Source organism: Eleutherodactylus coqui, chromosome 11 (genome assembly GCF_035609145.1).
Source record: "Eleutherodactylus coqui strain aEleCoq1 chromosome 11, aEleCoq1.hap1, whole genome shotgun sequence".
Lineage (NCBI taxonomy): Eukaryota > Metazoa > Chordata > Amphibia > Anura > Eleutherodactylidae > Eleutherodactylus > Eleutherodactylus coqui.
Window position 1 is genome coordinate 5105914 of NC_089847.1, and position 134819 is coordinate 5240732.

At 51.1% G+C, this 134819-nt stretch overlaps 5 protein-coding genes across 5 annotated transcripts; 4 read left to right on the plus strand and 1 right to left on the minus strand.

Moving 5' to 3' along the window:
- Positions 1 to 2861: 2861 nt before the first annotated feature.
- LOC136582195 (mixed lineage kinase domain-like protein) lies at positions 2862 to 21793 on the plus strand. Its single transcript, XM_066583045.1, has 11 exons — positions 2862 to 3193; positions 11463 to 11924; positions 13370 to 13438; positions 13850 to 14033; positions 14118 to 14215; positions 15232 to 15367; positions 15484 to 15568; positions 16407 to 16552; positions 19085 to 19134; positions 19525 to 19671; positions 21536 to 21793. Exons 2-11 carry the CDS (start codon positions 11474 to 11476, stop codon positions 21580 to 21582), a joined length of 1413 nt encoding a protein of 470 aa, XP_066439142.1. The 5' UTR covers positions 2862 to 3193; positions 11463 to 11473; the 3' UTR covers positions 21583 to 21793.
- A 12010-nt stretch (positions 21794 to 33803) lies between these two features.
- Positions 33804 to 45041, plus strand: RFWD3 (ring finger and WD repeat domain 3). Its single transcript, XM_066582540.1, has 13 exons — positions 33804 to 33925; positions 34944 to 35301; positions 35385 to 35605; positions 36466 to 36584; positions 37736 to 37927; positions 39337 to 39428; positions 40978 to 41092; positions 41458 to 41686; positions 42513 to 42663; positions 42733 to 42909; positions 42987 to 43198; positions 43980 to 44197; positions 44770 to 45041. The coding sequence occupies exons 2-13, from the start codon at positions 34952 to 34954 to the stop codon at positions 44911 to 44913; spliced, it is 2220 nt and encodes a 739-aa protein (XP_066438637.1). The 5' UTR covers positions 33804 to 33925; positions 34944 to 34951; the 3' UTR covers positions 44914 to 45041.
- An 8333-nt stretch (positions 45042 to 53374) lies between these two features.
- GLG1 (golgi glycoprotein 1) lies at positions 53375 to 85490 on the plus strand. The gene is made up of 27 exons (XM_066582717.1): positions 53375 to 53709; positions 64598 to 64630; positions 65172 to 65258; positions 65666 to 65881; positions 65975 to 66178; positions 66744 to 66815; positions 66901 to 67084; positions 68859 to 69073; positions 69332 to 69453; positions 69532 to 69633; positions 69716 to 69869; positions 71190 to 71327; positions 71439 to 71525; positions 72081 to 72143; positions 73025 to 73138; positions 73255 to 73343; positions 73592 to 73709; positions 73828 to 73920; positions 74001 to 74138; positions 74227 to 74350; positions 74430 to 74572; positions 76878 to 76979; positions 77102 to 77209; positions 77327 to 77447; positions 77682 to 77788; positions 83355 to 83518; positions 85125 to 85490. Exons 1-27 carry the CDS (start codon positions 53434 to 53436, stop codon positions 85168 to 85170), a joined length of 3420 nt encoding a protein of 1139 aa, XP_066438814.1. The 5' UTR covers positions 53375 to 53433; the 3' UTR covers positions 85171 to 85490.
- A 6784-nt stretch (positions 85491 to 92274) lies between these two features.
- PDPR (pyruvate dehydrogenase phosphatase regulatory subunit) lies at positions 92275 to 101743 on the plus strand. Its single transcript, XM_066583928.1, has 18 exons — positions 92275 to 92377; positions 92594 to 92809; positions 96116 to 96249; positions 96630 to 96711; positions 96783 to 96946; positions 97025 to 97146; positions 97526 to 97643; positions 97898 to 98047; positions 98134 to 98326; positions 98407 to 98531; positions 98614 to 98769; positions 98844 to 98977; positions 99073 to 99221; positions 99815 to 99927; positions 100006 to 100100; positions 100180 to 100269; positions 100344 to 100526; positions 100678 to 101743. Exons 2-18 carry the CDS (start codon positions 92595 to 92597, stop codon positions 101047 to 101049), a joined length of 2595 nt encoding a protein of 864 aa, XP_066440025.1. The 5' UTR covers positions 92275 to 92377; position 92594; the 3' UTR covers positions 101050 to 101743.
- Positions 101744 to 101774: 31 nt separating this feature from the next.
- LOC136582719 (fibulin-7-like) lies at positions 101775 to 116330 on the minus strand. Its single transcript, XM_066583929.1, has 8 exons — positions 116260 to 116330; positions 115782 to 115899; positions 108993 to 109143; positions 108750 to 108920; positions 105513 to 105632; positions 104678 to 104815; positions 104465 to 104603; positions 101775 to 104129 (listed from the first exon to the last, which is right to left on the minus strand). The coding sequence occupies exons 2-8, from the start codon at positions 115896 to 115898 to the stop codon at positions 103772 to 103774; spliced, it is 1194 nt and encodes a 397-aa protein (XP_066440026.1). The 5' UTR covers position 115899; positions 116260 to 116330; the 3' UTR covers positions 101775 to 103771.
- Between the last annotated feature and the right edge of the window lie 18489 nt (positions 116331 to 134819).

Consider the following 134819-nt stretch of genomic DNA (forward strand, 5'->3'; position numbering starts at 1 on the left):
ATCCGCCCTCACACACAGAGTTTTGTAGCGCTGCAGTCAGGTAGTACTTAGTCATTTTTATATATATATGTGCCACCATAACTCATGAACGCCTGGAGCTGGAGCAATGTCAACCACACTTTGTACATATATAACTCATCCCATGTGGACAAATTTGTGGGGGGGGGGGGGGGGATGCTGGAATTGCACTTGAGCAGATGGTTTGTATTTCACAGTCTTATCTAACACATAGGAGCTCCTACTTATCATACACTAATCTATTACACAGATGACCTGCTCCTCCTCCTCAAATACTAATATATTACACAGACCTCCTGCTCCTCAGATAATATCTTACACAGACAACCTCCTCCTCTGCTCCGACCACCACACAGGTTCCCACCAGCACTGAGCCACTATGTACCACACAGAAGTGAGCCCAGCACCCACTCTTATGAAAGCTATCCAAAAGGAAATCTGTGTTGCCCATAGCAACCAATCACAGCGCAGCTTTCATTTTACCTCAGCAGAGTAAAAAGTGAAAGCTGAACTGTGATTGGTTGCTATTGGCAACAAAAATTACAGGGGAAGCTGGTGAGTTTTGGATTTTTAATTACGCCAGGATTACACAGACCTCCTGCTCCTCAGATAATAATATATTACACAGGCGACCTCCTCCTCATATACAAAAATATTACAGGTATTAGTGTAGCTTGACGCCAACGGAAGCTAGGGGTTTGACAGGAGGAACGCCCCTCTCACACCCCCAGCTCCTGATAGGGTGAAGGCACGAAGGTCCTAGTCGCACAGTGTGGATGTATTAGTGGCAGCGCTGCAGGCTTACGCTGAGGGTTACTGTTCTGCTTAGCCTTACATGATGACATGTAAATGCTGCCATGTTACAGCATTCGGGACCCCGGAATACTGATTGGAGCATTTAAACACCACGGTCAGAATTGAAAGGGGCATTTAAAGGGTTAACAGCCACAATTAGTGTTCACGTTGTTTCCAGCTGATGCAGGCAGATGTCAGCTGTCAGAGACAGCCGGCATCCATATTGTATGGTGCAGGATTGGCTCCCGTTCCCGCTCCATACAAACCCCAAATCCCCAGGATGCAACTGTACTGTAGCTTTAAGGGATTAAGACCCCAGCAACGCCCCCTGGTAAGCGATTTCTCATTCAGCATAAGCAATAAGATGTTCATCCATGAATGACTGCCCTTTCACAGTGACTGGAGGTTGACGGGCGGAAGAGATCACCTACATTCATGGAACGGCTATCGGTCCTGTGTGAAAGCGGCCTTACCTAAAATACACAACCCGGTCCTAAGAGCTCACAGTCTAATCTAGAGCCAAAGCTCTGGAAGGGCTTATGCCCACAAGCGTATGCTTAAAACGCCACGGGTCTCCCTTACACACTACAGCCCATGTGCTCTGCCGGCAGAGACTGCGTATGGGTTGAGTATAGCACTGCGCATGCTCAGGAAGCCGACGTCATGGACATGTGCAGCGTGATTTATTTTAATTCCTCGCTGTGTTCAGAACGGGAATGTGTATCGAAATGCTGCCCGTCCGCAATGTATTGTGTATGGACAGCGCATCATACGCAGCCCGTAGAAGGGCTCTAAATCATAGGCAGAGAAATAGAGCATGCTTCAGTTTAATTCTCCTGTGTATGAAACGCCGTGTGCACGGATTAATGAAAGCCCTCTGACTTTCATTGCCTCCATTCACCGCTAATCATGCGTGCGCCCAATGAAAACTAAAGTCAATCGCGGCAAAGCGCCATTAACGAAATTGCGGTGCTTTGCGGAACACCTTTGTGAGGGAGACCTGAGGCCACTCTGCCGCAGGCGCTTGAAGAAATGCCGCGTTTACAGCGTTTGCAGCACAGTTATAAGCGCAGCTCAGCACGCTGATAATACCAGAACTGCAAAAGCGCAGCTGAAAACACAGTCAAAAACACAGTGACCACATTCTACCGCATCTTCAGCAGCGCCGAAAACGCACCCCATTCATTTCAATGGGCAAAGCATCGTATTTTAAACCGCAAAGATGCATGAAACTAGAACAGACAGCGCTTGAAAAACGCAACATTAAAAACGCTGCGTTTTAACGCCTGTCTGAGAAGTCCCATTGAAATGGCAGTGATTGACAGCATTTAGCGCTGCGCTGAAAATTCAGCATTAAACGCAGAAAAGAGCACCTGTGTGAGAGCGGCCATGGTCATGTTACAAGGCCTGCTAGAAGGCTGGACAATGTCCACGTGCGGGTCGGATTCTGTGCAGGAAATCCCAGGCAGAATCCAGCCCTGCCCACGGCCAGTGAGCCCTGCTTACATGCATTTCCCTGGCAGCGGTGTCCGCGCAGATCCCTCCTCTTACGGGTTTGCTGTATTGCACATGGTCCTGACGGCTCGCCATCGGCAGTAGTTGTTTTTTTAAATCCTCTGCTTTCCCGCGGATCCGTGGCACGTCCACAGTGTCAGCTGCGGGTGTGCCACGGATCAGACAGCTTCCATTGACTTTAATGGAAGCCGTCCGTGCGGGAACTGAACTAATATGGAGCATGCTGTGATTTGTTTTCTGGACCAAAAGGTCTGCAAATCAAATCCGCACGTTTTCATCCATTTGCGGGTGTCAATGTATCTTTATGGGCGGCTGTATTCGCGGATTCCGCAAATCAAATTTGCCCGTGGACATTGGGCGTCATAGCTACTCTCCAACAGACGCCGCTACAGTCACACCATACCATCTTACATGTTCCCAGAAGGGCAATGAAGGGCCTACAAGTCTCCTCCCAACCCACCTCAGAGGCCCCTCACCCCGCCCACCAGAACCCTCCTGAGACCCCGGAAGCTGCTATATGTACACTGCTGTCTTATCCTTATGGAGAGCATTCTGGTCCGGCTGATCCTCCATCACGTTAGAAGGTTGGACACTGACCTGCAGGGAAGCTAACGTACAATAGGTGGCGCTGCGGACGCATCACTTCCCAGAATTAATTCATATCTGGGAAGTCTAAAAATGGAAAACTCGAGCTGGGAGGAAACGTGTAAATATGACAGAAGTGGGAGGGGGAGGAAGTAGTTCATGGACTGAAGGAAGAACGGGTGACATGTGCAGCGGCTGAACTTGGGGACGGGACACGACTGCAAAGACCGCAGAAGAAGAGAAATCACTTCCATTGTCCAAAGTGAAAATCTGCAATACGGTGAGCGCATTAAATGTCCGGACGAGGGACAAGAACCTGCACACAGCCTAAAGACAGGCACAGATAAGGACAGGGTGGGGGGCTCAGGCCTTGGAGATGTGATCCCTGGGGGCCAGGAGGATTATGTACTTCTGTGACTAATCCCATTGCAGATCACTGCAGTCAGCTGATAACAGGGAGCAATAGACTGTATTTACCTATCCTACAAGCAGCCTCTCCCCTGCCTGAAACAGCTGATATAGGCTGTATTTACCTCTCGCAGGCCGGGCTCACACAAGCGGGTCAAATTCCACATGTGGCAGGCCTGCTGCGGATTCCGGCAGTGGGCCCGGCCGGTGACCCTGCGTACCTCCCCTTACTGTCCTGTGGGTGACCGTGGCAGCTCGCAGGCGATCATGCGCAGTACAGGTTTGTTTTGTTGGTATTTCCCACGCTGACGCTTGGCGAGTACCCGCAGCCCATATGTAATGTCAATCGCGTATGGGCTGCAGGTCGGAAGCCTCCACTGACCAATGCAGGCTGTCGGACTGGATTCCGCAGTAACATAGAGCACGCTGACATTTTTCTTCCCCTCGCAGAATCTGCAATTTGTATCCGTGAATGTGGAGGAAAACTCGACAATGCCTGCCTTTTAATGCCCACGTTTTACCGCAGAAAGTCCACGAGAACACTGATAGTGTAATTCGCAATTCACATCCAGTCGTGTGAGGCCAACCTAACAGTCAGCCTCTTCATGGGCCTGGAATCGCTGATAACAGGGAGCAATAGACTGCATTCTCCCGTCTAAAGGGCTATTTACACGGAACGTTTATCACTCAAAATTCTTTGAAATGAACAAAATTAAGCAATAATTGTCCCGTGTAAATGCAAAAAAACTGTTTACTATTCATTATCGCTTTCAGTCAGCAAGCTTATCGCTCCGTGTAAACGCTCACATAGAAGCCCGCAATCCAGCGGTCAACTCTGCATGAGCGCTAAAGACCTTATTGGTGACGTCCGCACCTGTGCAGTCGTTTAGACGGCTCTCATCCCTTCTAAATGCGACATAACAGTCACCCCTCTCTGGTCTGAAATGGCTGATAACAGAAAGTAATTACCAGTTCACCGGCACTTGATCACAGAGGATACAAAGATACAGACAGAGTTATCAGGATGCACTTTGGCATCATTGACAAAGCTAGAAGTAAGTGGAAGATGTTTAACCCCTTAATGACACACACCCCCACCCCAATTTTGTTTTTTCATGACTACTGGTTAACAGTTCAAACCAGACTACCACAGAATTTCTACTTTCACTTTCGCAGAGGAATACAGAAGGGAGGGGGGAGAATGTGTGGGGGCTTTCTCAGGCAGATACTTTACTTTTTATGTCCTCCTGGCACATCAGGACTCTTGAACACTGATCAGGACATTTAAAGGATTGACAATCACGATCGGCATCAAGCGCAGCCAGCACCCGCTGTGTATGGAGTCAATCGGCGTTCAATCTCACTCCATACAACCCCGTGCACCCAGCATGTAACTGTATGCCCTGAAGGGGTTAAAAATTGTTTCAGGGACCTGGGATGAATGCTTAGGGTCCTTTTACATGGTCCGACCTGTCGGGCGCAGATCCCTGACAATCGTTCCAATGCTTATACACAGGAAGAAGCATCACTGATGAATCGCTGCGTCCAGCTCGCCTCCATTCACAGTAAACAGGCCCTCATTCATAAGTGACCGGCTGCCTGTTTAGATGTGTGAATTCCTCATTCAGTGTTCTGCATGTAGAAACTAAACAACGAATGAGAAGCGAATGAATTCCCGCTCGCCCTTAAGCCGTCGGCATGAATGTACACTGAACGACAATCATACAAACTCCGGCATCCGGTGGGAATGGAGTGTTGTGATTGCATGCTCGCGTCTCACCTCGCGCTGGCTGTATATGTGCTAGGTCTCACTATGGTTAGGTTAAGGGTGGTTTCAGACGGGCAAGAAAATCACGCGATTTTCGCCTGCTATGATAGTCAACAAAAGAGCAGAATATGAAACGAATGATGTAGAACGGTTTTATTCCGCTCTGCGATGTTTTCACTGATGCGATGTCGTAGCTTGCTCTATCTTTCTGCGATGTGCGATTATTTTTTTGGTAATATCTCCCCTGTATTCCTATGGAGGCTTCTTTTTATCGCATCGCAATACCGCGATGCAATTTTCACATTACAAAGTCCCATTGACTTTTGCGATAAAAAATTGCGCGATTGTATCACGGGCGGCAGCGATGCAAAATTATTCTCCAAAAAAGCATTACTGACGCTCATAAATCACAGCGAATAAAGACACGATTTTGCAGCGATTTTCTTGCGACAAAATCGTGATCGCCGGTGTGGAATTAGCCTTATTGTGATAGAAATGCATGAATAATAATCGGGTGTATACAGGGCTATAAGAGCTATCCCACTGAAGATCTCGGTCTAACATGCGCAGATAAAAGATGACAATATTTGGTGCGCTGCCCAGTATTTCTAATGAATTCCCGCGGTATTATGTATGGGATTTGGGGGACATGCGCGGTAGCACTTAATACTGGGGATGAAGTAATCAATATGGCGCCAGTAATCTCGCGATAATTCAGAATGATGCCGGGACATGGGGACACTCCGATGGACATTAGGAAAGCAATCACTGCAGATAATATGCTCATTGGACAGCACTAAAGCATCTGATAGTGTAGAATGGCCCTTTCTATGGGAAGTAATGGGTAGAATGGAAGTTGGCCCAAAATTTTTAGGATGGGTGTAACTACTGTATGCCTATGCTAAGGCTTTTATGAGCATGAATGGGTGTTGTACAAAGGAACACGCCAAGGATGTCTCCTCTCCTCTCTTATTGTCTGCATTCACAATTGAACCTCCAGGGAGTAAAGTAAAACCTAATTTACACACACAGATATTCGCTCAAAATTAGTCAGAAACTGACAGTTTTGAGCGATCATTTTGCATTAGCTACTAATGAGCTAATCAGCCCATTAGTAGTTAACTAGCTTCAGTTGCTTGTATTTAGAGAACAGCGGGTGGTCTGTTCTCTGAATACATTGCTATTGTTCTCCAGCAGGACAGCAGCTGAAAGAATGTTATCAGGGCTGCCCACGGAGAACTTAGCATACGGTCCCTCTTATCAGACACAACGGATTTTAAGCTGAGCTGAACTCAGCGATGGACGAAAAGTGCACGGTAAGTGCAGGATGGGCACACATTTATAAGCAACGACAATCGTTGTGTGTAAAAGGGCTCTAAGATTACATTTGGGTAGACTGAGCTTTAGGCGTGGCATAATAGAGGAAAATATTGCACTATATGCAGATGACAAGCTAATCTTTAGGTTGCCTACCCACTAACGATATTTTTTCTTGCGCTGCGAGAACGAGTGCCTCGCAGCACAGAGAAAACATAGGAAGTACATCGCAGACTTCTGCCACAGCTGTCACAGCTATGGCAGAGGATTCTTTCATCCCCGCGGGGGTCAAGGAATTCTCTGCGACAGCTGTCACCGCTGTGGCAGAAGTCTGTGATGCTAAACCCATTGCTTTCAATGGGGTCGTAACTGCTGCGGCCCCATTGAAAGCAGTGGGTTGCAGGCAACCCCTGCAGTGATGATTTTCGGGGAAGGGCTTGAAATATAAGTCCTTCCCTGAAAATCATCCCTAGCTGTAAAAAGTGAGAAAAAAAACCCAAAACTTATACTCTTCTAGAAGAGCCGTCCGACTCTTCTGTCCGGCCCTGGATGTCATCTTCTGTCTTCTGTAGGCCGGGATTGAAAAATCCCCGCTCTCAGAAAGCGCTTGTCTCATTGGCTGAGCGCTCAGCCAATCACAGGCAGTGCTCAGCCACTGAATGACAGCTGAGTGCTGCCTGTGATTGGTCACAACGCTCAGCCAATCACAGGCAGTGCTCAGCCATTGAATGACAGCTGAGTGCTGCCTGTGATTGGTCACAACGCTCAGCCAATCACAGGCAGCACGCAGCCATTCATTGAATTCAATGAATGGCTTAGCGCTGTTTGTGATTGGCTGATCGCTCAGTCAATGAGACAAGCGCTTTCTGGGGGGCGGGGATTTTTCAATCCCCGGCCTCCAGAAGACAACTGCCAGGGCCGGACAGAAGAGCCAGAAAGCTCTTCTAGGCGAGTATAGTTTTTTTTTTTACAGCTAGGGATGATTTTCAGGGAAGGGCTTATATTTCAAGCCCTTCCCCCAAAAACCATTGCTGCGGGGGTTGCCTGCAACCCATTGCTTTCAATGGGGCTGCAGCAGTGCCAATCCCATTGAAAGCAATGGGATAGCATCACGCGGGGATGAAGGAATCCTCTGCCATAGTTGTCACAGCTGTGGCAGAAGTCCGCGATGTACTCCCTATGTTTTCAATATGGCTAGCGCTGCTCCTGCTTGATCGTAGGAGCAGAGGCTTTAATTCTATGCTGTACATCGGCTATCGGCGGGAATTAAAGCCCAGGACCAGGTGCCATATATTTACCGCACTTGGTCCTTAAGGGGTTAATATCAATTCAATTGAACATTGCCCAACAAGTTCCAAGGAGTCAGATCAGGGGCCACAACCACTTCATCCATGTCATATTTATATGCGGTTTTACGTTTAGGTTATATCCCTTTCTCGTAAACTAGAAGACGGTTGACTTTAGTTTTAAACTCCACAAGTCTGGGGGGAGGGGGGGGGCCTTCATCTAAGCAGTGTGGAGCTATCAGTTTCCTTGCAGTGTATAGGAACATCACTCTTGCTATCTGTTTTTGTTCTTCTACTGGTAGATTATTAACATAGCCAAGTATACACACTAATGGAGTAAAGTCCAAGTCCACCCCATATACCTTGGGGTGAGCACCTCAATCCTGCCCCCCCTGCTGGTGTGATGGTCTGGCGGGGGGGGGGGGACCACATACGACAGTCAGACCCCATAGTGGTGGTACGAGGGACAGTGACAGCTCAGCGATATGATCAGGACATCCTGCAGCCACATGTGTTCCTCTCATGGCGGCTTCCAAGAGGCAGCAGGATAATGCTGGGCCGCACACACAAGGGGGTCACAGGAGCCCCCACAACATTGTAACACTTCCGTGGCTGCCTAGTCACCAGATTATCGCCAACAGAACATAGAACATGTATGGACCATCTGGGACACCAACTTGAAGAGCCTACGAGTTTGCACGATCAAGAGGCTCAGTTACAGCAAATGTGGAGCGATATGGCGCAGAATGCCATACAGAACCTATATGCCTCCATGCCCACCGTATCACATCTTGTATCCAAGCGAGACATATCAGAGCTTGAGTGGGTACAGAAACAGCAACTAAAGTAATAAATGGAATGCGCGGACTACAATACCCAGAGGTTATCAAAATTGGGTGTATTTAGTTTAGAAAAAAAAAACAGCTGAGGGGCAACCTAATAACTATGTATACTATATCAGGGGTCAGTACAGAGATCTCTCCCATCATCTATTATACCCAGGACTGTAACAAGGGGGCGCTCTAATAACTATGTATAGATATATCATGGGTCAGTACAGAGATCTCTTCCATCATCTAATATACCCTGGACTGTAACAAGGGGGCGCTCTAATAACTATGTATAGATATATCAGGGGTCAGTACAGAGATCTCTCCCATCATCTATTATACCCAGGACTGTAACAAGGGGGCGCTCTAATAACTATCTATAATATATCAGGGGTCAGTACAGAGATCTCTCCCATAATCTATTATACCCAGGACTATAACAAGGGGGTGCTCTAATAAGTATGTATACATTTATCGGGGTCAGTACAGAGATCTCTCCCATCATCTATTATACCCAGGACTGTAACAAGGGGGCGCTCTAATAACTATGTATGATATATCAGGGGTCAGTGCAGAGATCTCTCCCATCATCTATTATACCCAGGACTGTAACAAGGGGGTGCTCTAATAACTATGTATAATATATCAGGGGTCAGTACAGAGATCTCTCCCATCATCTATTTATACCCAGGACTGTAACAAGGGGGTGCTCTAATAACTATGTATAATATATCAGGGGTCAGTACAGAGATCTCTCCCATCATCTATTATACCCAGGACTGTAACAATGGGGCGCTCTAATAACTATATATAGTTATATCAGGGGTCAGTACAGAGATCTCTCTCATCATCTATTATACCTAGGACTGTAACAAGGGGGCGCTCTAATAACTATGTATAGATATATCAAGGATCAGTACAGAGATCTCTCTCATCATCTAATATATAAAGGACTGTAACAGGGGGGTGATCTAATAACTATGTATAGATATATCAGGGGTCAGTACAGAGATCTCTCCCATCATCTATTATACCCAGGACTGTAACAATGGGGCACTCTAATAAGTATGTATACATTTATCCGGGGTTAATACAGAGATCTCTCTCATTGGCCGCCTGCACACGAGCGGAAATCCCGCCGCGGGATTTCCCGCGGGATTTCCGCCGCTGAAAGTTTGCATAGGAGTGCATTAAAATACGCACTCCTATGCAGACGGCCGCGGTTTGGCCGCGCGAAATCTCGCGCGGCAAACAAACTGCGGCATGTCCTAATTTTCTGCGGGGCACGCACTCACCCGGCCGCCGGCTCCGGTCTGCGCATGCGCCGGCTGCGCGGCAGCCGGCACATGAAAGAGCCGGGGCCGCCAGGCGCGGGTGAGTACGCGCTCGTCCCTGCAGGCGCTCGGGTCGGATCGCGCGGCGAGAATTCTCGCTGCTGGATCCGACCCGCTCGTCTGCAGGCGGCCATTATCTATTATACCCAGGACTGTAACATGGGGGCGCTCTAATAACTATGTATAATATATCAGGGGTCAGTACAGAGATCTCCCCTATCATCTATTATACCCAGGACTGTAACAGGGGGGGCGATCTAATAACTATGTATAGATATATCAGGAGTCAAGACAAAGATCTCTCACATCATCTGCTATATCCAGGACTGTAACAACGGGGCGCTGTACTAACTATGTATAGATATATCATGGGTCAGTACAGAGATCTCTCCCATCATCTAATATACCCAGGACTGTAACAGGGGGGTGTTCTAATAACTATGTATAGATATATCAAGGATCAGTACACAGATCTCTTCCATCATCTATTATACCCAGGACTGTAACAAGGGGCGCTCTAATAACTACGTATAGATATATCAGGGGTCAGTACAGAGATCTCTCCCATCATCTATTATACCCAGGACTGTAACAAGGGAGCGCTCTAATAACTTTGTACATATATCAGGGGTCAGTACAGAGATCTCTCCCATCATCTATTATACCCAGGACTGTAACAAGGGGGCGCTCTAATAACTACGTATAGATATATCAGGGGTCAGTACAGAGATCTCTCCCATCATCTATTATACCCAGGACTGTAACAAGGAGGCGCTCTAATAACTATGTACAGATATATAAGGGGTCAGTACAGAGATCTCTCCCATCATCTATTATACCCAGGACTGTAACAAGGGGGCGCTCTAATAACTATGTATAGATATATCAGGGGTCAGCACAGGATAATAGGTTGAAGTGGATGGACATGTGCATTTTTCAGCTTTATGTATCAGGAAGCGCATTTATAAACCTTTTTATGTCAGTTTCTGGTGTAAAAAGTCACAAATTCTTGCAAAAGCAGATATTTGTGCAACAATTTTGGACTGGAATTTGCACTGGCCCTGAAAAGTGGGCAGGACTTGTCAGGAGGGACCATCAGATTTATATATAATTTATGCCAGAAACTGGTGTAAATTACTATTAAAATGTGCGCCACACTGAGCTGCTGGAGATACAGTAACACATATTATACAGATATAATGCATAATATAATACATGGAAGTGTGCATCTCTCCATGTATTAAGCGCACCGTGCATAGGGGGAAATTGTACTAAGATTGGTGTTTGAAATGCCGGTCCTAGTAAAGCTTGTTCTATGTTACTACCATATATCATTACACTAAGCATTTTCAAGGTGTCTGCTGGCTGTCAGTGACTGGAAAACATTTAGTATTTATATCCAGAGACCAAAGACTCACCATGACCTAGTCATGCAACCGCAACTGTATGCCAGACTGCGGGGAGGCCTGGTTTTACAACAGCAGGAGGGTCACATACCGGCTGTCAGGGAATGCTGGGAGATGTAGTTTCCCAACAGTTCGGGGCCACTTCGTCTGTATGAAAACGTCAGTAATAAATTCTCCTCTGTTTCCTCCGTCTGTAACAGGTTGAAGAAACATGGAGGTGGTGAAAAACATTTTTACAGTTGCAAAAGCGATCTACGATCAGTGTGACAAGGCGCAGACCAATAAGAAGCGCTGCTATCGGCTGAAGAAGAGGATCGAGTTGCTCTTGATTGCAGTTGAGAAATTAAGGAATGACCCAGCAAAATCCAAGGAGCTGGAGAAGACGTTGTCTGAGCTGCTACTCAACATGCAAAATGCGGAATGCTGGGTGGTGAAGTACTCCAGGACCGGCTGGTGGCGGCACCTCCTGCAGGCCGGGGGCATACAGAACAAGTTCATCCACATCAGCGAGCAGCTGAGTAACACGGCCCAGGCCCTGCAGATCCTCTTTAATGTGGAGCACAGAGCAGAATTTCTTACATACTTTGATGATGAACGACTGAGGAAGCATAATCTGAAGGACATTGAAGAAGACCTGAGCAAACTGATACCTCTTTTAGAGAGTAAGTAATCCTTCTCACAGCTGAGGCTTTGTTACAGTGTATCCAGCCCAGCATGTCAGCTGAACACAGCAGCACCGATCTGCCTCCTGTCTGGATAGTTTGTTACATGTTACCTGCACTGATACATTTTAACAGTCTGGACTCGATACAATGTAGCAGAGAAGGAACTGTTGAGGAGAGGGGGACACAATCCAATTTATTAGGGTATGTTCCCATGGTGGATTTTTGACATGGAATCAATGCCATCTAAAGGCTCGTTCACACAGACATATACAGTTTTCGGTCCGTGAATACGCAGCATTTTCATGTCCGAAAACACTTCGTATTCCCTAAGTATCTTATGCAGAATAATGGGTATTCAGTACTGCGTCTTAAATGTGTAAAAAATATGTGTCTAAGGGCTCATGCCCACGAGCGAACGCGCAGAATGCTACAGGGCTCCCCACAGTGTTTTACACGGTCGTGGGTATGAGCCCTAATACGCAGCGTATATACACCCATGTGAATGAGCCCTTAGTCACACATTGCTTTTAATGTCATTCCACGCAATCATTTACATGGCACAGATTTGAAATCGGCCTACAGATGATAGACAAGTAACGGGTCACTTCCTGAATCCGCACTGGGAAATTTGGACTCGAATTGCCCAGTGAAAATAGCTAAATCTGTGTGTGGATCCATGGCAAACCGAAATGCAAATTTGAGGCAGAAATCTGTGGCTTAGCAGCGGATTACTGTTGTGGATTTTAAGGGGAAATCCATGTGCAAAATTCTGGTACTAACCCCACCATATAAAGAAAGCCTTAGGCTACGGCTCCACAGTCCTGAAACGCCACTTGCCCCTAATTGGTTGTTCCAATGACCCGTGAGACCATGTGTATGATGTCTTCACAGCTCCTACAAGGCTTTGTTGTCCACGTTCTGTCAGTTTACAAGGTCTCCCTGAACGTGGCGGCACCGCACACACCTGATGGTTTCCATTTCCAAATAACATGGCCAACAGTGGACTCTGGAAGGTCCAGAAGCTGTGATGTCCAAACTGATGGGATGTCACCTGCCAGCTAACCAACCAACCCCATTGAAAGTCTGTCAACTCTAAACCTGGTGGCATCTGATGGTTTCTGTACTGGGATATGCCTGTGTGATCCTCTCCTTTATACCTAATGCTCACACATCTGATTAGCATATCTCCTTCGCCTGACAGCACAGGACTGGTAGGGGGGGGGGGCAATACTTTTGTCAAAAGAGTGTAGTTGTTAGAACCGAATGCAAGTCTCTAATTCTCCGTCTGGATGGAACATGCTTCATTCGTGCCAGTAGTTGGCAGAGACAGAGGCACAGTATTTAGCCTTCATCTTAGGACCACAACCTCGGTGTAGCTAAGGACAGAGGTGTGGGTATGGTGATGTCCTTAGATTTGAATGCTGAATATTTATGTCCTGCAGGAGAAATCACTTCACTATGTGACAAGGTGGATTCAGTGGACGATACCCTACAGAGGATTCAGAAGCTGTGTGAGTATTGCTGGTTCCTGTAGGTGTTGCAGAGGGCAGAGTACATATAGTTTATATCCCTGAGATGCAGCCATTGGCTCCCCAGCTTCCAAGTTGGAGAATGATTCCCTACATTTGGTGGTCACCATATAGATCCTCCATGGTCGGGCACTGCAACTCTGTCATGTGGGAGCTTCACATATAAAGCAGGTAAAGGTGAGGAGCTTCAAGATCAGACAGTGACCAATCAGATGTGAAAAGGATCTCCAATTCTGACATAATAATGTTACACAAAGCTGAGATGATGCAGATCCCCACCCAGTGGATGCCTGATACTGCCCTGGGGTGTTCACTTTCCAGGGGATGCTCAGTCTTGTGTGATACGACAGATTACTTTTTAGCACATAATAAGTACATTTTGTGCTTCGACAGTACAAGCGGAGGTTGTCCGACCATGGGATATAAAGGAGATTCGAGCTACAGATCTGAGATTCGGAGAACTGCTGAATATTCCTGGCATGATGACCGACGACAGCCATAGCCTGTACTTAGGAGAATATCACAAGAGCCCGGTGGTCATCAAAGTCTTAAGGGGAGAGATGAGCAGAAATGATGAGTGAGTCTCCAGGTGAAGAAGCAGCTGCGAGATTCTCTGATCATCAGGAGTGATTTTACAGACATGTCCATCTTCCATTTCCAGCTATATAAGGAAGACTTTCCGGTCTGAGAGCGAGACCATGAAGAAATACGAAAGCCCGAATATCTTGCGTCTCTATGGTATCTGCATAGATAACTCAAGTGAGAGAACCAGGGCTACACTATGACCATCTCCTTGTGTCCTGTCTGCTCTACTCCAGGACCACTGTCTTCTCCTGCCCCTTGAGCTTATTGACTCATCTCCTCCACTCCAGACCACTGCCTTCTCCACTGTTTGAGCTCCTTCTCCCCCCTCTCTTCCTCACTGTTCCTTCTCCTGGAGCCAATTGTCCCATCTCTTCCACTCCAGACCACAGCCTTCTCCATTCTCTGAGGTCCTTCTTCTCTCTTCCTCACTGTTCCTGCTCCTGGAGCTCATTCTCTTGTCTTCTCCATTCCAAACCATTGTTTTTTCCACTGCCTGAGCTCCTCCTCCTCTCCTCCCTGTTCCTTCTCCTGGAGCTCGCGGTCCCATCTCTTCCATTCCAGACAACTGTTTTCTTCACTGTCCGAGCTCCTTCTCTTTTACTCCTCAGTGTACCTGCTCCTGGAGCTCATTGTTTCCTGTTTTCTTCACTGTCCGAGCTCCTTCTCTTTTACTCCTCAGTGTACCTGCTCCTGGAGCTCATTGTTTCCTGTTTTCTGCACTGTCTGAGCTCCTTCTCTTTTACTCCTCAGTGTACCTGCTCCTGGAGCTCATTGTTTCCTGTTTTCTTCACTGTCCGAGCTCCTTCTCTTTTACTCCTCAGTGTACCTGCTCCTGGAGCTCATTGTTTCCTGTTTTCTTCACTGTCCGAGCTCCTTCTCTTTTACTCCTCAGTGTACCTGCTCCTGGAGCTCATTGTTTCCTGTTTTCTGCACTGTTCGAGCTCCTTCTTTTCTGTTCCTCACTATTGCTGCTCCTGGAGCTCACTGTCCCGTCTCCTCCATTCCAGACAACTGTTTTCTTCATTGTCCGAGCTCCTTCTCTTCTGCTCCTCACTGTTCCTGCTCCAGAAGCTCACTGTCCCGTCTCCTCCACTACTGACCACTGCCTTCTCCACTGTCCGAGCTCCTTTTTCCTCTTTTCCTCAGTGCACCTGCTCCTGGAGCTCATTGTTTCCTCTCCTCTGGTCCAGGCAGTGACTCCCGCTACTCCCTTGTGATGGAATACTGTGAGAAAGGGACCCTGAGAGAGCTGCTGAGACGAGAGCCCGAACTTTCATGGCAGCGCCGCGTCCAAATGTCTCTAGATGCGGCCAGAGCTTTGTATCGGTGCTGTATCTTATTCGTGAAAGCCTCTGACTTCGTATTCTCGGCTGACGACAACCTGCATGTCTTCTGGACATGTAATCACACTCTCAGTAATAATTGTAAACTTTCTTTCAAAGGTTACATCAGACAGAGATGAAAGCCATTCTACATGGGAGTCTGAGCAGCTCCAAGTTCTTGGTGGATGGGACATACTGTCTGAAGGTAATGCTATCTACAATTTACATGAAGTATAATTTAGTGCAAAGACTGAAAATGTTGCAGTTTGCAAGAGACATGAAGCTTTTCCTGGCTCCATAGTTTTATTAACTTCACCAGCTCCAGAGACACCCTGAGCTCCTCTTCTAGGTCAGAGCTGTGACAACCGGAAGACAGAGCGCTGCTGTCCGGACGACACGAGATATTATATAGGACATAATTATGGCACTCCCTGGAGAAAAAGAGCGATGTATAGTTTTTAGCATATTTTGCAATGTGATCAGCGATGTGTCTCAGTTATTCTGTAGTGTCTGGAGCCTGCATACATGTTCTAACCCCAGATATGTGAAGGAATCATTCCATTGCCCTTATAAAAGTGTCAGAATCACAGAACAGTAAGGCTAACTTCACACATTCAAGTGCAATATCGTGCTCACCAACATGTGATTTTGTCACGGATGCGAGGCGTTTTTGTGTCAAAAATGTCTCGCATTACTTTGCGGAAGTAGTGTCAGGAAGGAGGATCGCTGAGTTTCTCCCATTGTTTTCAATGGGGAAACCTCGCAATTCACTGTCTGCACCTAGCACATGGCCGTGATGCTGCCGCCAGCCCTATTGAAAGCAATGGGAGATGTGATGCAAGAGCACGCCCAGAAATAGGATGTGCCGTGATTTATTTCTTGCATCGCATTGTTATGTAATGCGGGAAAAAAATTGCTCATGTGCATCACCCCATTAAAAAGAATTCTCGTATGAGAATCTCGGCCATATGAAAACAGCCTAAGGCTGCATCATGTCACACTACACTGGCCATATAACAGATGACACCATTTATACTTTCCAGTTATCAGGTTTTGAGCTCTCCAAGACTGAATCATCTATGAGAAGAAATCCAGTAGAAAGTAGAGCAAAGACCAGTGAGCTGGAGTATCTCGCCCCTGAGACCTGGCAGGACATCAACGCATACAACAAGCACAGTGAGATTTACAGGTAAGAGCCTAGCAGAGCGGATCATGGAAAGTGTGAAGATTACAGGTCAATGGCAAAAGAAACAGAAAACTATTCATCCAAGACTCAAGGGGGAGCTGACACGGATAATATAAGGTTACATCTGTCATCTCTGATCTCCATCTAACCATTATATACAGAATTAAAGGGTTTTTCCAGGACTTTTACTATTTAGGTCATCAATAGTTAATCGCCGCTTGGGATCCCTGTCATTCAGCTGATCACTGGGTTTCTGTAAGTGCGGAAAGCACTGGAAGCAGATTGCATTGTTAACATTGCAGTGGCCTGGTTTAGTGCTACAGGCACAGTTCCCATTGAAGTCAAGCCATTATCAACTGGGGCCACTGCGTTATTTGCTTCCATTGCCATTTTCAATGACAGCAGGCAGGGTAACCAGCTCATCGGCGGGGATCCAGAACGATGGATTAGCGCTGATCATCTATTGATAAACGTATTTTGTGGATAGGTCATCAATAGTAAAAGTCTCAGAAAAACATTTTAATCCAGGAGTGTTAAACTCATTTTCACCGAGGGACACATCAGCCTTATGGTTGCCTTCAAAGGGCCGATTGTAATTGCATGACTGTATAGCAATAGTGACCCCCATAGTGACCCCAGTAATAATAGTAACCCCATTAGTGCTCCCAAAAAGTCACCAGTAGTAATAGTGACCTGCACAGTGACCCTAATAGTAATAGGGCCCCCCATAGAGGCCTCAGTAGTAATAGGGACCCCTATAGTGGCCCTAGTAATAAGTGCCCCCCATTGTGGCCCCAGTAATAATAGTGACTCCATTACCGGTAGTAATAGTGCTCCCATAAAGTCCATAGTAGTAATAGTGACCCCAGTCATATAATCATAGAATGTTAGAGTTGGAAGGGACCTCCAGGGTCATCTGGTCAAACTCTATGCTTAGTGCAGGATTCAGTAAAGCATTCCAGACAGTAATAATAGTGACCCACATAGTGGCCCCAGTAATAATAGTAACCCCCATAGTGGCTCCAGTAGTAATAGTAACCCCCTCCCCACAGTGACCCCAGTAATAATAGTTACCCCCTATAGTGGCCCCAGTAGTAAGTGCCCCCCATAGTGGCCTCAGTAATAATAGTGACTCCATTAGTAATAGTGCTCCCATAAAGTCCCCAGTAGTAATAGTGACCCCAAAAGTAATGGGGTCCCCCATAGAGGCCCCAGTAGTAATAGTGACCCCTATAGTGGCCCCAGTAATAATAGTAACCCCCGTAGTGGCTCAAGTAGTAATAGTAACCCCCTCCCCACAGTGACCCCAGTAATAATAGTTACCCGTATAGTAGTCCCAGTAGTAAGTGACCCCCATAGTGGCTCTAGTAATAGTCACGCCTATAGTGGCCCCAGTATTAATGGGACAGCACATGCAGACATCGATTGAAAGAGGTCAGCAGTCACAGACTCTGCACTGCCGCTGGACCAGAGCTGTAGGCTTGGTGAGTGGAGTGCCTGTTAGGTTGCTGCATGGCCAGCGAGCCACATAAAATGAGGTGGCGGACTGGATTCAGCCCACGGACCTTATGTTTGATATGTGTGCTTTAATCTATGAACCATTCTGGACATACATTGCATTATTTATCTTGCTCCTGAGTTACATCCTGTATTATACTCCAGGGCTGAACTCACTATTTTGCTGGTGGAGACGCTATGTACATACATTATATTACTAATTCTGAGTTACATCCTGTATTATAATACAGAGCTGAACTCACTATTCTGCAAGCTTCAGAGCTGAAATCTCCTATCATGTCCAGCTTGTTCAGGGTCTTGCACTGGTGATTTGCATTCTGGGTTGATCAAACTATAGTCTTTACTGTTCAGTCATCTGCTGTAAAAAAAACAGAGTGCCCAACTGTATTAAAGGGGTTGTCCCGCGCCGAAACGGGTTTTTTTTTTTTCAACCCCCCCCCCGTTCGGCGCGAGACAACCCCGATGCAGGGGTTAAAAAAACCACCCGCACAGCGCTTACCTGAATCCCGGCGGTCCGGCGTCTTCATACTCACCTGCTGAAGATGGCCGCCGGGATCCTCTGTCTTCGTGGACCGCAGCTCTTCTGTGCGGTCCACTGCCGATTCCAGCCTCCTGATTGGCTGGAATCGGCACGTGACGGGGCGGAGCTACACGGAGCCGCTCTCTGGCACGAGCGGCTCCATAGAAGACTGCTGAAGACCCGGACTGCGCAAGCGCGGCTAATTTGGCCATCGGAGGCCAAAAATTAGTCGGCACCATGGAGACGAGGACGCTAGCAACGGAGCAGGTAAGTAAAAAACTTTTTATAACTTCTGTATGGCTCATAATTAATGCACAATGTATATTACAAAGTGCATTATTATGGCCATACAGAAGTGTAGAGACCCACTTGCTGCCTCGGGACATCTCCTTTAAGGGAACTCATGTTTGTGGTGTTAATCCAGTAGTGTGCGGTTTCTGTTTGGCCTGGATGTTCTTGTTTATATTACTGGTGATTATACACCTCTTCTCTCTCAGTTTAGGAGTAGTGATTTTGGAGATTGCTGTTGGTGGATTCCCATTACAAGGTGAGTGCAGCGCTGCTCTGCAGAATACTGGTCGGTACTAGTCTCCCATTATAGCTGATCTTCAATGACTGCAATGGATCTGACCACTACAAAGCAATACAGCTATTCCCTATGCCTGGGATGCAATAGATGCAATATCATAGATTCACCTTGTCATTCATATCCATCATTTCTGTGTTCTTCCACAATTCCATATTTTGCAACACTCCCCCATAGCACCTATATCAAATAATCCTTACATCACTATTATCTGTCACCAGCGGTTGGCATTTAGCATTTGTTACCCTATGAGAAAGTAGCATGACTGAATAGAACAGCGTCATATAGGAGACTTGGGCTATAGGGGTACCATACTGGGGGCTGTCTACCCTTAATCTTCTTCTCTTCTAGATTTCTCTGCAGAGAACCTTGAAGACATGCACCAGATACTATGTCAGAAGGTTAACGTTGACCTCCCTACCTCATGTCCTCCTGTTCTTCGTGATGTCATCAAAAGGAGTCAAGTGAAGGATCCGAGGAGTCGTCCTTCAGCCGGAGGTATGAATGATGGCAGACAGCAAGTGTCCTATCATTATATGTGGCCCGCCGCACTCCACAGTACCTGTAATGGACAGAGAAGAGATTAGGCGCTGTGGACCTCACCACACAGCAATTCCACTCTGATAGGCCCTGTATAGTATTTACCCCTGTAGATGTTGTTAGACCAAAAAGAAAGTGACTTACACCCGCTATAATAATTACACATGAAAAGGTATTAATGCATAACTATTCACTCCCTACATATAGTACAGGGACTGGTGGACCACTGACATTGTGCAGAGGGATCTCCATCAGTTTTCACTATTCCAATTGGTGTCAGTGAGCAGATATAGTCACGACCTGCTGCAAATTATCCAGACTGTACACTGAATGACCCCTATATTAGAGACCCTGGCCCCCCTTATAAAACCCCCAGCCCTCTCATGATTGGAGCTTCCCTATATGGTAATTCTCCCTGTGACCCCAGAGTGCAGCATGAAATCATGTGACAACCATTAGATGGGAAAATCCAGCAACGTGAGTGACTTCCAAAGAGGCCAAAGAAATAAAAAAGGAGGGTGGAGGGAGACCCAGTGAGGGTGATGGAATATTTATGGAGTACAAAGTGTTTCCAATGACGGAGTATTTCGAATGGTGGAGGTGCTGCCAACCAGATGACGCTCCACCAGTGTGGGCGTGAGTGTAGCGAAAAGGATGTGAAAACAACTGGTATGGAGGCGCAACCCTCTAAGCTACTAGAGGATGTAGATCAAACTCCCATGTGTGATGGGAAAAGAACTTCTTTTTTATTTTTTCACAAATTAAAAACCAGCAATAGAATACGCGTTTCAGGGAAGAACCCCTTCGCCAGTTCGGCTGGATAGGACAACAGGATGCCTGGGGGTGACACGATTCCAAAGGTGTATTGGATGTGTCAGAGGTCCTGTATGTGCAGGAGGACAGGGGAGAAAAAAGTGCTTTAGCCATCACACATTGATCTACATCTTCTAGTAGCTTAGAGGGTTGCACCTCCATACCAGTTTCTTTCACATCCTTTTCGTTCCAAAGAGGCCGGTCATCCTTGCTAGACTAGCCGGGGTCGCAACAGTGTGTGTGTGGAGGGGTTCTCGTGTAACGGTGTGGAGAGTATACAGAGAATGGCCCGATCGAGGAAAACATCCCGCGAAAGGGGATCCTGAGGACGGAAACAACTCATCACTGAAAGGGGTCGGAGGAGGATGTCAGGAATCGTTCTGACCAACAGGCTGCACAGTCAGGCTGAATACAACACTGGAGCGCCAACTAACATGTCCGAAGGCACAACTCGCCGTTCCTCCGCATGGATGGGCTATAACAGCAGACGACCAGTTCCAGCGCCATTGTGTCTAAGAGAAACAGAAAGACTCCAGCGGGCAAAAGAGCGCAAAACTTGTATCACTGAGCAGTGGAAAAACATGGGTGCTAATGGGAGGGTCAGAGTTTGGCACAAGCAACATGAATTGACGACCCCTTCCTGTCAGGCTGAAGGGGGTCCAGTAACAGTGTGGGGAAGGTTTTCCTTGCACATGCTTGGTCCTCCTATATCATTGGATGGATGCCACAATGAATTGCTGAAGTTCTGAAAGCCAAAGGAGGGTCCCATGTATTACTACATGGGGGTCTCCACTAAAGGGGCAGAGTATATGAGTTTGCCCAATGCACTGCGCTCTGAAAGCAAGAAAACAGCAAAAATATAAAAACAGCTTTAGAAGTAACCGAGTACCGAAGATAGAATTGCGTAACTGCATCCTGCGCACGTTTGTTCTGTTCAGATTCCTTACTCTCAGTTCTTAGTGGTGATTCGGGATAAATCGTATTGACCGCATACTTTTATTGTTTGCAGAGATTGCAGATCTGTTGATCGCTCATTTGAATCTGATGGAGACCTAGAAACCCGCGCCCGAGGCCGTCGCACGCTGCATACATAGCCAAACCTCTCCGGATCGGAGGACATAAACACTAGAGACGCCACAACCTGCCAAGACAGCAGTCCTGCCACTTCTCACAGGGGGGCTGAGACCCTCGTATAGGGGATGTCATGGTGCACATGTGATATCTGTCCTGCTGTATATTGCTATTAAATATAACGTACCAAGTATAATGTGTGGCGTGCATGAATGGGGGAGACCATCTATACAGACGGGTGGGTGTAGATATCTTTCTCACATTACTATATGCACATTTGCACCACGTTTTTGCAGAACGGGCGCTGCGTCTTTATGTGAGCAACTGCATTTTTTTATTGAACTTTCTGCGTGCAAATTGTGCGTATTTGCACATGCAAAAAATCCGCAATGATGCTTCTTAGACATTAAAATGGCCAATTAGTTTCAGAACTTCAAAACTTTTCTCACCCTGTGCAAATACGCAGGAAAATAAGATGCACTGCGTAGTTTTTTGTGCGACCGAAATGTGCATGCAAAATACCCGCGTGTGAACGAACGCACTAAAATTAATGGGTTCTATTTACTGCGTAATACGTTCATGTGAATCCGGCCTTAGGACTTACACGAGCGCGTTAGGCCGTACTTAATATGTGCGCGCATTGCAGAGGATAGAACCCATTGTTTTCGATGAGTTACTTCCTCACACCCGGCGCACAAATTCCTCACAAACTTACACAATGAGCGGTGCAATTTAGCTGGGAAACTGATAAGAGCGGGAACTAATTAGGCTGCACAGCCTTCTAAATCACGGCACAAGTGTCCCGCGCCGATGTTAATGGCCGCCACCAGTGCAGAAAGTACAGTAAACAGCAAAGATATGCTCGCAATACCGTGACCTTCACAGTGAAAAAAGTCACACTGTTACGAGCGTTCCTGCGCTTACGCTTATCGGAAGGAGCCTTTAAGTTCGCCCGATCATTGGATCCTGCTAATATGATCAACCAATGAATGAGCTAACGCTTCTTTGTCTGCTGACAAACAAGATTATCAGCAGTTAGAGGATGAATATTGTTTGTCCCCACACAGCATGCATTTGTCGGCAGAACCCCCTATTTTCAGGAGCAGATGTAACATCATACAAGAGACATGGTAAGCCGACAAATTAGTAAATGCTCATTCATCGGCTGATCGCTGGCTCTCTTAAACCCCATTTAGATGGGTTGAATGTTGGGCAAAGGATGCCAACACTCGTCCCCGCACATACTGGCTGCGGTGCTGCTGCACGGAAGCTAGTATCGCTGTCTCACAGCGGGGCGGCTGCAGGAGATTTCTCTCTTCACTCTCCCCCGCCCCTTTCCATTGACTTAACATAGCGGCTGTTCAGTACTGACCAGCTGTTTACACTGAGCGAGCAGCTCATCGTCCGGCGCCATATGCTGCATAAACTATGGACGATGAGCTGATTGCTCAGTGTAAACAGCAGCCGTTTAGTACTGAATGGCCGCTATGTTAAGTCAATGGAGAGGGGTGGGGAGCGAGGAGTGAAATCTCCTGTAGCCTTCCCGCCCCCTGCTGGCCGCTCTGTGAGCGAGCCAGCGCTTCTAGTTCCCGTGCAACAGCAATGGAGTGAGGACACACACAGACAAGTGTTGAGCATCGTTTGCCCACCTTTTGACCCCTCTAAATGGAGCTTTACACAACCCAATGGTTGGAGAAACAAACATTCTTGGCTGGTCATCTGCCTATGTAAAGGGTAATGCTTGATTTGTTACACAATCTGGACATTTGCGCAATCATCCCTTTTAGATAGGAGGATTGTCGGGCGCTTCAGTCTTCCCAGTGATAACCACTCCTGTGCTTTCACATAGGATCGCTCAGACAAAAGGGGGGGAAGGGGTCGGGGATCCCGCCAGTTACCTACCACCATCCACTGTGAACAGGCCGTCGCTCATAGATGATACTGCCTGTTCACACGGTGTGATTAGCGTTTGTTTTTTATGCCTGCAGAAACTGAACGAAGAAAGAATTGTGGTGGGTCGTTCAGCCGCTGATCGATTACCGGTCAGATTTCCATGATTAAGGGAGAATCTGAATGATTATTACTTAGTGAAAAAGGGCCCTCACTGCAACTCCTAGTCTGTGGACTGAATCCTACACGGCATCCTTTCACAATGCAAAACCTCCTTGTGCAATAGTGGAAAAATATTTGCCCCCCTTTATTGCACATGTGCCACAATCAATAGGGTCTTTACGAAAGGGGTTTTACAAATTAAAGCCTAAACGAGTTTAAGAAACAAAGAATAATCTTCACACGCCCCCGCGGTCCTCAGTAGCTGCTGATTGCACCCAGTTAGAGTTCTATCAATTCAGTTTTCCATGTAGATGTTCCTGTTTCTGCTGCTTGCAATCCACTTACAGGTGGGGGGCGTCCCAAGCAGCCATTCTTCCAGTACTTTCCTGGCCGGGACTTCCTCTCCCACACCTACTATGTGGCCTTGCACAGCCCCGATCCAAGTATCTGAATGCCCATCCCACTGTAGCATGCAGTAACTAGCAGTGTCCCCATGTCCCTGTTACTAGAGAAGCCAAATGCTTAAAGGGGTTTCCAAGGTTCAAAAAACATAGCAGCCTTCTTCCCCACACAGCGCCATCTTTATCCGTGCACAGTGTCTGGTATTGCAGTTCAGGTCCCATTCACTTCAGTGGAGCCGAGCTGCAATACCATACACAACCCTATGGGGTCAAGAGCGGCGCTGTGTTTTTCGAGCGCTGAACAACCCCTCTAACCCATTAATGATGTGGCCTATTTTTTTCCTCCCACCTTTCAAAAAATCATAACTTTTTTGTTTATCCCTCCATGTAGATGTCTGAGGGATTGTTGTTTTTTGCAGAACGTTTTGATCGTTTTTTATTAAAAATTTTCCTGGAGACGGGGTGATTAAAAAGTGCCATACTGGAGTTGTTTTTTTTTTTTCAGATGACCTTGCAGAATAAATAATGCGTACTTTGAAAGATTTGACACAGCGATACCAAATATGTTTTTTTATTACAACCCTTTTGTGTTTTGAGAGAAAATCGCTTCACATCCTCGAAAATAAGACACTGTCTTCTAATAATTTTTGCCCCAAAACAGGGCGCTGGGGTTTATTTTTGGGGGATGTCTTATGCTACTTACCTAGCAGGCTCGGCCCAGGTTCCTCCCGATGCTCTTCGGAGCTCCGACCTGTTTCCTGCAGTCCTCGGACGCCCATACAAGATCACTCCCGGTCTATGGGATTCATAAATCCCGCCTCCACAAAGCGATAGCTGTGATTGGTTCTTCGGGCTCTGCTCAGCCAAATTAATGCAGCGCTTGATGAACCACAGCCATGGTGTTGTGGAGGCTGGATTAATGAATTGGCTGAGCTGCGGCTCAATCAATTCCATAATCCCACCGCCACAACGCGATGGCTGTGATTGGTTCCTTGAGCTCTACATTGATTGGCTGAGCAGCGCCTGTAGAACCACTCACTGTGGGAACCACGCCGGGACTCTGGAAAGCAGCGGGAGGGACCTGGACCGAGCCCGCTAGGCCATGTATTCCCTTTCTTTATGTAATGGAGCTTGGGCTTATATTTCAAGCCTCCCCAGAAATCCTAAAAGATCAGGCTAGGGATTGCTTTTGGGGAAAATATTGGTATCGCCATAATCATACCGACATCGCCATAATCATACCGCAACCCCCCCCCCCCCCCCCGATGACAGAATTGCAGTTTTTTTCCATTCCTTAGAAGTGGCTAAAGGTTTAGCAGCACATTATACGGTGCACTACAAGAACCAGCGAGAAATACCTCATCCTGCAAACGACGACGAGCCCCCGGACGCTCTTAGGCTGGGTTCACACGGGGGAAAAATTCCCGCCGGAAATCCCGCGGTTTGGCCGCAGCCGCGGTTTCAGCCAGACTCACCGCAGCGGATTGGCCGTCCCGTGTGGACGAGATTTCTGAGAAATCTCGTCCACATGGCTGGCTAATCCCAAGATTAGTGGCCGCGGGCGGATCTGCCACGGCGAAATTCCACGCGGCAAATCCGCCCTGTGTGAACCCAGGCTTAGGGATTGATTTCATGGGGTCTCGCAGACCTGCGCCTCCTCACCCCTCACAATGCTGGACAGCGCTAAAAACTCCTATCAAACACTGCGACAAGCGTTCAAAAACACCGCTTAAAATCATGGTAAAATAGATGTGTGCGAGCGGCACAGACAGCGATGGGAAGAGCGAGCGGCGCAGACAGCGATGGGAAGAGCGAGCGGCGCAGACAGCGATGGGAAGAGCGAGCGGCGCAGACAGCGATGGGAAGAGCGAGCGGCGCAGACAGCGATGGGAAGAGCGAGCGGTGCAGACAGCGATGGGAAGAGCGAGCGGCAGCAGACAGCGATGGGAAGAGCGAGCGGCAGCAGACAGCGATGGGAAGAGCGAGCGGCGCAGACAGAGATGGGAAGAGCGAGCGGCCGCGGACAGCGATGGGAAGAGCGAGTGGCGCAGACAGCGATGGGAAGAGCGAGCGGCGCAGACAGCGATGGGAAGAGCGAGCGGAGCAGACAGCGATGGGAAGAGCGAGCGGTGCAGACAGCGATGGGAAGAGCGAGCGGCAGCAGACAGCGATGGGAAGAGCGAGCGGCAGCAGACAGCGATGGGAAGAGCGAGCGGCAGCAGACAGCGATGGGAAGAGCGAGCGGCGCAGACAGCGATGGGAAGAGCGAGCGGCCGCGGACAGCGATGGGAAGAGCGAGCGGCGCAGACAGCGATGGGAAGAGCGAGCGCTGCAGACAGCGATGGGAAGAGCGAGCGGTGCAGACAGCGATGGGAAGAGCGAGCGGTGCAGACAGCGATGGGAAGAGCGAGCGGCAGCAGACAGCGATGGGAAGAGCGAGCGGCAGCAGACAGCGATGGGAAGAGCGAGCGGCCGCGGACAGCGATGGGAAGAGCGAGTGGCGCAGACAGCGATGGGATTAGGGATTGATTTCATGGGGTCTCGCAGACCTGCGCCTCCTCACCCCTCACAATGCTGGACAGCGCTAAAAACTCCTATCAAACACTGCGACAAGCGTTCAAAAACACCGCTTAAAATCATGGTAAAATAGATGTGTGCGAGCGGCGCAGACAGCGATGGGAAGAGCGATGGGAAGAGCGAGCGGCGCAGAAAGCGATGGGAAGAGCGAGCGGCGCAGACAGCGATGGGAAGAGCGAGCGGCGCAGACAGCGATGGGAAGAGCGAGCGGCGCAGACAGCGATGGGAAGAGCGAGCGGCGCAGACAGCGATGGGAAGAGCGAGCGGCGCAGACAGCGATGGGAAGAGCGAGCGGCGCAGACAGCGATGGGAAGAGCGAGCGGCGCAGACAGCGATGGGAAGAGCGAGCGGCGCAGACAGCGATGGGAAGAGCGAGCGGTGCAGACAGCGATGGGAAGAGCGAGCGGCCGCGGACAGCGATGGGAAGAGCGAGCGGCCGCGGACAGCGATGGGAAGAGCGAGCGGCCGCGGACAGCGATGGGAAGAGCGAGCGGCGCAGACAGCGATGGGAAGAGCGAGCGGCGCAGACAGCGATGGGAAGAGCGAGCGGCGCAGACAGCGATGGGAAGAGCGAGCGGCGCAGACAGCGATGGGAAGAGCGAGCGGTGCAGACAGCGATGGGAAGAGCGAGCGGCCGCGGACAGCGATGGGAAGAGCGAGCGGCCGCGGACAGCGATGGGAAGAGCGAGCGGCCGCGGACAGCGATGGGAAGAGCGAGCGGCCGCGGACAGCGATGGGAAGAGCGAGCGGCGCAGACAGCGATGGGAAGAGCGAGCGGCAGCAGACAGCGATGGGAAGAGCGAGCGGCGCAGACAGCGATGGGAAGAGCGAGCGGCCGTGGACAGCGATGGGAAGAGCGAGCGGCGCAGACAGCGATGGGAAGAGCGAGCGCTGCAGACAGCGATGGGAAGAGCGAGCGCTGCAGACAGCGATGGGAAGAGCGGGCGCTGCAGACAGCGATGGGAAGAGCGAGCGCTGCAGACAGCGATGGGAAGAGCGAGCGGCCCCGGACAGCGATGGGAAGCTCGAGCGGCCGCGGACAGCGATGGGAAGCTCGAGCGGCCGTGGACAGCGATGGGAAGAGCGAGCGGCCGCGGACAGCGATGGGAAGAGCGAGCGGCCACAGGCAGCGATGGGAAGAGCGAGCGGCCACAGGTAGCGATGGGAAGAGCGAGCGGCTGCAGACAGCGATGGAAAGCTCGAGCGGCCGCGGACAGCGATGGGAAGAGCGAGCGGCCACAGGCAGCGATGGGAAGAGCGAGCGGCAGCAGACAGCAATGGGAAGAGCGAGCGGCAGCAGACAGCGATGGGAAGAGCGAGCGGCGCAGACAGCGATGGGAAGAGCGAGCGGCCGCGGACAGCGATGGGAAGAGCGAGTGGCGCAGACAGCGATGGGATTAGGGATTGATTTCATGGGGTCTCGCAGACCTGCGCCTCCTCACCCCTCACAATGCTGGACAGCGCTAAAAACTCCTATCAAACACTGCGACAAGCGTTCAAAACACCGCTTAAAATCATGGTAAAATAGATGAGTGCGAGCGGCGCAGACAGCGATGGGAAGAGCGAGCGGCGCAGACAGCGATGGGAAGAGCGAGCGGCGCAGACAGCGATGGGAAGAGCGAGCGGCGCAGACAGCGATGGGAAGAGCGAGCGGCGCAGACAGCGATGGGAAGAGCGAGCGGCGCAGACAGCGATGGGAAGAGCGAGCGGCGCAGACAGCGATGGGAAGAGCGAGCGGCGCAGACAGCGATGGGAAGAGCGAGCGGTGCAGACAGCGATGGGAAGAGCGAGCGGCCGCGGACAGCGATGGGAAGAGCGAGCGGCCGCGGACAGCGATGGGAAGAGCGAGCGCTGCAGACAGCGATGGGAAGAGCGAGCGCTGCAGACAGCGATGGGAAGAGCGAGCGCTGCAGACAGCGATGGGAAGAGCGAGCGCTGCAGACAGCGATGGGGAGAGCGAGCGCTGCAGACAGCGATGGGAAGAGCGAGCGCTGCAGACAGCGATGGGAAGAGCGAGCGCTGCAGACAGCGATGGGAAGAGCGAGCGGCGCAGACAGCGATGGGAAGAGCGAGCGGTGCAGACAGCGATGGGAAGAGCGAGCGGCCGCGGACAGCGATGGGAAGAGCGAGCGGCCGCGGACAGCGATGGGAAGAGCGAGCGGCCGCGGACAGCGATGGGAAGAGCGAGCGGCGCAGACAGCGATGGGAAGAGCGAGCGGCAGCAGACAGCGATGGGAAGAGCGAGCGGCGCAGACAGCGATGGGAAGAGCGAGCGGCCGTGGACAGCGATGGGAAGAGCGAGCGGCGCAGACAGCGATGGGAAGAGCGAGCGGCCGCGGACAGCGATGGGAAGAGCGAGCGCTGCAGACAGCGATGGGAAGAGCGAGCGCTGCAGACAGCGATGGGAAGAGCGAGCGCTGCAGACAGCGATGGGAAGAGCGAGCGCTGCAGACAGCGATGGGGAGAGCGAGCGCTGCAGACAGCGATGGGAAGAGCGAGCGCTGCAGACAGCGATGGGAAGAGCGAGCGCTGCAGACAGCGATGGGAAGAGCGAGCGGCGCAGACAGCGATGGGAAGAGCGAGCGGTGCAGACAGCGATGGGAAGAGCGAGCGGCCGCGGACAGCGATGGGAAGAGCGAGCGGCCGCGGACAGCGATGGGAAGAGCGAGCGGCCGCGGACAGCGATGGGAAGAGCGAGCGGCGCAGACAGCGATGGGAAGAGCGAGCGGCAGCAGACAGCGATGGGAAGAGCGAGCGGCGCAGACAGCGATGGGAAGAGCGAGCGGCCGTGGACAGCGATGGGAAGAGCGAGCGGCGCAGACAGCGATGGGAAGAGCGAGCGCTGCAGACAGCGATGGGAAGAGCGAGCGCTGCAGACAGCGATGGGAAGAGCGGGCGCTGCAGACAGCGATGGGAAGAGCGAGCGCTGCAGACAGCGATGGGAAGAGCGAGCGGCCCCGGACAGCGATGGGAAGCTCGAGCGGCCGCGGACAGCGATGGGAAGCTCGAGCGGCCGTGGACAGCGATGGGAAGAGCGAGCGGCCGCGGACAGCGATGGGAAGAGCGAGCGGCCACAGGCAGCGATGGGAAGAGCGAGCGGCCACAGGCAGCGATGGGAAGAGCGAGCGGCCGCAGGTAGCGATGGGAAGAGCGAGCGGCTGCAGACAGCGATGGAAAGCTCGAGCGGCCGCGGACAGCGATGGGAAGAGCGAGCGGCCACAGGCAGCGATGGGAAGAGCGAGCGGCAGCAGACAGCGATGGGAAGAGCGAGCGGCAGCAGACAGCGATGGGAAGAGCGAGCGGCGCAGACAGCGATGGGAAGAGCGAGCGGCCGCGGACAGCGATGGGAAGAGCGAGTGGCGCAGACAGCGATGGGATTAGGGATTGATTTCATGGGGTCTCGCAGACCTGCGCCTCCTCACCCCTCACAATGCTGGACAGCGCTAAAAACTCCTATCAAACACTGCGACAAGCGTTCAAAAACACCGCTTAAAATCATGGTAAAATAGATGAGTGCGAGCGGCGCAGACAGCGATGGGAAGAGCGAGCGGCGCAGACAGCGATGGGAAGAGCGAGCGGCGCAGACAGCGATGGGAAGAGCGAGCGGCGCAGACAGCGATGGGAAGAGCGAGCGGCGCAGACAGCGATGGGAAGAGCGAGCGGCGCAGACAGCGATGGGAAGAGCGAGCGGCGCAGACAGCGATGGGAAGAGCGAGCGGTGCAGACAGCGATGGGAAGAGCGAGCGGTGCAGACAGCGATGGGAAGAGCGAGCGGCCGCGGACAGCGATGGGAAGAGCGAGCGGCGCAGACAGCGATGGGAAGAGCGAGCGGCGCAGACAGCGATGGGAAGAGCGAGCGGCCGCGGACAGCGATGGGAAGAGCAAGCGGCAGCAGACAGCGATGGGAAGAGCGAGCGGCGCAGACAGCGATGGGAAGAGCGAGCGGCCGCGGACAGCGATGGGAAGAGCGAGCGGCGCAGACAGCGATGGGAAGAGCGAGCGCTGCAGACAGCGATGGGAAGAGCGAGCGCTGCAGACAGCGATGGGAAGAGCGAGCGCTGCAGACAGCGATGGGAAGAGCGAGCGCTGCAGACAGCGATGGGAAGAGCGAGCGCTGCAGACAGCGATGGGAAGAGCGAGCGCTGCAGACAGCGATGGGAAGAGCGAGCGCTGCAGACAGCGATGGGAAGAGCGAGCGCTGCAGACAGCGATGGGAAGAGCGAGCGGCGCAGACAGCGATGGGAAGAGCGAGCGGCGCAGACAGCGATGGGAAGAGCGAGCGGCGCAGACAGCGATGGGAAGAGCGAGCGGCGCAGACAGCGATGGGAAGAGCGAGCGGCGCAGACAGCGATGGGAAGAGCGAGCGGCGCAGACAGCGATGGGAAGAGCGAGCGGCGCAGACAGCGATGGGAAGAGCGAGCGGCGCAGACAGCGATGGGAAGAGCGAGCGGCCGTGGACAGCGATGGGAAGAGCGAGCGGCGCAGACAGCGATGGGAAGAGCGAGCGCTGCAGACAGCGATGGGAAGAGCGAGCGCTGCAGACAGCGATGGGAAGAGCGGGCGCTGCAGACAGCGATGGGAAGAGCGAGCGCTGCAGACAGCGATGGGAAGAGCGAGCGGCCCCGGACAGCGATGGGAAGCTCGAGCGGCCGCGGACAGCGATGGGAAGCTCGAGCGGCCGTGGACAGCGATGGGAAGAGCGAGCGGCCGCGGACAGCGATGGGAAGAGCGAGCGGCCACAGGCAGCGATGGGAAGAGCGAGCGGCCACAGGCAGCGATGGGAAGAGCGAGCGGCCGCAGGTAGCGATGGGAAGAGCGAGCGGCTGCAGACAGCGATGGAAAGCTCGAGCGGCCGCGGACAGCGATGGGAAGAGCGAGCGGCCACAGGCAGCGATGGGAAGAGCGAGCGGCAGCAGACAGCGATGGGAAGAGCGAGCGGCAGCAGACAGCGATGGGAAGAGCGAGCGGCGCAGACAGCGATGGGAAGAGCGAGCGGCCGCGGACAGCGATGGGAAGAGCGAGTGGCGCAGACAGCGATGGGATTAGGGATTGATTTCATGGGGTCTCGCAGACCTGCGCCTCCTCACCCCTCACAATGCTGGACAGCGCTAAAAACTCCTATCAAACACTGCGACAAGCGTTCAAAAACACCGCTTAAAATCATGGTAAAATAGATGAGTGCGAGCGGCGCAGACAGCGATGGGAAGAGCGAGCGGCGCAGACAGCGATGGGAAGAGCGAGCGGCGCAGACAGCGATGGGAAGAGCGAGCGGCGCAGACAGCGATGGGAAGAGCGAGCGGCGCAGACAGCGATGGGAAGAGCGAGCGGCGCAGACAGCGATGGGAAGAGCGAGCGGCGCAGACAGCGATGGGAAGAGCGAGCGGCGCAGACAGCGATGGGAAGAGCGAGCGGTGCAGACAGCGATGGGAAGAGCGAGCGGCCGCGGACAGCGATGGGAAGAGCGAGCGGCGCAGACAGCGATGGGAAGAGCGAGCGGCGCAGACAGCGATGGGAAGAGCGAGCGGCCGCGGACAGCGATGGGAAGAGCAAGCGGCAGCAGACAGCGATGGGAAGAGCGAGCGGCGCAGACAGCGATGGGAAGAGCGAGCGGCCGCGGACAGCGATGGGAAGAGCGAGCGGCGCAGACAGCGATGGGAAGAGCGAGCGCTGCAGACAGCGATGGGAAGAGCGAGCGCTGCAGACAGCGATGGGAAGAGCGAGCGCTGCAGACAGCGATGGGAAGAGCGAGCGCTGCAGACAGCGATGGGAAGAGCGAGCGCTGCAGACAGCGATGGGAAGAGCGAGCGCTGCAGACAGCGATGGGAAGAGCGAGCGCTGCAGACAGCGATGGGAAGAGCGAGCGCTGCAGACAGCGATGGGAAGAGCGAGCGGCGCAGACAGCGATGGGAAGAGCGAGCGGCGCAGACAGCGATGGGAAGAGCGAGCGGCGCAGACAGCGATGGGAAGAGCGAGCGGCGCAGACAGCGATGGGAAGAGCGAGCGGCGCAGACAGCGATGGGAAGAGCGAGCGGCGCAGACAGCGATGGGAAGAGCGAGCGGCGCAGACAGCGATGGGAAGAGCGAGCGGCGCAGACAGCGATGGGAAGAGCGAGCGCTGCAGACAGCGATGGGAAGAGCGAGCGCTGCAGACAGCGATGGGAAGAGCGAGCGCTGCAGACAGCGATGGGAAGAGCGAGCGCTGCAGACAGCGATGGGAAGAGCGAGCGGCCCCGGACAGCGATGGGAAGCTCGAGCGGCCGCGGACAGCGATGGGAAGCTCGAGCGGCCGTGGACAGCGATGGGAAGAGCGAGCGGCCGCAGACAGCGATGGAAAGAGCGAGCGGCGCAGCGATGGGAAGAGCGAGCGGCCCCGGACAGCGATGGGAAGAGCGAGCGGCCGCGGACAGCGATGGGGAGAGCGAGCGGCCATGGGCAGCGATGGGAAGAGCGAGCGGCAGCAGACAGCGATGGAAAGCTCGAGCGGCGCAGCGATGGGAAGAGCGAGCGGCCACAGGCAGCGATGGGAAGAGCGAGCGGCCCCGGACAGCGATCGGAAGCTCGAGCGGCTGCAGACAGCGATGGGAAGAGCGAGCGGCCCCGGACAGCGATGGGAAGAGCGAGCGGCCCCGGACAGCGATGGGAAGCGCGAGCGGCCGCGGACAGCGATGGGAATACAAGAATTATGATTTTTTTTGAGGAGGGGTCCTAAAGGGTTAAAAAAATGTCTGCTGCGCGGTACGTGTATGTTCGTGGTGCCCCAGCGTATAATAAAGCGCAGTCTGCGGCGAACACCCTGCGAGGCCAAAGAGACGTACATGTTCACATGGCCGGTCAATGATGGAGTCCAGCGGTGACACCCTGCGCGGCGTCAGGCGGAGTCTTCTTTCTGTATTCTGTCTCACACCCCGTTTTTGGTCACCTCAGGGTGTCAGCTCGGTGCCTCCATATTGTACAAGGTTAGTCAGCCATAGGCACCATAGTTACGGCCCGGACCCGCCTGACAACAGCGCCGCTCCTCGCGCTCCTCACACACTGCGGCTCCTGAGGAGATTTGCCGCCTAAACTCACATGCTGCAATCACGTGACAGCCGCTAGACTTCGATGTTGATTGACAGCAGCTCAAACCAGTTACTAATCTGTAAAGTGACTTCCGTCAGTTGTCCTGGTAACAGGCCCGCCCAGTGAGGAGGGACGGAGGGATTCTCCAATAGATTCGGATCGGGAGGAGCGGGCGGTTGGCGGGGAGAATGATCTGAGCGGTCGGCCCAAGCCGGGGAGCCGTTGTGGTTTGGTCTCTGGTAGGTTATCGAGGAGGCGGCAGACTGCAGTTGATAATTGCCCTGATCACCCCTCTCCGGGTGCCGCAGTAGTACGTTCTGCATTGGCTTTGAATCGGCATGTTCCATTTTCATTTGGTGTTCGGGGGGTGGAATATTTTCTACTTTTCCTGTTGAGATATTTTAGTGTCCCAGCGATAAGAAGCTACTGTGGGATGTACCATCTGTGAAGGAGAGGGGGAGCCCAGGTGTGACATGGGGCATTACTGCTATATAGTGTGTATAGGTCCCCTATATACTGTTGTCACTCCTCAATGATGTGTAAACATTGCCTGTAGGCTGCTGCCATTGCGGAGTATGTGCCGTTTGTGACTTAATGTGCCAGCATCACCCCCTGTACGTGGTGGTCGCCTGAATGCTGCTGGCGGCGGCTCTCCTTGTATGTGGTTGTCACATTGGTGCCCCTTGTAGGCGGTGGTCGCGTCGCCTGTATGCCGCTTGCGGCGGCGGCGCCCCTTGTAGGCGGTGGTCGCGCCGCCTGTATGCCGCTTGCGGCGGCGGCGCCCCTTGTAGGCGGTGGTCGCGCCGCCTGTATGCCGCTTGCGGCGGCGGCGCCCCTTGTAGGCGGTGGTCGCGCCGCCTGTATGCCGCTTGCGGCGGCGGCGCCCCTTGTAGGCTGTGGTCGCGCCGCCTGTATGCCGCTTGCGGCGGCGGCGCCCCTTGTAGGCGGTGGTCGCGCCGCCTGTATGCCGCTTGCGGCGGCGGCGCCCCTTGTAGGCGGTGGTCGCGCCGCCTGTATGCCGCTTGCGGCGGCGGCGCCCCTTGTAGGCGGTGGTCGCGCCGCCTGTATGCCGCTTGCGGCGGCGGCGCCCCTTGTAGGCGGTGGTCGCGCCGCCTGTATGCCGCTTGCGGCGGCGGCGCCCCTTGTAGGCGGTGGTCGCGCCGCCTGTATGCCGCTTGCGGCGGCGGCGGCGCCCCTTGTACGCGGTCTCATTTGTGTTTCCACCATATTTCTGTTATTGTTGCTGTTCTATTTCAGGCCTGAGAATGGCGCAGGAGGAGATGGACGTGGAGCTCGCCAACGCCGGCCTTGTCTCGGAGCCGCCCGGGCTTCCTGGGATCGCCCTCAGATCTCCGCTTGTCTTCAGCAACATTCCAGTAGAAAGAAGAGCAAATCCGGAGAGCGCAGAGAGCGGTGCGGACCGCGCAGAGAATCGCTTCCTCCCCATCTACTCCCCAGTGCACTCCCACACCTCCAGTGCCCTCCACATGCTCCAGGGGGCGCTAGACCAGCTCCGCCAGGCAGCAGAGCATCATTCCTCACAGCAGATCCGGAGTCACAGGATGAGTGCCAGGATCAATCAGCGCAGCTCGCCCCAGCGGGCTGTTGGCATGCGGTAAGTGGCCGCTGCTGGCCGCCTCCCCTGTACGCTCCCAGCTGGCCGCCATGCAGTGCTGATTGCCGCTTCATGTCTTGCAGCCGTAATCAAGCGTTCCCGAACCTCTTCCATTTAACTGGAAACTTGAGGACTGCGATGTCTGAAGAAGCAGCGAATAGGGCGGGGCAGACGAGGGCGCCGGCGGCAGATGAGGGCGACAGCTCTGATGAGACTGTGGAGCTGAGTGATGACGATGATGGCAGCTCTACAGAAGTGGATGAAGGAGCAAACGACACCCGAGCGGCCCAGCCGGCGGAGCCAGGTGCGTGCTTCATGTCCCCTGCAGAAATGGCGCGGAGGGCTCTTTGTGCGGGGTCCAGTGTATGGTGCCACACTCGAAGCCCCGTGCCCATGATGCTTCTCCACTGTGTAATATCAAGTTTTTCATCCTTCTAAAACTAATTTCACACGGGCGACTGCGATATGCGATGTCCCCGCGGATACGAGGCGTTTTTGTATTAAATCGCGGAAGTAGTCAAGTGTTTCCCATTGTGTTTATTGCAAATAATGGGCGCTGCGAGTCGTTCCGCGTTTTTTTAATGTGTTTTGCTTCCCTGCGCCGCTGGTTCAGAATTTTGCATCTCGCAATGTGGAAAGCTCACGTGATTTCTCATGGCCTAACACTCTCTGTACTTCACTGACTTGTTGGTTTCAATATCTCTGATTGCTGCTACAAGTGGAATTGGTTTTATTTCCATCCGGGGGCTGAAGTCCTGCGCTGGCGGCGGAGCGTCTGTTATATTGTATCAAAATCTCGGCTTGGGCTCCGGCTGTACGGGATTATGTCCTCCAGTCACTGACAGCAAGAAGAGATATTGAAGGTGGTGAAGAATTTCAGCAAATGCAATATGGAGTAGTTGCCCAAAGCAATGAGGTTAATGTTTCCGTATCTGGGTATTGGTTGCCGCTGGCCGCCGCTCTGCTTCCTGCGCTCTGCAGTTGATAAGTCTTCTCTGCGATCTATTAGAATGCGGCCGAACTTTTCATTATCGGATAAAGTTCCACTGACCGGACGCTGCGCCCCGGAGTTGGTGGGATGCTGGATATAGTACCACTCGTGCGTCGAGACAGGACAGAATGCCCTCGGGGTCGTCGTCACTCGTTTCTCTCTTCCTCTTTTAGCCCCTGAAGAACTTCACATAAACCTCGTTGCAGCCGCGTCGGACGCTCCGGAAAGATCTGATGACCCCGCTGCTGTAAATGAGAACACCGCGCCTGGTGCTGATCAGCCGAGCAAACAGGTGAGGTCACATGACTGGAGATGTAATGGAAAACGGCACCTCGGTATCATCGTACGCCTCCATCCTCGAACAGGGAACGCGGTAAATCCGTGACGTCCGTTGGAATGAAGCCGTTCCATCTCCTGAACTATTGGAAGGCGATGCGGGTCGTGTTCGGACTCGCAAGTAGCTGCAATTTGTAGATTGATAATAGTCCCGTCTTTGGGGATCTGGGGGCGCGGCTCCTGCAGTCGCTATCCCGCATTAGGGCTTCTTCACACGGACGGACGCCATTTTCAGTCCATGAATACACTGTTTTCACAATCCCTAACTGCGTTTTTCCTGTGCACAAAATGAAGAATGCGAGTAGGTGCATTGATTTCGGGCATGAATACACATTTATAATGCTTCGTTAGGTGCTGCCTAATTTCATGGCCTCTTTTGGTGCCTAAGACCCTCTGCACAGAGACGCAAATTCCGCAGCGGGATTTCCCGCAGAATTTCTGCCCGTGGAAGCTGCCATAGGATTGTGTCAGAAAACGCAATCCTAGGCAGACGGCCGCGATTTTTCCACATGAAATCACGTGCAGAGAACAAATCGCAGCATGCTCTATTCCTGTGCGGGTCTCGCAGAGCCCCGCACAGAAGTGTCACTCTCCAGCGGCCGGCTCCGGTCTGCGCATGCATCGGCAGCAGGCACATCACAGAGTCGGAGCCGCGGGAGCAGGTGAGTGCCGCACTGGTCTCTGCAGAGGGTCGGGTCCCGCTGCGAGAATTCTCGCAGCCGCATCGGACCTGGCCGTCTGCAAGCGGCCTAATACACTGAGAGGACGTGCTGCGATTAATACTTTTTTATTTTTTTTTCCTCCCACCTGAACACCTCAGTTTCGCATGCAGATTTGTGGGGGGGGGGGGGTGTTTAAACGCAAAATTCAAGTGGAAAATTCTGTTGTGTGAACGCACCCTTATACTTCAGTCACATCCGAAGCGCAGACACCACCTACTTGTCACGCATTTGTTGAGCTCGTACAGGTCATTGCCCGCTGCTGCATTGCATTTTGGGACATGAAGTACATAAGATGTAGAAAAGAAAACCCTACCACGCCGAGGGGAGTGCAGCTGAGGAATAACGCCAACCATGTGTCCACTCTGTCACCTTTCCTCTCTCACAGCCATCACCAGTAAAGCCAGTGACCTCTGCGGCTTCTCCTTCAGATGAGGACGAGGGGGACACCTGTGCCATCTGCTTTGAGTCTTGGACCAATGCCGGTCAGCACCGACTGTCCGCCTTACGCTGCGGCCATTTATTTGGCTTTACTTGCATCGATCGTTGGCTGAAGGGAGGAGCGGCCAAGTGTCCTCAGGTTAGTACGGTGGGAGGGGTGGCGGCTGAGTTGGTCCTGCGGGGTGGTTGGGTGAGGTGGGGTAGCTGAGCATCCCAAGGTCAATAATGGGGGGGCATTAGAGGAGGGATGGATGAGTATTCCTAGGTCAGTGCCAGATGGTGACCGGTGACGGAGAGCTGATTGTTTGGAGAAGGGGGTGTTGATTCTGCTGCTGAGACCCCTGAGCATTCTTGGTGAAGCCTTGGAAGAAAAACTCTAATCCCAGCATGATTCTTGCTGATCTCAGAGGGATGATTCATGCAATGCCGAGTCCTCCAGGGAGATACCCTCTGCTCTGTCTAAATTGGGGTGTCTTGTGCTGCATACCCTCCACCTCCTCCAAATAGCCAGTTGTTGTGCTGCATGGAGCAAGACTTAAGGCCCTTTTACACGCAAAGATAATCTTTCAAATGACTGAAAGATTTAGCAATCTATTTGCATAAAGTGTTAATGGCCATTAAAACTTTATCATCATTTGCATGTTTAAGGACCTCTGAGTTGTTTGCAGAGCCCAGTTTTTGTTTAAACACATGCCCAGCTGTACAAACAGCTGCCGCCACATTCTAGTGTTCTCCCTGCTAGTGTAAACATGCCGCAGGGAGAGCATCCTGCAGTCTTTTGAAAGATAAGCGAAATGCATTCAAGAGGAGTGTATTTGTTTAGTCTTTCAGAGTTGTGAACGATGGCTTTTAAGTGAACCAAAATCATTCAAACAACAAGTGCACGATGCCCACGTTTACATGTAACAATTATTGCTCATTTTCGGCCATTCAGACTCATTTTGAGCGATGATTGCGTATAAAAGGGCCTTAAGACAATAACAGTTTTTTCAATTTAAGTGATGATTGAGCACAGTGATGACTAATTGTCCTTCTTCTGTAAACTATATACAAATGATAAAGGTTGCAATTTGCATCACAAAGTATAAAAATTGCAATTTGCATCACATCATTGTCTATATATAAAGTTACAACTTGCATCACATCATTAGGAGGCAGCATCATCTTGGTTGTATAACAGCAGCCGGGAAGCCCACTTTCAAATGGTGCCAAGACAGAACATTTCTCCAGGAAACTAGTCTGACAAGTAGGGCGGACCCTCGCTTGTCTGAATGACTTCTGTCTTGGTATAAAGGTTTTACTTTCCAGAACTATTTTAGCACAAAATGCCTACCTGTCGATTTCCCAGTCCTCATAACAGAATGACGCCAGCGGATTCTGTCATAAGACCGAAAAATAAACACGTTGTGTGCAAACGTAATAGTTGGTTTCGTGCTTAGCTATGTTCTCCCCTGTGGTGTCCTCACACCTCTGATGTTCTTTGGTTCGGGATTTATATCTGTGCCCTGACATTGGATGCAGTGAGATGATGGATTGATTCTGTTTTAGTGCAACAAGAAGGCGAAACGCTCAGATATAGTGGTGCTCTACGCCCGGACGCTGAGGGCCCTGGACACTAGTGAGCAGGAACGTATGCGGAGGTAAGCCACAGTCCCTTCTATAGATGTCTGATTGTATCATGAAATCCCCGTCTTGGGCTCGTTCACACTGGCTTATGCGTATTTGGTCCACGAAATCTGCAGCGTCTTTCCTGCATGTGGATATGTGCATTTTCTGCATATTTAAAGGTGCGCGAGGGTTGTTGTGTTTGTGGGTTTTTTTTGTTTGTTTTTTTGTGTATGTATACAGATAGTCCCCGACTTGCGAACATTCGACTTACGAATTTCGCTAGATACGAACTATCTGTTCTGCACAGTATGATGTCATGCTATGGCATTACATCATACTGTGCAGGGACCGGGCAGGCTTCTATCAAGCCTGATAGAAGCCTGTCCGGTCACATCGCGGTTGCTGGGCAGCCGGGGGCCTTCTGAAAGGCCCTAGGGCTGTCTATGCAGAGCGCCTAGCAAGCCGTGCGCTTGATAGGCACTCTGCATAGGCAGCCCTGGGGCCTTCCAGGAGGTCCCCGGCTGCCTAGCAACCACACAGCGTCCCGCGATCTCATCGTGGGACGCTGTACGGGCCCCCTGAACGTCGGGTGCAGGCTGTTTCTTACAGCGGGCACCCGGCGGCAGCAGTTCCGACGCGCCGCTCATCAGAGCTATTAACACTTTAAATACCGCTGTCAGCGCGGTATTTAAAGTGTTAACAGTTCCGACAAGCGCCACGGCTCGTCGGAACTGCTGCCGCCGGGTGCCCGCTGTAAGAACAGCCGGCACCCGACGTTGTATGGAGCGGGATCCACCCGCGATCCCCTCCATACTACCATTTGTTCGACTTGCGAACGGGCTCCCGGAACGGAACCTGTTCGCAAGTCGGGGACTAACTGTATTGCCTGTGAATCCTACGCATGCAAAAAAAACCACACAAATGATGTCAGGGCCGTCCCTCTTAGGTCTACCAACCTGGCTATAATACACAGCAGATATGCGTGTAACGTGTGTGTTTTATGCACCCATAGACTGGAATAGGTGTTTTACACGGCCAAATGCATGTTTTTGTTTTTTGTTTTGTTTTTTCGCCTGAGTAAAAACGCAGGTATGAATGTTCCGATGCGAATCACCAGGGTTTATGCACTCTGTATCACACACTTTGTACTCGTGTGAGTGAGCCTTTATACTCAAGTCACATCCAGAGCTGCACTTACAATTATACCGGGTTACTTCTAGCTCCCAAACGTACGGCTGTTGAGTGTATACTCATTATGTTGTGCCTCAATGCATTATGGGAGATGTAGCATTTGCACAGCAGTTTGCAGTAGAGAGAATGATGCTGCAGCACTTCTTGAGGCGTCAGACATCTTATCTTGATTCTGTTACTTTTTAGATTTCACAATTTTCAACTTTTATACCCTTTTGTAATTTGGTGAAGTCTTAGTACAGGGATCTAGACCAATTGTAAGGGGGTTTTCTTTGGGTTTTTTTTTTTCTCTCCTCATGATATTCTACTAATTGAGAGACCTAGAGGTCTCTTGGTCTCGGTTTGCGCTCTTGAGCGGCATGATTCATATTTCTTCCGTTTTTCCGGCAGCACTCTGGAGATGGAGCAGTCGCTGCGGAGGAAGGCAGAGCTGGAGTCTGCACAGTGCCGGCTTCAGGTCCAGGTCCTGACAGACGAGTGCGGGAAGCTGCGCAAACTAGTCCAGGTGAGCAGGATGGGCTGTCCGGAGGGGTCAATCAGATGGGCCACCATATTGAATAATGTGGCAGATAATTGTAAGCTTTTGGCATATTGTCGCACCCTTTGTGCTGGTAGTGATGATCGTAAATTCCTATTCCCAACGTCTCACTAATGCTTTGGTCTTCAGCTGTGCTTGCTGATGTCTCCGGGATGCTGGGAGTTGTAGTATTACAGAGAAGGATGTCTTGCAGCAGTGATGAGTGGCCTGTAGTCGCATCATTGCTTCTACAACCAGGGGATGCTGGGAGTTGTAGCCCTACAGAGGAGGGCAGCTGCTCCAGCAGTCATGGCGTCTGTCGCTGACTCCCCATCATCCTTTTCTCATGTCAGGAGTTGAAGATGCTGATCGCCCAGAATGGATCCAGCTCTTCCCAGCCGTCATCCAGCGCCCGGGCCGGGACCTCCAGCTCATTGTCCTCCAGTCAGGGGCAGCACAAGTACAACTTTGAAAAAGCCATCCTGGTCAACCAAGGAGGGAACTGCCGTGTGATGGCCTACTGCGAGCGGCTCAGCTGCCTGGTGGTGTCCCAGCCGTCTGCCCATACCACCCTCGTCCCGGGTAAGATGCTGGACTGTGGCGGGTTGTATTTACCAGGCTCTTAGACGGATGTATTATAATGGCAGCATCCGGTCACCTCTCTGTACGATGCCATCTGGGCACACTGGCAAGGGTCCAATAAAAACTGGTACAAGTAATTATAACATAGCCAAAACCAGCGTGTTTCCAGCTCATTCTGTATGTGACGGGTAATGCTGGGCAGCAGTCAAACCTACAGTCGTTTCATTAAAGGCATCTAGTGGCTGAGACCTGCAACGCAGCCCTGCACATCCTGAAGTGTGGGGCAGCAGAGGACATGCTTGCACACCTCCACTCCATTCACCTTAGTCTATCTGCTGCCTCCTGCAGTCCCAATGACATGAACAGAATGGAGGTGTGCATGCACGTCTTCCACTACCCCACACTTGGGGGCATGGTAGGCTGCATTCCATGTATCGGCTCTTGTAAGACAACCCCTTTTAACTATTTGTTGGGCACTTTGATTAATGGCACCTATTGCTAAGAGACCAATGACCTGTGATGTACATAGTGTTCAGGCTAACAGGATGCAGAGGGTTAATGGCATGTACGGCTGTAGGCATTGTATAATGAGCCGCAGCGTGCCGTCACTTATTTCCTCTACTAGTTCTTGCAGGTGACCATGGTGTCTACTCAGTGAAGGGTTCCCTCGTGTTCATATCCCACAATCTCTCCTGCGGGATGGGACTCGTGAATCGCCCGGCCCTATACCGCACCTCTTATAGGCCTGCGGTGGCACAGGGCTTGTTGCAGTTTAGGCTTTAGTTGGGTGTGAGTGGAGATCGTACTCAGTGTTGTTGCTCCGCAGGTTGTGGGATCAAGAAGCTGAGTGCAGCCAACATGAAGAGCAGCCAGTACGTGCCCATCCATTCCAAGCAGATCCGTGGCCTGGCCTTCAGTAACCGCTCGGATGGCCTGCTGCTGTCTGCTGCCCTGGATAACACTGTGAAGCTGACCAGGTGAGGCTCGTACCTGTATGGTAGGTGGGGCTCCTGTATGTGGGGTCTAAGTGACTCTTCTCTCTCCAGCCTGCTGACCAACACTGTTGTGCAAACCTATAACACGGGCCGGCCGGTGTGGAGCTGCTGCTGGTGCACCGATGATAACAACTACGTGTATGCCGGTCTGATTAATGGATCTGTGCTAGTCTATGACCTGAGAGACACCAGCCAGTACGTGAAGGAGCTGATGCCGCTGGGCTCTCGGTAAGTGCCTGCCTATTATGGAATGGGTGCTAGGCGTGGGGCTATGAGGGGCTCAGTCTGCTATTGCTATGTTGCAGCTGTCCGGTGGTGTCCCTGTCCTACGTCCCCCGAGCTGCTTCTGAGGTCTTCCCTTGTGGAGGCGTGCTGGCTGGCACCCTGGAGGGTGCGTATTTCTGGGAGATGAGTGATGCCCAGTACAAGCCTCACCTACTACCCTTGGAACCTGGAGGTTGCACGGACATCCAGACGGAGAGCAGTACACGGCACTGCCTGGTAACGTATCGCCCCGGTAAGCATGGATAACAGTAGATTATCTCTCAGGCTATGATGTTGTGCCCAGTCACTACAGGGAGCCCTTGTATATTGACGGAGCAAAGCGGGGCGAAAAAACTTAACAGCACAAACTTCCAATCAATTAAACTTCAGATCAACAAGTCCAACTTCTCCTTAATTATGAAATGCCCAACAAACAGAACGCATACCGGCATGTAGCCCCTTCCACTGCTAAGCTGGGGGCAGAAGGTTCTATCCTCTGGACTCTTCTTTCTTTTCTTCTCCATTCTCTCCAGACCTTCTTGACTTCCAGCTAATTCTTGACTCTGAAGTTTGCAGCCCAGACGTCTTTGACTCCTCTTTTCTAAGGCAGAGACCGGCAGTATAGTGATGACAGCGGCCAAGAAGGGGGAAGCCAGAGACGTCTGGGCCGCAAGCTTCACAAAGACAAATTAGCTGGAAGATGTCATGAAGACCTGGAGCAGATGGAGAAGAAAGGGGAGTCCAGAGACCTTCACCTTACTAAGTCACTACAGCATCCATTCTATTTACTAATAAAGAAGATGGACTTTTATTGATCTGAGCCTTAGTTCATTGGAAGTTTGCGCCACCACCAGTTTTTCTACCTCCCTTAGTCAGTATCTGTTCTCCCTCCGTGTTTTGGCGTTCATCTGGACTGGCAGCGCTTCTGTGATTTCTTTATTTAGCATCTGTTTTAAAGCCATTAGGCTATATGTATATCACTTGGGCAGCTGCACCCATTTCCTCCTTGTATACTTTGCCCTTTGTGTTGTCAGGTAAGACCCACAATTACCTGCGTTGTGTGATGATGGAGCTGACCAGCTCCCGGCTGACTGACACGGAGGACGAATACTCCTGTTCCTGTTACCCTGTGCAGACCTTCAATGCTGGCCCCACCTGTAAACTGCTGACCAAGAACGCCATATTCCAGAGCCCGGAGCGAGATGGCAGCGTCCTCGTGTGTGCAGGAGATGAGTCGTCCAGCTCTGCTATGGTGAGTAGCGTAGGTCAGTACTGATGAGGTTGGTGGCTGCACACCCAACCTCTTGGCTGAAGAGGTCCTGCAATCTGGAATTGGGTTTCCGATGTGGCCAGGCCACGAGGAGGAAAATTAAGCGTTTTTAATATGGTTCTTGCTGAATAGAAGTGTTCACCAGATGCCCCCTGGCATGGCAGACCCAGATCAGCTCTGCCAGTGACTGTCGCTTGCCATCTTCTGGAACATCCCTCTAGCATTTGTTGAGGAGCGCAGAGATTCCTTGGATTTATAGTACATGTAGTCGGGTGTTGAACGGTCATTGACCCTCCAGGGTGCAGGAATGTGTGACGCTATATACCGCAGAGGTGTCCGGACCACCAGGGTGACCTCAGGAAGATGCCATCCAATGTGGCATTCTGGCCGCTACAGCATCATAAGCATCCGTTAAACTCCAATCATCTAAACCATCAGCATGGAGATCCATGTTGTGATGCTGGCTGGCAATGACTGATCATTAGATTGTCAGCTGTGTAGCAGTGACTGTGGATTACCTCATTCTGATTCCTCCTTCCTTCCTCCTGTCACAGCTCTGGCACTCGGGAAGCGGCATCCTCCACCAGAAACTCCAGGCCGACCAGCCGGTGTTGGACATCTGCCCCATGGAGGTAAACCAGAGCAGCCTGCTGGCCACGTTAACGGAAAAGATGGTGAAGATCTACAGATGGGAGTGATGGCCGTGATCTGTGTTTATACATGTTTGTTTCCGTGTACATTGTCCGCTTCTTGCACATATTCTTTGTTACTATACAGATTCTTCTTATATTTTTTCTTTCCTGTTAGAATAAAGGGTTAATTTTAATGGTGTAGTGAATGTTCTCCGACACGGCCAGCGGCGGTCACACAGCGGGATAAATGGGAGGGTCCTGGGTGAATGTTTGGGGGCCCACTTGTTAAAGGGAACTTGTCATGACTTCTGTGCCCCATAAACGGTTATGGTTCTCAGGAGACGGGGCCTCTGGGGAGCGTTTGGTAGTCGGGGCATCCCGTTCTAGCACTCTGCAGCCGTGTCAGTATAGCAGTAGGGCAGCTTGTATTTTGTGGGTTGTTTGTTTTTATAGGAACCTATTGGGTACGTGAAATGTATTGAATACCTTTTTTAGTTAGGGTTATATGACGTCCCAATAATTTCTTCTTTTTTTTTTTTCCCTTCCTGTTTTGCGGAACTGAGACGCTGAAAATGGCTATTTTGATGTATGGGTTGCTATGGTTACGGCAATAACAATTGTTTTTTTACTACCCCCCCACAGATGCTGCAGTCACTGCTGCCCATGGCATCTAAATGATGTAAAGGGGTCATTAGAGGAGCGAGTACTTTATCATTTAACTCCTTTTTCTGGGGAAAACCCTATATGTGACAATCGGAGAGCAACAGTCACCCCTTCATCACTCAGATATTAGAACATGAACAAAATGTAATATCGTCCCGTCTCCTGGGACAGCGGTACAGACTGGAGCATCACAGATCCTCTCTGCTTCAGCTCTTCCCTTCCTGCTCTGCAGACACTGTAACTCGGAGCTCTAAATTCAGTATTCTCGACTAGACTTCAAACCACTAGCTCCGGTTCTGTAAGGGCTACGGATACGCTTTTGGTGTCATTTTTAAAGCTGAGATTCTCTTGTTTTTAAAAATTACAACCAAAGCTTTCCTTGATCCCGAGCTGTAGCCGTTTGAAGTAGAAGTTCTGTTCGTCCATGACTAATGTCGTTTTTTTTCATGAGAATGAACAGACCGCGTTCTAAACAAGGGATTTACCAGGTAAATACTATGGATGAGCTGTTCTCAGGATCAGTCAGCAATAGTTGGATGAGCTGAGCTCTACCACTTGGTGCCCGCTGACAGCACTATAATAAATTGCTGCCCTGGCCCGGGTAGTGGCGGGGGCTTGTAAACTGTAGCTCCTCTTGATTTTAATGATACCCCAGCCAAGAGATCCAAGCACTCACCCCTCGACCGTGGTTGGAGCCATATGCTTCCACTCCATACCCCCGTGTACTGTGCTGCAAACGTGGCTGCCGAATCAGCTGATCGGCCGGGCGCCCAAGAGCTTCAGAAAATGTTGAGGAATTGAAACACATCCTATTATTTGCCAGTCCTGTATTGGGGCCGGGTGTTCATCCAGCTTTGGAGTTTAACCCCGTAAGGACCAAGCGTGGTAAATATACAGCGGTTGGTTCGTGGCTTTAGTCCCCGCCAATGACGAAAATACAGTGCAGGATTAAAGCCTCTGCTCCTGCAATCAAGCTGAAGTAGGTTGGGTTCTTGAGGGTTTTTAACCGCTTTTGCCTTCCCTTTTCCTGTGAACATGGTGCTCAATGAGCGCTATGTACTAAAAAGTGAAAGTGTTTTTCTTTCCCTTTGACCCGGCGATCATGTGACCACTGTGAGCTTCCCTGGCACCACAGAGCTGCAGGGTCCTAGCAGACCCTGATCAACTGTTAGTGACTGTCACTACAGGAGAATGTTTTCCCTATAACTGGGGCTCCTATGGACGCTACAGCACAAAAGTGTGATATAAACAAAAAACATGTGAATGACCCCTAAAGGTCTTATGACATAATGGGGCACATAGATGTTAAAAAAAAGAATATAATATACATAAAAAAATAAAATAATCCAAAGCTGACACTAATCAAAACAGTTGCTGTATGTGCCCTATAGTCCAAAACTATACATACATATTATATATCAAAATGAAGAACCCGTTCACATCTTTTATTTTAGTGTAAATATACAAATTTAAAAAAGTGTTTTAAAAAATTTTTTTGAGCTTTTTTTCTACCCTCAATAAAATCAAAACCGTAAAAAAAAAGTTAGTGAAAAAGATATTTTAAAAATAGCCCCAAATGTCACGGGGAAAAAAGCAACAAAAATAATTTTGGTAGCTTAAGGAAAAAAAAAAGATAGGGCAGTAAAACCACCACATGGCTACAATCCCTAAAAAGTGTCTTGTCCTTAAGGAAGATGAGGATTTTCTTGACAGAGCAGAGGAAAGTCTTCAAACTGTCGAAGGAAAAGAAACATTCAGTGTATCTGCAGAAGCCGGAGGATTAGGAGTCAGCCAGCACCCGTACTGCTCAGGAAGTCGTACCAGGGTATTATGGAGGAAAACAATGAGGAGGTGCAGCAAGAAATGACTCCATCCACCAAGAACAGTCTAGTAAGTACCCAGAATCCTCTTGGATGAAGAAAAAGAAGTGCTGTTGTGAAGAAGAGGAGGAGGAGATGGTGGTTGTGGGAGATTCCTTACTGAGAGGTACAGAGGCTGCTGTCTGCAGACCTGATACCTCACCAGAGGGCTGCTGTCCTCCAGGGGCACAAATCACAGATGTATCTGATAGGCTGTCAAGACTCTTCAGTCCTACAGACCACCCATTCCTACTAATACATGTAGGACAAAGGACACTGCAAAAAAGGACCTTGCAACTATCTGCAGAGACTTTGAAGACCTCAGAAGGAAGGTGAAGGAGCGAGGAGCTCAGGTGGTCTTCTCATCCATCCTCCCAGTGGATGGCCATGGAACAGGATTCTAGAGGTGAACAACTGGCTAAGTCGATGGTGCCGTCAGCAAAGATTTGGATTTCTAGACCATGGAGTGAATTGCATACATGGTGGACTGCTTGCTAGAGACGGGTTGTACCTTACAGACAGGTAAGCATATATTTGGTGGGCGCCTTGCTTCACTCATTAGGAGAGCTTTAAACTAGAACAATGTGGGAAAGAAAGTGAAAGCTAAAACTATACAGCTAATTAATACATCTGAGAACCTCGTTATTAGAAGTGGAAAGGATAAACAAAGACAAACAATTCAGAAGGCAAGTAGAGGAGCAAGAGACCCCGATCACAAACTAACATGTTCCTACACAAATGCCCAGAGCATGGGAAGGAGACAAGGAGAATTGGAGCTCCAAACACAGAAATATGATGTCATCGGCATCACAGACACTTGATGGGATGATACACATGATTGGATACAAGGCTTGAAGGATACAATGTATTTATAAGAAACAGACCTAATAAAGGGGAGGAAGTGTTGTATGTTAGGAAAACCTCATTTCCGCAGAGATTCAAGCTTCAGAGCTGGGAGTTCTGTAGAAACTGTTTGCGGATTAGGTGAAAACGTGTGTAATTGGGTAAAAAATTCGCTCAATGATAGAAAGCAGAAGGGGGTAATAAATGGTTCGTACTCTGATTGGACCACGGGCGCTAGCGGGGTGCCACAGGGTTCGGTATTAGGCCCCACTCTGTTCAACATATTTATCAACGACCTGATAGAGGGGCTGCACAGTAAGATATCAATATTTGCAGATGACACAAAATTATACAATATAATTAATGCAACGGAAGACAATGTGCGGCTACAAACGGACCGAGATAAGCCGGGGGCTTGGGGGGGGGGGGGGATGGGAAATGAAGTTCAATGTGGATAAATGTACGGTTCTGCACATGGGCAGGAGAAACGGATGTCACCAATATTCACTAAATGGGGTACAGCTAGAGAAAAGACCTGGGGGAACTAGTGGATAGTAGATGTAACTGGAGTAACCAATGCCAGTCAGCTGCTGCAAAGGCAAATAAAGTCTTGGGGTGCATTAAAAGAGGTATAGGGGCGAAGGACGAGAACATTATCCCCCCCCACTATATAAGGCACTTGTCAGGCCGCACATGGAATACTGCGTACAGTTCTGGTCACCGGTGCTCAGGAAGGATGTTACAGTGCTGGAGGGGTTCAAAGAAGGGCAACTAAACTAATACATGGAATGACGGGACTGGAATACCCAAAGAGGCACCAAAACTGGGATTATTCACCCCGGAGAAAAGACGGCTAAGGGGCGACCAAATAACTATGTATAAATACATGAGGGGACGATACAAGGATCTCTCCCATGAGCTGTTTATACCCAGGACTGCGATGGTAACAAGAGGACATCTGTTACGATTAGAGGAAAGCAGGTTTCATCACCAACATAGAAGGGGATTCTTTACTGTAAGAGCAGTTAGACTGTGGAACGCTCTGCCTGAGGATGTGGTGATGGCAAAATCCATAGAGGAGTTTAAAAGGGGACTTGATGTCTTTCTGGAGGGGAAGGATATTACAGGATATAAATCTTAGTTTAATTGTTAATCCGGGTATGGCTTCTACCCTTGGGGGTTTTTTTGCCTTCCTCTGGATCAACACAGGAGGATAGACAGGCTGGACTAGATGGACATCGTCTTCATTCAGCCTAACAAACTATGTTACAACAGAAAGGACACCATTGTAGGCATTTACTATAGGCCGCCTGGACAAGCAGAAGATATGGAGAAACTCTTTCTACATCAGATGGCCAAGCTCTCAAAGAAGCCCAACATGGTGATCATGGGAGATTTTACCCATCCAGACATTTGTTGGGAATCTCTCAGGTAAAAGTAATGGATCCAACAGATTCTTATCCGCTCTTGCTGACAACGTTATCTTCCAGAAGATAGAAGAGAAAACAAGGGGATCTGCTATCTTGGACCTAATTCTTACCAACAGGGAGGGAATGGTTGAGGAAGTAAGAGTGGCTGGGACCTTAGGAGGCAGTGATCATGATATCCTTGGATGTTGGATAACAAGGGGAGGAAAACCTAAGAAGACTCAGACCTCAAGGTTGGATTTCAGAAAGGTAGATTGTAATGGACTCAGAGGAAGAATCCAATGGCTGGATGTTCTTAAGAACAGAAATGTCCAAGAAGGTTGGGAAATATTGTGGAATGAGATTCTCAAAGTACAATCGTTACCAATCCCTAAAAGAAGGAAGAATGGGAAGCATTTAAAGAGACCCGGATGGATGAACACAGAACTTGTACACATGTTAGAGGAAGAAAAACATGTTTATCAAATGCGAAGGCCCTTCAGAGTTATAGACACTTAAAATAATAATCTTTATTGAGCAACTTGTTAAAAATTAATTAGAGGGCTACCAATGACAGACTATCAAAACTACAAAGACACACAAACCTCTGACTACTGGGCTGTGAGTGATGTGAACCTCACTTCAGGAGGAGAGGTGATGGGCTCTGGCTCGCTGAACCACAACTGATTATGAGAGTGGAAATTAGTGGGTTAAATTAACCGGCACCAGCCTAAAGCCGGCACAGGGGTAAATATTCCTGATGGGTGAGAATGCAGGACTTAAAGACTAGAGACGTAAGTAAACTAAATCCTTCCGCTATATGCCGGTGTATACTAGTATCTCTCTGAATATCACATGGAACAAGAACTATATACCTCCTAATCACAAATGCAAGAGCGAGTAATCTATGGTTCCTGCTTGAATAAAGCAAAAGGTGATGCAAGGTTCTGAGAGAACGTGTTTATGGGGTGATGCAAGGTTGGACGCGGTTCTATGTCAGATTATGGACATTTCATCAGGAACCTTTCGCATGGCATCACTATTAGCAATGTCGCTACTAGATAGTGGATCTTGCATAGGTTAGTAAACTGAACGAGGTAGAAGCTAACCAACTCTGATGCACAGAGAAGGGGCCACAGTGTTAGCCGAGCTGGCTCATTGATATTTATAGCCAATCAGCATCAAAGTTAACACTATGGTCTATAGATGATATTGCTGAAACAGCAATCATTTCTCCTTGGTTTGCTGCTAGTCACAGCAGCAGACCTTGCCTGGAGGGCTGGTGCCATAGTGGTCGTGACCAGCGGCTACATAAAGTTCTATATATATTCTTATAGTAGGCACCTAGCTAGCAGTTTTAGATGTCAGAGATGAGCAGTATAAAACAAAAACGAGGCAGAGCCTCCGCACCTGGGGGTAGACCAGAGGATATGACACACTGAGAGTAGCCCAGAATATATAGCAGCCTTCAACTTGCCCTAGGGGCGGAGCAATTCATCCTAAACCAATCATGTGGCAATAGGCGTGATCGTATAGAAAAATAGGGTCGTACCCGCTCCGTGGTTCCAACTCGCCGATAAGTGTGGGCGTGCGTTTCCTACAACCACAAGGACAAGCGCATAGGTATTGTTTGCCCGACATTCGTCCCGTGTAAATGAGCCTTTAGACAAATGAATTCAAGTCTCCAGAGTCAGATGAATTACATCCTAGGATACTAAAGGAAGCAGCGGAGGTAATTGCTGAACCACTCGCCGGAATCTGAAAATTTGTGGAGAACAGAAGTCCCAGAAAATTGTAGAAGGTGGATCCAAGAAACTACAGGCCTGTGAGCCTGACTTCTATATCAGGAAAGATCTCTGAACAGATTATTAAACAGCATGTATGCAAGTACTTGGATGAGAATGGAGTAATTAACCAGAGCCAGCATGGGTTTGTAACAAACAAGTCATGACAGACTAATCTAATTTCCGTCTATGACAGAATCACCGACTGGGTTGATCAGGGAGATGCGGTGGATATAGTATATCTTGGCTTTAGTAAAGCATTTGACAAAGTATCTCATACTGTACTTATTGGAGAAATGACCAAATCTGGGATTGACAAGGCAACTGATAGGTGGATTCACAACTGGCTGAGTGATCGTACTCAAAGAGGGGTCATAAATGGCTGCACATCCAAGTGGAAGAATGTATCAAGTGGGAACCACAAGGCTCTGTCCTAGGTCCAGTGTTGGCCAACATTGTTATAAATGATCTGGAGGAAGGAATTGATGGGAAACTGATCAAATCTGCCGATGACACAAAGCTAGGAGGGATAGCCAACACTAGGGGAGAGAGAGAGAGGATTCAGAAACATCTAGAAGAGCTTGCACAGTGGACAGCGACGAACAGAATGGGATTTAACAAGGAGAAATGCAAAGTCCTACATCTGGGCAAGAAAAATGAAGAAAGCACATAGAGAATGGGAGGGATTGGGTTAAGCAGCAGCACATGTGAGGAAGACTTGGGTATACTAATAGATCATAGACTGAACATGAGTCAACAATGTGATGCAGCAGCCAAAAAGGCAAACACAATTCTGGGATGTATTAAGGGGAGCATAGAGTCTAGATCACATGAGGTCATTATCCCCTCTACTCTTCCTTAGTCAGGATATTATTGTATCTTGTCACCACCATGAAGAATGGGTGGAGACAAGATGAACGCCCCCTAAGCAACGCCCACAATTTTATTGGCTGGCCTGGAGAATGGGTGGGCATTATCTCCCCTCCAGCCTCCTGTCACTCAGCCCTCCAGTGTTGTGCCTTGTAACCAGCCTTTGTTTGAACACTTCCGAGTTCTCCTTCAATGGAAGTGTTCAGAGGCGGACAGACATCTGTCTGGGATGATTTAGTGATCCTGCACTGAGCAGGGGGTTGGACCCGATGACCCCGGAGGACCCGATGACCCCGGAGGTCCCTTCCAACTCTAGGAATCTATGAATAATATGTGAAGTATGAGGCACTGATTCATGTCACATGATTAAGATGGTAAATACTGTAGTAAGAAAAAGTAAGTGAACCCGAGGGAATTCCCTAGTTACTGACAGATCTGTTCTCCTCAGTGTGAGCCATGCCTTATTGTAAGCAGCTTCTAGAAGACGTGTTAGAGACGCATGAAGCTGGAGACCTGGATGTAGGTCAATGCCCGGTTGGATCTACAGATGGGGGACATTCAGGACTGTCCTGCTCCCCCCATGAGCGTCCTGTTATATCACTGCAAGAGGATATGGTGGAGGAGGAGGGGGCATCATCATTTGGGGTCATAGTGCACCGTCCAGGACCTCGAGCTGAAGAGACATCAGGTGATGGAAACAGACAACGACCCAAAGCACACAAGTAATCAACTACAGAATGATGGAAAACATTTGTGTTGTGAACTGGCCGAGTTATGACTTGAATAGGGCTGTGTACTGAAGGCATCCCAGAAATACTGATAACTGCAACACATTTGAAAGAAGAACGGCCCTCCTCAGAGTTGTACAAGTATTTACAGCTAGAGGAGGGGTTTGCTGCTGCAGGGTCTCCCTTCGCACACGTCCAGGCCCCTGCATGATGCTTCTGAAGTGTCAGCAGCAGCTAGAATGCCGGTCTAATGGACCTTGCTGCAGATACGGAGACGCTGTCGCGTAGCAGTGACATCAGGACAGAGTGGGGGCCATGTCGGATGCTGGCAGCGGCGGTGACGTCATGACGCCGACGCATTCTGACGTGCGCGGCCCCGCGGTGCCCGGTGCACAGTGACGCGCCTGCTGCTCCGTGACTGGCTGATCCCAAGATGGCGGCCTGCGGACGTGTCCGGCTGTGGTGCGGGCTGGCGGTGAGCGCGGCGCTGGCCCTGCTCGTGTGTCCGGCGGTCGGGGCTGAGGGAGCCGCTCCGGAGGCGGCGGACAAGGCGGTAGCGGCTCAGCCTGCGGCCTCCCAGCCCCGCAGACTCCCCGGCATCAGACTGATCGAGGAGGAGGCCTGCCGGGAGGACATCAGCCGCATCTGCCCCAAGAACTCCTGGAACAACAACCTGGCCGTGCTGGAGTGTCTGCAGGACGTGCGGGAGGTGAGACCGCGGGGTGACCCCGAACACTGCCCCCCGGGTACAGGTGTCACCCCAAATACTGCCCCCCGGGTACAGGTGTCACCCCGAACACTGCCCCCCGGGTACAGGTGTCACCCCGAACACTGCCCCCCGGGTACAGGTGTCACCCCAAATACTGCCCCCCGGGTACAGGTGTCACCCCAAATACTGCCCCCCGGGTACAGGTGTCACCCCAAATACTGCCCCCCGGGTACAGGTGTCACCCCAAATACTGCCCCCCGGGTACAGGTGTCACCCCGAATACTGCCCCCCGGGTACAGGTGTCACCCCGAATACTGCCCCCTGGGTACAGGTGTCACCCCGAATACTGCCCCCCGGGTACAGGTGTCACCCCAAATACTGCCCCCCGGGTACAGGTGTCACCCCAAATACTGCCCCCCCCCCCCCCCCCGGGTACAGGTGTCACCCCGAATACTGCCCCCCGGGTGCAGGTGTCACCCCGAACACTGCCCCCCGGGTACAGGTGTCACCCCGAACACTGCCCCCCGGGTACAGGTGTCACCCCGAACACTGCCCCCCGGGTACAGGTGTCACCCCGAACACTGCCCCCCGGGTACAGGTGTCACCCCGAACACTGCCCCCCGGGTACAGGTGTCACCCCAAATACTGCCCCCCGGGTGCAGGTGTCACCCCGAATACTGCCCCCTGGGTACAGGTGTCACCCCGAATACTGCCCCCCGGGTACAGGTGTCACCCCAAATACTGCCCCCCGGGTACAGGTGTCACCCCAAATACTGCCCCCCCCCCCCCCCCCCGGGTACAGGTGTCACCCCGAACACTGCCCCCCGGGTGCAGGTGTCACCCCGAACACTGCCCCCCGGGTACAGGTGTCACCCCGAACACTGCCCCCCGGGTACAGGTGTCACCCCGAACACTGCCCCCCGGGTACAGGTGTCACCCCGAACACTGCCCCCCGGGTACAGGTGTCACCCCGAACACTGCCCCCCGGGTACAGGTGTCACCCCCGAACACTGCCCCCCGGGTACAGGTGTCACCCCGAACACTGCCCCCCGGGTACAGGTGTCACCCCGAACACTGCCCCCCGGGTACAGGTGTCACCCCGAACACTGCCCCCCCCCCCCCCGGTACAGGTGTCACCCCGAAGGCTGCCCCCCGGGTACAGGTGTCACCCCGAAGGCTGCCCCCCGGGTACAGGTGTCACCCCGAAGGCTGCCCCCCGGGTACAGGTGTCACCCCGAAGGCTGCCCCCCGGGTACAGGTGTCACCCCGAAGGCTGCCCCCCGGGTACAGGTGTCACCCCGAAGGCTGCCCCCCGGGTACAGGTGTCACCCCGAAGGCTGCCCCCCGGGTACAGGTGTCACCCCGAAGGCTGCCCCCCGGGTGCAGGTGTCACCCCGAACGCTGCCCCCCGGGTGCAGGTGTCACCCCGAACGCTGCCCCCCGGGTGCAGGTGTCACCCCGAACGCTGCCCCCCGGGTGCAGGTGTCACCCCGAACGCTGCCCCCCGGGTGCAGGTGTCACCCCGAACGCTGCCCCCCGGGTGCAGGTGTCACCCCGAACGCTGCCCCCCGGGTGCAGGTGTCACCCCGAACGCTGCCCCCCGGGTGCAGGTGTCACCCCGAACGCTGCCCCCCGGGTGCAGGTGTCACCCCGAACGCTGCCCCCCGGGTGCAGGTGTCACCCCGAACGCTGCCCCCCGGGTGCAGGTGTCACCCCGAACGCTGCCCCCCGGGTGCAGGTGTCACCCCGAACGCTGCCCCCCGGGTGCAGGTGTCACCCCGAACGCTGCCCCCCGGGTGCAGGTGTCACCCCGAACGCTGCCCCCCGGGTGCAGGTGTCACCCCGAACGCTGCCCCCCGGGTGCAGGTGTCACCCCGAACGCTGCCCCCCGGGTGCAGGTGTCACCCCGAACGCTGCCCCCCGGGTGCAGGTGTCACCCCGAACGCTGCCCCCCGGGTGCAGGTGTCACCCCGAACGCTGCCCCCCGGGTGCAGGTGTCACCCCGAACGCTGCCCCCCGGGTGCAGGTGTCACCCCGAACGCTGCCCCCCGGGTGCAGGTGTCACCCCGAACGCTGCCCCCCGGGTGCAGGTGTCACCCCGAACGCTGCCCCCCGGGTGCAGGTGTCACCCCGAACGCTGCCCCCCGGGTGCAGGTGTCACCCCGAACGCTGCCCCCCGGGTGCAGGTGTCACCCCGAACGCTGCCCCCCGGGTGCAGGTGTCACCCCGAACGCTGCCCCCCGGGTGCAGGTGTCACCCCGAACGCTGCCCCCCGGGTGCAGGTGTCACCCCGAACGCTGCCCCCCGGGTGCAGGTGTCACCCCGAACGCTGCCCCCCGGGTGCAGGTGTCACCCCGAACGCTGCCCCCCGGGTGCAGGTGTCACCCCGAACGCTGCCCCCCGGGTGCAGGTGTCACCCCGAACGCTGCCCCCCGGGTGCAGGTGTCACCCCGAACGCTGCCCCCCGGGTGCAGGTGTCACCCCGAACGCTGCCCCCCGGGTGCAGGTGTCACCCCGAACGCTGCCCCCCATGTGCAGGCGTCACCCCGAACACTGCCCCCCATGTGCAGGCGTCACCCCGAACACTGCCCCCCGGGTACAGGCGTCGCCCCGAACATTACTGCCCCCCGGGTACAGGTGTCGCCCCTGAACACTGCGTGCCTCCCCTTCCCCCCGGGTGTGGGTGTCACCCCAAATACTGTGTCCCATCCTCCTGGGTACCAGTGTCGCCCCGAAAACTTGTTGTGGGGGAGGGGTATTATATCATCACGGTGCTCCTCCCCCACATGCAAGACCTGCCATGTTGATGGTTTCCACAGCAGAGGGGTTGTCACAGTGTGTCAGCTGCTGTGCACCTCGCTGTGGGTTAGAGGTTTTCATGCCCCCTCCTTGGTGCCAGGCGTTCAGCGGCGCCCACAGTGTACACAGGATTATTTACGGCTGCGGTCGGTCGGCGCTCCCAGGACCGTCTGCGTCTTGTGACATCAGACAGAAGGTAATTATATGGCGGGTTATTTCTGGCGGCGCGCTCTGCTGGGCTGGCAGGACGCCGCTTATCTCCACCAAGTCGTCTCAGCCTGCCTGTATGTGTGAGCCGCCATCTTGTCCGCGGCGTTGTGTGGCGCCGTGCCACCGCTGTGCACGGGTTTTCGGTATTTGCCCTCTGATTCAGCGCTGGATATACCAAGATGTCTCCCGGGCGGGGATGTATTTACCGGGCGGATGCGGCGGAGGTCTGATCTGGGGGGTTTGGTCGCATATATACAAGTTTGTCATGTGATCCGCAGGATGTAGCGGCGCTGCGGGCTCCTGAGGGCCACTGAACCCGCAGCCGCTCCGTGTCCTGCCGATCATCGGCCGCCGCCCCCATGTAAGTCCGGGACTTGTGGTGGTTTCTGGGAAAGCTGAGTGATCATGGCGGTCTCATGTTGTACTACTACTCCCACCATCCTACCGGTAGTACAGAATATTTGCCCTTCAGGGCTCCAGGAAAGCTGAGTGAGCTGCAGATAGAATGATGGTGATCGGACAGCTGCGCCTGGGGTGCGGCCTGTCCGTGTATATATGATGTACGCAGCACATGCTGCCGGGGAATGTGCAGGGTGACTCCGGCCGCTCCCTGGAGCTTTATAGCTGACACATTCCTGCCTGGCGCTGACACCACCTGTGGTATAGAAGGCCGGCGGGCGCTCAGCTGTGCCCGTGTCTCTGCCCGTACTGCACTACTGCTGCGTACACGGGGCCCCCGGAGCTTTAGTCACACGAGCCTGGAGTGCAGGAGGATCTATATGATTATGAGCTGCGCGATTACATCATTATCACATCTTCAGAGTCTCCTGAGGGGAGAGTGCGGACCGTATCGCCCCTCAATGCAGTCTGTATTGTCTGACTGATCGTAGAGGTCCTGTACGCCTGGTGCCCCTACAGAGGTCTGAGGTTTACCCCTAGAGGTCCTGTACGCCTGGTGCCCCTACAGAGGTCTGAGGTTTACCCCTAGAGGTCCTGTACGCCTGGTGCCCCTACAGAGGTCTGAGGTTTACCCCTAGAGGTCCTGTATGCCTGGTGCCCCTATAGAGGTCTGAGGTTTACCCCTAGAGGTCCTGTACGCCTGGTGCCCCTACAGAGGTCTGAGGTTTACCCCTAGAGGTCCTGTACGCCTGGTGCCCCTATAGAGGTCTGAGGTTTACCCCTAGAGGTCCTGTACGCCTGGTGCCCCTATAGAGGTCTGAGGTTTACCCCTAGAGGTCCTGTACGCCTGGTGCCCCTATAGAGGTCTGAGGTTTACCCCTAGAGGTCCTGTACGCCTGGTGCCCCTATAGAGGTCTGAGGTTTACCCCTAGAGGTCCTGTACGCCTGGTGCCCCTATAGAGGTCTGAGGTTTACCCCTAGAGGTCCTGTACGCCTGGTGCCCCTATAGAGGTCTGAGGTTTACCCCTAGAGGTCCTGTATGCCTGGTGCCCCTACAGAGGTCTGAGGTTTACCCCTAGAGGTCCTGTACGCCTGGTGCCCCTACAGAGGTCTGAGGTTTACCCCTAGAGGTCCTGTACGCCTGGTGCCCCTACAGAGGTCTGAGGTTTACCCCTAGACGTCCCGTAGACCTGGGGCCTCTTTTGGGTGTACCTCTAAAGGTTCTGTACGCCTGTGGCCCCTTGTAGCGATCTTTGTGGGGCCACTCGTAGATGTCCTGTATGCCTAGTGCCCCTATAGAGGTCTAAGGCATACTCCTAGAGGTTCTGTACACCTGGGGCCCCCTCAGAGGTCTGACCTGTACCTTTTAGACATCCCGTAGACCTGGGGCCCCTCGTGAGATGTACCTCCTAAAAGTCCTGTACGCCTGGTGCCCCTCATAGAGATCTGAGGCGTACCTCTAAAGGTCCTTTACTCTTGGTGCCCACTGTAGAGGTCTGAGATGCGCTTCTAGAGGTCCTGTACACCTGAGGCACCTTGTACAGATCTGAGGTGTACCTCTTAAGGTCCTGTACACCTGAGGCCCCTTGTAGAGATCTGATGTCTACCTCTAAAGGTCCTGTACACCTGCCCTCCCCCTTGTAGAGATCTGAGCTGTACCTCCTAGATGTCCCATAGACCTGGGGCCCCTTGTGAGATGTGCCTCTAAAGGTCCTGTACGCCTAAGGCCCCTTGTCAGATGTTCCTCTAAAGGACCTGTACACCTTTGGCCCCTCCTGAGACTTTTTCCTTTAAATGTCCAGTACGCCTGGGCCCCCTTGTGAGATGTTCCTCTAACGGACCTGTACTCCTTGGGCTTTTCGTAAGATTTTTCCGTTTAAAGGTCCTGTACGCCTGGGGCCCCTTGTGAGATGTTCCTCTAAGGGTCCTGTACGCCCGGGGCCCCTTGGAGAGAGCTAAGGCGTACCTTTAACGGTCCTGTGCGCCTAGGGCCCCTCGTAGAGAGCTGAGGCGTACCTCTAAAGGACCTGTACGCCTAGGGCCCCTTGTGAGATGTTCCACTAAAGGACCTGTACGCCTGGGACCCCTTGTGAAATGCTCCGCTAAAGGACCTGTACGCCTGGGGCCCCTTGTGAGATGTTCCTCTAAAGGACCTGTACGCCTGGGGCCCCTTGTGAGATGTTCCTCTAAAGGACCTGTAGGCCTGGGGCCCCTTGTGAGATGTTCCTCTAAAGGACCTGTACGCCTGGGGCCCCTTGTGAGATGTTCCTCTAAAGGACCTGTACGCCTGGGGCCCCTTGTGAGATGTTCTTCTAAAGGACCTGTACGCCTAGGGCCCTTTGTGAGATGTTCCTCTAAAGGACCTGTACGCCTAGGGCCCCTTGTGAGATGTTCCTCTAAAGGACCTGTACGCCTGGGGCCCCTTGTGAGATGTTCCTCTAAAGGACCTGTAGGCCTGGGGCCCCTCGTGAGATGTTCCTCTAAAGGACCTGTAGGCCTGGGGCCCCTCGTGAGATGTTCCTCTAAAGGACCTGTAGGCCTGGGGCCCCTCGTGAGATGTTCCTCTAAAGGACCTGTAGGCCTGGGGCCCCTCGTGAGATGTTCCTCTAAAGGACCTGTAGGCCTGGGGCCCCTCGTGAGATGTTCCTCTAAAGGACCTGTAGGCCTGGGGCCCCTCGTGAGATGTTCCTCTAAAGGACCTGTAGGCCTGGGGCCCCTCGTGAGATGTTCCTCTAAAGGACCTGTAGGCCTGGGGCCCCTCGTGAGATGTTCCTCCAAAGGACCTGTAGGCCTGGGGCCCCTCGTGGGATGTTCCTCTAAAGGACCTGTAGGCCTGGGGCCCCTCGTGGGATGTTCCTCCAAAGGACCTGTAGGCCTGGGGCCCCTCGTGGGATGTTCCTCTAAAGGACCTGTAGGCCTGGGGCCCCTCGTGGGATGTTCCTCTAAAGGACCTGTAGGCCTGGGGCCCCTCGTGGGATGTTCCTCTAAAGGACCTGTAGGCCTGGGGCCCCTCGTGAGATGTTCCTCTAAAGGACCTGTAGGCCTGGGGCCCCTCTTGAGATGTTCCTCTAAAGGACCTGTAGGCCTGGGGCCCCTCGTGAGATGTTCCTCTAAAGGACCTGTAGGCCTGGGGCCCCTCGTGAGATGTTCCTCTAAAGGACCTGTAGGCCTGGGGCCCCTCGTGAGATGTTCCTCTAAAGGACCTGTAGGCCTGGGGCCCCTCGTGAGATGTTCCTCTAAAGGACCTGTAGGCCTGGGGCCCCTCGTGAGATGTTCCTCTAAAGGACCTGTAGGCCTGGGGCCCCTCGTGAGATGTTCCTCCAAAGGACCTGTAGGCCTGGGGCCCCTCGTGAGATGTTCCTCCAAAGGACCTGTAGGCCTGGGGCCCCTCGTGGGATGTTCCTCCAAAGGACCTGTAGGCCTGGGGCCCCTCGTGGGATGTTCCTCCAAAGGACCTGTAGGCCTGGGGCCCCTCGTGGGATGTTCCTCCAAAGGACCTGTAGGCCTGGGGCCCCTCGTGGGATGTTCCTCCAAAGGACCTGTAGGCCTGGGGCCCCTCGTGGGATGGTCCTCCAAAGGACCTGTAGGCCTGGGGCCCCTCGTGGGATGGTCCTCCAAAGGACCTGTAGGCCTGGGGCCCCTCGTGGGATGGTCCTCCAAAGGACCTGTAGGCCTGGGGCCCCTCGTGGGATGTTCCTCCAAAGGACCTGTAGGCCTGGGGCCCCTCGTGGGATGTTCCTCCAAAGGACCTGTAGGCCTGGGGCCCCTCGTGGGATGTTCCTCCAAAGGACCTGTAGGCCTGGGGCCCCTCGTGGGATGTTCCTCCAAAGGACCTGTAGGCCTGGGGCCCCTCGTGGGATGTTCCTCCAAAGGACCTGTAGGCCTGGGGCCCCTCGTGGGATGTTCCTCCAAAGGACCTGTAGGCCTGGGGCCCCTCGTGGGATGTTCCTCCAAAGGACCTGTAGGCCTGGGGCCCCTCGTGGGATGTTCCTCTAAAGGACCTGTAGGCCTGGGGCCCCTCGTGGGATGTTCCTCTAAAGGACCTGTAGGCCTGGGGCCCCTCGTGGGATGTTCCTCTAAAGGACCTGTAGGCCTGGGGCCCCTCGTGGGATGTTCCTCTAAAGGACCTGTAGGCCTGGGGCCCCTCGTGGGATGTTCCTCTAAAGGACCTGTAGGCCTGGGGCCCCTCGTGGGATGTTCCTCTAAAGGACCTGTAGGCCTGGGGCCCCTCGTGGGATGTTCCTCTAAAGGACCTGTAGGCCTGGGGCCCCTCGTGGGATGTTCCTCTAAAGGACCTGTAGGCCTGGGGCCCCTCGTGGGATGTTCCTCTAAAGGACCTGTAGGCCTGGGGCCCCTCGTGGGATGTTCCTCTAAAGGACCTGTAGGCCTGGGGCCCCTCGTGGGATGTTCCTCTAAAGGACCTGTAGGCCTGGGGCCCCTCGTGGGATGTTCCTCTAAAGGACCTGTAGGCCTGGGGCCCCTCGTGGGATGTTCCTCTAAAGGACCTGTAGGCCTGGGGCCCCTCGTGGGATGTTCCTCTAAAGGACCTGTAGGCCTGGGGCCCCTCGTGGGATGTTCCTCTAAAGGACCTGTAGGCCTGGGGCCCCTCGTGGGATGTTCCTCTAAAGGACCTGTAGGCCTGGGGCCCCTCGTGGGATGTTCCTCTAAAGGACCTGTAGGCCTGGGGCCCCTCGTGGGATGTTCCTCTAAAGGACCTGTAGGCCTGGGGCCCCTCGTGGGATGTTCCTCTAAAGGACCTGTAGGCCTGGGGCCCCTCGTGGGATGTTCCTCTAAAGGACCTGTAGGCCTGGGGCCCCTCGTGGGATGTTCCGCTAAAGGACCTGTAGGCCTGGGGCCCCTCGTGGGATGTTCCTCTAAAGGACCTGTAGGCCTGGGGCCCCTCGTGGGATGTTCCTCTAAAGGACCTGTAGGCCTGGGGCCCCTCGTGGGATGTTCCTCTAAAGGACCTGTAGGCCTGGGGCCCCTCGTGGGATGTTCCTCTAAAGGACCTGTAGGCCTGGGGCCCCTCGTGGGATGTCCCTCTAAAGGACCTGTAGGCCTGGGGCCCCTTGTAGAGAGCTGAGGAGTACCTCTGAATGTCCTGTACACCTGGGGCCCCTTGTAGAGAGCTGAGGAGTACCTCTGAATGTCCTGTACACCTGGGGCCCCCTGAGACAGATGCGGCATACCTTTTAAAGGTTCTGCACGCCTGGGGCCCCTCGTGAGATGTACCTCTAAAGGTCCTGTATGCCTGGGGCCCCTCATAAAGAGCTAAGGCATACCTCCAAAGGTCCTGTGAGCCTGAGGCCCCTTGTAGAGAGCTGAGGCATACCTCTAAAGGTTCTGTATGCCCCTCGTAAATATCGGAGATGTACCTCTAAAGGTCCTGTGCACCTGGGGCCCCTCGTAGAGAGCTGAGGCGTACCTCTAAAGGTCCTGTGCACCTGGGGCCCCTCGTAGAGAGCTGAGGCGTACCTCTAAAGGTCCTGTGCACCCTGGGCCCCTCGTAGAGAGCTGAGGCCTGCTTCCTAAAGGTCCTGTATGCCTGGGGCCCCTCGTAGAGAGCTGAGGCGTACCTCTAAAGGTCCTGTGCGCTGGGGGCCCCTCGTAGAGAGCTAAGGCGTGCTTCCTAAAGGTTCTGTATGCCCCTCGAAGATATCGTAGATGTACCTCTAAAGGTCCTGTATGCCTGGGGCCCCTTGTAGAGCTCTGAGGTGTACCCCTAGAGGCCTGTACACCCGTAGCTGCTGGCACTGATCCCGCACACCATGTTCCGTGTCCTGACAATGAATCTAAAGCTGATCCTGTTATCTGAGCGGGATATCCGCCTTGTACCGCTTGGGGTTAACTGTGTACACAACACCTGTCTGCCAGATCTGTGCACGACCCGCCGCCCCCTGCAGGACGCACCGCGCTATTGTCAGCTCCTTTGTGTTGTTCAGATGATGTAATGAGCTTTCCTTCGTATAGTGATATATCACAGTCATGTTCCAGAACCGTGCCCCCCTCTGTACCCCCACCCTTGGGCTGGGTTACCCCTCTATATCCCTTTACCCCTCTGTACCCCCGCCATTCATGCATCGGGCTGTGTGCCCCCCTCTGTACCCCCACCCTTGGGCTGGGTTACCCCTCTATATCCCTTTACCCCTCTGTACCCCCGCCATTCATGCATCGGGCTGTGTGCACCTCTCTGTACCCCCACCCTTGGGCTGGGTTACCCCTCTATATCCCTTTACCCCTCTGTACCCCCGCCATTCATGCATCGGGCTGTGTGCACCCCTCTGTACCCCCACCCTTGGGCTGGGTGCACCCTCTGTAACCCCCCACCATTCATGCATCGGGCTGGGTGTACACCTCTATATCCCTTTACCCCTCTGTACCCCCACCATCGGGCTGTGTGCCCCCCTCTGTACCCCCACCCTTGGGCTGGGTGTACCCCCACCGCGGACATTACTTCGGCTCTAGTTACAATATTTCCAGTCTCTCGTGTGGGTATTTGTAGAGTGATATAATTCCGCCTGGTATCTGATGGCACGTGCCCAGTATGTGCCCACACTGCCCAGTCATGTCCGGACAGCAGCTGTCCCCCTGCTCCAGGTTGGTGGTCGTCTGTACCCCACCGCTCCAGGTAATTATTCAGGGGCCGCGTTCTGTCCGGTCGTGTCGAGCCGCAAAAAATGATGCACTTATTTGTGTTGCACTCTTAACCCCTCGTGTGCTGGTTTGCCCCGGCGCCCGTACACCGTGCGAACCATCTGCTATAACCGCATGCGAGCTGCTGCCAATCATTTAAGTCCAGTTGCACCCGGCAATTAGTGGTCACACAAAGGGTTAAAGTGGCTGATCCGCAGCTCCTTAATGATGTCTAGATTCACCTATCTACTGATTACAGGGATGTCTGGGGTCCCATCAATGGGTCAGCAGTAGTTGGACAGAGGTCCGCCATTTGGAACCATCGTCTGTCAGCTGATCGCCCATCTCGGCCGTCAGCAGGGGTCAGAGGAGAAAGTCGGAGCGCCAGATTCACTCCCACTGAAATCTGCAGGCGCGCCGCGTTGATCTTGCACTTCCTGTTCAGGCCAGGATGTAATGTTCCCAGCAGGAAGTGTTTGAGCGGCGCTCCCGTAGATGTGGCTGGGAGTGAAGCCGGCGCTCTACCTGCTTCCTCTGACCACTGATGTCTGGTCCGCTGCTGTGTGTAAAATGACCTTTGGTGTACAGCTCTCCCACTATCGCCCCCTATCTGCAGTCCTCCAGACTACACTCTGACCTTATGCACCATGCAGTACCTGCATCGCTCTGTATGAGCTGGGGGCATCTTTCTGTACTGCTCTGAGATGAGTCGCCCGTTACCCGTCATGTGACTGATGCATCACTATTGCTCGCTGGTTGCATCCACCCCGGGCTCAGTGCTGCAGCGAACGCTTATTATCTGCCTTGTCTGTCGCTCTTATAATGACTGTTTTCTCCTTCTTTGCAGGCGGACAATGAGATTTCCTCAGACTGTAACCATGTAAGTATTGTGTGACTGAGGTGGGAGCGCTGCGGGGGCTGCACTATATACACTGTGTAGGGGACACGTCCCACTAGCCTCACATTCCATGTCCTGGAGCCCCCAGTGATGAGTCCAGGGTCCGCCAGCACTGATTAGTGTACACGGTGGGTATACTGGGGTTGTCTGTGGCTGCAGTAATCGCTGTAGTCCCTTCCATCCTCCGTTACCAGTTCACAGCCGCGTGTCACCCGATGTGTAGTTACCGTGATTGGCAGCGCAGAAGTACATAATGAAGTAGAGGAGTTTCATCTAACCTACGGCTCTCCAGCGGTTGTAAAACTACAACTCCCATCATGCTCTGTCGGCCGTTGAAGTTTGTACGTCCCTGCGGCCGATGGGGGCATCCCTCCAGGTGACATGCAGATCACTTGTCAGCCCCATAGTAAGGTCCTTGGTTGCTGCAGAGCTGGATTGTCATGTGCTTGTGTCCCGTTGTGCAATTACCCCCGAGCTCATTAATCGCAGTTGTTACATAGTTAATATACATCTTCTCTTTCAGCTTCTGTGGAACTTTAAACTCAACCTGACAAAGGATATCAAGTTCGAGTCTGTGGCCAAAGAGATCTGCAAATCAACTTTGTCTGGGGTGAGTGGGGGGGTGCCCTCTGCGGTGGGGTGAGTGGGGGGTGCCCTCTGCGGTGGGGTGAGTGGGGGGGTGCCCTCTGCGGTGGGGTGAGTGGGGGGGTGCCCTCTGCGGTGGGGTGAGTGGGGGGGTGCCCTCTGCGGTGGGGTGAGTGGGGGGGTGCCCTCTGCGGTGGGGTGAGTGGGGGGGTGCCCTCTGCGGTGGGGTGAGTGGGGGGGTGCCCTCTGCGGTGGGGTGAGTGGGGGGGTGCCCTCTGCTGTCTCCTCAGGGGTCTGCATCACGGGTAGAGAATGTTTTCTGGTGATGTTGCCATTTGCACACTTGCAGTTTTTCTCTGTTACAGATAATATTTTCCGGGAAGCCGATTTTTGGGGTCGGGGATGTAATTGTCTTCTATCGTTTCTCTCCAGCTGAAGGAATGTGCAGAGGAGACCCCTGGGAAGGGCTACGTGGTCTCCTGTCTTGTGGATCATCGAGCAAATATCACCGAATACCAGTGCCACCAGTACATCACGAAGATGACCGCCATCATCTACAGCGATTACCGACTAATATGTGGATTTATGGAAGACTGCAGGACTGAAATAAATGCTCTGAAGTGCGGCAGCATCCGCCCGGGTGACAAGGCGAGTACCGATGCCAACCGCTGGGATGAGATGGGTCACTGGGAGATTCTCTCGGGCTGACCTCCCCACTAATTACTTGTTCTCCTTACCCAGGACCCTCACTCTCAAGGGGAGGTGGTTGCTTGTCTTGAGAAAGGCATCGTAAAGGAAGCAGAAGAGGCCGATCCCCAGACACACGTATCTGACAAGTGCAAACAGTCTATTCTGCGTGTGGCCGAACTCTCGTCAGACGACTTCCATCTGGACCGACACTTGTACTTCGCCTGTAGAGATGACCGGGAGAGATTCTGTGAAACCGTAAGTTACCAACAGGGTTATTTTATACTTGCCTTGCTGTCACCTGTCTCTCCCACGCGGGGCTGTCTGCTGAGCAGCCTCCCTCCGCAGGCGTCCCCGCGGGGCTGTCTGCTGAGCGGCCTCCCTCCGCAGGCGTCCCCGCGGGGCTGTCCGCGGAGCGGCCTCCCTCCGCAGGCGTCCCCGCGGGGCTGTCCGCGGAGCGGCCTCCCTCCGCAGGCGTCCCCGCGGGGCTGTCCGCGGAGCGGCCTCCCTCCGCAGGCGTCCCCGCGGGGCTGTCCGCGGAGCGGCCTCCCTCCGCAGGCGTCCCCGCGGGGCTGTCCGCGGAGCGGCCTCCCTCCGCAGGCGTCCCCGCGGGGCTGTCCGCGGAGCGGCCTCCCTCCGCAGGTGTCCCCGCGGGGCTGTCCGCGGAGCGGCCTCCCTCCGCAGGCGTCCCCGCGGGGCTGAGCGGCCTCCCTCCGCAGGCGTCCCCGCGGGGCTGTCCGTTGAGTGGCCTCCCTCCCCCCCTTGTTTCATTGCTTCTTACTTTTGTTTTTTTTTCCCCCCCCTTGGCTCGCTTTCTGAACAGGTCCAGGCTGGAGAAGGAAGGGTTTACAAGTGCCTGTTCAACCACAAGTTTGAGGAATCCATGAGTGAGCGGGTAAGCCTACATTCCTTAAAGAGCGCAGCTCTGGGCTGTTCTTATATCCTCCGGGGGGGTAACTAACGCAGTATTCTTCCTGCAGTGTCGCGATGCCCTCACCACCCGTCAGAAGCTGATCGCTCAGGACTACAAGGTCAGCTACTCGCTAGCCAAGTCATGTAAGGCGGATCTGAAGAAGTATCGCTGTAATGTGGAGAACCACCCTCGCTCCCGGGAGGCGCGGCTGTCCTACCTGCTGCTGTGCCTGGAGTCGGCGGTGCACAGAGGTGCGTGCGCGGGATCATGAGTGCTTACACGCTGACCTTTGCCTCTCGACTCTGCAGTTTTATTGTATCAGAGATGAGTTTACACAGTAATCATGTCCATTCTTCCTCATTGCGGGCGTCTCGGTCTTTGGTTGTGTGAGTGCTGAAGGGTTTAACCCCTTAGTGACGGAGATTTTTTGCTTTTTTTTTCCATATTCGTTTTTTCCTCCTCCCTTTTAAAAAAAAGTCCTTTATTTATCCATCGTTTTTTGTGAGACGAATTGTATTTTTAATGCTACAACTTAATGTACTGAAAAACGTAAAAAAAAATTCCAAGTAGAGAGAAATGGAAAACGACATTCCGCCATCTTTCAGTTCGTCTTGTCTCTACGGCGCACAAACTGCAACAAAAATGACCTGATAACTTTATTCCGTGGGTCAGTATGCTTACTGATTACATAACTTAATTAGATTTTTTTTTGTTTGTTTTTGCTATACAATTTTTTTTTTTATTTTTTTTTAAAGATCTTTTTTATCTTCTGCGCACAATAACTTTTCTTTTTTTTTCCGCCAACGTTATGCGAGGGGTCATTTTGTGCGGTATGTCCTGTAGCTTCTGTTGGTACCATTTTTTATGACTTTTTTGATCACCTTTTATTACCTTTTTTTTTTTTTTCTTTTTTTTTTTTTGCTGTCTACCGTACGGGGTAAATAATGAGTTACTTTGATGGATCAGACTTTTACGGACGCGGCGATGCCAAATGTGGATTTTTATTTTTATTTTTATTGTAAATATGGCAAAGGTGTGGGGTTTTTTTTGTTTTTTTTTAAATTACAACTTTATTACTTTTATTTTTACACTTTCTTTTAGTCCCCAGGGGGACCACAACCAGCGATGCTTAGATCACTTATGCAGTATGATGTAATGCTACAGAAATACATCATACTGCATTGTAACAGGCAGTCTATCAAGCCACCCCACGGGGATGGCTTGATAGGCATGCTGCCAAGACAGCCCTGGGGCCTTTCAGAAGGCCCCTGGCTGCCATGACACCCACACTGCTCCCCCAATCTCACTGAAGGGGGGGGGGGTACAAGACCCCCAAACATCACTTAGGGGATTTAGATGCTGCTGTCAGAATTGGCGGTGGCATTCAAAGGGTTAAGTCAGCCGCGCCACGTATCGGGGCTGTTGCCCACGGGTGCCAGCTGTAATAAACAGCTGACGCCTGCGATGTGTGGAGAGAGATAGCAGTGCTATCTCCCTCCATACATGTCCTGCAAGGTCATAAAAGCACTAAGGGGCCGTCACTAAGGGGGTAAGCAAACATTTTTGCTCCCTTTTTAAGATTATCTTATGTTTGAACTTTTAGCAGTGTGATACGACAGCCATGCTAATATGTTCCGCAAGTTGCAGAGCTCGAGTGCGGCGGCCGCGTTGGGGGTTTCCATCTCTGTTCCTTTTTTAGAACAGCGAAACGAAATAAAAGCAGAAATAAACGTTTGTGGTGTTTTTTTTTCCGTTATGATTTCAATGTTTTGGTTTTTTTTTTGTTTGTTTTTTTTTAAATAAGACAGCAAGTGGAATGTAAGCAAATACGGCTTTTTTGAAAACTAATTGAAAACAATAGGCGTAAAAGGAAGCCTTTTATTTCCATTTTAATCCCGTTTCTCTGCCCATCGCGGTGTAAATGAGCCTGATCCTGCCACTCCCTGGTATAATTGGAGCTGCATGGAAACACTCGTGAGCCTAACTTGGACCCGACTTACTAGTATCTCCTGGTTCTTTCTGTAGGCCGCCAAGTGAGCAGCGAGTGCCAAGGCGAGATGCTGGATTACAGGCGCATGTTAATGGAGGACTTCTCTCTGAGCCCGGAGATTATCCTGAGCTGTCGGGGGGAAATTGAACACCATTGCTCCGGCTTACACAGGAAGGGGCGCACGCTGCACTGCCTGATGAAAGTCGTGCGTGGAGAAAAGGGGAATATAGCCGAGAAGTGTCAGCAGGCGGTGAGTAACAGCTTGTGGTTCAATTAAAGGGCTTGTACCAAAACTGCAAATTATTCCCTATTGGCGGGGGTCTCGGTAGCGGACCCCCACCGACCAGCAAGTTATCCCCTATCCAGTGGATAGGGAATAACTTGCACTTTTGGTGCAACCACTTTAAGAATATTTGGTGTGTTCTGTAGAAAATCTACGGTCCTGTCTGCATCGATTTCAGGATTTATGGTTGATACTATTGTAATGGCGGCCTCTTCTACCATACAGTTACAAACGTTGGTGCAGGAGACAGACCCCGCCTCGGATTATCGTATAGACCGTGCCCTCAATGAGGCCTGCGAATCTGTCATCCAGACCGCCTGCAAGCACATCCGCTCCGGGGACCCCATGTGAGTACACTTATGCCGGTCTGTTATATGAATGGTGTCGGGCGTATAGGCTGCGAGTGACTTATTCCTCTCTTCCAGGATCCTGTCGTGTCTCATGGAGCACTTATATACGGAGAAGATGGTGGAGCAGTGTGAGCACCGCCTGCTGGAGCTGCAGTACTTTATCTCTCGGGACTGGAAGTAAGATGTCCGGCTGTATATAAAGTGGCCTCTTCATGGAGATGCTGCTGCTGATGATACTAAAGTTTGTTTTCTTTGCCAGGTTGGACCCTATTTTGTATAGGAAATGTCAAGGAGACGCCTCCCGCTTGTGCTATGCACATGGTTGGAATGAGACCAGTGAGAATATGCCTGCTGGAGCCATCTTTTCCTGCCTGTACCGACACGCATACCGCACAGAGGAGCAGGGCCGCAGGGTGAGTGTCACAAGGCTGTGTACATGGGAGGTCAGATTATAAGGCAAGGAATACACTGATATGCCAAAAGTCATGGGATAGGAACTAATGTCGTGTAGGAACCACTCTAGCCCAGTGAAGTGCAGCAACTTGACATGGCAGAGTCCACAAGTGGACAGAAGAGAGTTGGAGGGATGTTGAGCCGCTTGGATGCCTCCCAACAGCTCTGGTATTTGTAGGTGCAACATCTAGAATGCAAATGGACCTCTCCACTACATCCCATAAATGCTCAATTGAGCTTACGACAGGCAAATGTGTAGGCCGCACCCTTGTAGGAACTCTAAAACGCTCCCTTAACCAATCATGGACAACTTGGGCCGGAAGTCCCGGTGCATTATCCCGCTGGAGTATACCATTGTGGGGGTCTATGGAGGGCTGCAAATGGTCACCAAGCAGTGAAATGTAGTGAACTCCCTGTTAATGACAACACACCAAAATCTAGGTGCGCGGCCCCCTGCGCGGACCAGCCGCATCTGGGTGCGCGCGGCCCCCTGCGCGGACCAGCCGCATCTGGGTGTGCGCGCAGTTGCTGTGATCAGTTGGCTTCTATGTAATGCACAGACATGTTCTGTGTCCCTCCTTGTAAGAAAGTATTTATGTGGCGTACACCATGTTGTCGGGCACAACTGGCATCACACGGACCACACATTTGCATGTACTATTCTCATGCAAGACTTGCACAACTGCAGGGCATGCTGTGACTTTACTATTTCACAGCATCGCTGAGAGAAAAATCGCCCTTGTAAATAATGGGTTCTATTTTTGTGCGCGTTTCCTGTGTCTTGCAACGCACAAAACCCGCGTGATAAAATCGTCCGTGTAAATACGGCCCAAAGGCTCCTTCACCCTGGCGAGGGCGATAATCGGGCCGTGATTCACAGCCAATATCTCACTTGCCACCATGTGAGAGCCCCGTGGATGTGAGGCAGTTTCATGTGAAAACAGCCTGGCATCACTGCGGGGATGAAGGGAATCCTCACCGCGGCCCATTACTTACAGAAGAATGGGTTTCATATTTGTGCGTCTTGCAACGTACAAATCTTGCCTGATTTCCCCCCCAATGTAAAGGCCCCTTAATGGTTATCTGTTCTGGATTGTCTGAATTGGGATTCACCCACCACCACTGCAGACATGCGGCTTGTGATCCTTTGATCATAGAGGTTGGTTTCGGCTCACGCTCGATGGGACTTTGATAATCCGCAACATAATTTGTCTTGGTTTTAGGATCCATAAATGCTTGAAGCTATTTTCTTCTGACTAAAGATGACGTTCTCTTTGCAGTTATCACGTGAGTGCCGGGCTGAAGTACAGCGTATTCTCCATCAGAGGGCGCTGGACGTGAAGCTGGACCCCGCCATGCAGGCGAAATGCATGACAGAACTGGGGAAGTGGTGCAACGAAAAGACAGAGACGGGACAGGTGAGTGGTAAATGGAGCTCTGCTTCCAGACAGTGGCATACTCCGGCCTGCTAACACTCGATCCTGTCATCGCGGTGGGTGGAGCTTCTGATGTCGGGTGTTTCTTCTTAGGAACTGGAGTGTCTGCAGGATCACCTGGAAGAACTGGTTCCAGAATGCCGGGAGATTGTGGGGAACTTGACGGAGCTGGAGTCAGAGGTGAGCTGGCGGCCAGATCATTCAGTGAGGGTGCAGCTTAGAAGGCCAAGGGTTACGCTTGCAGTTTACTGCTAATTGCTGGGCTGCACCTGCTGGTCACTGAAGTCGTAGGTGCAGCCTGGTGATTGCCAGTAGAACATGAGCCTTGGCCATAGCGTTATATAGCACCTTATTGTGTTTTTACTCAGGCAGTTAATTTACATGCGTTAATGACCACTGACTGACAATAAGCATGGCGGTCAGCACTCATTTCCTCCCTACGTGGGCAGATCTGCTCTATGGGGACAACCGATGTCATTGATGACGGGGTGACTTACAGCTGATCAATGAGAACTTTTATGCTCAGTTAAATGACCGGATCAGCTGATGAATAAGCTTTTGCTCGTTCATTGGCAGTTCGATCATTCTTTTACATAGCCCGATTCGCCAGGCGAACAAACATTCTTAGGTATGTTTGGCCCCTTTATTATCGGCCTGTGTTTTAAAAAAAAAAAAAAAAAAACATTAAATGTAACCATTGTAGTAATTGCATCAATTGTGTTTTTCTTCTTCCAGGACATCCAGATAGAAGCCCTGCTGATGAGAGCCTGCGAGCCGATCATTCAGGGATACTGCCATGTAGGTAGAGTTCGCTAGCTGCTGCTTGTCTCCTCAATGATAAATGAGGCTTAAAGGGCTTGTAAGGAATCCGGGCAGCCTCTCCCAGAATATAACTGAGGCAGGCACCTCTAGACCGCAGGGGGGCAGACCTGGGGGGAATACTTGACAGTAATAGTGTGGTGTTATGGGCCATTTACATGGGACGATATCGCTCAAAAGTAATTCAGACTAATGATTTGAGCGATAATCGTGCAGAGTAAATTTACTAAACTACTTTGGATCGCGGCTGCTTGTTCTGTACAAAAGGTGAAGCGCTGAGCAAGAAGCCCACAATCCAGCGGTGAAGTCTGCCAGTCTAAATGCTGTGCACGATCGCTGACGACCTTAGCGGTAACCTCATCGCTCGTGCAGTCGTTTATCCGACTGTCGGCCCGTGTAAAAGGTCCATTAGGCTCTGCTCCCGCCTACATGCTCACCCAATTTCCCCTCCAGATGCATTCACCTTCCCAAGTTGTTTGGGCGGCGGCCATGTTTTCTCAATTCCTTTAAACCCTTTTTTTAAGCTGAGCATAGAGTGCAAGTTAATTCTGTAGAGGACGGGGAAGGAGATGGGATCTGATATCTCGCCTGTTTGATTTTAGTCTCCCTGTATCAGTGGGGTTGCCTCTGCTGATCCTAGGACTGTATCCTATGTGCATTAATTGCCACTGGCAGCTCTTGTGGTTCACTGCTAATTGTAGAACTGCCCCGGGATTTGCCATTGTTTCAAGTCTTGGTGAAGTGTAACCGTTACCCATGCGTAATAGCGCCCTAATGTTGCTGACCAGCTGTAGGGATTATGAGGGGCCGACGCTACACTAATGCACTGAGCTGCTCATCTTCATGCTTTGTCTGCTCAGGAGGTGGCCGACAACCAGATTGACTCCGGGGATCTCATGGAGTGTCTAATCCAGAACAAACATCAGAAGGAGATGAATGAGAAGTGCGCAGTGGGCGTCACCCACTTTCAGCTAGTAAGTCACTGACGGCATTATTCCTATTGTCTGGTCACCGCAGAGAAGGAGCTGCAGTTGTTTAACGTTTGGCATTTCTTTAGTTTGTTTCCTTTTTTGTGTTTTTTCTTCTTTAGATTCAAATGAAAGATTTCCGCTTCTCCTACAAGTTCAAAATGGCGTGCAAGGAGGACGTGCTGAAGCTCTGCCCCAACATTAAGCAGAAGTGAGTGTCTCGTCGCTGATCCCTCTAAATCTCGGCTGTCGGTAAAATCACACACAGCAGAGGATTTGTTGCAGAGTTTGCAATGACTTTCCTGTTCATCTGGATGAGGCTTGCTGAAATCCCAGCATCTGCATAGAAGCAGCCACAGCCGGATGAAAGGATTGTCAGTCGTGTACGACTGATCTGCAGTGTATGAATTCGGCTTAGTGCTCCAGCGTTATCTGAGCCCCGGTGTCTCCCTCCAATAGGGTGGACGTTGTAATCTGCCTCAGCACTACAGTCCGTAATGATACGCTGCAGGACCTGAAGGAGCAGAGGGTGTCATTAAAGTGCCGGAAACAGTTGAGAGTGGAGGAGCTGGAGATGGTGAGACGTTAAGCCTGAGGACGTCTCCTGGGACTTTCTTGGGCCGTTAGGATTATTTTCTAGTGTGGAGTCATAAGATAGTATTACAGCTCATAGTAACACTTGATCTTCTCCACAGTCAGAGGATATCCGCCTAGAGCCAAAGCTGTACGATTCCTGCAAAAACGACATCACGTCCCTCTGCCCGAATGTACCCTTTGGAAATGCACAGGTGAGACTGCCCTCTGCTGGCTGCTGGGAGTAATCTTCAGGTTTCATTCCTTGCTGATCACATTTAATCTTTTCCTGTAGATCATCGAGTGTCTCAAAGAAAATAAGAAGCAGTTGAGTTCTGTGTGTCACCAGAAAGTCTTTAAGCTCCAGGAGACTGAGATGATGGACCCTGAACTTGATTACACGCTCATGAGGGTCTGCAAACAGATGATCAAGGTAGCTTTGCATGCGGCAACAGTTTTTGGGACAATGCCCGACTGCCTGGGAACCCTCCAGTAACGTGTCTCTGCTCATGTCTCCTCAGAGGTTTTGTGGGGACACCGACCCCAAGAACATCCTGCTGTGTCTGAAGCAGAATAAGAACACGGAGACCATGGACCCCAAATGCAAACAGATGATCACAAAGCGGCAGATCACACAGAACACAGGTCTGTCTCACTCATATATTCTCCTCCGCTTCCTTCTCTCTGCCCCTCCTCATGTTCATCGTCCTTCGTATTCCCACAGATTATCGCCTGAATCCTATTCTCCGCAAGTCCTGCAAAGCCGATATCCCCAAATTCTGCCAATCGATTCTCAACAATGCCAAAGACGACACCGAACTGGAGGGGCAAGTCATCTCCTGCCTGAAGCTGAAATATGCCGACCAGGTGAGTGTGGACTAAAGACTCCATCCCAAGATAAGGATTCTTATACAGTGGGGGGGGGCGAAAGCTGGGAACCCCACAGATCCGAGATTTTAGTCCCAGTGCATCCCGAAGTGTTGGCAGTATGTGCGTGCCACCGCTTGTTTTTACTTTTGTGGGATCAAACATAGTGGCGTTCAAGCACTCTGCATTCTATGGTGCTCCCTTTAAAATAGGAGCTCAGGCACATATGCTCATTCTCTGCTGCCAACACACGAGGCCTACAATTTCGGGATTGGTGGAGATCTAATTGGTTGGACCCCATGATCAACATGTTCTGCTCTATTCTATGGATTGGAGATAACTTGCTATGTAGGGAATATCCTTAAAGGGATTGTACAGTAAGTGAAATCCATGGCACAGTCCGTGCAGCTTTTGGCGTAATTCACATGGGCAATTTCTTTTTCTTTCATCCGAGTTCTGTCAGTAAGTGAGTAAACTTTGACACAACTTGCACCCGTTAAAATCATTGGGGCTATTCAGAAAAGCAATCTTTCACACGAGTTGATGGTCAGTTTAAAAAAAATTGCAGCATGTCCTATTCTCAACTTCCCGGACAGGAACAGCGCATGCAATGTGTGGAGTCCGAGCAGTTCAGACTACATGGCCTATGAGAAACCAGTCCTAGAATGTGATGGGACCGGAGGTGGCGGAGCCCAATACTGCACTCTTTTTTTTTTTTCCTGTCGTGCTTAGTGCCAGTCAGCCTGACGGTAAAAAAGGTGTAGCATTTGGCTCTGCCCCCTGCTCTCGGACCTCATCACTTCCCCTAGCATTTTCTTGAAGACTGTGTATACTGACAGTTAAAAGGTGGTCTGAGTTATGTATTTTTTGTATGTTCCCCATGAAGTAAAATAAATTGGCACATAATCGCCTCTCCCTGCTCGGTCCTTCGCTGCTCTGCTAACGGATATGCCCATCTGGCCCATGGATGTTTTTGGGCTCCTTTCCACTGGCGATAGCGATATCGTTGCGAAAAAATCGCAATGTTAAAATCGCAACACTGCAAAATCGCAAGCTTTTGCGATGCGAGAATCTGTTTTGCCATTGCACTGTATGGGCGACAGAAAATGCAAAACGCTGAAACAATCCTCCTGCTGCGATTTTTAATCCTCGCATCGCAGCTTGCCCTTAAACATCGTTAGTGGAAAGGTTGTCATAGAACAACATGTGTGGGACTTTGCTGTGAGAGCTCGCACTCTCACATCGCACTGAAAACATGCGATTACCACGCCAGTAGAAAGGAGCCTTAGTCTGAAACCCGACTGCATTTCAGAAAAAAAACCTTATTTAATAGTTTGACTTACCACCCAGCTGGACCACAAATCTGAGTCAGAGGTGGGCCGCGCTGGGCTCTCCCTTTCTGCGTCATATCTCTGAGTCAGAGGTGGGCCACGCTGGGCTCTCCCTGCCTGCTGCGTCATATCTCTGAGTCAGAGGTGGGCCGCGCTGGGCTCTCCCTGCCTGCGTCATATCTCTGAGTCAGAGGTGGGCCGCGCTGGGCTCTCCCTGCCTGCGTCATATCTCTGAGTCAGAGGTGGGCCGCGCTGGGCTCTCCCTGCCTGCGTCATATCTCTGAGTCAGAGGTGGGCCGCGCTGGGCTCTCCCTGCCTGCGTCATATCTCTGAGTCAGGGGTGGGCCGCGCTGGGCTCTCCCTGCCTGCGTCATATCTCTGAGTCAGAGGTGGGCCGCGCTGGGCTCTCCCTGCCTGCGTCATATCTGAGTCAGAGGTGGGCCGCGCTGGGCTCTCCCTGCCTGCGTCATATCTCTGAGTCAGAGGTGGGCCGCGCTGGGCTCTCCCTGCCTGCGTCATATCTCTGAGTCAGAGGTGGGCTGCGCTGGGCTCTCCCTGCCTGCGTCATATCTCTGAGTCAGAGGTGGGCCGCGCTGGGCTCTCCCTGCCTGCGTCATATCTCTGAGTCAGAGGTGGGCCGCGCTGGGCTCTCCCTGCCTGCGTCATCTATACTGATAGCTTCTTCTCTATACACAAACAAGGAGAGATGTCACTCCTGCGCACGACGCCCGCCCCTTTGACTCGAGAGCTCAGAGTCCCTTCTAAGTGTTTTTTTCTGAAATGCAGAAGTGTTTCAGAATAAAACCTACATGGGCCGAGTAGGCAGCATGAATCCGATGACCGATTCCCTTCCGCCTGCACTATTTTGTGTTGCCTCTTCTTAATCTTAGTCTGGCAGCACCGATTTGATTTTAGATTCTTTTTGTGGTCCTGATTTCATTGCTGCTCCTCTCTAATCCACCTTTCCTGCACAGCGTCTCTCTCCGGACTGCGAGGATCAGATTCGTGTCATAATTCAGGAAACGGCACTCGATTACCGGCTCGATCCTCAGCTGCAGATACAATGTTCGGAAGAGGTAAGTTTGGGTCGTTTACCTTCTCTGTGAGCCGCCGGCGTAATATCTGTAAACGTGGGCTGCTATGTGGCTGACGGTTACCTGCTGCCTCACCGCTATGATGTCTTGTGGTGCTGTTGCAGATTAACACCTTGTGCGGGGAGGAGGCTGCCGCTCAGGAGCCGACAGGTCAGGTGGAAGAGTGTCTGAAGATGAATCTGCTGAAGATAAAGTCTCCTGGTTGTAAGAAGGTAATGGCCAATCCTAGTAAGAGGGCATCCTCACCATTACCCCGCTGTGCCATGTCGGCAGCCGTGTGCAGCTCTTCAGGGTCTTGTTATAACATCTTCTGATGATTCTTCTGGCAGGAGGTCCTGAACATGCTGAAAGAGAGTAAAGCGGACATCTTTGTGGATCCCGTACTGCACACGGCCTGCGCGCTGGACATAAAACATCACTGTGCCGCCATCCCACCGGGCAAAGGGCGACGTAAGTATTTGTTTTTCGTAAAGTTTTCTCTGACCTGCAGTGCAGCGTTGTCTGGTGCTGTAAACAGCTGCGTCACACGCCGTGCCAATACCATCCAGAGCTTCACCCCCCCCTTCCCGCTGTTCAGTTAATTCACCCCTGTGGGTAATCTCATGCCCAAGTCTCCGGGATGCCAATGCTGAGTGATTTGGTGATGACTATGTGGTGGAGTGATTGAGATGTTTTCTCGTGCAGAGATGTCCTGCTTAATTGAAGCGTTACAAGACAAGACGGTTCGGCTGCAGCCGGAGTGTAAGAAGAGACTGCAGGACCGGCTGGATATGTGGAGTTATGCAGCCAAGGTAAGGAATCTGTTGAAGTAGAGACCCCTGTGGCCTTCATAGAAGGAGGTTACCTGCAAGCACCTATGCAAGACTGGTTATCACAGATGTGTACCTGCGACCTCCTGTGGGGGACCAGTTATCACAGGTGGGTTATCCGCAACCTCCTGTGGGGGACTGGTTATCACAAGTGTGTATCCACAACCTCCTGTGGGGGGACGGGTTATCACAGGTGGGTTATCCACAACCTCCTGTGGGGGACTGGTTATCACAGGTAGGATATCCACAACCTCCTGTGGGGGACAGGTTATCACAGGTAGAAAATCCACAACCTCCTGTGGGGGACGGGTTATCACAGGTAGGATATCCACAACCTCCTGTGGGGGACCGGTTATGACAAGTAGGATATCCACAACCTTCTGTGGGGAACGGGTTATCACAGGTGAGTTATCCGCAACCTCCTGTGGGGGACCGGTTATCACAGGTGAGTTATCCGCAACCTCCTGTGGGGGACCGGTTATCACAGGTAGAATATCCACAACCTCCTGTGGGGGACCGGTTATCACAGGTAGGATATCCACAACCTCCTGTGGGGGACCGGTTATCACAGGTAGGATATCCACAACCTCCTGTGGGGGGACCGGTTATCACAGGTGTGTATCCGCAACCTCCTGTGGGGGTCCGGTTATCACAGGTGGGATATCCACAACCTCCTGTGGGGGACCGGTTATCACAGGTAGAATATCCACAACCTCCTGTGGGGGGACCGGTTATCACAGGTAGGATATCTACAACCTCCTGCGGGGGACCGGTTATTACAGGTAGAATATCCGCAACTTCCTGTGGGGGTCCGGTTATCACAGGTAGAATATCCACAACCTCCTGTGGGGGACCGGTTATCACAGGTAGAATATCCACAACCTCCTGTGGGGGGACCGGTTATCACAGGTAGGATATCTACAACCTCCTGCGGGGGACCGGTTATTACAGGTAGAATATCCACAACCTCCTGTGGGGGTCCGGTTATCACAGGTAGAATATCCACAACCTCCTGTGGGGGACCGGTTATCACAGGTAGAATATCCACAACCTCCTGCGGGGGACCGGTTTTCACAGGTAGGATATCTGCAACCTCCTGTGCGGGTCTGGTTATCACAGGTAGGATATCCGCAACCTCCTGTGGGGGACCGGTTATCACAGGTAGAATATCCACAACCTCCTGCGGGGGACCGGTTTTCACAGGTAGGATATCTGCAACCTCCTGTGCGGGTCTGGTTATCACAGGTAGAATATCCACAACCTCCTGTGGGGGGACCGGTTATCACAGGTAGGATATCTACAACCTCCTGCGGGGGACCGGTTATTACAGGTAGAATATCCGCAACTTCCTGTGGGGGTCCGGTTATCACAGGTAGAATATCCACAACCTCCTGTGGGGGACCGGTTATCACAGGTAGAATATCCACAACCTCCTGCGGGGGACCGGTTTTCACAGGTAGGATATCTGCAACCTCCTGTGCGGGTCTGGTTATCACAGGTAGGATATCCGCAACCTCCTGTGGGGGACCGGTTATCACAGGTAGGATATCCGCAACCTCCTGTGGGGGACCGGTTTTCACAGGTAGAATATCCACAACCTCCTGCGGGGGACCGGTTATCACAGGTAGGATATCCGCAACCTCCTGTGGGGGACCGGTTATCACAGGTGAGATATCCGCAACCTCCTGTGGGGGTCTGGTTATCACAGGTGGGATATCTGCAACCTCCTGTGGTGGGAACCAATATTGAAATGTATAGAATTTTTTTGTTCTACTTTTCCATTGGAGGCGCAGCTTTGCTGTCTCAGGACTGTTGTCCCAATAATAGGGTGAGGACCATACGCTTCTTGGAGTGCTCCTTGTAAGTTATCGTTTCCTTGAGGTGCTGTTTGCATTCAGTGGATATTAGGGCAGTTGAGGTGCTTTATTCATGGGATCTGCTCCATTCCAGTCCTTCGGGGTGACTAGCCAAATTCTACAATGTCTGCTGTTTGGGCTGGAAGTCACTTTCTCCATGTGTTTCTGTGTGCCTTATAGCAATGAACAGTCTGCTGTCACGACGTACAATGGGGGCGAACCGGATCTCTCACGAATAAAGCAGCTGATAAGCGGATATTAAGGGGTCTTCCATGACCAAAACTATTGATGACCTTACCCTCAGGATAGGTCACCGACAGCAAATCGGAGGGGGTCTGTTGCTCATCAGTGCCTTCCATGTAGTATTGGCCTGGCTGAGTATTACAGCTTTCTCCTATAGAAGTTATTTTTCCGTTAATAGTTGTGCGGAGCTGGTATTGCAGGATGTGGGGCGTCTATTGGTCCCATTTTGCAGTATATACAACTTTTTTTATAATTCTTTATTCAATTTTTTTCTTGGTGACAAACAGTGCAATTCTGGCATTGGGGGGGTTTTCTGACATTCGCTGTGCGACTGAAGTAATGCGTTACTTTAATCGGACTAAACAGACGCAGCGATGCAAAATATATTTTCGAGGGTTTTTGTATTTTTTATTTCATTAGGAATATGGGGAAAGGCTTTTTTAAAGACTTATTACCTTTTTTTTCTTCTAATAAAACTTTTTTTACTCCTTTACATCTTGTTTTTTTATTTATTTTGTTTGATTTTTCTAAAAGTCCCCATAGGGACTTTCAGTCATTTGATGGCTCTTACAGTATAGTGCAATGCCATAGTATTGCATTAGACTGCCTGTCAGGACATGGTATATGAAGGTTGCTTGATAGGCATTCAGTCAATGAAAAACTACCATTTAGTATTGCACATAAGTATTCACCCCCTTGGGTATGACACATTTTGCTCTGGGGTATCTTTGAGATGTTTCTACACGTTGATTGGAGTCACCTGTCTATATAAGGTCCACCGCTCACAATGCATATCAGGGCCAAAACCAAGCCATTAGGAGGACAGAACTGCCTGCAGAGCTCAGAGACAGGATTGTGTGGAGGCTCAGATCTGGAGAAGCTACAAAGACATTTCTGCTGCCCTGAAAGTCCCCAAGAGCCCAGTGGCCCCCATAATACTTAATGGAAGAACCACCAGGACTCATCCTAGAGCCGAAAGCCCACCAGACTAAGGGGGAGAAGGACCTTGGTAAGAGGTGATCAAGAACCCAATGGTCACTCTGGCCGAGCTCCAAAGGTCCTGTGTGCAGATGGGAGAAACTTCAAGAAGGTCAACCATCCCTGCAGCCTCCACCAGTCTTCCCAGACGAAGATGAACTGACCGCCTGCCAGACACACCTTGAGGCCAATGGGGTCGCCTCTGAGTCCGTGTTACAACTCACAAGATTCATCCTCACACACAATTATTTCTTCTCTGGCAAAGAGATATTCCTGCAACTCACCGGAACCGCCGGGCATTAAAATGGAACCGCAATATGCCAACCTTTTCATGGCAGAACTGGAGAGAGACTTTCTGGCCTCCAACAAACCACTGGCCGACTTCCGTTACACTGATGACATCATAATTATCTGGACCAACAGCGGACAAGAACTAATAAAGTTCCATGAGAGATTCAATGCATTCCACCGACCATAAACCTGACATTAAGCTTCGCGCATACAGAAATCAACTTTTTAGTCACCACAATAAAAATTTCAAACAACTCAATACAGACATCCCTATACCGGAAACTGACTGATCGGCCCACAGACCTCAGATGGGACAGCTTCCACCCTAAACACATCAAAAAGTCCATCGTCTACAGCCAGGCCATCAGATACAACCAGATCTGCTCCAACCCAACAGACAGAGAGGAACATCAATACCATCTTAACAGGACATTTATAAACCAGGGCGACCATCCCACCTCAACTGATGACCAAATCGTCAGAGCCGCCGGGCCAACCAGGAATTGCCAGAGCCAATACACAGAGAGGGAAGGAAATGGTCGTGTGCCTCTAGTAGTGACCTACAATCCGCAACTAGAGGTACTAAGGAAAACCGCAAAGAAACTCCATCATACCTACACAAGGATGACCGTCTGACCACCATATTCCCGGACCCTCCGCTTCTGTGTTACAGGCAACCTCCAAGTCTGAGGAGCCTTAAAATCAGGAGTGCATTACCCTCTGACACACAAGGGAGCTTATCAGAAACTCTATGAATCTCTGAGGTTGTTTTTTTTTTGGTTGTTTTTTTACGTCAGTGGAGATTGAGATATGAGAAACCCAGAGCAGAGATAACACGCTGGCCTGATGGTGAACCCCTAATGTCAATCTAGAGACTATAAACTTTCACATTCCCGTTCGCTGGACTAATTATTTACTGTTATGCTCATCCCTCCCTGCTATGTTTCGAAATGCTATTAATCACAAAACATCTGGGCCCTCTTATCCTGTCTTTGGTATTTATCAAAGTGCAAGTTAGGTTCACCATGTCTGCCTCCCCTGTGATCCTGTGTATATGTTTTAATATAAATACCTCTTTAGATTTGTTCCATTAAGCCTGAGAACGGTCCCTGAGAGGTTGGAAAGCTCGCTATTGCATCATGTTAGTCATTAAAAGGCATCATATCTACAAGATTACTTGGTTTCTCTCACTGAGAAAAATTTCACCAATCTGGGCTTTATGGCGGAGCGGCCAGAAAGAAGCCTCCCCAGTAAGACACATGAAATCCACCTGGAGTTACCAAAAAGACCCCAAAGGACCCTCAGACTGCGAGAAACAAGATTCTCTGCTCTGATAACACCAAGATGGAACATTTTGGCCTCTAAGCGTTCTGTCTGAAGGAAACCAGGCGCCGCTTATCACCTGCCCAATACCATCCCTACGATGATGCCTGGTGGTGGAGCATCATGATGGGGGAGGGGAGACCGGTCAGGGTGGGTGGAAAGCTGAATGGAGTAAAGTACAGAGATGATGACAACCTGATCCAGAGCACAAGGGACCTCAGACCGGGCAGAAGGGTCACCTTCCAACAAGACAAGGACCATAAGACTCCAACCAAGACCACCTAGGAGTGCAGACAACTTGTGAATGTCCTTGAGTGGCCCGTCCAGAGCCCTGAACCCAAAGGGACATCTCTGGAGAGACCTGACCATGGCTGTCCACAGACGGCCCCCATCCAGCCTGACAGAGGGCAGAAAACCCCCAAATCCAGTGGTGCAAACCTTGTGGCATCACCAAGAAGACTGGAGGCTGGAATCACTGCCAAAGCGGCTTTGCCTGAGTGCTGAGTCCAGGGTGTGAATACTTATGGCACTGCTGAATGGTGGAAAGCTTGGTAGTTTTTCATTTAAAAAAAATATATAATCCTGTTCTCACTTTGTCATTATGGGGTACCGAGTGCAGAACGGCGGGACACAACGACATGTAAAATAATGAGAGGGTGTGAAGACTTGTGAATGCATTGTATGAGGGTCGGTGGGATGGGTCACATGCTCCTCCACGCTGCAGTCCGGACACGGACGGCTCTGTGTGGTCAGTTGTCGTATTTGCACATACTGTATGCCATAACGGCCGGGTCTTCCTCTTCGCTGCGGCGCCCCCTGTGTTGTCACTGGCTAATTGTTTGTGTGCTTCCTTCCAGGTGGCTCCGGCTGACGGCTTTTCAGATTTGGCAATGCAAGTGATGAGCTCTCCATCCAAGAACTACATCCTCTCCGTCATTATGGTTGGAGTTTGCGTCTTATTCTTTGGGGGTCTTCTGTGCGGGCGCATCACCAAGAAGGTGACAAGAGAGATGAAGGACAGGTAGAGCAGAAGACCTCTCCTACACCCCTCAACAACGGCTTTGAGAAGCAGGGGGTCCTGGGGAGGAAGGGTGGCCCTGCGTCCATGTTGTACAGCTCTCATGCAGCCTGCTCCCTCCTTCCTTCCTCCTCCTCCTCCCCGCTCCTGCCAGTGCTGTTGAATACGGAGGGAGAGATGGAAGCGACTGCAGGGTCCCCTTCCCCAATTCTCTTCTTTCAAGCATCCCATCTCCCCTGCTTCTTCCATCCATTCTGCCCTGATCCAGACCTCTGAAACATGGCTACTATACCCAGACTGCAGGCCGTTTGTCGCTGCACAGCCCCTTCTCTCCTAGTGCCGTGTTGCTTTATGTGGACTTTTTCTTCTTTTTTTTTTTTCCTTTCTCTTTTGGGTGGGGGGATAGAGGGGGGATCGGGATTATCTTAATACGCCTCCTGCATTGGAAGCAGTGCCTCAGCCACTTTGCATACCCCGTCATGTGATGCAGAAGGGATTTGGAGAGTTGCACCCTTTCAGAAGCCTTCGGAGCCTGCAGGTCTGCAAGGAGGGATCTGAGCTCCTGCGCTGTCAGAACTCTGAACAGGAACTGCTCCTTCCCAGCGCAGAAGTTCCCAAGCCTTTCCAGCGGACGCCAAGAGATTTTGCTGGTGCGACCCAACTTACTCGTCCCTCCCAAAATATTAGTGACTCCGGCCGGGAGGAGGCAGCCATGACTGGTTGTCCTCCACTCAAGAGATACGAAATAGTTGCAGAAGCCGCTCCATCGCGACTCTGTCTGATCTGACTTGTTTCTTCTGCTCCTTTCATTGTGAAATGTCTGATATTTATCAATTTTTCTTCTTTTCTTGCTTTGCTCGTTGTGGTGCCACTTAATGACGGAGTCTCTCCCTTCCCCCACAGCGGGCTGTCTCATTGCTAGCTGCCCAGGCATCGAAGGGTTACCTGTATGGACGCACTGTCCGTTGCACTACTGTACCCAGCACTCCTGCATCATTCATTGCTGCTTTATTACCCATATTCCATCTTGCAGAAAGCAGTGTCTGGGCGCAATGCGTGCCCCCTACAAAATGTGAACGCGCCCGCTCCGGCGGAGGTGCGGCTGGTCCAATTCTGCGTAGCTGTGGGCGAAGGGGAGACACAAGGGGAAATGTTTGATTTGGTGGCAGCTGGCTGAATGTGACCTGTGTAAACATTGCCGGTATTGCGGACTGTGCATTAACGCTGGATTCTATAAGTGCGCTTTCCTTCTCCGGTGACAGAGCATTACTTAACCCTTTGTCTTCCAGGATAGTCCTTGGTTTCTTTCGTAGCGTCTCCCCCAACCGCTCCCACAGATGTTCAGAACACATTCCATTCCGCTCAGTTATGGGTACAGCCAACTGCCGCCTGTAACGGGGCTTCACCCGCTGTAGAACCGGATAAGGGTGCCCGCTGCACGCCCTGTGGCAGGAAGTGGCTCAGAGCGCCCGGTGTATTGCAGGACTACATTGGGGATGCTGCACCCCTCCAGATACCTGCTGTACCTACCGTGTGCTCCAGGGCGGCGCCGTCTCACCCCACTGGTTTGAACGCGTTAAACTTTTCACTATTTTCTTCTTTTCATCAGCTACAAGAAATTGTTCCTCAAAACTCCACTCAAGACTGCAGCGTAGTCAGACACTCCAAGCAAAGCCCTCCTACCCGCTAAAGCCAGGACTGCAACCACAAAGCGGCTTTAACTCCTTCAGTCCTGTCCTGCCGTTCTGGTTGTGTAATATACACTGGAGCTCAGCCCGCCCCCCGCAGGGAACGAGTCGCACCCACACATAACGAGTAGATTTTCTTTCTGTAAATTGTTTTCCCTCTGTGTATAGATAACGTCATTCTGTTCATGCTGTGTCATACTGAAATGTTACCGATGTTTAAGGCAAAATGTGCATTTTTTTCTGTACAGAAAATGGGAAGATTTAATAAAAAACAAAAATGCTACCTATATGCTTGTGGTCATGTGACACGGGGTCACTGGGGATCACTGCAGGTTAAGGCCCCCTGCACACGGCCGGGACCTCCCGCAGAATTTCCGCCCCTGCCCGCCTGCATAGGATTGCATTAGAAAACCCAATCCCAGGCAGACGGCCGCGATTTGTCCGCGTGAAAACACATGCGGAAAACAAATCGCGGCATGTTCAATTTCTGTGCGGATCTCGCAGAGGCCCACACAGAAATGTCACTCCCGGCGCGCCGGCTGGGTTGCAGCCGGCACATCACGGTGCCGGAGCCGCGGGAGCGGTGAGAGCCGCACTGGTCTCTGCAGGGGATCCGACCCGGCCGTCTGCAGGCCGCCTATAGGGCTGAGTCTTCCTGCTGTTATCCTCCCACACTTGCTTGCTTTAGGCCGGCTTCACACGGGATTCCGGCTGTGGCGACCCTGCGTGCCTGAATGTTTCTGCAGTGCGGAGGCTCGCAGTACAATTTGTTTTTAATCAATGTTTGTATTTCCTACAGTCATGCGATGGCGCTGGCACTGCCGCCCATCCGCAGTGTTAACTGCATATGGGCTACAGGTCAGATGGTCTCCATTGACTTCAATAGAGACAGTCCACTGCAAAATAGAGCATGCTGCGATTTTTCTCTTTCCCCCCCTCCGCTCGCGCAATACTCAATTCGTATTCACCAGTATGCCAAAGTGATTTTTACATGCCTTTCAATGCATGCGTTTTGCTGCAGATCTTCTGCACAAACGTGAATTCCGCAATAGGAATGCGCCCGTTTCAAGCTTGCTTACATTGGCAGGCGCTATCAAGGAAATGCATGATCAAAGTAATCATGAGTGACAGGAAGTTTGGATGGTGAGTTCCTGGAGTGACAACGATGGGAGTGATACAAACAAATAAAACCTCCATAAACAGATGAGTCACGTTGCAAATGCATTACTTGTCCTCTTTTATACTCCAGAGCTGCACTCACTATTCTGCTGGTGGAGTCACTGTGTACATACATTACTTATCCTGTGCTGCTCCTGAGTTACATCCTGTATTATACTGCAGAGCTGCACTCACTATTCTGCTGGAGGAGTCACTGTGTTACATACATTACTTATCCTGTATTATCCTCCAGAGCTGCACTCACTATTCTGCTGGTGGAGTCACTGTGTACATACATTACTTATCCTGTACTGATCCTGAGTTACATCCTGTATTATACTCCAGAGCTGCACTCACTATTCTGCTGGTGGAGTCACTGTGTACATACATTACTTATCCTGTACTGCTCCTGAGTTACATCCTGTATTATACTGCAGAGCTGCACTCACTATTCTGCTGGAGGAGTCACTGTGTTACATACATTACTTATCCTGTATTATCCTCCAGAGCTGCACTCACTATTCTGCTGGTGGAGTCACTGTGTACATACATTACTTATCCTGTACTGATCCTGAGTTACATCCTGTATTATACTCCAGAGCTGCACTCACTATTCTACTGGTGGAGTCACTGTGTACATACATTACTTATCCTGTACTGCTCCTGAGTTACATCCTGTATTATACTGCAGAGCTGCACTCACTATTCTGCTGGTGGAGTCACTGTGTACATACATTACTTATCCTGTACTGATCCTGAGTTACATCCTGTATTATACCCCAGAGCTGCACTCACTATTCTGCTGGTGGAGTCACTGTGTATATACATTACTTATCCTGTACTGATCCTGAGTTACATCATGTATTATACCCCAGAGCTGCACTCACTATTCTGCTGGTGGAGTCACTGTGTACATACATTACTTATCCTGTACTGCTCCAGAGTTACATCCAGTATTATACTCCAGAGCTGCACTCACTATTCTGCTGGTGGAGTCACTGTGTACATACACTACTTATCCTGTACTGATCCTGAGTTACATCCTGTATTATACCCCAGAGCTGCACTCACTATTCTGCTGGTGGAGTCACCGTGTACATACATTACTTATCCTGTACTGCTCCTGAGTTAGATCCAGTATTATACCCCAGAGCTGCACTCACTATTCTGCTGGTGGAGTCACTGTGTACATACATTACTTATCCTGTACTGATCCTGAGTTACATCCTGTATTATACCCCAGAGCTGCACTCACTATTCTGCTGGTGGAGTCACTGTGTACATACATTACTTATCCTGTACTGCTCCAGAGTTACATCCAGTATTATACTCCAGAGCTGCACTCACTATTCTGCTGGTGGAGTCACTGTGTACATACACTACTTATCCTGTACTGATCCTGAGTTACATCCTGTATTATACCCCAGAGCTGCACTCACTATTCTGCTGCTGGAGTCACTGTGTACATACATTACTTATCTCACCCAGCTCCTTACATTGCTCACTATATACAGTCTCTATCGAGGGTTGGCACCTGCACAGATGCCATGGCCCATTATGGGAGAGGTTGGGGGTGCTTGCCGACCAGGGATTGGTTTCACCAGGTTGCTTGGAATTGTTATGGAGACATTAAAGGGGTTCTGTACGCAAAATTAAAAAAAACCTCTTCTCCCCTCGCCCCTGTAGAGTCTGACCTGTGGAAAGAGAAAAGTTTAAAAAAACAAAGCCCACTCACCTAATCCCGCTGTACCCGGTCCCTCCGTTGTTTCACTGGCATGTGAGGGGTGTTCTCCTATGCGCTCCCACCAACCTGGCCGCGTCTAACCTCTGCTGTCCATGGAGTTTTGACGGCAAGCGCGCCGGGAAGGGGGACGCATGCGCACTCGCCGTTGTCTCTCCGAGGACGGCAGAGGTCAGACGCGGCAAGGCCAATCAGTGGGCAGAGCCTGGAACTTTGCCAGCTTCTGCCCTGCGATCGGAGGGCAAGGAACAAGCAGATTCCCTGGACCGCCCCATAAGGCACAGGTGAGGTATGAAATTTTTTTTTTTTCCCTGACCGAACCCCTTTAATACAATGGATTGAACAGGTGACGCTGGGTGCTGTGGATTGTTACGGTGCCCACCCTGCCATCAGCACTTCCTATTAGATGCCGGGAGCCGGGCCTATTGGTGTCTCCATTCTTCATCCTCACCGCTCTGCTCTGTAGCCTCTTCCAGGCGCCGGATCATCGAGGTTCACCTGGACTTGGCATTGTTTCAATTAGTAAGTCCAGTTGCCACTTGGCCATGGGCATGTATGGGCACCCTGAGGCTGCTATTACACATGTGACATTTGTGCTTACAGGTTTTGCCAGTAGCTGGCGCTCGCCCTCGTTTAAAACCTGAACCTCTGATGTGCCCACACACTGCAGTAAACCCTAACCCATGCTGATCCCCGGGAATCGCCAGCTGGCACCTAGACTTGCTATTTAAAGGGCTCTTCTGACATATTTCACATTAGTGGTAATGGGGCGAGCGTCACCCACAGATGCCCAGTACCACCTCGCCGCCGAGCAGCTCTTCCGTTCACCTCGGGCTGTAATAGTCCTGTGGAGTGGTTTAGGTCCAGGTGCCGGCCGGGCATTGGGGATGGTTGGCAAGCAGTGAGAGCGGATCACAGCACTTGACGGGAACCATGAGAATTCTAGATGCGTCTCACCTTACAGGGGATTCCCGGGCACAAAGTGGAAATTCTGAAAATGCGAAAATCTAGGAGGTTCAGCTGAGTAGCGGCAACCTGAGCTGTCGATCTGCCACTCTGGACCCTCTTCCTCGTCCCGTGCGGCCGGGGATGCCCGCATGAAGGACGTGACTATTTATGCTGCAGAAGCCAACCAGTGACATGCAAGGGTTAAAACCTGCAGCCGATCCACTAAAAACACCTGTCTGAATCGGCACCATTTACGGGTGTTTTTGGTCTAGGCGGTAATCCTGCAGCAGATACGCGCTGTCTGAAGTCTAAGGCTGGGTTCACATGGGGCAGAAATTCCGTGCTGAATTTCGCCGCGGCAAATCCGCATGCGGCCGCTAATCCCGGAATCGGCCAGCCATGCGGACGAGATTTCTCAGAAATCTCGTCCACACAGGACTGCAAAGCCGTTGCTGCGGCGCGGATTTCGGATTTGCCGGCCGCAGCATGTTCATTTTTTTTCCCCCGCTGCGGCCGCGCTCTCCTCTATGGGAAAGCCGGCCGCAGCGGAAGAGCGAGAAGCCGGGCCGCTTTAAAGCCGCCGCCGGTTTTGCAGCGGCGGTTCTCCTGGCAGAAATCTCGTGGTTTTTCGCTGCGGCCAAACCGCGAGATTTCCGCCGAGAATCCGCCCTGTGAGAACCCAGCCTTAGACTAACTTTACAGGGCGAGCGACATCAAACCTGGGCCGATATGGCGCTCGGGAACGTGCCAGGTGCCCGCGGATGTGAGGCACCTCCCATCACTTCAGTGAAGTAGCGATTCTCCACCGCGGCGGAAGTGTTTCCCATTGTTTTCCATGTGAGATCTCGCACGCCGTGGGATGTGTTTTATGGTTCCGCTGGGCGATGCGTTCCTGCACCTAAAACAAAAAATCGCTCGTATGACGGTACTCAAAAGAACGGGGCGCCTCACAACGCACAAATCTCGCGCAATTTTGTCAGCCACATGAAAGTGCCTGCGGCTGTTTACACGTACCATCAGTGCAGAGGTGGACTAGAAGGCTGCCTTTCAGCAGCCACGGCGCTCTCTCATCAGCACTCCCTTCACCCGGCGGCCTCTAGGGAGCGCAGCACTGCTGGTCAGGTGATGCGGCAGTGACGTCACATGACCAGGGCAGGTCTCTCCTCCTGTACGATATCCACATGGGGTTAATGGTAGTGACCTTAGGGAGGCTGCGACGGCACGAAGTTATAAACTCCAGGAGGAGACTATCCTTTCTCATTCACTGCAGCGAGCGGACACTCAGAATATGCGCAATATGGCGTTGGAGCATTGGGGCCCACTTGTAAACGGTTGAGGGCCCGTCCTGAGGATAGCTCATGAGTAGTCGAGCAGTGGGGGGCTGTCACCCGGGACCTCCGCTGATTTAACTGTTTGCTGAGCTGATCTCTGCAGGAAGCAGACCGCTCTGATTGGTATTACAGGGTCAGTTCCCAATCATTTCAGTGGGAGCTGTGCCTGCAATATCCATCGTGGCCACTGCAGTGGGAACGGAGCTGTCTGCTGCCTGCAGGAATCCACTGAGTGCACAATCACAGAGAATAGCTGGCGATTTCCTATGGATGACCTGAGGATTGGCCAGCAATAGTTTACAACCGGGCGACCCCTGGTATGACAGAGCAAGGACTTGTGATGGGGGCTGAATTTAAGTAGCAGCTCTTGTTTGAGAAGCTCTGAGTCTTTATGGCTGTCCAGGAACAGCAGGTTATTATGGGCTCCTCTGGTGAGGGGTGGGCTCGGCTCCGTTTAGGCCCCCCACAAGGTGCAGCAGCGGCACTGAGGGCTGATTGGGACCCTCTTCTGACCGCCGCTCTGGGATGAGCCTCCTGGAGTTGGCATTGGTTACTTCTTTGTTCTCTTGCTTCCAGCTACCAAGTGAAGGGCCACCATGGGGCCACCATTACGCTTGATCTATTCACTGCGGGCGATCTGCAGCAGAAAATCCACAGCAAATATACCTCAAAGCCGCAGGGCAAAATCCGTGCCCAAATGGTGCCCATTCTGCCCCAGATCCGTCGGCTGTGGATTTTAACCCCTGTATTTCAAGGATTGAAATCTGCAGCAAAAAAATGGCGCTCTGCGGATTTCGAGTCTGTAGTGAATCTCAGGAACGCGGAATCATGGCGGCCGTTGTCTGCGCCGCCTGCGATCCTTGGGATCGCCTCCACGTCTCGTATCGTACATCCGACCCAATGGCTTCCCACCCGGCTGGAGGCGGTCGACGGCCCGCTGCTAATCTGGCAGTTATTGCAAGAGCAGCCGTTAGCCCCCCCCCTCCCCCGCGGGCGCAAAGCGCGCGCCGCAATATGCCAATACGCAACCAGAAATACCTCATTCGTAGCACAAATACGCGGCACTGAGTGGTGCGCCATTGTGCGTTCGCCCGTCTGAAGCCGCCCTGAGGGTCATGTTACAGCAGCGATGATCGTTCGCGCTCCGGTTACGCCTCTGGCCGCCCGCCTCCGTTCCCGGTACGCCAGCCGTCGTTCACAGATGATTACACGGACCGACTTGTTTGAATGACGAATTACTGTTCTCCGTTTGTCGCGCCCCTCGGCCAGCATGGAGTCACACGCCAGAGGAGGCGGGGCTAAACACCGTACTCACAGGCAGGCCCCGCCTCTAATGGAGACCTCTGACCCCAGCCGTTTAACCCCTTACATGCTGTGGTGGCTGCGGCTGTCAGTGGCGCCCTCTGGTTCGCACTGGCACCACAAAAATCAGGGTTTTTTTATCGTCACCCCTCCAAAAAAATTAGTAACAGCTAAACAATAATTATGTGAACCCCCAAAGCGCTGCCATCCAGACACACAGGCGCCCCCTGGCGGCCGCCGAGGAAAAGGAACAACGTTGCAACTTTTGGAAGGCGACAATCCAAAAAATTGCAACATTGTTAAAGTGCAAGCTAAGCCGGACACTGAGGGGTTAACTGCATAATACCGTTAAAAATAGATGAGCCTGTTGCAAGTTTACTGCCGCAAAGGGGCCCCTGAGGGCCACAGACCCACCCGGCTCCTCTGTGCTCCAGTCACCTCTGTAGCTCAACACAACGCCCGCCCTCAGGCCCCGCCCCGTGTTGTGATTGGCTGTTGGCCGCAACGCCTTCACACAGCTGATTGGTTGCTCGGCGACCATGTGCAGCTTCCAAACAGAGAGGATGGGCGGTCCCGGAACGCGTGTTTTGATTGGCTGAGTGGGTGCGACGTGCGCCATGACGTCAGCTGACCGGACGCGTCTTCTCGGGGTCGGCTCGGTTGCTTAAGTGAGAAGAACACCGGAAGCGAAAAGGTCAGAGTTGACGGAGCGCGGGGGAAGTGCAGGGGGAGCTAGGGCACAGCGCCCCCTGCTGACCTGGCACCGCCGCGCGCGGTAACCCTGTGTGTGCCGGCCGCGGTTCCGCTGTCACCATGACTACTGTTACCACAGCCGCTATAACGAGCCGCAGCCCCGTACAGTGCGTCCTCCCCGCAGACTGACCTTACCGTCCCTTGTCTCCCTCTGCAGGATGCCCGGCCGGCTCCTCTCCGATGTCTGGGGCCACGTCCGGTGGCGGGGCTGGCGGTGTGTGAGCCCCCCGCAGAGAGCCGCCTCCACCGAGACCCCCGCACTGCCGGCCCGCGCCCAGGTGGTCGTCTGCGGAGGAGGCATCATGGGGGCGTCTGTGGCCTATCACCTCACCCGGCTGGGCTGGAGCGACATCCTCCTGCTGGAGCAGGGAAGGTGAGTGCCGCTCCGGAGGGAAAGGTGCTGTCTGTAGAATGAGTGCAGCTCTGGAGGACAGCATCAGTAATGTATGAACACGGTAACTGCGCCGGCAGCAGAATAGTGAGTGCAGCTCTGGAGTATAATACAGGATAAGTAATGTATGTACACAGTGACTCCACCAGCAGAATAGTGAGTGCAGCTCTGGAGTATAATACAGGATGTAACTCAGGATCAGTACAGGATAAGTAATGTATGTACACAGTGACTCCACCAGCAGAATAGTGAGTGCAGCTCTGCAGTATAATACAGGATGTAACTCAGGATCAGTACAGGATAAGTAATGTATGTACACAGTGACTGCACCAGCAGAATAGTGAGTGCAGCTCTGGAGTATAATACAGGATGTAACTCAGGATCAGTACAGGATAAGTAATGTATGTACACAGTGACTCCACCAGCAGAATAGTGAGTGCAGCTCTGCAGTATAATACAGGATGTAACTCAGGAGCAGTACAGGATAAGTAATGTATGTACACAGTGACTCCACCAGCAGAATAGTGAGTGCAGCTCTGGGGTATAATACAGGATGTAACTCAGGGTCAGTGCAGGATAAGTAATGTATGTACACAGTGACTCCACCAGCAGAATAGTGAGTGCAGCTCTGGAGTATAATACAGGATGTAACTCAGGGATCAGTACAGGATAAGTAATGTATGTACACAGTGACTGCACCAGCAGAATAGTGAGTGCAGCTCTGGAGTATAATACAGGATGTAACTCAGGATCAGTACAGGATAAGTAATGTATGTACACACTGACTCCACCAGCAGAATAGTGAGTGCAGCTCTGGAGTATAATACAGGATGTAACTCAGGGTCAGTGCAGGATAAGTAATGTATGTACACAGTGATTCCACCAGCAGAATAGTGAGTGCAGCTCTGGAGTATAATACAGGATGTAACTCAGGGATCAGTACAGGATAAGTAATGTATGCACACAGTGACTCCACCAGCAGAATAGTGAGTGCAGCTCTGCACTATAATACAGGATGTAACTCAGGATCAGTACAGGATAAGTAATGTATGTACACAGTGACTCCACCAGCAGAATAGTGAGTGCAGCTCTGGAGTATAATACAGGATGTAACTCAGGAGCAGTACAGGATAAGTAATGTATGTACACAGTGACTCCACCAGCAGAATAGTGAGTGCAGCTCTGCAGTATAATACAGGATGTAACTCAGGATCAGTACAGGATAAGTAATGTATGTACACAGTGACTGCACCAGCAGAATAGTGAGTGCAGCTCTGGAGTATAATACAGGATGTAACTCAGGGTCAGTGCAGGATAAGTAATGTATGCACACAGTGACTCCACCAGCAGAATAGTGAGTGCAGCTCTGCACTATAATACAGGATGTAACTCAGGATCAGTACAGGATAAGTAATGTATGTACACAGTGACTCCACCAGCAGAATAGTGAGTGCAGCTCTGGAGTATAATACAGGATGTAACTCAGGAGCAGTACAGGATAAGTAATGTATGTACACAGTGACTCCACCAGCAGAATAGTGAGTGCAGCTCTGGAGTATAATACAGGATGTAACTCAGGATCAGTACAGGATAAGTAATGTATGTACACAGTGACTCCACCAGCAGAATAGTGAGTGCAGCTCTGCAGTATAATACAGGATGTAACTCAGGATCAGTACAGGATAAGTAATGTATGTACACAGTGACTCCACCAGCAGAATAGTGAGTGCAGCTCTGGAGTATAATACAGGATGTAACTCAGGATCAGTACAGGATAAGTAATGTATGTACACAGTGACTCCTCCAGCAGAATAGTGAGTGCAGCTCTGGGGTATAATACAGGATGTAACTCAGGATCAGTACAGGATAAGTAATGTATGTACACAGTGACTCCACCAGCAGCAGAATAGTGAGTGCAGCTCTGGAGGATAATACAGGATGTAACTCAGGATCAGTACAGGATAAGTAATGTATGTACACAGTGACTACCAGCAGAATAGTGAGTGCAGCTTCGGAGTATAATACAGGATGTAACTCGGGGTCAGTACAGGATAAGTAATGTATGTACACAGTGACTCCACCAGCAGAATAGTGAGTGCAGCTCTGGGGTATAATACAGGATGTAACTGCGGATCAGTACAGGATAAGTAATGTATGTACACAGTGACTTCAGCAGAATAGTGAGTGCAGCTCTGGGGTATAATACAAGATGTAACTCAGGATCAGTACAGGATAAGTAATGTATGTACACAGTGACTCCACCAGCAGAATAGTGAGTGCAGCTCTGGAGGATAATACAGGATGTAACTCAGGATCAGTACAGGATAAGTAATGTATGTACACAGTGACTCCACCAGCAGAATAGTGAGTGCAGCTCTGGAGGATAATACAGGATGTAACTCAGGATCAGTACAGGATAAGTAATGTATGTACACAGTGACTCCACCAGCAGAATAGTGAGTGCAGCTCTGGAGTATAATACAGGATGTAACTCCGGATCAGTACAGGATAAGTAATGTATGTACACAGTGACTCCAGCAGCAGAATAGTGAGTGCAGCTCTGGAGGATAATACAGGATGTGTATAGACTCCTTCTGTAAGCGCCGTGTATGTGGGTGACGGGTCGGTAATAAGTATATAATGTAGAGGTAGCAGCTGGGATGACTTGGTTGTACGACGCCCCCTGCTGTCTGGTAAGCTGTATGTTAAGAAAATTGTAGATCAATGTATCAGTTAATTGTTCTTTTATTGCATTGTAGACTAGAAAGATATAGCCTGCTGCTAGTATAAGTAGTGAAGGGGTTAAACGAAGCCTTTTCTATACCATTACTGGGTAGACAGATAAGATAAGTCTCTCCCCCCCACCCCCCCACCCCTGCATTCCTTTCCCCTGAATTCATAACGGTCTCATTGTATGTTATAGTTACACCTTAAGAGGTGTAACTTATGTTAAACATTTTAGTAGTACCCTATCATGTATTCTTATTACTCTTGGAGGTATGTACTTTTGCTGTGATGTCATTTATGGTACATAAGCTTCGAAGACCTTAGAATAAATTAGGAATCCTCTGATACCGCCCAGGCTGGTGTGATTTGTATTTCTCCTGGGCCCGGACTTCTGCATGAGATCTGGGATCGTCTTCTCTTTGATAAACACATAAGTTCTCCTTACACTGTAGTGTCGCCTGCAGCTCCTTCCGGCCGTCTTGGGCTCGGATCTCTCAGCACAGGGATTATTTCAGCTGTTCGTTCTGTTTGTCACATTTTCATCTTTCCCGCCTTCTTCAGGTTGGCCGCCGGCTCCACGCGGTTCTGCGCCGGCACCGTCAGCACCGTCAAACACATTTCCATAGAGACGGAAATGGCAGATTATTCAAATAAACTTTACCAGCAGCTGGAAGCGGAGAGCGGCGTCCCCACAGGTGAGAAGTGCCGTCCTCCACTGCAGCTCCAGAGCTGAAATCTCCATGCTTGATCGTTGTCTGCTCGGCGCTCTGGGGTTTGCATTCTGGGAAGGGTCTTTACGCCAAACCTGATCTCCATCCACCTCCTGTAGTTCGCCGCTTGCAGCACATGTGCAATAGTCTGCAGGCCGGTGAGCTGCTTTGAGGTGCAAAGAGGAAATTAAAGTGTTAACTCCTCACATGGCCGCTTCCTTTATTTCTCCACGTGGTGCAGTTTACATCACATGGCGTTCCTCTCGGGGTGACAGCCGTGAAGTAATGGTGGCGGCGGTCAGGTAGTCATAGCCCCGCCCCCTGTAATAGTGTGGTATGAACTCATGGCCCCTCATGTCCTGCAGGCTACAAGAGGACGGGATCCATCTTGCTGGCTCAGACTCAGGATCGGCTCATATCGCTGAGGCGTATGGTGTCGCGGTTGAGGTGAGGATTGGCGCGGCGCACGTCCGTGTTACCTGTAGTGCAGAGACTAACTTCTTACTCTTAACTCATAGGATGAAGAGCATTCCATGCGAGATCATTACACCAAGGCGGGTTGGCGAGCTCCACCCCCTCATTAATATTCATGATCTGGTTGGAGCAATGTATGTGCCTGAGGACGCCGTGGTGTCTACCGCCGACATAGCTCTGGCCTTGGTCACGGCGGCGCGGAGTAAAGGTGAGCGGATGGTGGGGGGTGGCTGCGCCGGGGGTCTTGTGTCTGCAAGAGATGATTGATAACCCCATATATCCGCAGGCGTCCAGGTCCATGAGCACACCGCTGTCAACCACGTATTGGTAGATCGGGGTCATGTGAGCGGCGTGGACACCGACCGCGGGCAGATCGAGTGCGAGTACTTCGTGAACTGTGCGGGCCAGGTAATGGGAGAATAGTCCCCCGTCTGCAGCAGAACAGCCGTCAGGATTGTGTAGTGTCGCTCCGTCCTCCATAGCGATGAGTAACGGACCTGATGCTCTGTGATGCCCCCTGCAGGCCTAGATTAGAACAGACGCCTGTGACACTTGCTCCAAACTCCAGAACTAAGCTCAGCAACAGCATCCATCTCTGCTGCCCTGGAGGGTTGTTGCAGTGTGTCAGTCTGCAGGGTGGTAAATCATGGGGTCGTTGGGATGTGCGGGGCTCATTCTCATAGGACCGGCCTCGTTCTCAGCCATCTTCACACTGATAATAACTGAGGCTCTGCAGCCGCTCGTTCTGTGTATGCAGCTCATGTCCATACGTGTGCTTCTCTTGCAGTGGGCTTACGAGCTTGGTCTGTCCAATGAAGAACCAGTCAGTATTCCTCTTCATGCCTGTGAGCACTTCTACCTCCTGACCCGCCCACTGCGCACACCGCTGCCGGACAACACGCCAAGTATGTACATTACTGGTTGCGCCCTCATGCCGGTCCGTGCTTCTGATTGTGGGTCCTGCTAATAATGCACATGTGAAATCTGACATTTGGGTGGGGTTTGGCGATGCCTCGATTCAATCAGTCCTGGAAATCCGACGCGGTCCTAAGAGAGGATGTACGCACGTCTCCAGTAGACCCCCAATATACACATGTGGTCCAATATGGCGGCCGTAGTCATACCATTGTCAGTGATGTTGTCTTTTGCCTCTGTCTAGCTGTTGTGGACCCTGATGGGAGGATTTACATCCGCAGCTGGCAAGGTGGGATCCTGTCCGGCGGCTTCGAGAAAAACCCCAAACCCATCTTTACGGAGGGCCGTAATCAGCTGGAAATCCAGAACCTGCAGGAGGACTGGGATCACTTTGGTGAGGAGAACGCAGATTGTAGATTGTTACGATTCCCCCGTGTCTTGGTGGTGGGAGAGGGGCTCATACTTGAGATGTCCCTACAGAACCGCTGCTCACTGCTCTGCTGCGCCGGATGCCGTCCCTGGAGGCGCTGGAGATCCTGCGTCTTGTCAACTGCCCAGAATCCTTCACTCCAGACATGCGCTGCGTAATGGGAGAGAGTCCGACCCTTCTGAGATACTTCACCCTCGCTGGAATGAACTCACAAGGCTGCTCTCTTGGAGGAGGGGCTGGGAAGTGAGTGCCCCTCGTACCCCGCTTTGTCCGGATTCGCACCCCTCACACTCTAAGACTGTTGCCTTCTTCTCCTCACTCAGGTTCCTTGCAGAGTGGATGGTCTACGGTTACCCGCAAGACAATGTGTGGCCTCTAGACATCAAGCGCTTCGGGGCCTTGCAGAGCAGCAGGACCTTCCTGCGACACAGAGTAATGGAGGTGATGCGTAAGTACCTGGCCGTGACCATGAATGGCGGCCTAGACGTGTAGGACCCTTCACCATTCATTCCGGTTCTTGACCTCCACAGCTCTCATCTATGACCTGAAGGTCCCACGGTGGGATTTCCAGACTGGGCGACAGCTGCGTACCTCCCCCCTCTACGACCGGCTGGATGCTCAGGGTGCCCGATGGATGGAGAAGCATGGATTTGAGAGGGCCAAGTACTTTGTACCCCCTGGGAAAGGTCAGGAGTATTCTTGGAGTCAGGTAGACTGTCACCGGAGACTTCGCTCCCATCTGATCTCTCTTGTTCCACAGATCTGCTCGCTCTGGACCAGAGCAAAACCTTCTATAAACCGGACTGGTTTGATATCGTTGGCTCTGAGGTGAAGTGCTGCAAGGAGGCCGTGTGCGTTATAGACATGTCGTCCTTCACCAAGTTTGAGATCAGCGTAAGTCCTAATGTCCTCGATGCCTCCAGCTCCGTCCTGGTTCCTTCCTTCCGCCATCTTGTCCTCCCAGTAACATCCTGTGTCTTGTCTTCCAGTCCCCGGGAGATCAGGCTCTGAACACGCTCCAGTATCTCCTCTCTAACGATGTGGACGTTCCTGTGGGGCACATTGTCCACACGGGAATGCTGAATGAGCGCGGAGGGTACGAGAATGACTGCAGTGTGGTGCGGCTCCAGAAGCGCAGGTAGGTGGCTGGGTTTCGATATGATGGCTGGGGGATCATGCGCCTTCTAGGGCTGTTCTGGTGGACCCCCGGACATGTAAGGTGGTTATAGGGCATCGGCAGGATCCTCTCCCCTCTTGTCTATGGCATTGAGATCCTCTTCCCAGGAGCCGTACAGCTGGAGACGGGTCGCTGAGGTGGTCCAGCGGTCACACATTGGGGTCTATATGTGGCTTTAGGGCCTTTTTTACACTGAGTGATAATGGTTCAGGATGAATTCGTATTCGCTGTGAATGGAGGAAGCCGGTTGGAACGATCTCCAGCCCGCTCCACCGGACCCTTAGGCTAGGGCTACAATGGTGACCTTTGTACACTCAACCAAAGAACGTGCTTTGCAGTCCTGCCATCTTGCACTCGCTGCGAGTCGCACTTGACCAGGACTGCCAACTGCAACCTGCACTATGATGCCATTGACTTCAATGTGAGTGCAAGGTTGCCCGGCTACCCAACGATCTTTGGTCGTGTGGCCAAGAGTCGCCGTGTAGCCCTAGCCTTAAGGTCACAGTGTAAGTCATGTTAGTCAGAGCCTTAACCCTTCCTGTATCATCTTGCAGCTTTTTCATTATCTCCCCCACAGACCAGCAGGTACATTGCTGGTCTTGGCTGAAGCAGCACCTACCGAGTGACAGTGACTTGTTTCTTGAAGATGTGACCTGGAAGTATACAGGTATGGGAAGAGCGCAGCCGGCTGAGCTCCACATCCATGTTTGCTCTCTGGTTTCACCTTCGGCTTTGTGTTTTTCAGCTTTAAACTTGATTGGTCCCCGAGCCATGGATGTGCTGTCAGAGCTGTCCTACGCCCCAATGACCCCGGACCACTTCCCCTCCTTGTTCTGCAAGGTTAGACCCACGCAGCGCCCACTTGGTAACTGCGCAGAGACCTCAGCGGAGCCTAATCCTCTGTGTCTTTCCTCTGCAGGAGATGAGTGTGGGATACGCCAACGGGATCCGGGTGATGAGTATGACGCACACGGGCGAGCCGGGCTTCACCCTCTACATTCCCATTGAGGTGAGTGGCTCAAAGAACCCTGCCCCTAGTATATGGGCGCAGCATCTGATGTCTCCTCTGCATCCTCCCTGCAGTACGCACTACACGTCTATAACGAGATCATAAGTGTGGGTCAGAAATACGGAATTCGCAACGCTGGGTATTACGCCCTGCGGAGTCTGCGCATTGAGAAGTTCTTCGCCTTCTGGGGCCAGGATCTGGATGCGTTCACCACTCCACTCGAATGTGGACGGGAGTTCAGAGTCAAGTTGGACAAGGTAGATAATCTATTATACAACGGCCGTGGCTTGCGGTCTTCTACCATTACGTCCCGGGGGAATGGTCTGCAGCTTCAGACTATCTTAGCAACCGCCATGTTTGTATTTACTGCAGTATGACTGGATATAACGCTCTTTTCCCCTCCCCTAGGGTCATGACTTCATCGGGCGGGATGCCTTGTTGCGCCAGCGTGAAGAGGGGATATTTAAAAGGTTCACAATGTTCATCTTGGAGGATCACGACACAGACCTGGACTTGTGGCCCTGGTGGGGTGAGCCCATCTACCGCAACGGGGAGCACGTGGGCAAGACCACCAGCAGTGCCTATAGCTACACGTTGGGGAAACACGTGTGTCTGGGGTTCATCCACAGTCCCAACCCAATCACCCCAGAGTTCATCAACCGTGGAGAGTATGACATCGAGATTGCTGGCCAAAGGTTCCAAGCCAAAGCCAAACTCTACCCGTTCAGCACCCTGTTCACCCAGAGACGCAGGAAGGAGGACCTGGAGCTGGGTTACTGAAAGGAGGCTGAAGGGGTTAATGCCACTCTGGGGATGCCACGGGGGAACACAAGGACTGTGAGCAAAGCGGAGGCTCTGACAGCACAGGCTTGGTGTGTGGCCCTGAGGGCCCCGGCTGCTGAGCCTATACTTATCATTGATATCAATCTGCGATCTCAGGTGGAGACATGTTGCGGCTCGTTTTGCTGCAGTGTCGCCATGAAGACCACCAACCTGCCCGACTGATCCCGCGTACGTCTGCCCCAGTAGGCTGATCAAGGATAGACTTGGTGCTACTCCCTAGAGGCCGTGGTAGGAGAACCCCCAGTGTGTGACCCCGACTTACAATCTTTTCGTTTTTTTTTACAATATCTGGCGTCCATCTCTACCGTGTTTGAGTGGATCCTGCCGCGCCATTACAGTGATGGCGGAGACCGTATAATCCAATGGTGGTAGCTCCGGTGCAGGAAGACATGAACCGCAGACCGATGCACTTTAATATCTGGTACTGGAGAGCACTGCCCCACCCCATAGACTGCACCACTGATCTGGGTGGCCGCTCGTGTCCCGCACACACCATTTTACTATTACAGGAAGGAGGCGGGTCTATAACTGCAGCCCCTCCTATAGAATAATCTAACGCTCTGCAAGGTTTATATGATTTTTACTGTTCTTGTATATACAGGAGCTGACAATAAACAAGTGTTCATCTGCGGGCGCCGCTTGTCTCTAACCCCCTCCCCCGATGACGACTTCTGTGCAGGAAGCTTGAGCGGATATTCACACACAGGAGAATTTGTTATTTCTGCAGCTTCGTTTAGATGATGGGAATAAGTTACAGATGCTTCTGCGGCCGATCCGCCGGGCGTGAATATATATCGCCTCCGGCTGCTAAAATCCGCAGCAAATCGTCTCTAACTGAAAAACTGTAGCAAAATGGGTCAAAATCCACAAACACGCACGGTGCAGCACGTCTATAACGGATCGGCTCTGTGTGGACGTGTCTTACGGGTCTGTTCACACGCGCTGGAAACGCTGCGGCAAATTCCGCACAAAAAGCCTGCATCAAAATCTGCACCGCCGCCGCGGCTGTCGACAAGGGATCGGCTGCGGATTTTAGCAGCGACATCGCCCCCCCTCCCTTCAGAATACACGGCGCCGTCAGCCCACCGCAGACCCCTCTAGTGTGCGCCAAACCGCGGGTCAGGGAATTTCACTTCTGCATCTCTTGAGCAGCAGCCTGGCGCTCACTAGACGGTCCGAGGTGAGCTGACGGCGCCGTGTATCCTGAAGGGAGGGGAGCGATGGAGCGACTAGAATCCACGGCTCCGGTGAGGATTTTGACCCGGGTTTTCACGCGGAAATGCTGCAGAAGTGTCCGTAGCGGTTCCGCTCATGTAAATATACGCTTCGGCCGCGTTCACATGGGAAGGATTTACAGCTCAGGAAAGCGGCAGGGCTTCCATTGGTTAAAAAAAATCCACGACTTCAATGGAGGCCAAAATAGGCAACAGAAGTCTATGGCAGCAATCCAGATCTGTTACTGACGCTGACTTGCTCCTGCGTTATCTTCCGTACCGCCACTTGTTTTCCACACTGCGTTTTTTTTTGTGTTTTTTTTTTTACCCCGCAATGTGTTGGTGAAATTTCGACAATCTCATCCGCATTGCTGGTACTATAAATGCTGCTGCTGTCGGTGCAGCAAATCCGTCCTGTGTGAACGTGGCCTCACCAGGGCTGGCATTGTCGGGGCATCGGAAAAAAAGCGTACCCTTGTCTCGCTTGTCTTCAGTCCCCCAGGATACACCGCCTGGGTGCCGTAAGTCAGGTGACCACTGTAGCCAGTCAAAGGCCGCAGACACACTGGCCAAACTGGCATCAACGCTCACATCTGGGCACCATGATGCCAGGAGTTCAGGACATGAGGCAGAAATCTGTGATTGGTCACATAATGTCTGGTGGACATACACAGCAGGTCCGTGGGTGAAGGGTGGCCGAATGCGGATGCCCTCCTTTATTAATTAACATTTTTTCTTTTAATATATTTTATAATGGCACGACCCCTTTAAGGGAAGGTTCTGATATGTTGCCGAGGTGGAGGGTGGGGGTCTGGGCCAAAACACCCCATTGATTGCGAATAAAAAGGGGAAGGTTTGCCACGAGGGCGCCAGAAGGTGACGGGCGCTCGTAAAAGAGGAAGTTTTGGCATAAACAAGAATGTTCTATTCACTGACAATCAGCACCGATCTTAAAACGGTGAGATGTGTAAATAACAATTATGGTAAACCTTCCTGTACGAGACCGGACTGTCGCCTGTAATCGCCTGGTATGCGGCAGCGGGTACAGATGCCCCATGTTCTGTGGGCGCAGGTTCATGTTTTTCCTGGCATCTACCACAGCGGCTCTGTTTACCTGCCCAATTAGTCTGAACAAACTGCCCTTTGTCAGCCATCCTGTCCTTGTGTCACCCCGCTGCGCCTGCAGCCCCCCATACACTTCAGGTGGCCCCCTAAGACCCTTGCCTCTCTACACGCAGAGTCAGGGGCCGTGTAAACCACCTGCCAGCCCCTCAGCACAGGAAACACGTTTATTTGCCAGACCCATAGAAAACAAGCCGCGGCAAAAAGCGAACACCCCCCCTACGTCCCACCCCCTCAATCCAAACCATCGCCCTCAGCGGTGCAGATTATTTAACCCTTTCCAGGTGCATAAGCTGTTTGCTGCAGATTAAAGCTGCGGGTATCTAGAATGCGTACTGCGACACGTACAGCGTAACCGTAAATATGTGTTTCCCCAGCAGCCCCTGCGGCGACATCTCCGCCATCTCCACGTCCACTTGGAGCTCGGCCGGGCCACTCAGGGACTTGGTGAGAAGCAGTTCGCCGCGGTGTCTTCCGGCTTGACGGACTTCCAGACCGCGATGACCTTTGCCTCTTAGGGTAAAGCGCTGGCTGTCTCCCACGGAACGCGGAGCGGTCATGGTGAACAGGACCCTGGGGACCGGCAGCTGCGACTGCAGAGGGATGTAGTGGAAGGAGATGGAGTGGGGGGCGTCCAGGCAGCTGCTGCTCCCTAAGGGGCACGGCGTCCGCTCACACTGGCTGTATAGAGGCAAGAGGGAGAAGCGGCATTCAGATCGGACACGCGTAATAATAGCTGCTCCGAGATCCTGCTACTGGATACCCCTCCATATCATTCATTATATGGGACCCCCGCCCCCACAGCAGAGCTATAGGGGGTGCAGACCCAACAACTGAAGGACGCCTAGGGCACCCTGCCACATAACTATGAGTCCTTACAGAGGCGGAGCAGAAATGTGATGACATCATCTTACAACTGTATGATGCAATAAGCACTCCATTCTGTAGATCCTGAACAGTGATGTCATCACATACACAGGTGACATCATAGGCGGTTCTCCTCCGCTCATACTCACTGGGTGGAGATCTTGACGTACGTCACGTTCATCTTGGGTTTGGGACACTCCGGCCGGACGCAGGTGACCCCTCCGTATAGATTCACACATTGTTCCCCTCCAGGACAAGCCGACTGATTGGCGACACATTCATCTACGTCTGAAGGAGAGAAGAATCCGGTGATGGAACCGCGTACAGGTCGCGAACAATATACTTCATATCGACCGTCTTACCCTTACAACTATTCGGCTGTGCGTCAAGGAGATACCCCCGTGGACACACACAGTGGTATGACCCAGGTGTGTTCACACATTCGTGTACGCAGATCTGTGATCCGGCTTGTCCTTGGTACAAACCACATTCATCTATATCTGGGGGCGAGAGAAGACGAGATATAAGGGCGAGGAGTCCACAACAGCGATTGGTGCTGCAACTGTCTACACTGGACACAACTGTAACAAACCCACCGCTGTGAGAAGCGTTAGGCAAAGACAGGTTTTCCGTCTGAATGTAAATAATGTTTCTATTCACTGGCAGCCAGCAGAGGTCTTGAAAATGGTGAGACACAAAGGGGAAACTATGAAGACCAGAACTTCAGACGCCGGTCTTAATAATATTTCCGCCAGTGCACAATGCGACTAATCAGCGAAGAGACGCGCGGCTCTTCCTGACACATCACAACAGATTTGTGTGCCTGCTCAGAAATGTGCGCCAAATCCGATCTAGTCTAATTTATGCTAGTTTCTAGGGGGAAAAGGCTAGCGGCCACGCCCCCTTTTTTTAAAAAATTGGCGGATGGCGGAATAGACAGCAAAAAGTTTCACATTTTTGTGCAAGTTTCTACTTGCAGAAAAAATTGCAACTTTTTACACCTAAAACTGCCCTAAAATATTTTGTTAATGTCCCTGCGGCCGCTTTCACACGGCTGAGGAAGTCGCCAGAGATTTGTGCGCAATGGAAAGAGCGCAAGCGTGATAGAGGACTGACGCCGCTCACTTCATCGCTGCCGTGGGCGTTAGTGTCGCACTTGTGCTCGGAGGATGCGTGGAGCTGAATGGCGCTGATTACCCTGACAGAGGCCTCCGCTATGGATGACGTATCCGGCGTCGCAGGTGCAGCGCTGAACTCCCCGGGAGGTGGAACAATCTGCGGGACGCAGCGACGAGGTGTTGGTCACAGATGGCAGCTCTGCAACAGAGAAAGCACAGCTCTATATATGGCTCGGAGATGACGTCATCACTTGTATAATAAGCTAGCTCCGCCCGCCGTGATGTCATCACTGTGATGTTCTCATCCTGTATCTTTCATACCTTGATGATGCTCTGTTGTATTGTATAGGCCCTAATCTTCTTATCCAGACTGATGGTCAGCTCCTCTTCTCACCCGCTCACACTTGGCAAGGACAGAACTCATCAGTTCCTCATCCTCTTACACTGACTCCGGTATCACACCCAAGCACTGACTGTACTCTCATCCTTCCTGTATCCACATATCATGTGTGCCCTCAGCATATCCCACCTGGATTACTGCAGCCCCCATCAAGCAGAGTAGTGTCTACATCTCAGTTCTGCTGCTGCGCTCATTCACCTCCTCTCCTCCTCTCTTTTGTAGCTCCTTCCACAGGACATCCTTTCCTCTCCCTTCTCCTCTCTTCCTTCAGCTCTCTTCTCTTCCACTCTCTCCTCCCATTCTCCTCTCTTCCTTCAGCTCTTTTCTCCTACATCCTCTCCTCTCCCTTCTCCTTCTCCTCTCTTACTTCAGCTCTCTTCTCCTCCATCCTCTCATCTCCCTTCCCCTTCTCCTCTCTTCTTTCAGCTCTCTTCTCCTCCATCCTCTCATCTCCCTTCTCCTTTCTTCCTTCAGCTCTCTTCCCCTCCATCCTCTCATCTCCCTTCTCCTCTCTTCCTTCAGCTCTTTTCCTCCACCCTTTCCTCTCCCTTCTCCTCCATCCTCTCCTCTCCCTTCTCCTCTTTTCCTTCAGCTCTCTTCTCCTCAACCCTCTCCTCTCCCTTCTCTTTTCCTTCAGCTCTCTTCTCCATCCTCTCCTCTCCCTCTCCTCTTTTCCTTCAGCTCTCTTCTCCTCCATCCTCTCCTCTCCCTTCTCTTTTCCTTCAGCTCTCTTCTCCTCCATCCTCTCCTCTCCCTCTCCTCTTTTCCTTCAGCTCTCTTCTCCTCCATCCTTTCCTCTCCCTTCTCCTTCTCTCTTCCTTCAGCTCTCTTCTCCTCCATCCTTTCCTCTCCCTTCTCCTTCTCCTCTCTTCCTTCAGCTCTCTTCTCCTCCATCCTTTCCTCTCCCTTCTCCTCCTCTTTTCCTTCAGCTCTCTTCTCCTCCATCCTTTCCTCTCCCTTCTCCTTCTCTCTTCCTTCAGCTCTCTTCTCCTCCATCCTTTCCTCTCCCTTCTCCTTCTCCTCTCTTCCTTCAGCTCTCTTCTCCTCCATCCTTTCCTCTCCCTTCTCCTCCTCTCTTCCCTCAGCTCTCTTCTCCTCCATCCTTTCCTCTCCCTTCTCCTTCTCCTGTCTTTCTTCAGCTCTCTTCTCCTCCATCCTCTCCTCTCCCTTCTCCTTCTCTCTTCCTTCAGCTCTCTTCTCCTCCAACCTTTGCTCTCCCGTCTCCTTCTCCTCTCTTCCTTCAGCTCTCTTCTCCTTCAACCTTTGCTCTCCCGTCTCCTTCTCCTGTCTTCCTTCAGCTCTCTTCTCCTCCATCCTTTGCTCTCCCTTCTCCTTCTCCTCTCTTCCTTCAGCTCTCTTCTCCTCCATCCTTTGCTCTCCCTTCTCCTTCTCCTCTCTTCCTTCAGCTCTCTTCTCCTCCATCCTTTGCTCTCCCTTCTCCTCTCTTCCCTCAGCTCTCTTCTCCTCCATCCTTTCCTCTTCCTTCTCCTCCTCTCTTCCCTCAGCTCTCTTATCCTCCGTCCTTTCCTCTCCTTTCTCCTCCTCTCTTCCCTCAGCCCTCTTCTCCTCCGTCCTTTCCTCTCCCTTCTCCTTCTCCTCTCTTCCCTCAGCTCTCTTCTCCTCCGTCCTTTCCTCTTCCTTCTTCTTCTCCTCTCTTCCCTCAGCTCTCTTCTCCTCCGTCTTTTCCTCTCCCTTCTCCTTCTCCTCTCTTCCCTCAGCTCTCTTCTCCTCCGTCCTTTCCTCTTCCTTCTTCTTCTCCTCTCTTCCCTCAGCTCTCTTCTCCTCCGTCTTTTCCTCTCCCTTCTCCTTCTCCTCTCTTCCCTCAGCTCTCTTCTCCTCCGTCCTTTCCTCTCCCTTCTCCTTCTCCTCTCTTCCCTCAGCTCTCTTCTCCTCCGTCCTTTCCTCTCCCTTCTCCTTCTCCTCTCTTCCCTCAGCTCTCTTCTCCACCGTCCTTTCCTCACCCTTCTCCTCTCTTCCTTCAGCTCTCTTCTCCACCGTCCTTTCCTCACCCTTCTCCTCTCTTCCTTCAGCTCTCTTCTCCTCCGTCCTTTCCTCACCCTTCTCCTCTCTTCCTTCAGCTCTCTTCTCCTCCGTCCTTTCCTCACCCTTCTCCTTCTCCTCTCTTCCTTCAGCTCTCTTCTCCTCCATCCTTTCCTCACCCTTCTCCTCTCTTCCCTCAGCTCTCTTCTCCACCGTCCTTTCCTCACCCTTCTCCTCTCTTCCTTCAGCTCTCTTCTCCACCGTCCTTTCCTCACCCTTCTCCTCTCTTCCTTCAGCTCTCTTCTCCTCCGTCCTTTCCTCACCCTTCTCCTCTCTTCCTTCAGCTCTCTTCTCCTCCGTCCTTTCCTCACCCTTCTCCTCTCTTCCTTCAGCTCTCTTCTCCTCCGTCCTTTCCTCACCCTTCTCCTCTCTTCCTTCAGCTCTCTTCTCCTCCGTCCTTTCCTCACCCTTCTCCTCTCTTCCTTCAGCTCTCTTCTCCTCCGTCCTTTCCTCACCCTTCTCCTCTCTTCCTTCAGCTCTCTTCTCCTCCGTCCTTTCCTCACCCTTCTCCTTCTCCTCTCTTCCTTCAGCCCTCTTCTCCTCCATCCTTTACTCACCCTTCTCCTCTCTTCCTTTAGCTCTCCTCTCCCTTTTCCTTCTCCTCTCTTCCTTCAGCTCTCCTCTCCTCCTCTCCCTTCTCCTCTCTTCCTTCAGCTCTCCTCTCCTCCTCTCCCTTCTCCCTTCTCCTCTCTTCCCTCAGCTCTCCTCTCCCTTCTCCTCCTCCTCTCTTCCCTCAGCTCTCCTCTCCCTTCTCCTCCACCACCACCTATGGGAGGCACCACCCCCTGTCATACGGGGGTCCCAGTGTCCCCTACACGCTCGGTCACCCCTGATGCTGGAGTCATGCTCGTTCAGGGGACAGTCCCTGGATGTTACCGCTGCAGATGGCAGGCTGTCCGCTCCAGGTCTGGTTGTCCATGCAGGTTCTGGATTCAGAGCCAGTCAGCTGGTAGCCGGAGTCACACTGGAAGTGCACCTCATGTCCCACCTTCAGCTTTTTGCCCAGTATCCGACCGTGACGCAGCGGCTTTAACTGCGGACAGGAATCTGCAGCGTGATAAAACATAGTGAGAAGACAAGCAGCAGTGTGTGGGGTCAGAAGCCGAGGAGCGCACCCACCTTTATCCTCCTGGCGCTGCAGCTGCCCCCTTAGCTGGTTGAGTCGTCTGCTGAGCGTCTTCACCCCCCGCAGGTACGAGGCCTCGTGGTCAGTGAGCAGCTTCTGGACCTGCCGCAGGACCCTGACGACCTCACGCTGCTCTGGACAGGCCTGAGGGGAGACAGAGCACTAACTGCTACCGGATCTACTCAGACTACTACTTCCTCTGACTAAGGGGGGGGGGGGCAGCACCCCCAAATCATTACACACCCTGGGAAATCTCAGCCTCGGAGTTTCCTCTGTTAAGCAGCTCAGAGGCTGAACGACAGCCATTGGTGGCCACAAATACTCTGTGGAGGCCGTCAATGGGCACCCGGCACACCACGGAAGGTACATAACCCTGAAGAGAGATGGATGATGGGAGTGATACATTGTATAATGGGGAGACTAGATTGTGAGCTCCTGGGCTCAGGAATGATGGGAGTGATACATTGTATAATGGGGAGACTAGATTGTGAGCTCCTGGGGTCAGGGATGATGGGAGTGATACATTGTGTGTGATAGTGAGATTAGATTGTGAGCTCCTGGGGTCAGGGATGATGGGAGTAATACATTGTGTGTGACGTGGAGATTAGATTGTGAGCTCCTGCGGTCAGAGATGATGGGAGTGATACAATGTGTGATGGGTACATTAGATTGTGAGCTCCTGGGGTCAGAGATGATGGGAGTGATACAATGTGTGATGGGTACATTAGATTGTGAGCTCCTGGGGTCAGAGATGATGGGAGTGATACATGGTGTGTGATGGGGGGATTAGATTGTGAGCTCCTGGGGTCAGGGATGATGGGAGTGATACACTGTGTGATAGGGAGATTAGATTGTGAGCTTCTGGGGTCAGGGATGATGGGAGTAATACATTGTGTGTGATAGGGAGATTAGATTGTGAGCTCCTGGGGTCAGGGATGATGGGAGGGATACATTGTATGATGGGGGAGATTAGATTGTGAGCTCCTGGGGGCAGGGATGATGGGAGTGATACATTGTGTGTGATGGGGGGATTAGATTGTGAGCTCCTTGGGGTCAGGGATGATGGCAGTGATACATTGTATGATGGGGGAGATTAGATTGTGAGCTCCTGGGGTCAGGGATGATGGGAGTGATACATTGTGTGTGATGGGGAGATTAGATTGTGAGCTCCTGGGGTCAGGGATGATGGGAGTGATACATTGTGTGTGATGGGGGGGTATTAGATTGTGAGCTCCTGGGGTCAGGGATGATGGGAGTGATACATTGTGTGTGATAGTGAGATTAGATTGTGAGCTCCTGGGGTCAGGGATGATGGGGGTGATACATTGTGTGTGATGGGGGGATTAGATTGTGAGCTCCTGGGGTCAGGGATGATGGGAGTGATACATTGTGTGATGGGGGGATTAGATTGTGAGCTCCTGGGGTCAGGGATGATGGGAGTGATACATTGCGTGTGATGGGGGGATTAGATTGTGAGCTCCTGGGGTCAGGGATGATGGGAGTGATACATGGTGTGTGATGGGGGGATTAGATTGTGAGCTCCGGGGGTCAGGGATGATGGGGGTGATACATTGTGTGTGATGGGGGGATTAGATTGTGAGCTCCGGGGGTCAGGGATGATGAGGGTGATACATTGTGTGTGATGGGGAGATTAGATTGTGAGCTCCTGGGGTCAGAGATGATGGGAGTGATACATGGTGTGTGATAGTGAGATTAGATTGTGACCTACTGGGGTCAGGGATGATGGGGGTGATACATTGTGTGTGATGGGGGATTAGATTGTGAGCTCCTGGGGTCAGGGATGATGGGAGTGATACATTGTGTGATGGGGGGATTAGATTGTGAGCTCCTGGGGTCAGGGATGATGGGAGTGATACATTGTGTGTGATGGGGGGATTAGATTGTGAGCTCCTGGGGTCAGGGATGATGGGAGTGATACATTGTGTGATGGGGGGATTAGATTGTGAGCTCCTGGGGTCAGAGATGATGGGAGTGATACATGGTGTGTGATAGTGAGATTAGATTGTGACCTCCTGGGGTCAGGGATGATGGGAGTGATACATTGTGTGATGGGGAGATTAGATTGTGACCTCCTGGGGTCAGGGATGATGGGGGTGATACATTGTGTGTGATGGGGGATTAGATTGTGAGCTCCTGCAGTCAGAGATGATGGGAGTGATACATTGTGTGTGATGGGGGGATTAGATTGTGAGCTCCTGGGGTCAGGGATGATGGGAGTGATACATTGTGTGATGGGGGGATTAGATTGTGAGCTCCTGGGGTCAGGGATGATGGGAGTGATACATTGTGTGATGAGATTAGATTGTGAGCTCCTGCGGTCAGAGATGATGGGAGTGATACATGGTGTGTGATGGGAGATTAGATTGTGAGCTCCTGGGGTCAGGGATGATGGGAGTGATACATTGTGTGATGAGATTAGATTGTGAGCTCCTGCGGTCAGAGATGATGGGAGTGATACATGGTGTGTGATGGGAGATTAGATTGTGAGCTCCTGCGGTCAGAGATGATGGGAGTGATACATGGTGTGTGATGGGATTAGATTGTCAGCTCCTGGGGTCAGGGATGATGGGAGTGATACATTGTGTGTGATGGGGGGATTAGATTGTGAGCTCCTGGGGTCAGGGATGATGGGAGTGATACATTGTGTGATGGGGGGATTAGATTGTGAGCTCCTGGGGTCAGGGATGATGGGAGTAATACATTGTGTGATGAGATTAGATTGTGAGCTCCTGCGGTCAGGGATGATGGGAGTGATACAATGTGTGATGGGGGAATTAGATTGTGGGCTCCTGGGGTCAGGGATGATGGTGGTGATACATTGTGTGTGATGGGGGATTAGATTGTGAGCTCCTGGGGTCAGGGATGATGGGAGTGATACATTGTGTGTGACGTGGAGATTAGATTGTGAGCTCCTGCGGTCAGGGATGATGGGAGTGATACAATGTGTGATGGGGAGATTAGATTGTGAGCTCCTGCGGTCAGGGATGATGGGAGTGATACAATGTGTGATGGGGAGATTAGATTGTGAGCTCCTGGGGTTAGAAATGATGGGAGTGATACATTGTGTGATGGGGAGATTAGATTGTGAGCTCCTGGGGTCAGAGATGATGGGAGTGATACATTGTGTGTGATGGGGGGATTAGATTGTGAGCTCCTGGGGTCAGGGATGATGGGAGTGATACATTGTGTGATGGGGGGATTAGATTGTGAGCTCCTGGGGTCAGAGATGATGGGAGTGATACATGGTGTGTGATAGTGAGATTAGATTGTGACCTCCTGGGGTCAGGGATGATGGGAGTGATACATTGTGTGATGAGGAGATTAGATTGTGAGCTCCTGGGGTCAGGGATGATGGGGGTGATACATTGTGTGTTGGGGGGATTAGATTGTGAGCTCCTGGGGGCAGGGATGATGGGAGTGATACATTGTGTGATGGGGAGATTAGATTGTGACCTCCTGGGGTCAGGGATGATGGGGGTGATACATTGTGTGATGGGGGGATTAGATTGTGAGCTCCTGGGGTCAGGGATGATGGGAGTGATACATTGTGTGTTGGGGGGATTAGATTGTGAGCTCCTGGGGTCAGGGATGATGGCAGTGATACATTGTGTGTGATGGGGGGATTAGATTGTGAGCTCCTGCAGTCAGAGATGATGGGAGTGATACATTGTGTGTGATGGGGGGATTAGATTGTGAGCTCCTGGGGTCAGGGATGATGGGAGTGATACATTGTGTGATGAGATTAGATTGTGAGCTCCTGCGGTCAGAGATGATGGGAGTGATACATGGTGTGTGATGGGAGATTAGATTGTGAGCTCCTGGGGTCAGGGATGATGGGAGTGATACATTGTGTGTGATGGGGGGATTAGATTGTGAGCTCCTGGGGTCAGGGATGATGGGAGTGATACATTGTGTGATGGGGGGATTAGATTGTGAGCTCCTGGGGTCAGGGATGATGGGAGTGATACATTGTGTGATGAGATTAGATTGTGAGCTCCTGCGGTCAGGGATGATGGGAGTGATACAATGTGTGATGGGGGAATTAGATAGTGGGCTCCTGGGGTCAGGGATGATGGTGGTGATACATTGTGTGTGATGGGGGATTAGATTGTGAGCTCCTGGGGTCAGGGATGATGGGAGTGATACATTGTGTGTGACGTGGAGATTAGATTGTGAGCTCCTGCGGTCAGGGATGATGGGAGTGATACAATGTGTGATGGGGAGATTAGATTGTGAGCTCCTGCGGTCAGGGATGATGGGAGTGATACAATGTGTGATGGGGAGATTAGATTGTGAGCTCCTGGGGTTAGAAATGATGGGAGTGATACATTGTGTGATGGGGAGATTAGATTGTGAGCTCCTGGGGTCAGAGATGATGGGAGTGATACATTGTGTGTGATGGGGGGATTAGATTGTGAGCTCCTGGGGTCAGAGATAATGGGAGTGATACATTGTGTGTGATGGGAGATTAGATTGTGAGCTCCTGGGGTCAGGGATGATGGGAGTGATACACTGTGTGATGGGGGGATTAGATTGTGAGCTCCTGGCGTCAGAGATAATGGGAGTAATACACTGTGTGATGGGGGATTAGATTGTGAGCTCCTGGGGTCAGGGATGATGGGGGTGATACATTGTGTGTGATCATGAGATTAGATTGTGAGCTCCTGGTGTCAGGGATGATGGGGGTGATACATTGTGTGTGATGGGAGAATTAGATTGTGAGCTCCTGGGGTCAGGGATGATGGGAGTGATACATTGTGTGTGATGGGAGATTAGATTGTGAGCTCCTGGGGTCAGGGATGATGGGAGTGATACACTGTGTGATAGTGAGATTAGATTGTGAGCTCCTGGCGTCAGAGATAATGGGAGTAATACAATGTGTGATGGGTGGATTAGATTGTGAGCTCCTGGGGTCCGGGATGATGGGAGTGATACACTGTGTGATGGGGGATTAGATTGTGAGCTCCTGGGGTCAGGGATGATGGGGGTGATACATTGTGTGTGATCATGAGATTAGATTGTGAGCTCCTGGGGTCAGAGATGATGGGGGTGATACATTGTGTGTGATGGGGGATTAGATTGTGAGCTCCTGGGGTCAGCGATGATGGGGGTGATACATTGTGTGATGGATGATTAGATTGTGAGCTCCTGCGGTCAGGGATGATGGGAGTGATACAATGTGTGATGGGGGAATTAGATTGTGGGCTCCTGGGGTCAGGGATGATGGTAGTGATACATTGTGTGTGATGGGGGATTAGATTGTGAGCTCCTGGGGTCAGGGATGATGGGAGTGATACATTGTGTGTGACGTGGAGATTAGATTGTGAGCTCCTGCGGTCAGAGATGATGGGAGTGATACAGTGTGTGATGGGGAGATTAGATTGTGAGCTCCTGGGGTCAGGGATGATGGGAGTGATACACTGTGTGATGGGGGGATTAGATTGTGAGCTCCTGGCGTCAGAGATGATGGGAGTGATACACTGTGTGATGGGGGATTAGATTGTCAGCTCCTGGGGTCAGGGATGATGGGGGTGATACATTGTGTGTGATCATGAGATTAGATTGTGAGCTCCTGGGGTCAGAGATGATGGGGGTGATACATTGTGTGTGATGGGGGATTAGATTGTGAGCTCCTGGTGTCAGGGATGATGGGGGTGATACAATGTGTGATCAGGAGATTAGATTGTGAGCTCCTGGGGTCAGGGATGATGGCAGTGATACATTGTGTGTGATGGGAGGATTAGATTGTGAGCTCCTGGGGTCAGGGATGATGGGAGTGATACATTGTGTGTGATAGGGAGATTAGACTGTGAGCTCCTGGGGGTCAGGGATGATGGGAGTGATACATTGTGTGATAGTGAAATTAGAGTGTGAGCTCCTGGAGTCGGGGATGATGGGGGTGATACATTGTGTGATGGGGGGATTAGATTGTGAGCTCCTGGGGTTAGAAATGATGGGAGTGATGCATTGTGTGATGGGGAGATTAGACTGTGAGCTCCTGGGGTCAAGGATGATGGGAATGATGCATTGTGTGATACTGAGATTAGATTGTGAGCTCCTGGGGTCAGGGATGATGGGAGTGATACATTGTGTGATGGGGAGATTAGATTGTGAGCTCCTGGGGTCAGGGATGATGGGGGTGATACATTGTGTGATGGGGGGATTAGATTGTGAGCTCCTGGGGTTAGAAATGATGGGAGTGATGCATTGTGTGATGGGGAGATTAGACTGTGAGCTCCTGGGGTCAAGGATGATGGGAATGATGCATTGTGTGATACTGAGATTAGATTGTGAGCTCCTGGGGTCAGGGATGATGGGAGTGATACATTGTGTGATGGGGAGATTAGATTGTGAGCTCCTGGGGTCAGGGATGATGGGAGTGATGCATTGTGTGATACTGAGATTAGATTGTGAGCTCCTGGGGTCAGGGATGATGGGAGTGATACAATGTGTGATGAGGAGATTAGATTGTGAGCTCCTGGGGTCAGGGATGATGTGAGTGATACACTGTGTGATGGGGGATTAGATTGTGAGCTCCTGGGGTCAGGGATGATGGGAGTGATACATTGTGTGTGATGGGGGGATTAGATTGATAGATTCTGGAGTTAGAGATGATGGGAGTGATACATTGTGTGAAATAGAGATATTAGATTGTAAGCTCTTGGGTTCAGGGATGATGTGGGTAATGAGCTTTGAACTTCTCTGCCCCTTAGTGCCCTCAGGTAGCTGCCTGTTCAGTCACTTACCTCCTGGGTACTCACCTGCCCCTCGCAGTCGCTCAGCAGCTGGAGGGAGATGCTGAGGAGGATGAGGGTCTTCAGCATGGTGTCCGTACGGTCAGGCACTCTCCTGCGGCTTTGGAGATGGACCGTTCGCATCCTACATGGGAGGTAACAGTGTGACTTTATAACCTGCGCAGCCGTGCAGTCGCCGTAAACTACGAGATGATGTACGGGCCGCACTCATGATCACTTGGGGGTCCTCTGGAGTCGGGAGGTCTTCTGCAGCCGGCACCTGGCTCTAAACAAGGGGCCCGTATACTGTTTTTCTATAGGGGCCCCTGCTTATAACGATAAGCCACGGTGCTGCGGGCCGCCAACATAAAAACCGCAGGAGTGGCTGTCAGACTGTTCTCTGTGTCGCCATCAAAGGGATGTAACATCAGGAATGGTCACATTTGTATAAAACTAAGACAACTCCTCCTGTCACTGGACTTGGGGTCCATGAGCGGTCACTCACCGTCCAGGAGCCCCCGGAGAGATGTGGCGGTGCAGAGCAGAGGGGATGCAGTGTGCGCTGCGGAGGACACATCACCTCTACATTCCAGCAGCCGGGCGGGGGCACTGCCCAGCCGTAAACACCCCGGCGACAACAAGACCTGTTTGTGAGAGCCCAGTCTGCAGAGCGTCGCTTCTCACCAAGTACATGATGCAGAGCATCGCATCTCTTATGTGTCATTTCATCCAATATAGTCCTGCAGATCATTACATTACTGTCAGTCTGCAGACTATCACTCATCAGACACTGTGAATCACCCTCTGCAGAGCATCACTTATCGATAAACCCCCTTTAAACCTGCGCTGAGCCATCTACTGACCCCCACAGAGCGGATCCTACAGATCTCTGATCTACCACGAATCCCCGACTGATGTCTGATGCTGTATCTAATCCTGCCATGTCTGATGCTGTATCTAATCCTCCCATGTGTGAAACTGTATCTAATCCTCCCATGTCTGATGCTGTATCTAATCCTCCTATGTGTAATACTGTATCTAATCCCTCCATGTCTGATGTTGTATCTAATCCTCCCATGTCTGATACTGTATCTAATCCTGCCATGTCTGATGCTATATCTAATCCTCCCATGTGTGATACTGTATCTAATCCTCCTGTATGTGATGATGTATCTAACCTTCTCATGTGTGATGCTGTATCTAATCCTCCCATGTGTGATGCTATATCTAATCCTCTCATGTGTGATACTGTATCTAATCCTCCCATGTGTGATACTGTATCTAATCCTTCCTTGCCTGATGCTGTATCTAATCCTCCCATGTGTGATGCTGTATCTAATCCCCCCATGTGTGATACTGTATCTAATCCTCCCTTGTCTGATACTGTATCTAATCCTCCCATGTCTGATGCTGTAGCTAACCCTCCACTGTCTGAACCTGTATCTAATTCTCCAATGTCTGATGCTGTATCTAATCCTCCTATGTCTGATACAGTATCTAATCCTCCCATGTGTGATGCCTTATCTAATCCTGCCATGTCTGATACAGTATCTAATTCTCTCATGTGTGATACTGTATCTAATCCTCCCATGTGTGATGCTGTATCTAATCCTCCTGTGTCTGATACTGTATCTAATCCTCCTGTGTCTGATGATGTATCTAATCTATTCATGTGTGATGCTGTATCTAATTCTCTCATGTGTGATGCTGTATCTAATCCTCCCATGTGTGATGCTGTATCTAATCCTCCCTTGTCTGTTGCTGTATCTAATCCTTCCGTGTATGATGCTGTATCTAACCCTCCCATGTCTGATGTTGTATCTAATCCTCCCATGTGTGATGCTGTATATAATCCTCCCATGTCTGATACTGTATCTAATCCTCCCATGTGTGACGCTGTATCTAATCCTCTGATGCCTGATGCTGTATCTAATCCTCACGTGTGATACTGTATCTAATCCCCCCATGTCTGATGCTGTATCTAATCCTCCCATGTGTGATACTGTATCTAACCCTCCCATGTGTGATACTGCATCTAATCTCCCCATGTCTGATACAGTATCTAATTCTCCCATGTCTGATACTGTATCTAATCCTCCCATGTGTGACGCTGTATCTAATCCTCTGATGCCTGATGCTGTATCTAATCCTCACGTGTGATACTGTATCTAATCCCCCCATGTCTGATGCTGTATCTAATCCTCCCATGTGTGATACTGTATCTAACCCTCCCATGTGTGATACTGCATCTAATCTCCCCATGTCTGATGCTGTAGCTAATCCTCCCATGTATGATACTGTATCTAATCCTCCCATGTCTGATGCTGTATCTAATCCTCCCATATGTAATGCTGTATCTAATCCTCCTATGTGTGATACTGTATCTAATCCTCCCATGTGTGATGCTGTATCTAATCATCCCATGTGTAATGCTGTATCTAGTCCTCCTATGTGGGATGCTGTATCTAATCCTCCCATGTGTGATGCTGTATCTAATCCCCCTTGTCTGATGCTGTATCTAATCCTTTTGTGTATGATGCTGTATCTAATCCTCCCATGTCTGATGCTGTATCTAATCCTCCCATGTGTGATGCTGTATCTAATACTCCCATGTCTGATACAGTATCTAATTATCCCATGTGTGATGCTGTATCTAATCCCCCCATGTGTGATACTGTATCTAATCCTCCCTTGTCTGATGCTGTATCTAATCCTCCCATGTCTGATGCTGTATCTAATTCTCCACTGTCTGATGCTGTATCTAATTCTCCCATGTCTGATACAGTATCTAATTCTCCCATGCGTGATACTGTATCTAATCCTCCCATGTGTGATGCCTTATCTAATCCTCCCATGTGTGATGCTGTATCTAATCCTGCCATGTCTGATACAGTATCTAATTCTCCCATGTGTGATACTGTATCTAATCCTCCCATGTGTGATACTGTATCTAATCCTCCCATGTGTGATGCTGTATCTAATCCTCCCATGTGTGATGCTATATCTAATCCTCCTATGTCTGATACTGTATCTAATCCTCCCATGTGTGATGCTGTATCTAATCCTCCCATGTGTGATGCTATATCTAATCCTCCTATGTCTGATACTGTATTTAATCCTCCCATGTGTGATACTGTATCTAATCCCCCCATGTTTGATGCTGTATCTAATCATCCCATGTGTAATGCTGTATCTAATCCTCCTATGTGGGATGCTGTATCTAATCCTCCCATGTGTGATGCTGTATCTAATCCCCCCTTGTCTGATGCTGTATCTAATCCTTCCGTGTATGATGCTGTATCTAATCCTCCCATGTCTGATGCTGTATCTAATCCCCCAATGTCTGATGCTGTATCTAATTCTCCCCTGTCTGATGCTGTATCTAATACTCCCATGTGTGATACTGTATCTAATCCTCCTATGTGGGATGCTGTATCTAATCATCCCATGTGTAATGCTGTATCTAATCCTCTCATGTATGATACTGTATCTAATCCTCCCATGTGTGATACTGTATCTAATCCTCCCTTGTCTGATGCTGTATCTAATCCTCCCATGTATGATGCTGTGTCTAATCCTCCCATGTGTGATACAGTATCTAATTCTCCCATGCGTGATACTGTATCTAATCTTCCCATGTGTGATGCCTTATCTAATCCTCCCATGTATGATGCTGTGTCTAATCCTCCCATGTGTGATCCTGTGTCTAATCCTCCCATGTGTGATCCTGTGTCTAATCCTGCCATGTATGATGCTGTGTCTAATCCTCCCATGTGTGATCCTGTGTCTAATCCTCCCATGTGTGATACTGTATCTAATCCTCCCATGTGTGATACTGTATCTAATCCTCTTATGTCTGATGCTGTATCTAATCCTCCCATCTGTGATGCTGTATCTAATCCTCCCATTTGTGGCGCTGTATCTAATCCTCTTGTGTCTGATGTTGTATCTAATCCTCCCATAATTGATACTGTATCTAACCCTCCTATGTCTGATGCTGTATCTAATCCTCCCATCTGTGATGTTGTATCTAATCCTCTCATGTCTGATGCTGTATCTAATCCTCCCATGTGTGATGCTGTATCTAATCCCTCCATGTGTGTTGCTGTATCTAATCCTTCTATTTGTGATGCTCTATCTAATCCTCCCTTGTCTGATGCTGTATCTAATCCTCCCATGTGTGATACTGTATCTAATCCTCCAGTGTCTGATGATGTATCTAATCTTCTCATGTGTGATGCTGTATCTAATTCTCTCATGTGTGATGCTGTATCTAATCCTCAAATGTCTGATGCTGTATCTAATTCTCCCATGCCTGATGCTGTATCTAATCCTCCCATGTGTGATGCTGTATCTAATACTCCCATATCCGATACAGTATCTAATTCTCCCATGTGTGATACTGTATCTAATCCCCCCATGTTTGATGCTGTATCTAATCCTCCAATGTCTGATGCTGTATCTAATCCTCCCATTTGTGGCGCTGTATCTAATCCTCTTGTGTCTGATGTTGTATCTAATCCTCCCATAATTGATACTGTATATAACCCTCCTATGTCTGATGCTGTATCTAATCCTCCCATGTGTGATGTTGTATCTAATCCTCTCATGTCTGATGCTGTATCTAATCCTCCCATGTGTGACGCTGTATCTAATCCTCCCATGTGTTGTACTGTATCTAATCCTCTCATGTCTGATGCTGTATCTAATCCTCCCATGTGTGATACTATATCTAATGCTCCCATGGCTGATTCTGTATCTAATCCTCCTATGTCTGATGCTGTATCTAATCCTCCCATGTGTGATGCTGTATCTAATCCTTTTTATGTCTGATGCTGTATCTAATCCTCCCATGTGTGATGCTGTATCTAATCCTCCCATTTGTGACGCTGTATCTAATCCTCTCGTGTCTGATGTTGTATCTAATCCTCCCATGATTGATACTGTATCTAATCCTCCTATGTCTGCTGTTGTATCTAATCCTCCCATGTGTGATGCTATATTTAATCCTCTCATGTGTGATGCTGTATCTAATCCTCCCATGTGTTGTACTGTATCTAATCCTCTCATGTCTGATGCTGTATCTAATCCTCCCATGTGTGATGCTGTATCTAATCCTTTTTATGTCTGATGCTGTATCTAATCCTCCCATGTGTGATGCTGTATCTAATCCTCCCATTTGTGACGCTGTATCTAATCCTCTCGTGTCTGATGTTGTATCTAATCCTCCCATGATTGATACTGTATCTAATCCTCCTATGTCTGCTGTTGTATCTAATCCTCCCATGTGTGATGCTATATTTAATCCTCTCATGTGTGATGCTGTATCTAATCCTCCCATGTGTGATACTGTATCTAATCCACCCTTGTCTAATGCTGTATCTAATCCTTCTGTGTCTGATGCTGTATCTAATCCTCCCATGTGTGATGCTGTATCTAATCCTCCGTGTCTGATGCTGTATCTAATCCTTCTTTGTGATATTGTCTGCTGGCCTGTGTATCTAATTCTATCATATCTGCTACTGCCTGCTGAGCCGCTGTATCTAACCCCTTCTGCTGAGCCGCTGTATCTAACTCCTTCTGAAACAGAATGAGTAGTGTGTGGGGACACATGGATTCCCCATTGCTATGTCACTCGCGGCACGTTGGGCCACACAATGTGTTTGCTGGGACCGAGCCTGACCCTGGGCCCGCTCACATCCTTCCCACACAGACTATAGCGAGTCCTGGTCATGGTTTCTTGGCCTTGTTATGCCACCTCCTCCTCCTGCTTGGGGTCATGGGATCAGCACTGGGCAACATGTATTTGCTCTCGTGTTACCACAGTTATCTGAGACACTGGTTTGGCCCAAGAAGAGGAGCGTTACTCCATTAATGAGACGTTCACAGCTGTACTAGCATCGAAGTCCGCTTCATGCCCGCGATTGCTGAGGGTGTGGGCAGAGGCCTATGTCCTGGGGGAAATGCAACTGCGCCAGGTTGGGCCTGTGGAACTTCTTCCTGGTTAATCCAGTCTTTGGAGCAGTGAAAGCAACCGCAACTAATTTTATGAGACGTTCACAGCTGTACTAGCATCGGAGTCCGCTTTATGCCCACGATTGCTAAGGGTGTGCGACGAGGTCCTTGGCGGGGTGTAACTTTGCCATGTTCGGGCGCTGTGATTTCTTTATGCATAATACCATCTTTAAGTTCATGGGGCTCGCCTATGCTGTGGGTGCACAAAGACTTCCCATTGCGGTGTTTTTCCTGTCTGACACAAACCCACTGACTGACTAGGGTAGAAATGTGGGCCGAGGCCCTTCGCAGGGTGAAACTCTGCCATGTTTGGGCGCTCTGATTTCCTCATGTGTAATACCATGCTTGAGTTCCTTGGGCTCGCCTATGCTGTGGGTGCACAAAGAATTCCCATTGCGGTGTTTTACCTGTCTAACATCAATACACTGACTGACTAGGGTAGAAATGCGGCTCCTTACTTTTTTTGCAACGGAGGTGGCACAGCATTGGAATGATGATCATACGTCAATTTATCATCGATTCTCTGCAGCATTGTGGGCTATCACCCACACTTTCAAAGAGGGTCGCTGCCTGGCCCTGCCAACCCTCTGCAGTGTGTGCCTCCGGTTCCTCCTCATGGCAGACACACTTATAAATAGACATGAGGGTGGTGTGGCTATGAGGCCAGCGTGTGGCATGAGGGCAGCTGAAGGCTACGCAGGGACACTTTGGTGTGCGCTGTGGACACTGGGTCGTGCAGGGGGGGGGGGGGTTGGGCAGCATGTAACCCAGGAGAAGAGGCAGCGGTGTGTACCGCAGGCAGTGATTGTGCTTTGTTGGAGGTAGTGTGGTGCTTAGCTAAGGTATGCCTTGCTAATGAGGGTTTGTCCGAAGTAAAAATTGATGGGGCCTGGGGGGCACTCTTGCCCCTATTGTGGCTAAATAGTGGGACCTGGGAGCCTCAGATGCAGTCCTGCATGTTGCCCCTGTCCTGCCCTATCCGTTTCTGTGTCGTTTCCATGGATTTCGGATGTTTTCTGGTTTTTCACAAGTGAAGACCTATCCGGAGCATGGGTCATATACAAAAATGCTTGAGTCGCCTTTTGACTTCAATGGGGTTCGTTACTCGAAACAAACTCTCGAGCATCGCGGAAAGTTCGACTCGAACAACGAGCACCCGAGCATTTTGGTGCTCGCTCATCTCTAATAACAACCAATCACAGCACAGGTTTCATGTTACCTCAGTATAATATATAACAACCAATCACAGAGCAGCTTTCATGTTACCTCAGTATAATATATAACAACCAATCACAGAGCAGCTTTCATGTTACCTCAGTATAATATATAACAACCAATCACAGAGCAGCTTTCATGTTACCTCAGTATAATATATAACAACCAATCACAGAGCAGCTTTCATGTTACCTCAGTGTAATATATAACATCCAATCACAGAGCAGCTTTCATGTTACCTCAGTATAATATATAACAACCAATCACAGAGCAGCTTTCATGTTACCTCAGTATAATATATAACAACCAATCACAGCACAGGTTTCATGTTACCTCAGCAGTATAATATATAACAACCAATCACAGCGCAGCTTTCATGTTACCTCAGTATAATATATAACAACCAATCACAGAGCAGCTTTCATGTTACCTCAGTGTAATATATAACAACCAATCACAGCGCAGCTTTCATGTTACCTCAGTATAATATATAACAACCAATCACAGAGCAGCTTTCATGTTACCTCAGTATAATATATAACAACCAATCACAGAGCAACTTTCATGTTACCTCAGTATAATATATATAACACAAAAATGCAAAAACATTATGTGAAAATCGCAGGTGTGAATATACCCTTACTGACGTGTAATAATATACCCTTACTGACGTGTAATAATGTACCCTTACTGCGATAACATGTAATAATATACCCTTACTGCGATAACATATAATAATATACCCTTACTGATGTGTAATAATATACCCTTACTGCGATAACATGTAATAATAGACCCTTACTGACGTGTAATAATATACCCTTACTAAAACGTAAAAATATAACCTTACTGATGTGTAATAATATACCCTTACTACCATAACATGTAAAAATATACCCTTACTGACGTGTTATAATGTACCCTTACTAATATGTAATAATATATCTTTACTGACATGTAATAATATACCCTTACTGCGATAACATGTAATAATATACCCTTACTAACATGTAAAAATATAACCTTACTGACGTGTAATAATATACCCTTACTGACATGTAATAATATACCTCTACTGATGTGTAATAATATACCCTTACTACAATAACATGTAATAATATACCCTTACTGACATGTAATAATATACCCTTACTGACGTTTAATAATGTACCCTTACTGCGATAACATGTAATAATATACCCTTACTGACATGTAATAATATACCTCTACTGACGTGTACTAATATACTCTTACTAACATGTAGTAATATACCCTTACTGACCGGTAATAATATACCCTTACTACAATAACATGTAAAAATATACCCTTACCAATGTGTAATAATGTACCCTTACTGACATGTAATAATATATCCTTACTAACATGTAATAATATACTCTTACAGCGATAACATGTAATAATATATCCTTAGTGACATGTAATAATATACCCTTACTGACATGTAATAATATACCTCTACTGACGTGTCATAATATACCCTTACTAACATGTAGTAATATACCCATACTACAATAACATGTAAAAATATACCCTTACTGACATGTAATAATATACCTCTACTGACGTGTCATAATATACCCTTACTAACATGTAGTAATATACCCATACTACAATAACATGTAAAAATATACCTTTACTGACATGTAATAATATATCCTTATTGACATGTAATAATATACCTCTACTGACGTGTAATAATATACCCTTACTAACATGTAGTAATATACCCTTACTGAAGTGTAATAATATACCCTTACGGACATGTAATAATATACCCTTACTACAACATGTAATAATATACCCTTACTAAAATGAAATAATGTACCCTTACTACGATAACATGTAATAATATACCCTTTCTGACTAGTAATAATGTACCCTTACTAACATGTAATAATATACCCTTACTGACATGTAATAATATAGCCTTATTAACGCGTAATAATATACCCTTACTAACATGTAGTAATATACCCATACTACAATAACATGTAAAAATATACCTTTACTGACATGTAATAATATATCCTTATTGACATGTAATAATATACCTCTACTGACGTGTAATAATATACCCTTACTAACATGTAGTAATATACCCTTACTGAAGTGTAATAATATACCCTTACGGACATGTAATAATATACCCTTACTACAACATGTAATAATATACCCTTACTAAAATGAAATAATGTACCCTTACTACGATAACATGTAATAATATACCCTTTCTGACTAGTAATAATGTACCCTTACTAACATGTAATAATATACCCTTACTGACATGTAATAATATAGCCTTATTAACGCGTAATAATATACCCTTACTGACATGTAATAATATACCTTTACTAACGGGTAATAATATACTCCTACTAACATGTAATAATATACCCTTACTGACGTGTATTGCAACTCGTTGCTGATCGGCCCCCCCTGCACCAGACTCTACCCTCTCCAGTCCATCCTGAATGCGGCAGCCAGGCTCATCTTCCTGTCCAGCCGCTACTCGGACGCCTCTGCCCTGTGCCGGTCACTGCACTGGCTGCCCGGTAAATACAGAATACAATTCAAACTCGCTACCCTCATCCACAAAGCCCTCCACAGCGCAGCGCCCCCTATATCGCCTCCCTTATCTCAATCCATCACCCAGCCCGGGCTCTCCGCTCTGCTAATGAAACCAGACTGAGCGCCCCTTTAATTCGAACTTCTCATTCCCTCCTCCAAGACTTCTCCAGAGCAGCACCGGTCCTCTGGAACGCACTACCAAAGGCTACCCGAGCAATCCAGGACTCGCAGAACTTCAGGCGTGCTCTAAAAACGCACCTCTTCAGGGAGGCATACCGCATTACCTAAATAAACCTCTCTGTACTCCGCCTGATAACATGCTCCCTGACCTACCGACTGCAATCCCTGCTAGCCATCATAAACCGCTCCTGCGGTCATACCGCTTCTGCCGTCACACGGCTAAATGTCTGACCATTGTCTATGTGTATAGCATCGCTCACTCTCCACCTCGCCATACCGTGCACATCTCCACCCCACCATACCGTGCACATCTCCACCCCGCCATACCGTGCACATCTCCACCCCGCCATACCGGGCACATCTGCCCCCCGCCATACCGGGCACATCTCCAGCCCCTTTACCCTCTGTATCACCCCAATACTTGTAGTATGTAAGCTCGTTGGAGCAAGACCCGCACCCCTATTGTTTCCATCAACTGATTACTATATGTAACCGCGGTTCTGTAATGTTTGTCCTTTTGTCTTTCTGTATTCCCCCCTGTCTATGTAAGCGCTGCGGAATATGTTGGCGCTATACAAATAAAGATTATTATTATTATTATATACCTTTACTAATGTGTAATAATATACTTCTACTAACATGTAATAATATACCCTTACTAACACGTAAAAATATAAACTTACTGACATGTAATAATATACCCTTATTAACGCGTAATAATATACCCTTACTGACGCGTAATAATATACCTTTACTAACGGGTAATAATATACTGCTACTAACATGTAATAATTTACCCTTACTGACATGTAATAATATACCCTTACTGACATGTAATAATATACCCTTACTAATGTGTAATAATTAGAGATGAGCGAGTATACTCGCTAAAGGCAGTTGCTCAAGCGAGCATTGCCTTTAGCGAGTACCTGCCCGCTCGAGACAGAAGGTTCGGGTGCCGGCGCGGGGGAGCGGTGAGTAGCGGCTGTCAGCAGGAGGGAGCGGGGGGAGAGAGGGAGAGAGAGATCTCCCCTCCGTTCCTCCCCGCTCTCCCCCGCAGCTCCCTGCCCGCCGCCGGCACCCGAACCTTTAGTCTCGAGCGGGCAGGTACTCGCTAAAGGCAATGCTCGCTCGAGCAATTGCCTTTAGCGAGTATACTCGCTCATCTATAGTAATAATATACCCTTATTGACGTGTAATAATATACTCCTACTAACATGTAATAATACACCCTTACTGACATGTAATAATATACCCTTACTGACGCGTAATAATATACCTTTACTAACAGGTAATAATATACTGCTACTAACATGTAATAATTTACCCTTACTGACGTGTAATAATATACCCTTACTAACATGTAATAATACACCCTTACTAACATGTAATAATACACCCTTAGGGTGCAGGCAGACGAGCGCATAAACGGCGCGTTTTTGCGACCAAACGTATATACGTGACCATCTGAGGCAATGGTTTCGAATGTATTCGTTCACATGGGCGATTTTACGGCGCGTAAAAACGGCAATTCGAAAAAAAACGGAACATATGCGACCGAAATACGCGCCAACGCATATTCGATCGCCGAAAAGACCGTTTGCAAAGTAGGAACAAACGAAAATACGCTTTCTAGCTCTGGTCGTGATCGGTGAAAAACGATCGCTCGGGCGATTATACGTTGCGCTCGTGCGAACGTAAATACGTCTACGCTCGTCTGCCCGCACCCTTAGGGTGCGGGCAGACGAGCGCATAAACGGCGCGTTTTTGCGACCAAACGTATATACGTGACCATCTGAGGCAATGGTTTCGAATGTATTCGTTCACATGGGCGATTTTACGGCGCGTAAAAACGGAAATTCGAAAAAAAACGGAACATATGCGACCGAAATACGCGCCAACGCATATTCGATCGCCGAAAAGACCGTTTGCAAAGTAGGAACAAACGAAAATACGCTTTCTACTGCTGGTCGTGATCGGTGAAAAACGATCGCTCGGGCGATTATACGTTGCGCTCGTGCGAACGTAAATACGCCTACGCTCGTCTGCCCGCACCCTGAGGGTGCGGGCAGACGAGCGTAGACGTATTTACGTTCGCACGAGCGCAACGTATAATCGCCCGAGCGATCGTTTTTCACCGATCACGACCAGAGCTAGAAAGCGTATTTTCGTTTGTTCCTACTTTGCAAACGGTCTTTTCGGCGATCGAATATGCGTTGGCGCGTATTTCGGTCGCATATGTTCCGTTTTTTTTCGAATTGCCGTTTTTACGCGCCGTAAAATCGCCCATGTGAACGAATACATTGGAAACCATTGCCTCAGATGGTCACGTATATACGTTTGGTCGCAAAAACGCGCCGTTTATGCGCTCGTCTGCCTGCACCCTTACTGACATCTAGTAACAGATATAATATCCTGTCAGATTATATAACATCCACCTACTGACATCTAATAGCTTTCTCTCAGCCCCGCAGTGGTTCCGCCTTGTGCCCCTGTGTACCTGGATCTTCTGTAATACAAGTGGCCCAAAAAGCAACCGTGCATGCTTTTCAATACCTGCGTTTTGTCATGGACGCCGATCGCGAATTCCACAATTGGAATCCGCCCGTGTGAGGCCGGCCTTACTGACATATAATAATACTAGTAGACGGCGACTGTATATATATATACCTCCGGGCTCAGGAGAACGCTTCACTGGAACTAGAAATAATAGTTCTAATACACAGAATCCCCGAGCGAACCAACATGGCGGCCCTGTTGTGTGCCGCCCCGCCCGCCTACTTCTGTAGACACTGGCGGTATTTGAAAATCTGTCTCTGTTGCCCCTAGCAACTAATCACAGTGCAGCTTTCACTGTACCTCAGCGGGATAAGAAAGGAAAGCTGCGCTGTGATTGATTGCTAGGGGCAACAGAGGCGGTGCCGGCCTGTAGATGCTATGGTGATGGTGAGTGAGTGGGAGGCTCAGTGCGCACTTACATAATGCATCCACAGGGGGCGATAACAAACCACACGGCTGGGAAAATAGTGAACTACAAAACTTTATTAAGAAAAAAAAAAGGAGTTCACCATGAAAACGTATATTTTTCAAATAAAAAACGGATCCCAGTGTATACGGCGCGTGCGATCCGCAGTGAACACAGGTGTATACGGAGCGTGCGATCCGCAGTGAACACAGGTGTATACGGCGCGTGCGATCCGCAGTGAACACAAGTGTATACAGTGCGTGCGATCCGCAGTGAACACAGGTGTATACGGCGCGTGCGATCCGCAGTGAACACAGGTGTATACGGCGCGTGCGATCTGCAGTGAACACAAGTGTATACGGCTCGTGCGATCCGCAGTGAACACAGGTGTATACGGCGCGTGCGATCCGCAGTGAACACAAGTGTATACAGTGCGTGCGATCCGCAGTGAACACAGGTGTATACGGCGCGTGCGATCCGCAGTGAACACAGGTGTATACGGCGCGTGCGATCTGCAGTGAACACAAGTGTATACGGCTCGTGCGATCCGCAGTGAACACAGGTGTATACGGCGCGTGCGATCCGCAGTGAACACAGGTGTATACGGCACGTGCGATCCGCAGTGAACACAGGTGTATACTGCGCGTGCGATCCGCAGTGAACACAGGTGTATACGGCGCGTGCGATCTGCAGTGAACACAAGTGTATACGGAGCGTGCGATCCGCAGTGAACACAAGTGTATACGGCGCGTGCGATCCGCAGTGAACACAAGTGTATACGGCGCGTGCGATCCGCAGTGCACACAAGTGTATATACGGGGCATGCGATCCGCAGTGAACACAAGTGTATACGGCGCGTGCGATCCACAGTGAACACAGGTGTATACGGAGTGTGCGATCCGCAGTGAACACTAGTGTATACGGCGCGTGCGATCCGCAGTGAACACAAGTGTATACGGCGCGTGCGATCCGCAGTGAACACAGGTGTATACGGCGCCTGCGATCCGCAGTGAACACAAGTGTATACGGCGCGTGCGATCCGCAGTGAACACAGGTGTATACGGCGCGTGCGATCCGCAGTGAACACAAGTGTATACGGCGCGTGCGATCCACAGTGAACACAGGTGTATACGGAGTGTGCGATCCGCAGTGAACACAGGTGTATACGGGGCGTGCGATCCGCAGTGAACACAAGTGTATACGGGGCGTGCGATCCACAGTGAACACAGGTGTATACGGCGCGTGCGATCCGCAGTGAACACAGGTGTATACGGCGCGTGCGATCCGCAGTGAACACAGGTGTATACGGAGCGTGCGATCCGCAGTGAACACAGGTGTATACGGAGCGTGCGATCCACAGTGAACACAGGTGTATTAGGGGGCGTGCGATCCGCAGTGAACACAGGTGTATACGGCGCGTGCGATCCGCAGTGAACACAGGTGTATACGGAGCGTGCGATCCGCAGTGAACACAGGTGTATACGGGGCGTGCGATCCGCAGTGCACACAGGTGTATACGGCGCGTGCGATCTGCAGTGAACACAGGTGTATACGGCGCGTGCGATCCGCAGTGAACACAGGTGTATACGGCGCGTGCGATCCGCAGTGAACACAGGTGTATACGGCGCGTGCGATCCGCAGTGAACACAGGTGTATACGGCACGTGCGATCCGCAGTGAACACAAGTGTATACGGCGCGTGCGATCCGCAGTGAACACAAGTGTATATGGCGCGTGCGATCCACAGTGAACACAGGTGTATACGGCGCGTGCGATCCGCAGTGAACGCAGGTGTATACGGCGCGTGCGATCCGCAGTGAACGCAGGTGTATACGGCGCGTGCGATCCGCAGTGAACACAGGTGTATACGGCGCGTGCGATCCGCAGTGAACACAGGTGTATACGGAGCGTGCGATCCACAGTGAACACAAGTGTATACGGGGCATGCGATCCGCAGTGAACACAGGTGTATACGGGGCGTGCGATCCACAGTGAACACAAGTGTATACGGAGCATGCGATCCGCAGTGAACACAAGTGTATACGGAGCGTGCGATCCGCAGTGAACACAGGTGTATACGGCGCGTGCGATCCGCAGTGAACACAGGTGTATACGGGGCGTGCGATCCGCAGTGAACACAAGTGTATACGGCGCGTGCGATCCGCAGTGAACACAAGTGTATACGGCGCGTGCGATCCGCAGTGAACACAAGTGTATACGGAGCGTGCGATCCACAGTGAACACAAGTGTATACGGCGCGTGCGATCCGCAGTGAACACAAGTGTATACGGCGCGTGCGATCCGCAGTGAACACAAGTGTATACGGCGCGTGCGATCCGCAGTGCACACAAGTGTATATACGGGGCGTGCGATCCGCAGTGCACACAGGTGTATACGGCGCGTGCGATCTGCAGTGAACACAGGTGTATACGGCGCGTGCGATCCGCAGTGAACACAGGTGTATACGGCGCGTGCGATCCGCAGTGAACACAGGTGTATACGGCGCGTGCGATCCACAGTGAACACAGGTGTATATACGGCACGTGCGATCCGCAGTGAACACAGGTGTATACGGTGCGTGCGATCCGCAGTGAACACAAGTGTATACGGGGTGTGCGATCCGCAGTGCACACAGGTGTATACGGCGCGTGCGATCTGCAGTGAACACAGGTGTATACGGCGCGTGCGATCCGCAGTGAACACAGGTGTATACGGCGCGTGCGATCCGCAGTGAACACAGGTGTATACGGCGCGTGCGATCCGCAGTGAACACAGGTGTATACGGCGCGTGCGATCCGCAGTGAACACAAGTGTATACGGCGCGTGCGATCCGCAGTGAACACAAGTGTATACGGCGCGTGCGATCCGCAGTGAACACAGGTGTATACGGCGCGTGCGATCCGCAGTGAACACAAGTGTATACGGCGCGTGCGATCCGCAGTGAACACAAGTGTATATGGCGCGTGCGATCCACAGTGAACACAAGTGTATACGGCGCGTGCGATCCGCAGTGAACACAGGTGTATATGGCGCGTGCGATCCGCAGTGAACACAAGTGTATACGGCGCGTGCGATCCACAGTGAACACAAGTGTATACGGCGCGTGCGATCCGCAGTGAACACAAGTGTATACGGCGCGTGCGATCCGCAGTGAACACAAGTGTATATGGCGCGTGCGATCCACAGTGAACACAGGTGTATACGGCGCGTGCGATCCGCAGTGAACGCAGGTGTATACGGCGCGTGCGATCCGCAGTGAACACAGGTGTATACGGCGCGTGCGATCCGCAGTGAACACAGGTGTATACGGCGCGTGCGATCCGCAGTGAACACAGGTGTATACGGCGCGTGCGATCCGCAGTGAACACAGGTGTATACGGGGCGTGCGATCCGCAGTGAACACAGGTGTATACGGCGCCTGCGATCCGCAGTGCACACAGGTGTATACGGAGCGTGCGATCCGCAGTGAACACAGGTGTATACGGCGCGTGCGATCTGCAGTGCACACAGGTGTATACGGAGCGTGCGATCCGCAGTGAACACAGGTGTATACGGCGCGTGCAATCCACAGTGAACACAGGTGTATATACGGGGCGTGCGATCCGCAGTGAACACAGGTGTATACGGGGCGTGCGATCCGCAGTGAACACAGGTGTATACGGCGCGTGCGATCTGCAGTGCACACAGGTGTATACGGGGCGTGCGATCCGCAGTGAACACAGGTGTATACGTCGCGTGCGATCCGCAGTGAACACAGGTGTATACGGCGCGTGCAATCCACAGTGAACACAGGTGTATACGGCGCGTGCGATCCGCAGTGAACACAGGTGTATACGGCGCGTGCGATCCGCAGTGAACACAGGTGTATACGGCGCGTGCGATCCGCAGTGAACACAGGTGTATACGGGGCGTGCGATCCGCAGTGAACACAGGTGTATACGGCGCGTGCGATCCGCAGTGAACACAGGCCATTGGTCATGCAAAAGAAAAGCCTGCAGTGCGCCATTGTTCTGCCCTACGTATCTGCAGACCGTACGTTGCTTTTTCCGCGTATTTTATTTGCTGCCAGTTTCATTCGCGTGCGACAAACAAAGACGTCCTGATGGCAATGTGTGATTAGTGTAACGAGTTCCGGTGTGTGATTAGTGTAACGAGTCCCGATGTGTGATTAGTGTAACGAGTCCCGATGTGTGATTAGTGTAACGAGTCCCGATGTGTGATTAGTGTAACGAGCTCCGATGTGTGATTAGTGTAACGAGTCCCGATGTGTGATTAGTGTAACGAGTCCCGATGTGTGATTAGTGTAACGAGCTCCGATGTGTGATTAGTGTAACGAGTTCCGGTGTGTGATTAGTGTAACGAGTCCCGATGTGTGATTAGTGTAACGAGTCCCGATGTGTGATTAGTGTAACGAGTCCCGATGTGTGATTAGTGTAACGAGTCCCGATGTGTGATTAGTGTAACGAGCTCCGATGTGTGATTAGTGTAACGAGTCCCGATGTGTGATTAGTGTAACGAGTCCCGATGTGTGATTAGTGTAACGAGCTCCGATGTGTGATTAGTGTAACGAGTCCCGATGTGTGATTAGTGTAACGAGTCCCGATGTGTGATTAGTGTAACGAGCTCCAATGTGTGATTAGTGTAACGAGTCCCGATGTGTGATTAGTGTAACGAGTCCCGATGTGTGATTAGTGTAACGAGCTCCGATGTGTGATTAGTGTAACGAGTTCCGGTGTGTGATTAGTGTAACGAGTCCCGATGTGTGATTAGTGTAACGAGTCCCGATGTGTGATTAGTGTAACGAGTTCCGATGTGTGATTAGTGTAACGAGTCCCGATGTGTGATTAGTGTAACGAGTCCCGATGTGTGATTAGTGTAACGAGTCCCGATGTGTGATTAGTGTAACGAGTCCCGATGTGTGATTAGTGTAACGAGTCCCGATGTGTGATTAGTGTAACGAGCTCCGATGTGTGATTAGTGTAACGAGTCCCGATGTGTGATTAGTGTAACGAGTCCCGATGTGTGATTAGTGTAACGAGCTCCGATGTGTGATTAGTGTAACGAGTCCCGATGTGTGATTAGTGTAACGAGTCCCGATGTGTGATTAGTGTAACGAGCTCCGATGTGTGATTAGTGTAACGAGTCCGATGTGTGATTAGTGTAACGAGTCCCGATGTGTGATTAGTGTAACGAGTCCCGATGTGTGATTAGTGTAACGAGTCCCGATGTGTGATTAGTGTAACGAGTCCCGATGTGTGATTAGTGTAACGAGTCCCGATGTGTGATTAGTGTAACGAGTCCCGATGTGTGATTAGTGTAACGAGTCCCGATGTGTGATTAGTGTAACGAGCTCCGATGTGTGATTAGTGTAACGAGTCCCGATGTGTGATTAGTGTAACGAGTCCCGATGTGTGATTAGTGTAACGAGCTCCGATGTGTGATTAGTGTAACGAGTTCCGGTGTGTGATTAGTGTAACGAGTCCCGATGTGTGATTAGTGTAACGAGTCCCGATGTGTGATTAGTGTAACGAGTCCCGATGTGTGATTAGTGTAACGAGTCCCGATGTGTGATTAGTGTAACGAGCTCCGATGTGTGATTAGTGTAACGAGTCCCGATGTGTGATTAGTGTAACGAGTCCCGATGTGTGATTAGTGTAACGAGCTCCGATGTGTGATTAGTGTAACGAGTCCCGATGTGTGATTAGTGTAACGAGTCCCGATGTGTGATTAGTGTAACGAGCTCCAATGTGTGATTAGTGTAACGAGTCCCGATGTGTGATTAGTGTAACGAGTCCCGATGTGTGATTAGTGTAACGAGCTCCGATGTGTGATTAGTGTAACGAGTTCCGGTGTGTGATTAGTGTAACGAGTCCCGATGTGTGATTAGTGTAACGAGTCCCGATGTGTGATTAGTGTAACGAGTCCCGATGTGTGATTAGTGTAACGAGTCCCGATGTGTGATTAGTGTAACGAGCTCCGATGTGTGATTAGTGTAACGAGTCCCGATGTGTGATTAGTGTAACGAGTCCCGATGTGTGATTAGTGTAACGAGCTCCGATGTGTGATTAGTGTAACGAGTCCCGATGTGTGATTAGTGTAACA

What these genes read in the sequence shown, in the direction of transcription:
- LOC136582195 (XM_066583045.1), top strand. Translation starts at nt 11,474, where the DNA reads ATGGAGGTGGTGAAAAACATTTTTACAGTTGCAAAAGCGATCTACGAT. An exon ending in TATCTGCATAGATAACTCAA is followed by an intron (nt 14,216 to 15,231) that starts GTGAGAGAACCA and finishes CCTCTGGTCCAG; the next exon opens with GCAGTGACTCCCGCTACTCC. An exon ending in GCGGCCAGAGCTTTGTATCG is followed by an intron (nt 15,368 to 15,483) that starts GTGCTGTATCTT and finishes TTTCTTTCAAAG; the next exon opens with GTTACATCAGACAGAGATGA.
- RFWD3 (XM_066582540.1), top strand. Translation starts at nt 34,952, where the DNA reads ATGGCGCAGGAGGAGATGGACGTGGAGCTCGCCAACGCCGGCCTTGTC. An exon ending in CAGCGGGCTGTTGGCATGCG is followed by an intron (nt 35,302 to 35,384) that starts GTAAGTGGCCGC and finishes CATGTCTTGCAG; the next exon opens with CCGTAATCAAGCGTTCCCGA. An exon ending in AGCTGCGCAAACTAGTCCAG is followed by an intron (nt 41,093 to 41,457) that starts GTGAGCAGGATG and finishes TTCTCATGTCAG; the next exon opens with GAGTTGAAGATGCTGATCGC.
- GLG1 (XM_066582717.1), top strand. Translation starts at nt 53,434, where the DNA reads ATGGCGGCCTGCGGACGTGTCCGGCTGTGGTGCGGGCTGGCGGTGAGC. An exon ending in GGGAGAGATTCTGTGAAACC is followed by an intron (nt 66,179 to 66,743) that starts GTAAGTTACCAA and finishes CTTTCTGAACAG; the next exon opens with GTCCAGGCTGGAGAAGGAAG. An exon ending in TGTGGAGTTATGCAGCCAAG is followed by an intron (nt 77,789 to 83,354) that starts GTAAGGAATCTG and finishes GCTTCCTTCCAG; the next exon opens with GTGGCTCCGGCTGACGGCTT.
- PDPR (XM_066583928.1), top strand. Translation starts at nt 92,595, where the DNA reads ATGCCCGGCCGGCTCCTCTCCGATGTCTGGGGCCACGTCCGGTGGCGG. An exon ending in CTTTGTACCCCCTGGGAAAG is followed by an intron (nt 98,770 to 98,843) that starts GTCAGGAGTATT and finishes CTTGTTCCACAG; the next exon opens with ATCTGCTCGCTCTGGACCAG. An exon ending in TCCCCTCCTTGTTCTGCAAG is followed by an intron (nt 100,101 to 100,179) that starts GTTAGACCCACG and finishes TTTCCTCTGCAG; the next exon opens with GAGATGAGTGTGGGATACGC.
- LOC136582719 (XM_066583929.1), bottom strand. Translation starts at nt 115,898, where the DNA reads ATGCGAACGGTCCATCTCCAAAGCCGCAGGAGAGTGCCTGACCGTACG. An exon ending in GCAGCGCCAGGAGGATAAAG is followed by an intron (nt 108,921 to 108,992) that starts GTGGGTGCGCTC and finishes ATCACGCTGCAG; the next exon opens with ATTCCTGTCCGCAGTTAAAG. An exon ending in TACGTCAAGATCTCCACCCA is followed by an intron (nt 104,130 to 104,464) that starts GTGAGTATGAGC and finishes GCCTCTATACAG; the next exon opens with CCAGTGTGAGCGGACGCCGT.